The 144179-nt window shown below is 38.4% G+C and overlaps 4 protein-coding genes across 13 annotated transcripts in view; 2 read left to right on the forward strand and 2 right to left on the reverse strand.

The window, feature by feature from the left end:
* Positions 1-1635: 1635 nt before the first annotated feature.
* Positions 1636-74049, reverse strand: kiaa1210 (KIAA1210). 3 transcript variants are annotated; one of them, NM_001374601.1, is given in 12 exon segments: positions 1636-4001; positions 8089-8182; positions 14309-14397; positions 16446-17888; positions 19688-19751; positions 21049-21234; positions 29033-29098; positions 29844-30002; positions 31378-31489; positions 32896-33070; positions 37648-37724; positions 73880-74049. In NM_001374601.1, coding segments are annotated over 11 exon segments (2595 nt in total). In that variant the 5' UTR covers positions 37715-37724; positions 73880-74049; the 3' UTR covers positions 1636-3861.
* A 24152-nt stretch (positions 74050-98201) lies between these two features.
* Positions 98202-104666, forward strand: LOC116406937 (A-kinase anchor protein 17B). The gene is made up of 4 exons (XM_031892103.1): positions 98202-99058; positions 99141-99259; positions 100919-101141; positions 101626-104666. The coding sequence occupies exons 1-4, from the start codon at positions 98300-98302 to the stop codon at positions 103270-103272; spliced, it is 2748 nt and encodes a 915-aa protein (XP_031747963.1). The 5' UTR covers positions 98202-98299; the 3' UTR covers positions 103273-104666.
* A 3927-nt stretch (positions 104667-108593) lies between these two features.
* Positions 108594-117526, reverse strand: pgrmc1 (progesterone receptor membrane component 1). 8 transcript variants are annotated; one of them, NM_001006841.1, is given in 5 exon segments: positions 108594-109756; positions 110005-110677; positions 112545-112700; positions 113954-114435; positions 114529-114573. In NM_001006841.1, coding segments are annotated over 3 exon segments (534 nt in total). In that variant the 5' UTR covers positions 114225-114435; positions 114529-114573; the 3' UTR covers positions 108594-109756; positions 110005-110570.
* A 207-nt stretch (positions 117527-117733) lies between these two features.
* The window catches only part of slc25a43 (solute carrier family 25 member 43), a 26640-nt gene continuing 194 nt past the window's right edge, over positions 117734-144179 (forward strand). The window contains exons 1-5 of the mRNA XM_002934539.5: positions 117734-118024; positions 122802-123043; positions 124463-124635; positions 140607-140741; positions 141136-144179. The exon at positions 141136-144179 is cut by the window's right edge and continues 194 nt beyond it. Coding sequence (XP_002934585.2) covers positions 117753-118024; positions 122802-123043; positions 124463-124635; positions 140607-140741; positions 141136-141342 — 1029 coding nt within the window. The 5' untranslated portion in view covers positions 117734-117752 and the 3' untranslated portion in view covers positions 141343-144179. The remainder of the gene's footprint in view (positions 118025-122801; positions 123044-124462; positions 124636-140606; positions 140742-141135) is intronic.

Below are 144179 nucleotides of genomic sequence, written 5' to 3' on the forward strand. Positions count from 1 at the left end.
GTCGCAACATATATTGTTTATCACATGTGTGGCTACTTTTCCAATTACCTGCCTATATAAACCCTCTCCGGGCAACACCCAGTTGCTCGATCATCGTTGCTACTGAGCCTGGTCTTGCCACTTCGAATTCCGTGTTCCCTGTCCTTGCCCTGCCTGGTCCCTGTTTTGTTTCTTCTGACTTCTGCTTGATTCCTGGATTTGCTGACCCCTGCCTGATTATCGTTATTGCTTGATCTCTGCCTGGACTGACCCCTGCCTGATTATCGTTATTGCTTGAACTCTGCCTGGACTGACCCCTGCCTGTTTCACGGATTTGCCTGTTGCCAGACTCTATCTCACCTAATCACAGGCTTGTATTTACTCTTGTTTTGTTTTGTTTGTTTTCATTAAATTACCTTTCATTGCACCTTGGCTGTCTGGCCCTTAAAGGGAGTTCTGGGGGTTATTTGCATATAGGCTTCTACCTGCTGGTCTCTTGCCAGAGGCCAGGCCTGACACAAATGGAGTAGCGGTTAAGGCAACTGCCTACAAAGCACAAAGTCCTGGATTCAACTTCCACCTGTGCAGGAAAAGACCCCCCAATGAGGAGCATGGGCCAGAGATGGGGCTTGAAACCTCCATTGGCAAGACAGCAACCTTCTCCAATAGGGTGCTGGAGGCATTGACCAAGTTGGGTATATTTCTTGGCTAGTGGTTCTTCTTTGACCAGGTTGGGTATATTTGTTGGCTAGTGGTCGTTCTTTGACAAAGTTTGGTATATTTGTTGGCTAGTTGTCCTTCGTGATCATAAAGTAAATTTACTCTAAAAAAACACATCCCAATTCCCACCAGTGCAGGAAAAGACCCTTGGATGAGAAGCATGGCCCCACCTCAATGTGTTAGAGGTGGGGCCAGAACCCTCTGTTGGCAAGACAGCAACCCTAACCAATAGGCTGCTGGAGGCATTGACCAAGTTGGGTATATTTGTTGGCTAGTGGTTCTTCTTTGACCAGGTTGGGTATATTTGTTGACTAGTGGTCCTTCTTTGACGAAGTTGGGTAGGGTCCTTTTTTAGATAAAGAGTGTGTTTGCCTACATTAAGTAAAATGTAATGTTGTAGAGACCGATGTTTTTATAGATAAAACAGTTACAAATTAGTAAGAAATAATGGAAGAGCCTATTATATCTATAAACAAAGGCCAAAGAAATAACTCGTAAATTATTTCTTTAAATACACAAGAACTATGATTATCCCATAAATTATATCCTTATAAATGATGCTTAGTGATGTTATCAGTTATAATTGGTGCTTAGTAATATAATTTCTGTCTCGACTCACTAAACCTTGTGCAATATAATAATGTACCTCCATGTTGTAAAATATTGGAATATTAGTTAACTCCTAAGCCTCCAGCCTCAGGATCATGGAATTCCTTGGTATCTTTATATTTTACAATAGGCGGTACATTATTAACATTTACATTGGAGGAACATTATGCCCTATATAATGTTTTAAAAGCAGCAGTCAACAAAGTTACTGCCATACATAAAATAGCCTCTTAGTGGTACCTATAACCAATAAGAAAGCCTCTATGTTAAATAAGACAGGCACATATAATTTGGATATAGAAAAGAAATGAAAATTAAAGACATAAATAGCAGCTTAGCATTTAATAATAATTAACATAATAAACACATTATGGACAAAATGTTATACAAATTTTTTTCAAAAGAGTACAAAAATAGTAATATAAGACAAAGGCAATGTAATACAGTTCAAGCATGTTACATATATACAGTATATGCATGGAAACCCATGTTTCTCTAAGTAATACAGACATCGTAGGTTATCTATACTGTTTGTAGGTTTCTTCCTGTGCATACAACATGAATTATTTGCCCCAATGTATTATTTTAGAGAATACAATTCGTCATGCAGCAGCAGGAAAAGTGCATAGTTCCTTAAGTATAAATGCTGAACAATCATCAATCACTAGGGTAGGATGACTTGGCCTGTGGGCTTTTTTGCAGAAGCTATTGCTCCCTTTTCTATATTGGAATATGCAATTAACTGTTAACTATTGCTATAATAAGCAAAGAGGTGAAATTAACTGAGGTCACTGTATCTCATATGCAACGGCACTTGAAATCAGGACCTTTGGGATGTGATATTACAATGTGTACCCTGCAAGCCTTCAGCTGTGCTACTTTAATATCCAGCATTGGTTGGTAAAAATGTTTTCATAGCTGGAAGGCTACAAAAGTTAGACATCCTTGGAATATAGTAATAGAAAAGCTCAAGTAATCTAAACATGAGGTCCTGCACAAGTTGGCCTGCTGCAGGCATCGAGACCTCTGAATCCCACCTCAATTGTTCTCTGACATTAGTTTTCTAAGAAATTTTACAGCGGGAAAGTTTCTTGTGAATGAATGACCTCTTGCTTAGGTGGATTAGACAGAAAACTAACAGCTTGATGCTTTATTGCCTGCACACATTTGGGTTTTTGGCCACTTTTAAGAGACTTTCCCATGGCTGTTGTCAATTGCAGGTACACTAGGTTGCTGCACACTAAAATCTGAAAATTAGACATGAGCTTTCTCCTTGTGTGCTCTGCCTTGGTGAGGTGGCAAACTCAAAGTTTATATGGGCAGTACTAGTCGCTAAACACATGAAAATACTGTTTTATTACAGAAACACCTGTGTTGACAAAATTCTCTCAGACTTATCTACAGTAAAATGTGTTTGCTCACCATTCAGATGCCAGCATTGGCATGAAGCTGCTCCTATATGCACTGCTCATGTTAATTTAGAACAATCTTATTTGTTTTTTTCTCTAGTTCTTAAATAGGTAAAGAACCCCAGGAATAGACATAACATATAAAGGGAAATAAACCGATGGAAATAGCTTTTACAATAATCTCAAGATCGACTTTGCAGCTGGCACAAGAAGAACTTGTGCGCCTTTCTTTGGTACCTTCAGTGAATATATGAAAAAAATATGACCTTCTGATTGAAGAAAGAATCATAATGCCTACTTCTGAAAGCTAAAGCACAATTATTTTTACAAAGAAAAGCGGTGGCCAATACATTTTCTTACATGACTTCACAAACATAAAGGTATTTTCATTCTTAGCCTGTCTCACATTATCCCCAGTAATACAGTTGTATGAAAGCGGTGCATTAAAGTCCCTGGTGGGTAAAGCATGTGTCCAGCACATAGCAGCATCACTTCTGATGCTCCACACATTTATTAGTTAAAGTTGCTCACTACTAAAAGAACCTGCAAAGCACCTAAACAGCTCAATCAAGAGACTGACTATAGCAGGTATATCCGGTTCACATCCCTCTTGCCTTCAGGAATCCAACTCTTGAACTTGCTGAGGATGCTGGAAGTTATTGACACCACTGACCCATATAATTCTTGCATGTATGAATAAATATTCATTTTAGGTTAACAGTCTATAACAGTCTATTTCCTTAAAAAAAAAAAAAAAGTAATAGCCAATGTCACTAACATTAAAAAAATAAAACAAAGTATACTATGATACCGGTGTTATTTCTACTAGAATGTGAGAGCATTTATCTTAAAGGATAGTTCAGCTGCAGCCTTTCAGCAGTTGCTCAACTACTGGTCAGGTGTATGAAATTGTAGTTCTCCAACAGCAGGAGGGCTGCAAGTTAAACATCCCTCATTAACAAATTGTGTTTCATAAAAGAAACATAAGAAAGAAAGTCTAGCTTCAGTACTTGGCAAACTATAGCATTTGCAGGCTTTTAATGGCTGCCATTGTTCACAGTGAAACAACTGGTCTGAGAGAAGCATGTAGTGCATCTTCAGGGTAACTGCTAACTGCACAATCTGAGGCATCTCAGGGTAACTGCTACTGCACAATCTGAGGCATCTCACTCCATGCCTTTGCCTTTTTCTTGGCCAGAGACAACCATGGGGGTTCCTCAGAAGTCTGGGATGCTGTAGCTGACGTGGACTTTTCAAGATCCAGTTGGACATCTGCTGTAGAAGCTAGAAGGATACAAAAGGAAAGAGTGTTGGCTCTGAATATCTCCAGTAAAAATGTTCAAGCACAGGATGGTTACATACAGAGGAATATCATGTAGCATGGCCTCACATAGAATAAGGGGAACATTTGTATTAAATAGTCACATAGTTAATTTAGGTTGAAAAACAAAATCAAGGCCCATCAATTTTAATTATCATCCTAATAGTTCTTGGTGCATCTCATACCAATGAAGAATATTTTACACAGGAGTATACTGTATCTATGTACATGGTCACAATCACCAAAACAATTCTAATTGTATAGAACCATCCTTATTACATGAATACAAATATACCTTAGCTATTTTGGAGCAGGCACAGGAAAAGGTTATTGTATTATACATGCACAAGGATATACTCCTGCACTGTTTGAACTAGCACTGATTGTGCATTTGGGACCAACTGTGTGATCAAATGGTTACACAACAGAACTCAAAACCTAGTTCATATAGCTCATAAAATGATCTGTACATTTTGATTCCATAATAACAAAAGGTAAACATCTCATCTGGTGAAACATATTGCCTGGCAGACCTAGAGCACATTCATTCATAATCACTAATTTTCACCAAACTGATTTTGATAGTAGAAGTAAAGCAAATCTGATATCTTAGCACAGGAACACAGGAATTAGTCACAATGGAACACATTTGAAAGCAACTACATTTTATAGTATGCCTTATAAAGAACTTTGTCTGATGAAAATACTAATGCCATAGCTAGGTATAGATAAACAGGGGCAGCCAAGCCAACCCGGTCGGCAAACTCCACCCACCTCCCCGCCCCCCGAGCGGCGTATGAGTGCCAAAGAACAGGAGGAGGAGCGGGGCGGGGGGGGGGCGATTAGACTGGTCATTGCTTCCACCGCTAATGACAAGCGGCGGAGGCAATGACAAAGTAGCACTAGGGGTAGGCAGGAGAGGTACCTGCCTGGCGCCCCCCAATCATTGCGCCCTAAGCAGCTGCCTACCCCTAGTTCTGCCTACCCCTAGTTCCGGCCCTGTGCCTAAATAAAACTGGCAAATGTTAAGGGCTCTAGACACCAGCATGCCATTGATATATTGTACCTTGCTCTCAAATTGAAGATGATTTAATTTAAGGAGACTACCTATAGGAGGCTTTCTAGTGGAGAACATACAATTATATATGAATGTATACAACCCTGTTTCCGAAAAAGTTGGGACGCTGCATAAAATGTAAATAAAATCGAGAATGGGATGATTTCACACTATATTAAACTGAAAATAGTACAAAGATTATTTATCAAATGTTGAAAATAAAACTTTAAATTTTTTTCTGTAAAATGTTTCAAAAAAGTTGGGGCATGTTTCCCACTGTGTTGAACTAATTGCTGGAGTTTTAAGTGAAATGTCGTCCTGTTCTTGCTTAATATAGGATTTCAACTGCTCAACAGTGGATAACAGGTTGGACTGCAGCAGTGCCAGAACTAGGGGTAGGTTGAAGAGGCACGTGCCTAGGGCACAAAAAAGGCATGACACTGGGCACTTAATTCACTTAATTGACTTGTATACCTGGTTATCTTCTTACGTCTAATCTCCCCTTCTCTGTTGCTATTACTAACAAACCCTTCTCTGTTTCAGCTTAGTGCCTCGGGGTTCTGTACTCAGCACTCTGATATTCTCTGATATATCACAAATATATCTGGATGCCATCTGCATATAACATTCCTTCAACAACAACTGACATTTAAACCCAGATCTCTCACATATTCTTAGCTCTCTCCTCCTGGGCGAATCAAAGCCAACCTTAAACTTAACCTAGCTAAGCTTTGTCTTCATGCTCAAAAGAAAAGACTAAAGCTTAGATGAGTTACAAGTCAGGATACTTGAGATGACAAAGAGAAGCAGAATGGGTGAAAAAAACAGATGATGAGAGAATGAGAAAAATACTTTAAAACATAAGGGAGAGAGAAATATAACGGCTGTTGTACATCCCAGTAAACCCATGTTGGTAAAGCACTGGCCCCATATTTATGGAGGACCTGAATTAATACCGGAAGGGGCAGTTCTTGCCCTGCAGTTTGGCAAGGACTGCCTTAAAAATAAACAAGGCTTCCCTGACGAATCTCCCTAATCTGTTTCAAGTCCTAGATCGATTTTACCATATTTCAGGACTGAAGGTCAACATATCCAAGACAGAATCACTACCGATTAACATTCCTGCCCCACAAAATAAATTACTAGAACTTAATTTCCCTTTTCAATGGAGACAAAAATCAACAGCATATCTAAGAGTTAACATAACATATGATTCATTATACACAGCTAATTACCCCTGTCTTTATCTCTATTTGGGCGAATAGCAACGGTCCGAATGATCGTCTTCCCAAAACTGTTATATTTATTCAGGGCCCTCCCTAGTCCGATTTATACTAAAGAAATTCACTCCTTCCAAAGAGACATCATGAATTTCATTTGGAATAACAAAAGACACCGGTAAATAAAGATACACTACTCAAAACTTTTAGCCAAGGAGGACAAAATGTCCTCCATTTCCTCACATATTATAGCAGCCAGACTCACCCAACTCTTCCAATGGCATGCACAGCCAAACACAATCCCTTGGGTTGATTTTGAGAATGCCTCTATTTTCTCTTTACAAACATCAGCCTTACTATGGACAGTTACGCAAAATATACAATCATATCATATATCAAACCCCATCATTCCACATCATTTAAAGATTTGGACCATCATGAAACCCAAAATGCACACATCAAACAAATAGCAACTTACAACCTCTGGTAGGGAACCCAGATTTCATACCAGGATTATCTGCTTAAAATTTCTATAATAAACTCACAGACCTCATTACCTCCGGAGGACTGAAATCACTACACTATCTAAAGGAAAACCACAATATCCCACCCTCAGAAATTATGGATTTGTGTGTATTGGTAGTATTCTACCTTTCCCAAAACCCAAACCGCCCAACCTCAGAAATATCTAATTTTGAATCCCAGTGCAAGTCTCCCACACACCTCTCAGGGTCGATAAACCAGATATATGGTCACTTAATGACAGAATCCCCAGACACTTTATGTAAATATATGAGAGAATGGAATGTAGATTTACACTCCCCTACCAGAAATGGGTAAAAATATGGCAATCCACAAAAAAGATTTCCCCTAATATAAGTATCAGAGACACAGCATACAAACTTCTTTCTAGGTGGTATGCCACACCAGTATTAAAAAACAAGTTTATTCCCTTCTCTTCACCACTATGCTTTAGGGGTTGTACAACGCAAGGAAACTACTTCCACTCCTGGTGATCTTGCCCAATACTGAAAAGATTTTGGTCCCAAACATTCCAACTTATCTCTCAGGTGTTACAAACAGATATCACGGTAGACCTTGAACTGGCATTATTCTCATTACCCCTAAAAAAAATAACAAAATCTCAGAACAAACTGACACTACAGTTCATAGCAGCAGCACGCTGGGTGATTGCCTTGAACTGGTTAGCCCCACATTTGGCTATTTCCCAATTAAAACCCTGCATAGAACATATACAAACTATGCATTACCTTACTGCTATTCTATGGGACTCGATGGACCAACATCAAGAAGTCTGGGAAGCCTGAACATCCTTCAGAACACAAGAAATCCAACACCAACCTATAACGGACACAAATGACTCTCCCTGACTCCCATCTGGACACCACCACTCTGTCACAGAACATAAAATATCACCTGCCGCCATAGATACTACCCACTTCTATCAAGATGTAACCCATGTCACCAATACTGTTATTTATCAATGTGTAAAAATAAAAATTGATAAAGAGATTATGAAAAAAAAATAAAGAAGGTTTTAAAAAGGTGGTTGATATAGTAGAAACTTTCCATTTGTCGGATAGTGCTCCAAACTTGTGCAGCAATAGACAGACCATAGTATTTAAGCAGCTGGACAGCACTGGTATACAGGTCAAACATAGCAGTTTAGTACAGCCAAGATAATATTACTTGTTTATATTTCAGATATAAAGCTGGTCAAAAAGAAAAATGACCGTTAAATTGATATTTTACCTGCAACTTCAGATGAGGCAGGTTCCATATTATTCTCCTTTAGTTCTGGGCTTTGCAGAATGGTGACATTTCTTGTTGCTGAAAGTTCAATCGTCTGTACAGACAAAATGAGGAACAGAAAAGCTAAATAATTAATATGCATCTTAAAAATACTTGTTTTTCACAGACCTTTTTAAGCAATAATATCATAAACTTTACTTTTTTTTCACCATACTTTTAAACCATGCACTGTTCAAGCGATCATTCAGAAATGGAAGGAGTATGGCACAACTGTAAACCTACCAAGACAAGGCCGTCCACCTAAACTCACAGGCCAAACAAGGAGAGCACTGATCAGAAATGCAGCCAAGAGGCCCATGGTGACTCTGGACGAGCTGCAGAGATCTACAGCTCAGGTGGGGGAATCTGTCCATAGGACAACTATTAGTCGTGCACTGCACAAAGTTGGCCTTTATGGAAGAGTGGCAAGAAGAAAGCCATTGTTAACAGAAAACCATAAGAAGTCCCATTTGCAGTTTGCCACAAGCCATGTGGGGGACACAGCAAACATAGTTACATAGTTACATAGGGTTGAAAAAAGACCTGTGTCCATCAAGTTCAACCCATCCAAGTAAACCCAGCACACCTAACCCACACCTACCAATCTATACACTCACATACATAAACTATAAATACAACCACTAGTACTAACTGTAGATATTAGTATCTCAATAGCCTTGGATATTCTGATTGATCAAGAACTCATCCAGGCCCCTCTTAAAGGCATTAACAGAATCTGCCATTACCACATCACTAGGAAGGGCATTCCATAACCTCACTGCCCTCACCGTGAAAAACCACCTACGCTGCTTCAAATGGAAACTCCTTTCCTCTAATCTAAAGGGGTGACCTCTGGTGCGTTGATTGTTTTTATGGGAAAAAAGAACATCCCCCAACTGCCTATAATCCCCTCTAATGTACTTGTACAGAGTAATCATGTCCCCTCGCAAGCGCCTCTTTTCCAGAGAAAACAACCCCAACCTCGACAGTCTAACCTCATAGTTTAAATCTTCCATACCCTTAACCAGTTTAGTTGCACGTCTCTGCACTCTCTCCAGCTCATTAATATCCTTCTTAAGGACTGGAGCCCAAAACTGCACTGCATACTCAAGGTGAGGCCTTACCAGGGACCTATAAAGGGGCAAAATTATGTTCTCATCCCTTGAGTCAATGCCCTTTTTTATACAAGACAGCACTTTATTTGCTTTAGTAGCTACAGAATGACACTGCCTGGAATTAGACAACTTGTTATCAACAAAAACCCCTAGATCCTTCTCCATTAAGGATACCCCCAACACACTACCATTCAGTAGATAGTTTGCGTTTATATTATTTCTACCAAAGTGCATAACTTTGCACTTATCAACATTGAACCTCATTTTCCAGTTTGCTGCCCAGTTATCTAATTTTGTCAAATCGCTCTGCAAAGCGGCAGCATCCTGCATGGAACTTATAGTTTTGCACAATTTAGTGTCATCAGCAAAAATAGAAACAATACTGTCTATGCCCACCTCCAGGTCATTAATAAACAAGTTAAAAAGCAAAGGCCCAAGGACTGACCCCTGCGGTACTCCACTAACCACACTGGTCCAATTAGAAAATGTTCCATTTACAACCACTCTTTGTACTCTATCCTTCAGCCAGTTCTCTATCCAATTACAAATATTATGTTCTAGGCCAATATTCCTTAATTTGATCATTAACCTTCTGTGAGGTACTGTATCAAACGCTTTAGCAAAGTCCAAGTAGATGACATCAACTGCCATTCCAGCATCAAGGTTCCTACTCACCTCCTCATAAAAGGCAACTAAATTAGTCTGGCAAGATCTGTTACGCATAAAACCATGCTGGCACAAACTAATAGTATTGTGAACTGCAATGTATTCAAGTACCCTATCCCTTATTACCCCTTCCAAAAGTTTTCCTACTACTGATGTCAGACTAACAGGCCTATAGTTTTCAGGCTGAGAACGGGATCCCTTTTTAAATAACGGCACCACATTAGCAATCCGCCAGTCTCTTGGCACCATGCCAGACCTCAATGAATCCTGAAAAATTAAGTGAAGAGGTTTGGCAATCACAGCGCTCAGCTCATTTAATACCCTGGGATGAATCCCATCCGGCCCTGGACCTTTGTTTACCTTTACATGTTCAAGTCTCTTTTGAATTTCCTCCCGAGTGACCCATGCGTCAGTAGCTAAATTACTAGAACTGGGCATATTACAAGGGAAGCCTTCATTATCTGGCTCCTCAGATGTATAGACAGATGAAAAATAAGAGTTCAAAATTTCAGCTTTTTCCCCGTTTTCATCAACCAACGTACCCCCCCGTGATAATAAAGTTCCCACCCCTTCTTGCTTCATTTTTTTACTATTCACATAATTAAAAAATAATTTTGGATTCTTTTTACTCCTAGCTGCAATATCCCTTTCCATCTCTATTTTAGCTTGCCTGATAGCTTTTTTGCATGCTTTATTTGCTTCCTTGTACCTGATGAAAGTTTCCGCTGTCCCAGCTAACTTGAATGCCCTAAAAGCACGTTTTTTCTTACCAACCTCGACAATAACACTTTTATTCAGCCATAAAGGTTTTGCTTTGCGATGCCTCTCCTTGCTTACAAGGGGGATATACTGTTGTGTATACCTACAAAGCAATGTTTTAAAGATGTTCCATTTTCCTTCTGTGTCTAACCCCATGAAAAGCCTTTCCCAGTTGACACATTGCAGAGATGCCCTTATACTGGCAAAGTCTGCACGTCTAAAATTGAGTGTTTTAGTTACTCCCTTATAGCGCTGTCTCTGCAGCATTATCTCAAAGGAGACCATGTTGTGATCACTGTTCCCCAAATGCTCACCCACACAAATGTTAGAGATAAGTTCATTATTATTAGAAATCACCAGGTCCAAAATAGCGTCATTCCTAGTGGGTTCTTGAACTGCCTGAAATAAAAAGTTGTCATTTAGCATATTTACAAACCTACTAGCTTTTTCTGACTTAGCCACCCCATTACTCCAGTCAATGTCCGGATAATTAAAGTCCCCCATAACAACAACTTGACCCAGTTTTGAAGCCTCCTCCATTTGCAACAATAGCTGGGCCTCATCCCCCTCATCTATACGGGGTGGTTTATAACATACACCAATGATCATTTTCTTTGTGACCTTCAGCCCTACTGAAATTTCTACCCAAAGAGATTCGACGTTTTCATTGGTAATGTCTTTATTACATGGCTTTAAGTCTGACTTTACGTAAAGACAAACCCCTCCACCCTTTTTAATCTCTCTGTCCCTCCTAAAAAGTGTATAACCATTTAAATTCACAGCCCAGTCGCATTTATCATCCCACCAGGTCTCAGTGATACCTATTAAATCATAATTTTCAATACATGTGGAAGAAGGTGCTCTGGTCAGATGAGACCAAAATGGAACTTTTTGGCCAAAATGCAAAACGCTATGTGTGGCGGAAAACTAACACTGCACATCCCTCTAAACACACCATCCCCACTGTCAAATATGGTGGTGGCAGCATCATGCTCTGGGGGTGCTTCTCTTCAGCAGGGACAGGGAAGCTGGTCAGAGTTGATGGGAAGATGGATGGAGCCAAATACAGGGCAATCTTGGAAGAAAACCTCTTGGAGTCTGCAAAAGACTTGAGACTGGGGCGGAGGTTCACCTTCCAGCAGGACAACGACCCTAAACATAAAGCCAGGGCAACAATGGAATGGTTTAAAACAAAACATATCCATGTGTTAGAATGGCCCAGTCAAAGTCCAGATTTAAATCCAATGGAGAATCTGTGGCAAGATCTGAAAACTGCTGTTCACAAACGCTGTCCATCTAATCTGACTGAGCTGGAGCTGTTTTGCAAAGAAGAATGGGCAAGGATTTCAGTCTCTACATGTGCAAAGCTGGTAGAGACATACCCTAAAAGCCTGGCAGCTGTATTTGCAGCAAAAGGTGGTTCTACAAAGTATTGACTCAGGGGGCTGAATAATTACGCACACCCCACTTTGCAGTTATTTATTTGTAAAAAATGTTTGGAATCATGTATGATTTTCCTTCCACTTCTCACGTGTACACCACTTTGTATTGGTCTTTCACGTGGAATTCCAATAAAATTGATTCATGTTTGTGGCTGTAATGTGACAAAATGTGGAAAAGTTCAAGGGGGCCGAATACTTCTGCAAGTCACTGTATATATATATGATTTTTTCTAATGATAAAAATACATTCCCTTCCTCACACAAAATTTTACAAAAATAGACAAATAGATACATTTTTATTATCAGAATTTGGTGATTCATAAACTGGATTTCATGTCCACAAGTGACCATAAATGGCACGTTTACCTGTATGCTCTTTTTGTTGGAGTACTGCAATCATACACCAACTGAGACCACCTTAGTTGAGAGAATAAGAATGATCCTCAGTCTATAACACAATTTTAAAGTGGGCTTCACCTTTAAAGTAACTTTAAGTATCTTATAGGGGCCCATTTACTTACTCACGAACTGGCCGAATGCGTCCGATTGCGTCTTTTTCGTAATGATCGGTATTTGGCGATTTTTTCGGAAAAATGTCGCGACTTTTTCGTTACCAATACGATTTGCGCTAAAAAACACGAGTTTTTCGTAGCCGTTACGATGCGCTCGTATTTTGTCGCAACTTTTTCGTAGCCTTCGTGCCGAGTACGAAAGATTCGGATTAATTCAAACTTCAGTATGGTGACTTTACTTGGGCCAGGTTGGAGCTGCAGGGTGCCATTGAGTCCTATGGGAGGCTTCGAAAATCATGCTAAGTCTGAAAGTTTCGCCCGCCGCTTACGAGCACTCAATACGAAAAAGTCGCGACAAAATACGAGCGCATCGTAATGGCTACGAAAAACTCGCGTTTTTTCGCGCAAATCGTATTGGTAACGAAAAAGTCGCGACAATTTCCGAAAAAGTCGTAAAGGCGCCGAAAAAAATCGCAAAAAATACAAAAAAGTCGCAAAATGTTCGTTTTCCAATCGGATTTTTCCAATTCGGATTCAAATTCGTGTCTTAGTAAATGTGCCCCATAGAGTCACCAATTCTGTGCAACTTTTTAATTGGTATTTATAAGTTTTTGTTAGCTGTTAGGTTTTAAATTGGTTGCTTTCTTCTTCTAACTCCTTGCAGCTTTGAAATGGGGGTCACTGACCGCCAGCAGCCAAAAAACTATTGCTTTGTGAGGCTACAGTTTTCTTGTTATTGTTACTTTTTATAACTTCTTTTTCTATTCAGGTCTACTCCTATTCATAACCAGTCCTCATTCAAACCACTTCCTGGTTGCTAAATTAAATTGGGCCCTAGCAACCAGATAGCTGCTAAAGCTCAAAACTGCAGAGCTGCTGAACAAAAATTTAAATAATTAAAAAAACTACTAAAAATAAAAATGAAGAACAATTGCAAATTGTTTCAGAATATTACTCTCTCCATCATAGTAAAGGTTAACTCAAATGTGAACACCCCCCTTTAAATCATCTTCAGTGCAGTATTAATCAGCATTTCTCAACCTTTTTCTCAAATTAATTCAGGAATCGCCCTTCTTACCGAAGCATTGGAGTAAAACTAGATATGTACCTTATTAAATTACTATCTTCTATTGTAGAAGGAATCTTTACATGAAACAGTATAATGGGGACCCACAATCTTCATGTAGACCCACAGATTAAAAAACTTCCGGCTCTCATAAGATCTTTGACCTTGGTTTGTATTAGTTGCCGTTGTTTTAAATCCTTTACAAGTATTTATAGAAATTATGAATAAAGATAGCATATGTAGGAATTGTTTAATTTGTGTTTGTAAGAAAGTCATGTTTATATTGTGGTTGGGAAAGGGATGGAAGTTCTAAAATGTTACAGATTTGAATACTAAATTCTACAATACATATTTTACAATATTTTGTGTTGGTTTCTTAATTGGATATATCATTTCTTTTTCTCCTTAGCCATGGTTTACATTTAGCTATCTAGGCTAGGGGAAAAAGGTTTACTTGCCGTAGTCTAGTTCCGTCACAGTTTCCCTCCTTTTTGCAGGACAGAATTCCAGCCCAGCAGTAATGTACAACCGCAAGCCAAACTATAGTTCTTTTAATGTACACCAAGCACACACTGCCCACATTCTGTACGCTGCTGTATAAACAAAAACCATGGTTCCTACCTTTTCTGTGCCCATGCTCTGCTCTCTGGCAAGTACATGATCCTGAAATCCTTTCTGCTTCTGTTTTGCCATTGAGATCCAGGCTGGTTCTGAGCGGAAAGTGGAGGGAAAAGGCATTATATACTATATTATGTCTCTTTAAAATGAAAGATTGAGTAGAATTAATTGTTAATATCCATTATATTTTCTTTGGCTACACATGCTTCCATTTATGTGCTATATACAGTAAATAGATAGGTGGCCAAACACAGGCTACAATGTACCCATCTTACAATGATCTGACTTATCAGCCTACCAGTGGTGCTACACACAGACCATAATTACTGCATAACCCAATAACATAAGTAGAAGTAACCAGATTGTAGTCAACAGTTGTCTGTTGTGCTCACAGCGAGGGGCAGTATACTCCCTTGTTCAACATGAGTTTAATGAATAGGGTTTGTGCTGAACCTACTTTTTGCCTATTTTAATCATGAAAATCTTTCTTTTTTTTTCACTAATTTCTTGAGTTAAACAAGACAAACAGGAAGACTAAAGCTACTTCATGTTTGGTCTTTTCGAGGCAGATAATTAGGTTCTTAGTATAAAACCTTTTCCTCTTTGTTATGACACTTTTCTTAACATTATGCGGGAGGATTCTCTCTGCACTGGTGATCTAACTATCTAGCTCTGAAGAACCAAACAAGGAGTACCTGCATTTTTCTTGTTCACCCTGTTCAGCAAAAGAACTAACATAAACTATACACTTCCCATCAAAATAGCCCCTTCTTATGTTACCATGCAGTGACAACACCCCACCAACATTCATATTGGCCACCCACTTCTCCCTTCTCACAAGAGAACATTGTGAGATAATTAACAAATGCATTATATCAAACGTGTGTGAAATTATCTATCCTCCAAAAAGCACGCACAATAAGGGCTCTGGTACACAGGGAGATTAGTCGCCCGCGGCAAAACTCCCTGCTCGCGGGCGACTAATCTCCCCAAGTTGCCTGCCCCCTGCCATCCCACCGGCGAACATGTAAGTCGCCGGCGGGATGGCAGACGCCGCGGCGCGATTTCGCGCAAATCGCCGAAGAAGACTCGCGAGGCTTTTCCGGCGATTTCCCGAAATCGCCCCGCCGCGTCTGCCATCCCGCCGGCGACTTACATGTTCGCCGGTGGGATGGCAGGGGGGAGGCAACTCGGGGAGATTAGTCGCCCGCGAGCAGGGAGTTTTGCCGCGGGCGACTAATCTCCCCGTGTACCAGAGCCCTAAGTCATCACATTAAGTCTTCTATCTTTAATTGCATAAAGTCTGTGAATTCAGAAACCCTGCAATACATCCTCCAATGTTCGACTTTATCCTACAATTTCAGTCTGGATGTTAGTTTTAGATTGTTGCATTAAAATGTATGATTGATATCCAAATGTTCATTGGAAGAAGACTAAAATCTAAATGTGTATGGTCAGATTTATACAGAGTAATATCAGTGTTTCTGCACTTGGAATGCCTGCATTGTTGATTAAAAACAACTCTCCTTGCAATATCTACAGCAGGATAGGCAAAAGGCACCTGCCTAGGCGGAAACCATTTTGGGAAAAGGAGTGCAATTCCAAAAAAGGAGAGGTTTATCATTATACCAGAGTCTTGCCTCTCCCCTTACCTATCCGATGTCAGCTGTTCCATGTCACCACTAACTCTTCCAGACAGGGAGTAATGGGTGCAGTTATAATGTGTTTGACAGGGAAAGAGCATTGCACATTCCAATCCTTGCCTTGGGTGTGAAAGCCCTTTGGTCCAGCTTTGGGTAGGTGGAAATTGTAGTACAAGCATACGTTGTCTCTTTTGTGTTCTTGTTTTTAATTTTGCCAGATCAGTTGCACTTTCATTGTACTTATAGTTTACTAAGCCTTGGAGTGCTCCCACAACCCCTTTTTGTGTATTTTGGGAATCATAGTTAAACAAGAACAAGTAAAATTTTATGGGGTCCTTTGTTTATAATTGAAAAACTGTTTGTTTATTATTCAGTTGCTGCACGCAATGTTCCTTTTTTCTGAGAAGGAAGTAAAAACTAACATAATGAGGCTAAAAAAAGCCACACACATGTAGGAACACATGGTTTGTGTCTAAGCTTTAACAAATGGAACTTACCAGAGTTCTGTCTCTGCGATAGATTCTCAGGTTTTGTTTTTTGTTGCCATCTGTCCTCAGGGTATCCTTGGGGTGGCTTAGAAACTTTAATGATGTCTGATTGTGTCTCTGTTCTCTTTGTAGGACTTTGGATATTCTGAATAACAGGGGACATGGGTTCAGAAGAGCATACACTCTGTTTTATTGATTCACCAACCTGTTCTTCTTCGTTGTATTTTAAAGAAGATATTGTCCTTCTCAGTCGGACACCAAAGGGGACTGCTGATTCAGTTTCACTTGATTTGATCATTGGAAGATTTTCTTTTTTTGAATCCTCTAGGTTGCATGATTCTGGGACACTTGCACTTCCAACAAACAGTTCTGGCTTAATGCTATGTGCACTGACATTCCTGAAAAAGCTGCTGTCTTTCACAGTGGACACCCCAGAGAGAGATCTTTGCCACGCTGGGGCTACAGTGAACAGAACTGGCTTTGTAGAGGTTTTTTGGGGACTTTCTGAATGCTTTGCATTTGGCTTACTCTCTTTTTCTGGGCAGTCTAAGGGCAAACTTTCTTCTTCAATTTCAGATGAATCCTGATTAATTCTGGTGTCATCTTCTAATATTTTGTGGACCAAATTTTCAGCTTCCAGTACGGTTTGCTGGTCATTAAGGTTGAACATATCCCCATCAATTGTTATGAGCTTGTCTTCCTCTTTGGCTAAGGACATTTCAGTTTCAAGCATAGTCACAGTTTCTGGGTTCTTTTTTGCAGTGGATAAAGTTTCTCTCATTGTAATACTCAGAGAGACCTCATCTTCTGCTTCTGCAGCTTTGTTACTGTTACAGGCATCAGTAGCTAAAGTATCAGGCAACAAGGCAGCAGCTGGTGAGTTCAAATCCTCTGCAATTAAAGTGCTCCCCATAATGATTTGTAATTCATCTTCAGTTTCTAACAAGGGAATATCCAGTTCAGAGCTCCCTCCCTGCTCACGCTCTTTAACTTCAGCACCAATTTTTTCTGCCATTGAAGTTACGTCGGTGTACTCTTCTTTTTCTATGAAACTTTCTGATAAGCCACATTTTACATCATTGTCAACAATATCATTTAAAGTCTCAGTGTGAAGATAATCAATATTTGGGTCATCTGAAACTGTTGTGATAATACTCTGCACAGATAAAGGAGGAATGAACTCAGGGTCAGGATCTTGAGAATTCTGTTCTTGCTTGTCTGTTTCTTCACAGTGATCATCTGTTTGGTCTTCAGAAGGTACCAGATTACTATGGATATCAACATCAGTCTCCCTGTAGCTTAATTCATCTTGAGGAAGACTTTGCATATCTTCAGGAATAAGAGTAACAGAAACAACAGGTGGAGAATCTTCCCCATGTTCCACTTTTGTCTCTTCCATTTCTGATTCAGCTTGGAAAGGAGTCACATTCAGTTCATCAAGGGACTGTACCACTGCATTCAAAAGAAGTTAAACAAAAGGTCAGAAGGTAACAGATTTGCCTTATCTATAAAATATGTCAATCAATGCTGATTTCAAGTTTTAGTTTTTCAAAGTTGCAGCTCACTTGAAATTTTTTTTTTCCAGAAAACGTTTGTAAGTCCCATAAAGCAGACATTTCAAATCTGCCATGCATCCATTTAAGAGGGCTCATTTATGAAAACAATGCAAAGTACTAAAATAGATACAAAACAGAGTTGTTTTAAACTTTTGTTATTAAACACCCTTACCAACCAAAAGCTGACCTACTTCGCATGGGGTTGTCCAAAAAAATTTGATGCAATATGGGGCCCCTGGGTGACCTTCCACGAAACCCCAGGAAATTCCACGGACAGCACAACAATGAAGACAAACTGGTTCCAATCTCCCCAACTCTACAGTTCACCTCTCCTCCCTCTTCCTTACTCTATCTCTCTACCCTCCTCTTTGCCTTTGTTTTCTTTTTTATGTTAAATTGAAAAATGTACAAATAAAAACTTTAAAAAAAATATATTACCCAGAAGCTCTTAAGCAAAAGGTGTTTTTCTTTCAAGTGGGTGGCTTGTATGTATCATTTGGTTGGAACCACAGCACTGTTACCACTAGAGGGCACCCTTGTTCCATGCCTGTGCTTGTAAGGACTGCATAAACATATACTGGCATAAAGTGCAGTAACGAGAAAGCACTGGGTTCCCCCCAAAAAATCTTCAGGCAAAACCTGTTCACAACTTCTCGTAACCCCCTCCTCGCTTTCTGTCCGTGGCTAGGTCACCATCCCACTTGTTTTTGGTGCACAGCCAAGTAACAGCATAAGATGTGACATAGGATAGACCCCTGCTGCATGGTATGGCAGTTAAGCCACTGCTGGCAAGCCCAGACTGGCAATCTGTGGATTCTGGTAAATGCCAGAGGGGCTGCTGTAAGATGCCTAGACACTTTTTTTTGCAAAGCATTTGACTTTTACATTGCTATATGTATTTTCTAATTTAGGCTATAAAAATTTATTTGTTTCACATTTTCTTCTTCCTATATTAATAAACTCTTGGAGCCAGCTCAAATTCATTTTTTAAAGGGATAATATACCCCTCTGTTCAACATAAGTTCAATGAATAGCACTTGTGCCAAACACATTTTTTGTTATTTCTTCAGCTAAAAGCAATGACAGACACCTCTCCTGTGGTAAATAATGTCTCAAAATACCTTTTAATCCAGAAGAATAAGGCACCACACTTGACATGTGGTGATCCAGCTTTATCATGGCAAAATGTCTTATATATTATGACAATGGGTGGTCATTTATAAAGTTCAGGCAGCACATATTTTATTTGCAGATGGTTGTCTTGCGCATTATTTTTTCACATTTTGCAAAATCCATTTAGTGAATATTTTTACGCCAACAAGTTGTGGTATAATTCAGAGGCAAAGTGTGCGTTCACATATTTGTGATTTTGCCATATTTAAAAATGTCTTAAGGGCAAGTCCACTGCAAATACAAATTTCACAATTATGTTTGCACATTAAATGCACCAGTCTTATCTAAGTTTATAAATATAAAAATGGGCTGGGGGAATATGTTCACTGTGTGAATAAATCAGTGCAGCACAAACTTTATAAATGAGCCCCAATGAGTTTTAGTCCTCTTCAGTCAGCTTCCACATTTAAATATTTAGGGTGCCGATACGGACACCAAAGTTAGATTTGGTCTGGCCCTTGGCATAGTGAGAATATACCTCCCAGTACCTCCCGGTTCTTTACATTGGTAACAATTCACTACCTTCTTCACTTTTGTCTTGTTCTTTTACTGAATATGAGGTTTGTGATTCTTTACATTTGTCTTCCTGCAAAAAAAAAAAATAGAAAAAAAATGTTATCTTGCATTAAAATTAAATGTTATTTAAGATTTATGGCTATACTCCTGCAAAATATTACATTTTGTAAGAAAGCAAGCAAAATGGAGTAGAATCTGTGAAACAATATTACTATTAGAGCCAACATCTCTTTAGCAAAAGCACTCTCTCCAATTCAAAAATCGGAATTTCAGCTCTTTAAGTTAGTAGGAGCAACTAAAGGGCAGCAAGCTTTGCACCTTTTGTAACATTACACGCCTCCCATATGTAGTAAAAGGTACAATGTTTGCCAGGTGTAGTTGCGCACAGCAACCAATAAGATGTTGCTTTTAAACAGGTGACACTTTGGTGACACTATACCACAAAAAAAAATACATTGCATAAACAAGCCCATATGTAAAACCCTTCTTCATCTAAATAAACCATTTTCATAAAAATATACTAAACAAGCCAAGGCACACATACATGCTAGGTCACATCAGCCAATTAATGAACAGAGTTCTGCCTTTTGCTTCCACACTTCCCCCCAGGTAGTGCTACCTGCCCCAGAGTACCTTCCCCTTTGGAAAGGTGGCTGCTCCCACATAGCAGGCAAACGAGCAATACCTGTTCTCACCAGGAGACACACATGGAGATTCCACAGAGGACTTTGTAATCCTTGGAAGCCCTGCAGACTCTTCTCTTTTCAGTCTCAACTCACAACACATGGTACTGGCTGCTCACTCTGTATCTTTCTTCCAACAACCAGCAAAACACCAGGGGCTCCCTTTATAAACGGTTAGGCCCGCCCCCTGATTTTTGGCTCCAAAGTTAAGCACACTTCCTCCCAGAAGTGCACTGGGACATCCAGCCAATCAAGTTCCTCCTCAGTCTGTAGCTAGGCTGGATGATGTCAGAGACTGAGAAACAGGGGACAGAGTTCTCTGATACCCTACAAATAGGTCACTTAACATAATATAAACTATCTGTTGGTTAAGTATTCATTCTGGGGGTATAGATTTCTTTTGAGTAAAGTTATCACTTTTTCAAAATAACTGGTGTGCTGCCTTTTTCATCATTTTTGCATACCTGCTCATTGGTTGTTATAGGTGATTAGATTAGTAGGAAACTGTGCACCTTTTATTACATTTCCTCTTTAGAGTTACCAAAGTGATGCCAATGTAGTTCTTTTAGTATACAATAATAGTTGGCTTTCACCCATCATTGTACTTCCAGTTTTATAGTGCGGTATATGCAGAATACTTTTAAAACAATGGCAAAGTATTACCAGTGTATCTAATAAACATACATCAGATTGCTTTGGTTTCAGAGCAGGCCCTCTTTGCTTCTTTGGCTTCACTGCAATCCTGTGCTTTGCTGCTGAGTTATCCAGGCAGGCCAGTGGGCTGGCAGGAGATGAAAAGTCCACTGGAAGCAATAAGCCAGCTGGTGTGCTGGGACCAGGAACCACACTGGACCGCAATGGACTGAGTGACTGTGAAGATACAAAGAAAAATTACATTTTGTGAGCACTAACTATGAATGCATAATTGTAATTGTTGACCTGTGGTTTCCGCAATCAGCCTCTCTCATTTTAATTAGCAGTATATTTTATTCATGTATTATAATGAATGCATGGTGAAATTTATTGAAAAAATCTGTGAAATTTTAAAAAAACATACTCAACCTTCAGATATCACAGACTGTAATAAAGATTTGTACCATTTACTGAAACTCCATGGTGAAATGCTTTAGACCAGGATCACTTAAAGGGCTGTGGGACACTTATGTCTCTCCAGTGGAATAACTAGCTTGCTCCATAAACATGACATCATGGTTTAAAGTACAATCTCGTCCAAAACCCAATTCAATCCCCACAAAAAAGTTCTACATAGATAATATTCAGAGACTGTCACATATAAAGTAAAAGCAGGTTAACCTTGTTGGGGGGTATTTATATATGATATTTTATTATTAATTAATAATTATTATTATTAATTATGAAGATAATGAAATGGAGACCAAGGTACTTTCTGTGTATACACATCATATTGATATTTTCATATACTGTATATGCTCAAGTATAGGCCTAGTTTTTCAGCACCCAAAATGTGCTCAAAAAGTCACCCTCGGCTTATACTCGAGTCTGGTGCCATGGGTCCCTCCAAACTAGCACCCTCTGTCCTTTGTTTGCAAATTAGGCCACCCGCAACCAGACCCTCCAGTGCCCTGGCCCACTCCCAAATTTATCTTCATCTACCATCCTCACCTGTCCCATTCTGCACTAGACATTTCACTTTATATTCTATATAAACTATATATAGTTTTGAAGGATTTTAACTCTTTGTGTTTTAGCTTGGTTGCTGAGTACTCTTAAGGTATCATTGTTGATAAAACAATTGTTTTTGTTGACCCTCCACTTACAGAGCTAGTTTACAGTTTTTATTTGAAAAAAATATTTAAAAACATATACCCCACTGATGCCTCATTTAATGTAATTTTATTGGTATTTATTTTGATGAAACTTAGCAGTAGCTGCTGCATTTCCCACCCTAGGCTTATACTCGAGTGAATACGTTTTTCCAGTTTTCTTTGGTAAAATTAGGTACCTCGGCTTATATTTGGATCAGCTTATACTCGAGTATATACGGTAAATAAAATACTGCATATACATCTAAATTACAGGACTTTTTAAAACATAAGTAATAAAATCAATAAACCAATCTATGGTTGACAAGACACTGTAATAAGCAAAGGATACGGAAAACCCATGCAATGAATTCCCTTAAATGTATATGTATATTTAATAAATATAGATTGTAAGCTCTACGGGGCAGGGACCTCCTTCATCTTGTGTTTCTGACTCTTATTCCAACTGCACCTTGTATTTATTGTTGTACTTTGTATTTATCCATTATCTTTTGTATTTATCCATTATCTTTAACCCCCTGTCTGTATTAATGAATTCTACTGTACAGCGCTGCGTACATAAGTAGCGCTTTATAAATAAAGATATACATATATATACATACATACATATACAATAAAGATAGTACTAAGCACTAAGTATTAGTACAGTCAAGCAAGGCGCTTTGGAGAATGCATTTCAAAGCAAAGTTATACATAAACACAAAAGGAGGTCACTTTTTCCATTTTTCAAAAATCAATGTTATCCACAATAAACATCAAGCACTGATGCTTATCACTTGCTTCATGCTATTAATCTCACCTTATGCCAAGATTATCTATTAGATATAAATACACCAGGCACCATCTGTCCAGAAAAACATCAAAATGAAGCGTAATCAAGAGTGAGGCATTGCACTGTTCTCAAAACTAGAAATTTGCTAACTAATGGTTGGCCACGCAGTACATATAAAAAGGATCTGACCATATAATTGCAGAGAGCAGAAATGTTATTATTAGGTATAGGGTATATTTTGCCTGTCCATAATTACACAAAGGAGAGACTAAATTTGGCATGAAATTGCTACAGTATATTTGGAAATGATTTAAACCATAACACAAAAATAAATCAGTTAAACCCCTTGTGGTTAAATCCTATACATCTTGTGACTGTTATTCTGCAGTTTCCACAGTTTTGGTTTAATTTTTATTCCAACTTGTTTGCGTCTTGTTTCTGCAGCACAACCCAAACTCTGCACACACAAGTCATTGGTCAGAAAAGATTGGAAACAAAACTTACAAATGTACCAGAGTGGAGTAAGCTGTGCTTTAATTGGTATCACTGAGACCTGGTGGGATGAAAAATGCCACTGGGCTGTGAATTTAAATGGGTATACGCTTTTTAGGAGGGACAGAGAGATTAAAAAGGGTGGAGGGGTTTGTCTTTATGTAAAGTCAGATTTAAAGCCATGTAATAAAGACATTACAAATGAAAACGTTGAATCTCTTTGGGTAGAAATTTCAGTAGGGCTGAAGGTCACAAAGAAAATGATCATTGGTGTATGCTATAAACCACCCCGTATAGATGAGGGGGATGAGTCCCAGCTACTTTTGCAAATGGAGGAGGCTTCAAAATTGGGTCAAGTTGTTATTATGGGGGACTTTAATTATCCGGACATTGACTGGAGTAATGGGGTGGCTAAGTCAGAAAAAGCTAGTAGGTTTGTAAATATGCTAAATGACAACTTTTTATTTCAGGCGGTTCAAGAACCTACTCGGAATGAGTCTATTTTGGACCTGGTAATATCTAATAATACTGAACTTATCTCTAACATTTGTGTGGGTGAGCATTTGGGGAACAGTGATAACAACATGGTCTCCTTTGAGATAATGCTACAGAGACAGCTCTATAAGGGAGTAACTAAAACGCTCAATTTTAGACGTGCAGACTTTGCCAGTTTAAGGGCATCTCTGCAATGTGTCAACTGGGAAAGGCTTTTCATGGGGTTAGACACAGAAGGAAAATGGAACATCTTTAAAACATTGCTTTGCAAGTATACACAACAGTATGTTCCCCTTGTAAGCAAGGAGAGGCATCGCAAAGCAAAACCTTTATGGCTGAATAAAAGAGTTAGGGTCGAGGTTGGTAATAAAAAACGTGCTTTTAAAGCATTCAAGTTAGCTGGGACAGCGGAAACTTTCATCAGGTACAAGGAAGCAAATAAAGCATGCAAAAAAGCTATCAGGCAAGCTAAAATAGAGATGGAAAGGGATATTGCAGCTAGGAGTAAAAAGAATCCAAAATTATTTTTTAATTATGTGAATAGTAAAAAAATTAAGCAAGAAGGGGTGGGAACTTTATTATCACGGGGGGGGTAAGTTGGTTGATGAGAACGGGGAAAAAGCAGAAATTTTGAACTCTTATTTTTCATCTGTCTATACATCTGAGGAGCCAGATAATGAAGGCTTCCCTTTTAATATACCCAGTGCTAGTAATTTAGCTACTGACGCGTGGGTCACTCAGGAGGAAATTCAAAAGAGACTTGAACATGTAAAGGTAAACAAAGGTCCAGGGCCGGATGGGATTCATCCCAGGGTATTAAATGAGCTGAGCGCTGTGATTGCCAAACCTCTTCATCTAATTTTTCAGGATTCGTTGAGGTTTGGCATGGTGCCGAGAGACTGGCGGATTGCTAATGTGGTGCCATTATTTAAAAAGGGATCTCGTTCTCAGCCTGAAAACTATAGGCCTGTTAGTCTGACATCAGTAGTAGGAAAGCTTCTGGAAGGGGTAATAAGGGATAGGATAGTTGAATACATTGCAGTTCACAATACTATTAGTTTGTGCCAGCATGGTTTTATGCGTAACAGATCTTGCCAGACTAATTTAGTTGCCTTTTATGAGGAGGTGAGCAGGAACCTTGATGCTGGAATGGCAGTTGATGTCATCTACTTAGATTTTGCTAAAGCGTTTGATACAGTACCTCACAGAAGGTTAATGATCAAATTGAGTAATATTGGCCTAGAACATAATATTTGTAATTGGATAGAGAACTGGCTGAAGGATAGAGTACAAAGAGTGGTGGTAAATGGAACATTTTCTAATTGGGCCAGTGTGGTTAGTGGAGTACCGCAGGGGTCAGTCCTTGGTCCTTTGCTTTTTAACTTGTTTATTAATGACCTGGAGGTGGGCATAGACAGTACTGTTTCTATTTTTGCTGATGACACTAAATAGTGCAAAACTATAAGTTCCATGCAGGATGCGGCTGCTTTGCAGAGCGATTTGACAAAATTGGAAAACTGGGCAGCAAACTGGAAAATGAGGTTCAATGTTGACAAGTGCAAAGTTATGCACTTTGGTAGAAATAATATAAACGCAAACTATCTACTGAATGGTAGTGTGTTGGGGGTATCCTTAATGGAGAAGGATCTAGGGGTTTTTGTAGATCACAAGTTGTCCAATTCCAGGCAGTGTCATTCTGTGGCTACTACAGCAAATAAAGTGCTGTCTTGTATAAAAAAGGGCATTGACTCAAGGGATGAGAACATATTTTTGCCTCTTTATAGGTCCCTGGTAAGGCCTCACCTTGAGTATGCAGTGCAGTTTTGGGCTCCAGTCCTTAAGAAGGATATTAATGAGCTGGAGAGTGTGCAGAGACGTGCAACTAAACTGGTAAAGGGGATGGAAGATTTAAGCTATGAGGTGAGACTGTCGAGGTTGAGGTTGTTTTCTCTGGAAAAGAGGCGCTTGCGAGGGGACATGATTACTCTGTACAAGTACATTAGAGGGGATTATAGGCAGTTGGGGGATGTTCTTTTTTCCCATAAAAACAATCAGCGCACCAGAGGTCACCCCTATAGATTAGAGGAACAGAGCTTCCATTTGAAGCAGCGTAGGTGGTTTTTCACGGTGAGGGCAGTGAGGCTCTGGAATGCCCTTCCTAGAGATGCTGTAATGGCAGACTCTGTTAATGCCTTTAAGAGGGGCCTGGATGAGTTTTTGAACAAGCAGAATATCCAAGGCTATTGTGATACTAATATCTACAGTTAGTATTACTGGTTGTATATATATAGTTTATGTATGTGAGTGTATAGATTGGTTAGTATAGGTTGTGTGCTGGGTTTACTCGGATGGGTTGAACTTGATGGACAATGGTCTTTTTTCAACCCTATGTAACTATGTAACTATGTAACTATGTAACATACACCATAGGGCTTATTTACATCTGCAGTGCAGTGAGCAAAATGCAATTTCAAGTACAATCACCATGCTTTTTTCCCCCACAGTGCAGTGTTTTTCCCAGAATTCCATGGTTATTGCAGACCCAAATGGGTAATTGTCTTTGTGCTGTGCCTACCACAACTGCATCTGATTGACTATTGAATCAGGAGCAATTGTGCCATATATTTTGATAGTCCGCCCAGCAATATTCCCAGTGTTTGGTCACAAAGGCTTGATAAAGGGCCCAGGGAGGGCCTGAAATGTTGCCTCTTAGACATATGTATATGTGCTAAATAAACACCTTCACACTTTATCACTAATATGGTGTGATTTTTCTTATTGGTCACAATACACAATAGTTACAACACTAAGGTCCTAGGAAAGGACTGTGTCACTGGGGACAGATGTTAGGTGCAAATAGGCTATTGTGTTCTTACCTGAACACAGTAGTTTTGGTCTCTCTAAGCAGAAAACACATACACGGGTATAAACATACCATGTTAATAACATCCATTTCCCATTACAACAATGTTCTCTGCATCTAATGGTCAGAAAACATGCACAGAAACACAAGGCATGAACGCTGGCTGGCCAGCCAAAGTGCCAACCAAGTTTGTAATGGCAGCACTAGCATTATTAAATATCCATCTTCACCTAAGAATTTAGAATATTCAATGATTTCACAGAAAATTAGGGATGCAGAAATGAGTCTTCTAGGTCTTTACAGCTGATCTGTATGAACCAGATGATTAATAGGTTAAATGTAACTCGAACATTGTGTCAACATGTTTTTCTCATTTAATTACTCTCTGGAGGTAGGCAGGGCATGCATTAAATAACCCAAGGACATTTTTCTGGGTGCAGCAAGCAGAATTTACACTACACTGTTTGAGTCAGATGTTTTATTGTTAAAAAAAAAAAAAACATGGATATTGTCCTGATGCTCATTAGGAACATAGCAGAATATCATAACAAAATAATCTGGCAGCTGGGAGTGAGTACAGTTCTGGCTAAGTATCCAATGGCAGCAAAATATATCACTCAGTAAGGAAAGAAAAAGAACTTCAACATAAAACAGTGCCTAAAACTTCTGTGCAGATGCTCTGTATCTTAAGTATTTTGGTTATATGCACAAATGAAGGATTTTCTCAAAAAATTGTTGTTTGTATCTGACCCCACCACAGACATACACAAAAAGTGCTTTGCTGTGAGCAGCCTACTGGCTTTTCAGCATTCCTGGCATATTTGATACAATTAAAAAGAGGGTTTCATTCCTCAGAGAGTTAAAATAGTAACCTCAAATGCTAGAGTTTAACAAAACATATTGAATTTCTTAAAAAAAATAGCAAATCAGGAAATAGCCTATGTTCAGAAATTTCTGGGAACACTTAAACCTCAAATGCCTTACAAAAAAAGTCAGTAGTTTTGGGGGATAGTGGTTAGAAGCAGCTATTTTAAATATCATGTAACATCCCAAGAAAATATAGGCTCATTTAGCCATTAGTAGGGTATACAGTATGGCTGCTACAAACCTACCTAGGCTAGCAAGATCTGTAATTTGTAATACTCAGCCCCTCATTCAACCCTCACCCTCTCTGTTCCTCCTGCATGGCCCTCCATCCCCATACTCTGTTACTCCAATGCACTGTGAGTACTGAGCGCTAAGTACTGTGCATGTTCATGTTAAAGAATTATTATTATTAATAAAGCATGGTTACTTTGCTTTGGGCTGTGTGTGCAAATACATATATGTAAACATGAATATGTAAAACAAATATAATGTCTCTAAAACAGAATAGATTTGCTTTTGTTGGTGTTTTTTTTTGTACACCATTCATCCTAATTTAATATTCAATTGCTTTTCATCAATATGCCAATAAACCGTAGAATAATATTCAATTACTGATTTGTGTGTTTGTCTGACCACTGTACAGTTGATTTACCAAAAAACGGGTTGTCAACAGTAGACCTGAAACTGTGCTACTACATAGTCCAATCAGTTGGCCCAGTTTACTTTGGTGACCTGCATATCACCATATATGTCAAATATGCTTAAAGTCAGCTTTTGCGAGTACAGCTCTAATGATTGTTGACAATTATGTGTGTTAGAACAGTCTGGTATGAAGAAAAGTTTAAAAAAAAAAAGTGTAACATCTGTATTCACGGTCACTGTAATATAGTTGGTATAAAAGTGCAATGGAATATCAAAAAAAATTGATAAAAAACATTTTGGTATTTTTCTCTGATTTTCATCATAGTGACAAACAGATGCATGGGATGCAAGTATCACTATTACTGGCCTTGACTAATGTAACTCAAAATCACACCCCATGGTGAGTACTAGGACTTAGTCCAAGAAAACTATTAGTGTGAGTTGCTAACTACCCCTTGATTAAGTTGTGCTTCTGTTAGCACAGTCTTACTGCCACTCAGGGTACACAAAGGGTCTGCTCTGACTTGCTAGGTGCTTGCAATGTAGTTGTTTATCTTTCTCAAGGTGCAGATGAGGAAAGACAAGACAAGGTGCAGACAGTATAAAATGCCTATATAAACAAATCACAAAGAAATAACTAAGTTCCAATCTTTGAATGCATTAAGTATTGAAGAAAAAAAGTCATTGTACAACACACATTCACTTTTCCATTAGATTTCCTCATAGATGTACCTGCTCATCTTCACTGTCAGTCCCTCCTAAACTCAAGGAGCTCCGTCTCTGTATAGGCTTGGAAGACTAAAGAGAAGAAGAGGATTGGGTTTAGACAATTTTAACATTATAAATAAAATATATAAAGTGGCATAAAGATATACAAAATGGATAGCGATATTAAGACACAATCTGATTTAAAGATCCAAAATTTGAACAATAAAGATTCTATGATGACCTCTATTTTTAGGATTTATGCCATGGTAGCAATTTTAAGGATGGGTAGTTCAGTACTGATTTCCAATGCCTTTAGGATCACTTTGCATTGCAGAAAACAAATAAAAAAGAACAACTAATAATCATGGAATTAAAAGTCATTAATGGCTCTCCAGTGTCCTACAGGATGAAAATGTCTCATACAAAATGAGAATGTAAATAACTTTGCAGTAACTGGAAAGGCAGACAAATTTTTGAGTTATTGGTGACCTAAAGATCACAAAAGAATGATACTGGTAATGCTACACCATATCTTTTGGTCTTCTGTGCCAGCCCCTTGCCACCATACCCCTTTGAAGACCTGTGCTTTGAAAGATGCCGTGTGTACTTTTCTACTTTTTCTACTTTTACCAGCCCCCCTAGCCTTTGTGGAAATCACCTATATTTACACACAGAAGGCAGAAGAGCAAGCATTTCATGTGGGTGGAATGGGAGTCCAAAAATCACCCTGACTAAGATCCTGGGAAGTTGACATCTCTGATTTATACATACAGTATGTTAAATTTAGTCTGCAAACATTAGCGACTAATGATGTACAAAGGAAAGACACAGATACCTTTTCTGAAGGGTGAGCCAAAATTTCATGTAATGTTGTTATTTCTGGAGGGCTTCTGGGTAACCCATCATCTTCTGAAAGTGCTCCAGAATCTTCCATTTTTTTGCGAGCAATGATCTTAGGAGATGACCCCATCCTGATGTTCTGCTGAAGCTGTAGCTTTAAATTCAAGCATTATACACTATTTAGCTGGAAACGGAAATTCTTTCCAGTGTGGCTGGCCTTGTAAACATTTGTATATATTGATCACTTCCCCTATAAAGCTGGCCATACTGCTTAACTAATCTCTATATGGACCATCAGGGAGTAGTTTTGAATAACTACCAATACCTTTGGATACAAAAACCTGTTTTACCACTTCATCTCATCAACAAGTGTAAGGCATATCAGTAGACCTGGAAGTGGCATATATATTAAAGGTATGTTGCCAGAAAAATGTCACATGTACCTGAAAAAACTGGTAATGTAAAAAGCAGAATGGAACTTAAACAGATTTAACTTGAAAGGCTTAATAAAAATAAACTCCGGCGGTGCATTTTGGAGCATGTTGTCTCATGCTGCTTTTATCCCTGGGAACAAACGTCAAATTCTGCTTATAGGTTTTGAAATTTGCACAAACATGCTCTATACTAGTACTCATCTGCTGGGCTTTGAAATTAGACTTATGTAAGTAACAATTCACAAACTGACAGGGTGATTCTTGTTATGAAAATAATGAGTGCTGCTGAAACTCAGTGGATAGGCACTAGTTTATGGATACTAGTTTCCAGGTAATGTGAAAATTCTTGTATCAAATTGCTTTTTTTGACCTACATTAACCTACATTGTAGGTTAAAGTTCTGTCTATACTTTTCTATAAGATTAAAAATACTATTTTTAATCTTTATTCATTGTTGTAGAGTTTGCCTCCTACCTGTCACTATTAAACCTAATCCTCCCCCAATTTTCATATACAGTACATTTGCATCACACTACAACCAGTCTCTCAAGAAAGGCGTCTGAAGTCACACTAGCCTCATCACTTAAGTTCTTAGCTAACACTGAAGCTGCCTTCATTTTTCCAACCCCCTTGTACTTCTCTTTCTGTAGAATACCCTAGGCGCAATACCCATTAAATGTATGCACTTTATGATTCTTACTCACACTACCCCCACATGTAATAAAAGGCACAATATTTACCAAGGTGTAGTACCCATAGCAACAAACAAAGATGTTTGCTTTTGAACTCATGACTGGTAAATGCTACCTGCTGATTGGTTGCTACAGGCAACTACTTGTAGCAAACTCTGCACCCCTACATAACCTTGTATATATCTGGTCTTCTCTCCCCTGTTAGTACCTTGTGTGTGTTGCACTGATGTGTATTAACTGAACCCTTATCAATGTTATGATATTTGAAATGTATAGAAATGTATCTCCCTACTAAAAGTATCACAACCCTAGTGAAGCTCAAACAAACACACCCTATAAATGCCTATGCACAATGTATTTGATTTTTTAAACCACGGTAAAAACACCAATAAAATGGCTGTACCTGTAACGCCTTTACTTTTCCAGAGGGATTTTCATCCTTGGGAGCATTTTCTGCTTCAGCAATAAACACACTGTCATGCGATAAGGCCTTATTGCCCATGTTGCCTTTTGTCCTTTCAACAAATAAAACATAAAGTTACAAATGTACATTTATACCAATGACCATTATTCCAGACGTTTTTCCTGAAAACAGTTTACCAACTAGCAATTAAATGAAGAACTCACAATAGGAAGTGAACTTTACAAGTGCTCTAATAAATGGCAGAGCTCACATCTATTCTGTATTCTGTTTTTGATTATGAGCAAAACCATTTACTTGCTCAGATAGAAATTAGTCTTACTATGGGCAGTGGGCAAGTAGCACTTTAATCAAGCAGTAAATATGTTAATGAAGATGGCTGGCATGTAAAGTCAGAGGGGCAGGTACAAAATTAAATTTAAAGGCGTTGTTCACCATTAAATTAACGTTTAGCATGATGCAGAGAATGCCATTTGTGATATTTTGGGATATGTTCTTTCTTCTCAGTCTCCAGGAGTTATCTGGTTGCTAGGGTCCAATATAACCTAGCAACCAGGCAGTGGTTTCAAAGAGAGACTGGAATATGAATGGAGGAGTAAATTGAGGAAAGATAAGTAATAAAAAGTAACAAAATTGTAGCCTCACAGAGCAATAGTTTTTTTTTTACTTCCGGGGTCAATGGCCCACACTTGAAAGCTGGAATAGTCAATTATTTAAAAAAAAAAAAAGATTAACAATGAAGACCAATTGAACATTTACTAAGAATATGCCATATGCATATGCAATATGTGTTGTAACCCAAAATCTTAGTTTAGCAAGGTGTACAGATAACAGTGAACTTTTGAGCACAGTAATAGATTTCTGTTCATATTAACAAGTTCAAACAAAATGTTTTATCCTATATATTTGACACTAGATTCAATTAAACAGTATGGCCTGATATAGGTTGTTTAATAGTTATTGCAATGAATATAGTGTGCTAACTCTTCTACATTAGCCAGATATTTTTAACAGAAAAATATGCATTTTTGTCACATGCAGTTACATTTTGCTCTTAGGTAATGAGGGCGATGCTGGGAGTTCAAGTACAATACCAGCTAGAGGCCACGGTTGCTGGTGATTATCTTCCTACGTGGAGGCATACACACAAGCAGCTATGAGCCGTCTCTGAAACACCCAATTATTCATAGGGTAAGTGAAAATTGATTTTATTTCTATATCTGTTCCAGCACCTGGCAGAGGTGCATAAATATATTAAATATATATGTAACATATATATGATGATTGTGTCCAGTAGAACAACATATAGTATCACTGGGGAATTTGTAAGGACAGGTATGGATCTATTATCCAGAATGCTTAGGACCTGGTGCCCACAAGTTTTTTTTTCCATTTTGAATCTATGAATTTTGAATCCCATGATTTGGAGCTTTCTGGGTAACAGGTTTCCAAATAAGGGATCCCAGTACAATGCAGGGAACCCATGTAGTGTTCCCTTACCCTGTGTCTTGTGCCGGATGAAGCGCAATGGAACTGGCTCCTGTTATGCTGATATCACTGCTGGATTGGCTGGGTTTTAGAATGTTCTCCCCGATAGAGACAGGTGCTTCTTTCCGTCTGTCCTTCTTTTTAACAAAAAATTTTTTAAATGCCTTAAATTTTGACTTCTTTTTCCCTGTAGCAAAAAAGGGAAAGTTGTGGTCAATCACAAAATTTTAAACCATTAGGTGGGGGTGCAATGAGGGTGTGACCACAAAGAATATATAGACAACAAGAAATCCTCTGCACTCACCCATTATCAATATATATATATATATATATATATATATATATATATATATATATATATATATATATATATATAGTTTTGTACTTCACCTCAGTTTAATTTACTCAGCACTAATATAGATAATTTACAACTTTAAAATGAGTAAATGTTACATAGATCTATAAACTGCAATAAAATGTGCAAAATTCCATGAACTTTGTTTCAACACATGGAAGGGAAGTCAGTTTCCTTTTGTCTATATCTGGTTCGTTGCAGCAGGAAGTGACATCACAAACTAACATGGTCAGTACGGGACTACAAGTTAGTGCTGCTGTCTATGAAACTACTTCAGTAGTCATGACTAAAGGGGTGGACAGGGGGTTTACGCAGGGCCGCCGCTCCCTATAAGCAGAGTACTCAGTCTGCATAGGGCACCAACTCCCAGGGGGGCACCATCCCAGCTGCTCCAAAAAAAAAAAATTATATTATTATAACATACCCCCCAACACTGTCCCACCGGTTTTTATAGCGCATCCCGCTGTCTCGGATAGTTCTATCAATCTATGGGGGCTACTGGGGCACTTACTATGGGGGCATTGTCTATGGGGGCAATTGGGGGCACTGTGTGTGGGGCCCCTATAGTAGGTGTTTTTTTTTATTATTTTATTTTTACTTCCGTAATATTTGGGGGAGGGGGCACAAAAGTAAATTTCTGCTTAGGGCACCCATTTGGCCAGCAGCGGCCCTGGGTTTACATAGAAAGTAAGGGTGTGTAGTCACATAGCAGCTGGAAGGTGGAATCAGTGGAAAATGGGGAGGTAGCAAATGATTTCTAAGGATGTTGGAAACCCTAAACTCCCAATGCCTCCAGTAGGTCACCACATTCTAGTGTATGAATACAGGCAGGTCATTACACCAACTTGCAACATTGCTGATGGATTCAGATCAAAAACATGGACAATATGTATATTATGGGTGCGTGGTTGTAAACAATTAAAGTAGCATCAGGTTTGGGCCCTATTTTTCTACCAGTTCAACCCTAACTTTTAGATATTACAGACACACAGTGATCCTTGTGCCTGGTTGAGATTTGAGTCTCAACTTCACTTTCATAAAATAGAACAGCTGCAGGTTTTCTCTGCGCCCAAGTTTATAACTACAGGCTAAAGCTGTGTTTTATTTTAAAAAAGTCCATCGTTTGGCAACATGACATAAAAGAATGGAACCCCATATAGGGATTGCCTGGGCCAGCTGCAACATTTTAGGTATGTTTCAAGATCACAGTTGTAAACTGGAGTACTTCTAAGTACATTAATCTGGGCTTGCATTGCTCACAAATGACTGTATCTGTAAACAAAGTCTTTGGTCTGTCGGAGAATGATCCTGGCTGAAGTCTGTTTGAATAAGCTTGGGCTGGGAAGTAGCAGTTGGAGCCAGAAGCATCTGATTTATCATTTTACGTTTCTCTTTTGCCTCACAAAAGATGGTACATTCACCAATTTATATGGGAACATAGAAAAAAGCTATTCAGGGAAACCAACCACAGTGTTCCTGCTCATAGCAATTTTTTCAGTAGACTTTTAACACATAAACCCCCATATGTAATAAAAGGCTGCCCAGGAGCAGTAACACATAGAGATATTTCCTTTTAAACAAGTGACCAAAAATTCTATCTGCTGTTTGGATGGTAGGGGTTTACTGCTCCTGTGTAAAATTACTACCATATTGACTTGATATTGTAGTATCCCTATGTGAGATTCAGATTCTGTCACCCTGACATAAAAAACTGTATACTAAAAGTCCCTTTCAAATGAAACATGACACCCAAGTTCCTTTTTTATCAACACAACCATACCCATGATAAAGGCATTTAAAAATCCCAGCTTTCAATCATATATTAATTGCCCCACCTCAATGCCTTAGGTATAGAGGTGGGGCAGGCAATTACTTTCACTTTTTATTCAGCACTCACTTTCTTCCTTATCATCTAATTGTGAAGCCAGGGCATGGCATCCCTGTAAAAAAATAATGTAATACCAGAATAATTTTGCTTTACAAAATCATAATATTGGGCCTACCAATCCATAAAGGTCAGATGTCTGATAAAAAAGATTGTAGCAACAAATGCACTGGCACTCAGAGCTGGAATCGGGATAAACCCTTTAATTCATTCTTTATTGCGGTAGTGCAACGTTTCGGGGTAAAGTGACCCCTTTGTCAAGCAAAAGGGGGGGAGGGTGCCGATCCCTCCAGCAGTGAGCACCGAGCGTACAAATTGGAGAGCTAAGGGTGTGCGAGGAGTCTTTGGTTCGTTAATGATAAAAAAGATTGCCCATGCTTAACAATATCAGGATCATCTTATGTAAGAGTGTATGTTTGGGACTGATCCCTTTACCAATGCATACAAATGTACAAAACACAACTTTGGGTTACAGGGAGTCTTGCTTAGCCTCAGTTTCAATGACACAGGTTTTCTCAAATGCCTTTTCCCATAAAATATTTGTTTCTATTTCCGGCACCATTAATAATCTGGTTAGATATTTACAGTCTGATTTTCTGAGGGTATTTTCGTCTATTTACAGTATAGTGTCTCTTTTTAATTGTACTGCTTATTTACTGCATTTCACAGTAGTTCAAACAGAAGTACATCTGCCTTAGGGCAAAGACACATGTGGCCGATTAGTCGCGCAACTTTTAATTAAGCCAGTCACACGGCGACTAATTGCGCAACTTTTTACCCATAAAGTATAATTGCATAGCTGCAACAAATCGCACGCTCATTTTCATCATGCAAACTAGTCGCCGCAAGTTTTTAAAAAGTTGTGGCGACTAATAGGCCCATATGTCTTCGCCCTTAAAGGGTACCTGTCACTCATAAAAAGCTTATAATAACATTCTTTTCAAATTAAACATGAAACCCAAATTCCTTTTTTCATTAAAACATCCATACCTGTTATAAACTGATTTAAAAATCTCAACTATCAATCATATTTTGCCTGCCCCACCTCTATGCAGTCACTTTCACTTTCATTTCTGCACTTCTTAGGTATCACTGATCTCCTTCTCATGCCCCCTCCCTCCCTAATTCCTATAACTGTGTATCCTGTCAGACACAGACTGGCAATCTGTGGATTTTGGCAAATGCCAGAGGGGCTTATGTCAGATGCTCACCACTGCTTAGTGGGCTGGTACAGGATTGTTTGGGCCTCTGTGTAGTTGAAATGCCGGGGCCTGTTTTAAATCCCAGTCAAGGCCTGTTTCTGTCCATGGGTATGTGCATCAGGTCCCTCATTCTGGCATATAAACAAGATTTTGGGATGATGCAAAGCTTGCCTTTATAACAGTGCTCACAAAATGGAGCCCGCCTGTTTCCCGTGATGCACTAGTGTTATTATTTGAACAGATTTCCTAACAAATTAGTTAAAATTCAGGTTGTCAAAACTGGCATTATTCTTTTAAATAGTAGTGAACTGGGGAAATGGAAGCCCACAAAAGACATTAACAAATATTAAAATATTCCTGTCCTTAATAGGAATAAAATTCAGAGTAGGAGGCCTGTGAACTGAAGGAATGCAAACATGCCAAATGTATGCAAAATGTTTGAAATACAGCTGAAGACTTTGAAACTATCAAGCATTTTAGATATAGGGCTGTGACACATGGGGAGATTAGTCGTGCAAAATCTCCCTTGTCATGGGCGACTAATCTCCCCGCAATGCCATCCCACCGGCTAGAATGTAAATCGCCTGTGGGATGGAATATGCAGCGCCGTGATTTTCCGAAGTTGCCTTGCAACTAATCTCCCCGTGTGTCAAGGCCCTTAGAGAGCCCAGTCTGAAGTAGTATCTCAAGCTCTAGCATCATACACTACCTCAGACTGGCCTCTCTAAATCATCACTAATAAGTTCTTCTTTAGTAAATAAGTAAACAGATTGTATCAAAATAAATAGCATGCAGGAGCATGGAACAGTCCTGCCCATATTCTGTGTTATATTACGCACGCACGCGTTAAATTACACACGCTCGGGGGGGACGTCGGGTAGGGGGCACTGCGAGGGGTGTTAGGGGGGCCCCTGCGGGGGGTGGGGGGTGGGGGGTTAGGGGACGCGGCCGGCGGGGGCACCTGCAGGGTCCCTGGGGCGGGAGCCCCGGTGGGCCCTTTACCCCCCAGTCCGACCCTGCAGGGAATAATCTTGTACCATAAGAAGTTAAATGTAGAAATCTGTAGAAATCTAACCACTGTAGCGTGGACATTACTAACCCTGCAGTATTTCACTTCCCCATCTGCAGTCCAGACCTCCTACTCTGCATGCAGGAACATGTGTGTGGCCCTCTCTCATGCACTGGAGACAATGGGCAGCTTTTCACGAGGATTAGCTTGAACTGACACAGAAGAATCACAGCACAAATCCAATGCACACGAGTCAGACTAAAGAAGTAATTATTCGCTTTTCAGTATGGGATACAAACAGCATCAAGTTTACCTGGACATTCTTCATAGGGCTCTTCTGTCTCTAAATTCTGTATTCCTTCTGTTGTGTTAGCAGCCATGATAGTGTCACTACAATGTAAAACAAAAGTCTGTTAAATAACCAGTTTCTGCTTTTTTTAAATATAAGAGTATACAGTGGTTTGCAGATTTATTAAACAGTATAATGTAGTTATTTGCTGAAAGTACCAAAAGTTATTTAACCTTTAATGTGCAGATTGCATGTGTTCTTTATTCCAAAAATCACTTTATATTTGTTGATATTAAAAAAAAAAAAGTCACCTGCGGTATGAAGTGAAGGAATTTAGGGATCCTGGGTTAGCAGGGTTGTGGTTGTGGGGGTTAAAACACTGCAGGTGCCCATTATGTATTTAAAAGTAGGACAATCCAGCCAATTGAGTCTTTAGCTGTTGCTGAAGTTGTTGGGTCTTAAGCTGTTGGGTCTTTAGCTGTTGCTGGAGTTTCCCAACACCCCCGCAAACTACAAGTTCTTTTACAACGGAAAGACCTTATACCTGTTGCCCAAACTCTACCCTTTTAGTTGTTATAGTGCCCTACTACAGAGTTTTTCAGGCATTATGAGTGAGCTTTGCATTCGAAGATTTGGTCTGGTCCCCCAGACCCTTAGTTTGTAAGAAAGCCTTGTGAAGATATAGGCCTAACAAACTATCCTTCATTTTGAGGGATAACTAATACAGTAAATAGCCATTCACTTAAGTATTTCACATTAACTGGCACTAAACCGGAACTACCTTTACACCACTGTGGCCAGCCCCACAGTTTAGAATTACTGCCCCATTATATCTGCTATCAGTGCGCTTTTTATAGTATTATAGTATATATTATTTCCATTGGTGCAGGCACTGTTATGACTGTTACTGCTACATATTTAAGCATTCAAGCTTAAGCCTTACTTTTTTAAGCAAATCAAGTTGAAGTATATGCTGCTTAAAATATATACTTTTGCTTTAACTTACAGCTTGCAAGCTCTAAAAAAAATGTTTCCCAGGCAATTTTTTTCCGGATATCTGACCATATAACAATTCTATAACCCCTGTGTGTGTAGAAATAATGGAAAGCAGCTGTCTAAAATGGATTGTTTTCTGAAATTTAAAAAGGAGGAAATGCCTTTGGTGCGGAGGGTCAGGTTCAGTCTGTAATTATGCAAAAATTCCCTTTTCTTAAGACTAACAACATGTATTTGGCTCCGAAGTTCATATTTGTATCTTGGTTTGGTATTTATATAAGTTTTGGACAGCACTGTGAAAGTAACAAACATTACAGTCCCCATTAGCTTTATACTTTATATAAATCTGTTACACCATAAATGATACCAACCCCCCCCCCCCTCCAAGAAACAAAAACATTAGCCAGGCTCCCATGTAATGCAGCCGGTATTTCACTATGTTATTAGCATATGAACCACGACAGACCAGCTGAGACAATCTGTTCTAAACCAGTGCTGCTCAAACAGCTTTCTTCATCTTATATTGTTATCTTAGGCTAAATAGTGCCCAGTCAGCAATCAAGCCCCGACAATCTAAAAACATTCAGGCAGGTTAATTGGATCCTGGCAGTGCTGTGTGGGTTGAGTGAACGTGATGAGAAACTTGGATTATAAATTCCAGTAGGGCAGGGATTGATGTAAATGAAGAATAATAAAGTAAAGTAGATGATAATAAAGCACTTAATAACAGACACAGATTTATTTGTATAAAGTGTCAATATATTCCATACCACTGTACAGTGATCAAACATAATTTACACCCATTCCTGCCCTAGTGGAGTTCTCAATTTAAGATCTTTATGCCACACACACTGGGAGCCAATTAACCTGCTGGTATGTTTTTTTTCAGACAGTGAAAAGAAAATGGAGAACCCAACACAAGTACATGTGTATATTCAAATTCCTTAACAGTGAACAGCAAAGTTTCAGTTCAGTGGTGCCACTCTGGGCAGCCCCCCCCTCCTCGGTTTCATCTGGTATATTGCCCATGGGCTTATCCAGGTAACTCACCCCTCCACTTCCAGATTTAGCCAGGATATATCTGGTGGCCATGCAGGTGGTGGAGCATTTATGCAATTTTTTTTTTTTAACATATGTTTTTATTTAGGTTTTCCATTGTAAACAAAGAACAGAGAAAACAGAATAAAATAGATAAATAAAAGGTGTACAATTCAGTTATAGTTTTTGGTTGAATTACACAATCAGTTTGATAGGGTGTTAGTTATAAATATAACTGGGTTAGTTTAAATGATGTTTTTGTTAGTTAAATATCGTCACTTACACCATAAATAAATGGAAATTTAAGAGGTTGTCTCTTGGGTCGAGCATAACATTTGGTTTATTTAGTGACTCCTGAGGGTTTTGTTTCTTGTCTGGTTTTTTCTTTGGTATGGCTGGTTTATACTAATATAGTCTGTTTCCTGAACTAATGGGTTGTTTAATAGCAATTTCTAGTTATACCATGAAGTGTTAGATATCTTACATGTGGGGGAAGAGATCTTATATAACTTGTCCATGTGTTGATATATGTATCTGTATCTTGGTCTTTTTCGGTGGTTGTTTCTAGCCAGTCCATATGAAATATAAAGTGGAGGTTTTGTTTCACTAATGAAAGGGGTGGATGTGTTGTGGCGAGCCAATGGTAAAGTATTGCTTTTTTGCATTTCTACATATGTTTAGTTTACCATATAGGCACTCAAAGGCCACCCCCTAAAGGTGCCCCTTAAGTGCCTATATGGTAAATATGACCCAGGTGCTAAAAATGCACCACCGTGCCACCAAGCAGTTTATAGCACACTACGCTAGCAAGCAGCTTTAAAAAAAAAAATGAATGTTCTGAAACTCTGCAGTGGAAAAAATGGGTTTGCTTAAGAAACACTTATATTACTAGGATGGGCAGCCATTCAAGCTGAGTATGGCAAAAAGGACATGCTTACATAGCAGGTAAGAGATAAGTTGTGTAGAACACAATATGTTTAGTTCGTACACATGTTCTTTATACACGGGGAGAAAGTACATTATATTTTTATTACTTTAAAATACATTTATTGTCTGGTCTTACTGTTCCTTTAAAACCTTGTGACTTTTTAGCAAGTCTCCATGCACATATGTTATGGCTTTCTAGCAATTCCATTAATACTATATAAACATATCCTTAGCAGTATCTAAGGACAGAGAGCCTACTGGTTCTCATGCACTAGACAGTTTTCAAAGTCTTCCTATGAGTATCTAACAGGCATCAGACCATGACTATGACTGTACTACTCAAGGACATTTGCATTTGTACATTCTCCAATGTAATGGCTGTGTATTTCAGTACTTTGATATGCTAAAATTTGAACTATTTTGGTTACACAGATGGACAGCAGGCTCTCAGCAGGAGAGCCTGTGTCCTTTGCTCCCTTCATTTTCCCTTGTATCATCCAAATAACATGATGCTGTCAACTCATACTTCTCAGTAGGGATGTTGTTCTGTGTTTGATGGGTTGGTGCCAAGAAGACTGCTTTGCATTTAAGCCCAAAAAATGTGTTTTATTTCAACAGAATTCAAATGAATGTCTTTTTGCCACATGGCTACAGAAATTCCAAGTTCCTGTATGTACTTTAAAACAGGACACATACTGTAATGGCTTTGTGTGAACGATGAGGTCTCTGCATAAAATCTCCTACCCAGCTGAGGCAGCCACCAGTTACTCTGCATAAAATGTAATAGACCAAACTTTGCCTGAAAAAATGGAATCAAAATGGAGATTGATCTCTGATGATCTCAGACTTTCCTAAGCTACATCCTATGTTCTAAGCTTACAGGAGTGGCTGATTTTATCATAAAAATCAGGGGGAAATAATTCAATACGCTATTTGCAATGGTAGGGTGGAAACTTGATTCAGTTTGATTCTGAAGATTAGCTCTATGGCTCTCTAGGCATATCTGGGAACGCTATTTCAAGAGATAGACATTAACAAAGCTACAGTACTTTCATATTGTATCTATACTTTCTAGTCTTACTATAATTAATTAAATGGAATTCAAAATACTCTCTAGACTGACTTCATCTGAGTTACTTCCAGTGGATACTTGAGACAAAATATTGCCTCTGGAGCCATATTTAAATTCACACAGTCTCCTATCTGTAATAAATCCTCCACACCTTTTGCTCCAACAGGAGAGGCTTATTACTGGATTACTAGAGGATTAATAGAAAGAGTCCAAGCAAATGTGCATGTGGGCACATACCAAAAATTTCTCAAAATGGCAGCAATGCTAGAATGAACTGTAATAATAACCAGTGATCCACAGATTCAACCAAAACCAAGGTAGAACATTGCGAAACAACCAATTGTTCATATTGAAATAAACAATACTGGTACTACAAAGTACACAGATTTTTATACTTTGCAGCTGCAAGCACATTATGCCAGAAACTATGTCAGAAGGGAGAGTTCCTTGCATAATAAAGGGAGTGGCCCTTGTGCCCCAGGAACATAAGGGATTTCAATGCCAGCTGACTAAAAACCTAGGTAACACTGATATGGTAAGATGTTCAATGCCAGGAAGTTGCTCTGAAAGATTTCATGGCTGCAGAATTCTCTGTTGTTCCAGAATACGCAGTCCAGCCCGCACATCACTACTACACAGGCCCGGATTTGTGGCGAGGCCAGAAGAGCCCGGGCGGCACAAATTTAGGGGCAGCACCAGCCTCATCTAAACTTTGCTCACGTAAGGAGCTCTGAGGACAGGACAGAAAACTTCAGTGTGTGAGCATCTGCGATCCTAAGGATGGGGGCCCCTGGGGATAATGTCCGCTCCTCTAATTAGAGTGAGGTTTGGGAGTGAATGCTCTGGCAAACTGAGCCCTAGATGTCAATTTACTCCTAAGGTAAAGAACTAGCTTCCCTGGTCTTGTCACTACATAATTTCAAAAATGATTTGTAATCAATGTGAGTGCCAAAACATGTATTACACCATTATAAGCAAATACACCATGTATTGTTTTTATTGTTTTTATGCCATATAAAAACAATCACTGACAGATTTCTACATTTTTATCACACTGTTTACAAGGGGCCTGTTGCCAGATAAGTTGCAATGATGAATAAATAAGTCTATACATATAGTCCTACAATATTAGCTGGTAAAGAACAGAATATTAATCTTAGAAACAGCAATGCTTGCTGGAAGGAGTGAGCTCAAGTTCAGCTGTGCTTTAAAACCCCCTGTCTCTTGTTTGCAGCCTGGCTAACTCCGTTGCCTAAGGGCTTTCTCCTTTCCAGGATAAAGCCTGCCCGATGGTAGCTATGTAAACAAGGAGTCATTTTCAGGACAATGTGAAGCTGGCTAAATTTCCTGGATGAGGTTCTTGTCTCTGGAATGAAATGTACCGCTGAACAACAGTGCATTCCCAGGGAAATGAACAATATGTGCATTATACCAATTCTTAATAATGTGCAATAATAGGAGAACACTCAAGCTGCTCTGTTCTGCCTTTTCCAGTTTTTTAGTGTCTTTAGACTGACACAGACAAACACTAACCAGTATGTCATCCATGAGTTTTATTTATATGTTTATGTCTATGAAGATTTTCATTCATCCAGGTCATGGTATATCTAGTATAAATAAATTTAAAGCAACTGGACTTGTTTGGTAATCATTGAAGACGTTTCACTACTCATCCGAGCAGCTTCTTGAGTTCAACTGACTGGTATGGGAAGTCCTCAGCATACTGTATATACTCTTCCACTAATCCAAATCACAATGGCACTATGTAACTCTTCAGAAAGGTGACATCTGAAACTCACAGAGGTGTGAATGCTGTGGAGTTACTTTGAAAGGATTACCAAAGTATCATGCAACTCTTCAAACAGGTGTTACTTGTTAGAGTTGCATGAATTTTTGTTCCATAACAGCTAAGAGTGCGGCTTCTGATTTTTTCTGTGTGCATTTTTTTTAACTCTGCACCCAGGCATATTTTGTTTACAGTTTTGTGAGTGCCGGCTGTTCGTGTATCTGATGAAAATATTCATTATAAGGCTAAATTTAGTATTAGTAATTAGTAATAATTAGTATTAGTAATCTACAATAGTCTACTTTGGATCAATACCTAGGAGTTCAAAAATAAAAAATTATTGGTGAACTTTGTATAAAATACTTGAGAAAAAAAGCTTTAGCTCCTAGTTGTTGCTCTGTGCTGCAGCCAAATACAATTGTAGAAATCCAAAAAATAGGAAAAAAGCTTCAGCAGGTTTACTGCAAAACATTTATTGTGGGTACCCACAATAAATGTTTTGCAGTAAACCTGCTGAAGCTTTTTTTCCTATTTTTTGGATTTCTACAATACCTAGCAGTTATGTGAAGTTGTTTATCTTTGGGTCAATAGGAGCGTTCCCAAAAAGGGTTCCCAAAAGTTGAACATTCCCATTATAGACTTTAGGAAGTTATACAGCACTTAAGCAATTCAAAATTTTAATTTTCAGTTCACAACCAATAATAGTCAGTGTGTATCCCAAGATGTATGTAGAATGGACACATTTTTCTACAAGGCAAAGCATATTATAAAAGATAAAAACTGCTCATGGAGAAAGTCCTTTTTCATTAGCTAAAACACATGGAAAATATTAAAAACTGTATCCACAACTTAAAAAGCTTTAAATATATCTCCCAGATAAGCTGGCTTCATTTTATACAATCAAAACGGATGGTGACATTGGACTTCATATACTTCGGATCAATTTTAGCCCTATAAATAGAATGGATCAGACTGGGGCACCAGGGGCTGCCAGAGAACCTGATGCCAAGGGCACCTAGAAAACTTTCCAATAAGAAAATTATCAATGAATGACAGATACCTTCCCATCTTCACACCTGTCTTTTTAAATATCTGCTCATCCTTATAGGTAATTTAACAGCAATATCAGATTTGGTTTTATATTTCAGACCCCCTTATTTTGAGTTTGCTACAATTCCCAATATGCAGCCTTTTATGTAAGTATACCCTTCCTATCAATCTAGAACATTTTTCTCTTTATTTTCCTTAGAAAAACATAAAGCAACATTAAAACTACTCCATTCGCTATGTAAAATGTTAATCCCACCAGTTGTTAGTATTTTTACAATGTTAACCCAAGGTACAGGTATGGGATCCCTTATCTGGAAACCCATTATCCAGAAAGTTCCAATTATGGAAAGGCCATCACCCATAGACTCCATTATAAGCAAATAATTCTAATTTTTAAAAATGATTCCTTTTCCCTGTAATAATAAAACAGTAGCTTGTACTTGATTCCAAATAATATATAATTAATCCTTACTGGAGGCAAAACAAGCCTATTGGGTTTATTCAATATTTAAATTATTTTTTTGCAGACTTAAGGTATGGAGATCCAAATTATGGAAAGATCCCTTATCAGAAAAAAACCCAGGTTCCGAGCATTCTAGATAATAGGTCCTATGCCTGTATTCCTTAATACTTATATCTAATGAATATTTGTATGTTCTAGCTATGCTAACCCTTGAAGTGTATAGCTAGACCATACCGCAGAAATTCATATTAACATCATTAATAACTTTTCTTTGAAAATATTACTTTTTTACCGTTTTCCCTCCCATCGCTATGGCTCCTGCTGGTGCTTGGCTATAGTGAAAGCAGATTTACTAATGATTCAGAACATCCATCCCCTTCCCATCTGATCAAGTTACAGAGTATTCAGAACACTATCACACTGGGTCTTATACATCTGAATGAACATTAGAGTGGCTTTCGGGCATTTGCTGACAACCTATTCTCTAGCCTGTAGTAACAGGATACCAAGAACTACATTGGCAGGGCTTAGAAAGCACAGCATAATTAAGGAAAGTATGTCACCATGAATATCGGTTTTGCAGAAATAATGTGCTATTAACAAATTTGTAAGTTATTTTTTTTTTTAACTGCAGATCTCAGTATTTACATTATAGGAGCATAATAGGAGCATAAAGAGCATATATATATCTTACAATATACAAGATACATGTGTGGTTACATGAAAACTAAAGCCTAACAAAAAAGTAGGGTAGAAATGCTATACATATATATATACATATATATACATATATATATATATATATATATATATATGATGTTTTGGGGTTTCTGTGTCAGCCCAAGGCCTTTACCTGGGAAGATCTGTGGTTCTAAAGATGCCCCAGTAACTCCCCGTAAAATACGATAATTCTAGTCATATTTTTAGAGTTTAGTTCTGCTTTAACATTTTAAGTTTAGCATTGTCTTCCAAGTTTGAACAGGTTTACCTGTGCATCAGGTCAGCTTAAGTCAGAGTTGGGCCCAGATAAAAGATCCTCTACAGGTGGACCCCTACAAGCTCAATTTTTGCTCAATTTTAATACATTATCATCACACTTTTTCCATTAGTAACATCAAAAGGAAAATGTATTTATTTATTTTTTTTATTTAAAAGCAGGGCAGGTCACGCCACCATTTTGCACAGCCAGGCCAGACTTGTCAGGATATCTTAAATCCTGCCCACTTACCCTAGTAAGCGTCTCCATTTGCAGTCTTTAATTCAGGACTCTCCCACCAAAATTTGGACCACTGTGAGGTATAATATTGTGCTTAAAGAACATTATATTCATAAACTGTCACAAAACTCTCTACTAGAAAAATGTCCTATGTTTTAAAAGTGGTTTTCTAATTTTCGAAAGTGCCTAGAAAGTGTAATAGAAACCTAGTATAAATCATATCTAAATACGTCTGTATTATATTCATTTCCTGATGCTCCTGGCTCTTTAAACTGGATGCGGTGACATGTTCTGCCATAGTGTGCTGTAGTATATCATGTAAGCCTTGCTTAAACTGTATACATTTGTGGGGTGAAGATAAGCAAAACAGCAATAAAGAAGTAAAGTTAAAGCTTATTTCCTTTTGCCCATCATCACAGTGCCTCCTGCTTTAATTTTCTAAGACTAATTATAGCAGGCACTGTGAGATCAAGGGGAATATGGCAGGTGCCCCAGTTAAGTAGTGTAATTTGTTTTATTTTTTAACTAGTATCTTTATAAATCATCAACCTATTCCAGAGTTCTGTATAAATACACACATATATATTTATGTTTCAAATATATTCATATATATTCAGTTTTTTATATATATTTTTTACTTGTGAGCCACAAGATGTAAAAAGTGTTGTTGAGCCACACAAGCATAAAAAAAGTTCTTTGGGGATGCCAAATAAGGAATGGGATTGTCTATTTGGTAGCCCCATGTGGGCTGATGGCATTTAGGAGGCTCTGTTTGGAGTAAAACGGTTTCTCTGTACTTCCAAAACTTTCATAGTTACATAGTTAAGCTGGGTTGAAAAAAGACCAAAGTCCATCAAGCTCAAGCCTTCCTAGCAAACCCCAGTGCCCACACACATAAACGCATACCGACCTAACTATATATACCAACATCAATACTAACTGTAGATATTAGTATCACAATAGCCTTGGATATTCTGATTGTTCAAGAACTCATCCAGGCCCTTTTTAAAGGCATTAACAGAATCTGCCATCACAACATCACACGGAAGGGCATTCCACACCTATGGTGCTTCAAATGAAAGTTCTGTTCCTCTAATCTAAAGGGGTGGTCACTGGCGCACTGATCATTTTTATAGGAAAAAAAAGAACATCCCCTATTTGTCTATAATCCCCTCAAATATATCTTATTTAGTCTTATTTGCTTTTTTCTCTTTAGCTTCACCAGCTCACATCACTTTGTGGACAGAGAGTTCATTCTTAGCCATACCCCTTTATAAGATTATATGATGATTATAATTCGAGCACCCTTACTGGCTTGTTTGTCTCATACTGCATTCTGATGGAGCATACATTGTTTCTAGGTTTTTTCAAGTTTTTTCACCTCATCTTGCTCCATTGTGATTCTGGAACTTAAGGTCCCTCTGCTATCCAGAGAATCTATGCATTGCCCACTATGGAAAGCAGAGGGTTTGCATAAGACTGTCATTCTGGGAAATGTTGGGAAATCGTTTGTCAGAGTAACAATGACTTCCTTCCTGCCTATGAAATTAAGTACATCTCTGTAAGAAACATTTATATTTCTGGAAGCACAGAAAGTGTTTATGCACCTTTTCTACATAAGTCCAACTGAATGAGCTCTGCCAAAATGAAGGCATATTATCCCTTTAACTGTACTACCCATTTATCGGAACTGCAATGTCTTTAAATTATTTAATTCCAGAGCATTCCAGATCAGCGCACCTCTTGAGTTTCTGACTTTGTGGGATCTGATCTAAACTTAAACTCAGACTACCTTCTTCTGAACAAACCAACAGGGAGGTACACAGTCAGTGTACGATTTGTATCATTGTCATTTGCAGACACATTTACTTTGGGTTTTTATGCACACCAACAAATAGATCCTATCGTGTTATGAAAATAAGTAGTCACTGGGTTCAAGCAGAAGCTAAGCACAGTTCACATGTTTGCATATGCATGACTTTCTGAGAAACAGTTTAGTGGAACATATTAAGTATCAGTTAGAAAGACAGAATTGAAAGTGTCACAGAAACCTTCATTCCACTACTGTTAAGTAATTAATTAAAAATGATAATGTAATTCTTCTAAAGAATATCAGTTGTAACAGATTTCAGAGTTTAAGCAGAAGGCTAGAATTAAAGCAAAATACTTAGATTGTAAGCTCTACGGGGCAGGGACCTCCTTCCTACTGTGTCTCATACCACATGGCACTTATATATATATATTTTTGTATTTATTTATTATATCACTTGTCCTCCCTGTGTGTAATTTTGTATTCTGTAAGATTGTACAGCGCTGCGTACCCTTGTGGCACTTTATAAATAAAGTTATACATACAAATATATTTCCATGACATATTTTAAGTATTGTAAATTTTTCTCTAAACGTAGCCAATCTGACCCAGCAATAAATCCCCGTCAGTCTCAGCAGTGTTGCTCAATATGGGAAGAGGTGCCTGATATCAGCATATGTAACAACATGCCTTGTGCATTGTAACAGATTGGTATGATCCAGAGATAAGGCAGGTTCTAAGCTGAAAAACCACCACTCTTTTGAGACAGCAGCAACACCAATAAAGATAAATAGGAAGCAGAAATAGGATGGTCAGTGTTGGCCACAGTCATTGTAATCCACAGTGCAAGCCAAAGGTCAGGGCAAGTGGCAATAGAATTATCTGTATTCAGGTGAAGAGTGAAAAACAGGCATTCAGGAATGGTGGGAATTAACTCAATTCTGAAAATTCCTAAGGATGTCCTGGTCTGGGCAGCAGTGCACATTTATAGTCATGAACATTTTTACTTATAGTATTGGACATGAATTTTGTGGGCCCACTGTTCCCCACGAAAGCCCCCCCCCCCCTTTGCTGCCGAAACATTCCCACTAGCCCTGTGCACAGGGACCCCATAGGATTTTTTCCAGTGGGCCAGTCCTACCCTGTGCACAGACCCAGATAGCTTAATCAAGCAATCGAGCAGGAGGCCTGTGGACCAGACATGGCCTTTCATGAGATTTCATGTATGACATGTCAGTATTTGGGCTACCAAATGTGGTGTTTTGGGTAAATGAGGACCTACATTTAAAATGTTGGACAACACGATATAGAAAAAATGGAACATACTGACCAGTAGAGTTTGAACAGAAAGGAATATTATGTTGAAATTAAACACAAAGTTATCAATCTAAGAGCTACAGCACATTTGCTTGCAAAGTTGATAAAGAACCAAGTGGGTCTGAAATGTCTGAAAGGTGGTTTTATGAAACCTGAGGGTGCTGCAATACTTTGCTGTATGCAAATACTAAACAAACATAATCCAAACGTGAAAGGGGATGAAACAAACTTCAGGGTAATAAATTTAGGTATAATAACAGATGAGGGTCCCTAAAGCAAAAATACAAGGTTGATTGAATAGGAAAATATACTCATTGACCATTATATAGGAAAATGTAAATCTCGCTAAAAACAAACATTCTACAGTCTTTTCTATACAATTCATTCTCCATTTAAAGATACTCATTTAGACCATTGGTTCATTTGAGTTTAGTATCTGGTCTTGTATTGCTCTTAATTAACTTCCAAGACCTATAACATGATTCTTATAATATATCTAAAATAATCTACATCATATTAACCACTTATATTTTTAACTCATTTTAAACCACCTATCATCACCAACACTGGCCAGCTCTCCATAGCTAGAATTCAGTCTAATGATAAAAACCATAAGAGGGTTATATTCTCTATTATCAAAAATATATCCAAAAACATAGTAGGTTAGTTGGATTCTCATTTTTTAAACAAAGACCCCATTAGTTTGTTTGCATACATATCTGGGAGCCATAGGTAGTCTAGAGAGGTAACCTCCTCTACAGGCTCTAATGAAAAAAGATCTCTAGCCAGATGAAGCAATAACCTCTAAATGAAGTAATTCTCAGACATGACAACACTATTGTTTAACTCAGGAAGGAAGCCATACAAAGCTTTTAAACCTATAATCAGTGGGTATAATGGCTTTTTAAAAGGAAGTAAAATTTTAATTGCTCTTATTTGTACACTTTTCATTTGTTTTTTTGTGGCCTTTAAATTATTTACCTTTTTATTATGCTTTTTTTGAGTCAGTCAAGGCGGCCATTTGGGAGTTACAGGTAGAACAACTGTAAGAGACAATTCCTAAGGTACTAAAAAACAATATTTCATTCAGTATGTCACAGGTCTCCCCAAATTAGTTAGTTAGTTTTACAAGGCCCATGCAGAAAAAGTGTTTTTCTGATTTTACTTTTCATTTCTGATTTTTTTATTGACAACATCTTCAATTCATTTGCTAGCCTTATTTATATTCTACTATCAGGTTGGCTGGCTCTATATCATATGGCAGGGGTCCCCAACCTTTCTTACTCGTGAGCCACAGTCAAATGTTAAAAGACTTGGAGAGCAACACAAGCACCATAAAAGTTCATGGAGGTGCCAAATTAGGGCTAAGATTGGCTATTAGGTAACCTCTAGGCACACTATCAGCTTACAGGGGCTTTATTTGGTAGTAAATCTTGTTTTTATTCAACCAAAACTTGCCACCAAGTCAGGAATTCAAAAATAACTACCTGGTTTGGGGGGCACTGAGAGCAACATCCAAGGAGTTTGTGAGCAGCATGTTGCCCCCGAGCCACTGGTTGGGGATCACTGCCATTGGGATCTCAGTTGAATTCCAAAATCGAAAAATACAAAACAAAATGTTAACCAATACAACACATATAATCAATATAACTATTTCAAATTGCCATAAAACATAATAGCATGGTCCACACTATATTTTAGTTCAGTTTAAAGGTGAATTTCCTCAGTTTGTTTTTCTCATAGTACAGTTTTACAGCTGGAATTGACTCATTGTACATACAGTGCTCCATTATGATAGAAATAATTTGATTTCTATGAATAGCCTGAAAAAACTAACATTACCATGCTCAAAAACAAGGTTATGTCTTTGGTGCAATTTACCCCAGGATTACTCGAAATCTCCAGCAGCTTTTTTTCAATTATTTTATATTCAGTTCAGTCATTGGCTCTTGCTTTAAACAGACACAATTTGTTTTCTGGTTTTCCTCATTCTCTGGAAAGTTCTCCCTTCCTGAACTTTGGTGCATAAATGTCTATATATGGTAATGTGGATCTAGGAATATAGATAACATACAAGCTAACAAATAGATTAATTCAAGAAGTTAAAGGGGCATAGTATACCACATATTCTTACTTTCTTGTCAGACTATACATCGAAGTACGTTGGATAGGTAAGGGTGGCGTTCCAATATAACAATTACATTAAATCAAATAAAGTAATTAAAGAGAAACTTCCATTTTCCTTTTATTCACAAAACTACTGTTGTCTGCTTCTAGGAATTGTGAAAGTGTCCGGTGACAAACACTCTAGGGTGTTATCTGAGATGAACAGGAAATCTTATTTGTACTGCAATTGCTTGGGAACTCCTTTGTTTTGTTACAGTTACACAAGACACTTTGTCCAGCTCAGGATGCTGGGGGCTGCAAATATGCCATCCCTAATCCAGCCCTACAACAACTGGCTAAATGCAAAGTAAAATTGATAGCTATCTGTAAACAGAAGAATTGTCTGGCACTTCTACTAATGCATACACTATCTTCTGAAATGAGGTGTGTCCAATTTAATTTCTGTGCCACATTTTACCTTTAATGTTTTTTTTTCCTCAATGAATTAAGTAATTTGGTCACATTTTACAGTCTACCACTAGGTGGATCTGTTTGTAGACTTTTGAAGTTTGTTAAGGTGTTTTACAAACTCCCCCAAATGAAATATTTTAATAGGATCCTCCTACATTTTTTCCATGGATTTTTTTATAGAAAGCTCCAGGAGCAACATCCCTGCACAAACCTAAGTTTACATACTTCTGTCTGGGCAAGAATTAATCTTTCCATCCAATCCCTGCTGAATGAGAGTGGATCTGTTCCAAATTATCAGGCCACAGATGTTTCCTGGCACATTTTTGGGTTAGCAGCATTCCGGCTACAAAAAGGTGTGCAGATTGTTTTTCTTTTCAAAGTATTTCTTGTAGGACCGTGCAAGCGGCCGCACGACTGAAACTCTTTGACGGAAATGACAAAATGAGATTTGATGTTTCTGCAAGCTGGAAAACCTACCAGAAAAATGTAAATTCTGTTGCCAAGAATATTTTGCTTATTCATGACACTAAAATAGGATGTGTAGTTCTGGCTACATACAAGGAAACCCTGGATAAAAATAAAACAATGCACTGGGGCGTTCCAGAGACTATTTGCTATACCTACACTTAATAATAGAAAAATTATATCTGCCAAATGGGTCAGCAACCATTCTGTATATAAATAAAACATTTCAAAAGCCTTACTCAAATATGACATACAATTAGTTTTTGTTTATAAAAAGTACCTTGATATCTACCTGACTTAACCTGCTATGGGTAAGTCCCATGTGTTCTAGTGTCTGGCTGTCAGGTGATGCTGAGAGTTGTGTTTCAATAACAGCTGAATGGACACTGTTTGGAAGTCCCTGCTCTGTGGTTAGTAAAAAAATGTAAATAGCCAGGCTGGCATAATTTGATCCTACTATGTTCATAGACTAGAATCTTAAGGACACTGGCTGTTTTATTCTGCTCTCCACTGTCAATTCCTATTTACAATTTCCCACCACCTATGAGCAGAGGGTACCGGATCAAAGAACTTCTAACACATGAAAGATGCACATATATTATATATATATATATATATATATATATATATATATATATATATATATATATATATATATATATATATATATATATATATATATATATAACACATACACACACATTTTTTTTTACTCTCCTTGGTCATTCTCATAGTTCACAGAAAGTCTCTGCTTCTCTGCCAAGGCTTTTAAAACGAAAACCTCTGGATCAGTTCAGCACTTGTATAGCACCGGACAGTACAATTTAATAAAACCACTTCTACTCACGGGAAACATAACTGTGTTTCTAATCTATAGCAGAATGTATACAGCACTATAGAGAATATATATTAGCCCCCTACTTCTTTAAACCGTAAGACCCCAAGATGCACTAATATGCCACAGAAAGAACTACAAAATTTGTTTAAATATTCATAGATGCAATTTAGCAGACAGTTGTTTTTTTTTCAACTCCAGCCCTTTCTTTGTAATACAGAAGAACAAAAGAAGAAGAGTCACTTACTTTTTACCTTTCAGACAACTGTACAATGCAGACATTGTCTGAGCACACTGGCATTCACTTATTGCAGGCCTGTCATTCAGTCGCCTCTCTGTGAGTTGCAGTTAGTCCTTAGGATGCAGCCCTGTAAATCCCCACACATGTAGCACCTAGCATGTCGAGATACAAGCCTCAGCTAAGAGGGGCAGGCCAGCGAGCTCTCCATCGGGGAATGAGGAAGGCTGTGCTTGTTCCATAAATGGATAGGCACAGTGCTGTGTGACCTCCCCTTTCCCATTCTCCAGCTCTTCCTCTGGCTGGGCTGTGTGAAAACAGCATCCTAATTCTGCACAGCATAAAGTCTTGCCTGGGCGTCAGACCTACCCAAAGGGGGATTACCAACTGCTGCAAGCTGTGCCTTTTCTTCGGGCTCATGTGGGAGCATTTCTGACTGACATGTCTGCTTTGTGAATTTATTGGAGCTGGAATATTTTTCTGAAAGTAATTTGGTTACACTGGGAGTAAGAAGTGTTTCTTACATTTCTGCCATTTCAAAATTATACCGATATATAAATGTCAGTCTATAAATAGTTCCTGATTTTATATATATCTATATCGAGATAGATATATATAGATATATATATATATATATATATATATATATATATATATATATATATATATATATATATATTATATATATATATATATATATATATATATATATATATATATATATATACACACACACACACACACATACATATCAACTGCATACATTTTATATAAATTAAATTGACAGTATATCCTATTGGTTTACGGAACACTGAAAAAGCCATAGAAGAGGTAAACTGTATGGATGATAGCAGCAACTCATGCATAGAAATAAAAATATTGATAGAATATTCTGCATGCATTATAAACTGGCTGCTCATGCTTTAACCACTTTGCAGCCACCCAGCTGGTATTTTGCCAGTTTGGCCAGTACAAATGATGCTTAATGCCATTGTTATTAGCATCAGAATTAGCTCCTAAAGTGACGTCACGCACATGTGTGACCCCTCACCCCACCAGCTCTGCCGCTGATATTCACTGGTAGGTCTGGAGGCTGGGGAGGATTTTTGTTTTTTCATGGTTTTATATATACATATATGACACTGGCCTATAGCACCCATCAGTACCACTTGCCAAATCATCATAGCAGCATTGATGTGTACAGGAAGCCTTTGGACTTGCAGATGTGTACATTGTTAGAAAATTAATTTAGTGAACTGGTGGTCATTCAATAACATTGTTCTAAAGATATTGATAGCTAGGAGTTTGCATGCAGTCCTACACAGTTAAAACAATGAAGAATCAGACGAGAGGGAAGAACCTCTGCAAGCAAGCAATGTCACCGTATCCAAAAGCATTTTGTTTTTTGTTCTATAGTAAAATATTATAAGCATAAAATCACTCTAAAACACTTTATGAAGTCTTCATGAAGACTGTAGGACTTAAGCTGCCAGGCATGTCTTGGGTCCATTAGCTCCCCAAAAGAGATTCTTAACAAATTGCCTTCATACACTTTTTAGCTTCCCCTCTGGTGGTCTGAAGTTGATTGATGTGATGGCATGAGTGTATTTCAGCCATCAGGGTTTATGTTCTTTCCCTTCATTTAACAAACACAGTCGCCAGGAAGTTTTAGCTTAAACACAGACATGGGTTGCAGTGCTATTGATAACAAGGTTGCTTCACCACAGGCAAATGACTTACAGGAGAAAGCAGAGGCTTCAGAAAACTGTCTTCTAAAAATATGATTTACCTTGTCCTTTCTGAAACCAGAAGATAAATATGATATTACAAGATAACAGGATTACCAAATATTAGTTAATTATTTAAGTGGTGTGATTGGTAAAAATTATGCTGGATGCCAGCATTATTACTGGGAAGACCTGAATGTTGTCCCCAGGAAAGGTCTCCACCCTTTTTTATATGCATTTTCTGAGCCTTCAATATAGACACAGACACACACGACTTTTTTTTTTTTGTTTTTAAATGTGATAAAAGTGATAAAAGTCACAAAATTTCACTTGTGATATTCTTCAGTGGAAACTTAATTACACTGCAAATTTAATTGTGCTTAGCCCTCTTACTTATAACAGAGTGGCCCAGCATTATTGTTTCATTATTACCTGGCTAACACATAACTAGCCTTCCACATGGAAGAAACTGGACATCAATAGAATAAGGCATATTTGCAGCACTGTGTGTAAAGTGCAATTTTCAATGCAATTGGCTGTTTTTGTACCACAATGCAGCATTTTCTTCAGAATTCCTAGCGTGTCCTGCTATCACTAATGTACATGGCATCAATAATGGCATTAGCAAGTAATTCACTTTCCTGCAAATATGTAGCAGTGATTGATGCAACCTCTCATTGGAAGCCTGGCATTACAGCCACATCCAGGGTCACGGTAATTCCAGTGTCCCTGATGTCAGTGAGTGCCCTTCTGCATCTGAGCAGGCAGGGTGGGTACACTGGCCTCAGTGAAAGTACACAGAAGTGTAAATTGTGGTGCAAGTACTTTTTACAAATGGCATTAATATTTGTGTGAATTTGTGTTTACAAATGAGATATGTTTTCTGAGAGCCAATCAGTCATAGTTCTGCACTGGCTGAATCCCTCTGTAAAGCTATGTATAAGGACTATGTGCTGTGTGTAAATAAGAGTAGACCACTCAATGTGACTACTTGTGCAATAGATTTTGATGCATTGTGTTGGACAGTTGAATTGCAGCACCAAGGAAACTAATTTTAGAACTGCATTTAACTGCTTAGTTGGCAGCACTTTCATTTGAAGCTGGACATATGGTGGTTACAAGCGACTGGGTTTTTTGGCTTAAGTACAGTTTTTAATAAAAGCAGAAAAGGCTTTTTCAAGTCTAAAACACTATTGTATAAATAAAGCTAAATGTCAAAGCTTAGATTTAGCAATACGTTCATTTTTGTTGTCACATTTTCAAAGCGGTTTTATTTGTAACTGTTGTATTTGTAGCTGTTCCTTCAGCCCAGCACTTCACAAATTCAGAGCAAAAATGTCATGTACAGATACTGTGGCTTATATGAGATGAAATATACCATATGCCATTAATGACCCATTTCTGAACTCTCAGTTGCATTCAGACAAGGGAAGGACTTCCCATGTCTCCCAAAAGAGATTGCTCAGGATGAAGCCATCCCCTCAAGCAATTAACCCTTCAGTGGGACGTCATCAGCATTACCCAGCAAAAGAAAAAAAGAACCAGCACAGTAACTAAAAATCAACCCTTAGGTGCGGCTTTTCAGAAAGACAAAACCAAAACAAAATGAATGAATAAACAGAAATAATTGTTCTCCTGGTACAGTTCCAAATTGCAGCAATGAAGTATCAGGGAGGTTTTGTTTTATACATTGGTGTTTCGTTTTAGAAAGATTTGTTCGATGTTCAATAACTTTTGCAATGCAAGTTCAATAGCCAAGTTACCAAATTAACTAGTATTACAACCAAGCTGGCGCTGAATGATGGGGTGTGCATACACCCTATTGCTTAGTGATGCATACTAAAATCCTACTTAAAGGGTTAAACTGCACGTGAGATTTTGATCAGATTTTGTGCATAGGGTTTTATCTGATCTTGTCACGCAACACGACGCAACAGTACAAGATTTTGAAGGATCTTACAAAATCTGGTTTCCATAGCTGTAATGTAAAGTTGGATCAGATAAACTTGGATGGTGTCTTTTTCTCACTTGAGAAAAAAAAAGTCTGTCAGGCACCATCAGATTTTATCTTGTAGGATGCAGATGCAGCATGCAGTGTATCCTTCTGACAGGCATATTGTGTTGGGTCGGATGGCAAATGTTTCATGTAGCTTACATCAGATTTTTCTATCAGTCCCATTATATTTTGAACCATGTCACTATATCCGACTTGTAGGATGCATTTTGTGAATCCCATACTGTATGACAAAAGCTCCCATGGAGTTTAGCTCTTAAAGAGGCCCTCGGCCTGCATTCTGTGGACATAAATGAGACCTCATTGGAGTTGCTATGTTTGCCAGCAGTGCATGTTGCAAGGCTAAGGCTATAAAGCAATACATTTCTGCGTGTCCCGTTTACGGATCTAACAAATCATATGCACGCTGCCCCCCCTTTCAAAAAAATATATCAGTAACTTTTTCCCAGTCAGAGAGAGATTCCTTCCCTCTCTAGAGAGGCCTTTCAAGCAAACATTTCCCTGTTCACACTGCAGATGGAAAGGCACAGGAACATCCTACTGTGAGAACAGAGGGGCACTTTTCACATTTCACACAATTTGCGTATTACCAAATTCTACTAGATTTTTTTTGTATATTTGAGCTACAGAGTGGACCCACCATAGCTAATAAGTCCCCCCTAAGACCTGTACAAAGTTCCTCAGTACTGAAATACTTTCTGGAGTAGTATATATGTGTTTATCATTTATAAACCCACATAGAATATATGTATTTATTGCGCAATGCTGTAAATCCAGAGTGAAAATAATAATACAGGATGATCTTGAGTGCTAGCTTTTATCATGTAAAGGAGATCTGAGGCGTAAAACAAGATGTACATATTTTAATTAAACAGTAGACCAACCATAAAGAAAAATCCACAAAAAAATCAATCTTTATGAAAGGCTCAGTGAGGCAAAGATGATCCATTTGCTCGCCCACCCTGCTCTAAACAGAGATAACTGCTACTGAACAGCAGATAGAGATGGGGCTGGACATACTAAAGCTGGCCATACATGTACCAATTTTTGGACCATGTGTAGGCTCTGAATTATCGGTCCGATAATTTTCTTACCATGGCGATTGGTCGTTTAGTCGATTGGCCAGGGTAGAAAATTTTGGTCGGCTAAGGAAGGAGGAGGGAGATCTGACTTCTTAACTGACTTCTGTTTGGCGAGATTAGCACCGGCCATAGATGTAGTGGTCTCCCTGATTGGTATTTATAGGCCTTTAATGTTATCTAGCTTAATTTGGCCAAACTAGGAGATAATTTACTGTATTTGGTGACCCTGGCAAATGAGCAGATCTCATTACTAGGTTTTTGTTATTTGCTTTTGATACTTTCACTGACATTCTCAGACAATTTCAGCAATAAGAATTTTTGTGAAATGTAGTTGGATGTAATTTAATATTTGTCTGTGTGAGGACTGGTATTTCCTGTAGCATCACAAGCTAAAAATTGCACAAATTATTTTACTGTCATCTGCTATGCAAATACATTTTACAATAAACTTAATAAGCTGTACTGTGGGACAGTCTGTGATCCCCATGCAGGATTTTCAGTAAGCCACAGTATCTTAGAACACCGTTTACAGAACCATAGGCTTTTATTTGAAAGACTCATGCTAAGTTACACTGATCAAAAAACTTTTTGATCTCACCTTTTCAAAAATAGTGATTGTTGGTATGAAATAGCATAATGCACATGAACCATGTAGTATCTTCTACCAACAAATACATTAAAAATCATAATGGAATGCCCTGATAATTGGAAAGTATACCTTTTACCCCCTATTATTAACTCATGGCATACTGGGAGCTAAGCTGCAGCTGAAAAACTGCACATTTTTTTTTTGTTAATAATAAATGGGCAAACATACAATAATGTGCTTACATTATATATAATATTCTCTCTCTACTGGGCTTTATTTAGGTCACCTTACAGTTATGATGGTAAGAGTAGAATTGTAACATTTAAGAAATCAAATTACAAAGTTTTATTGTGGCAAAATGGTCATTAAGTAGAGGAACGCCTTTCCATTACCCAATAGTTTAAACCAGTATGGATTGGTTAACTGCAGTAAAACTAATGAAAGCAAACATCTGACTGCTATAGGTAACTAACCTGGGGCCAATATACTTCAGTTTAATTAATTTCTAAGTCATAGTATTATATTCTGCCAACAATACACAGTCATCATTTCTTTCTTGGAAATTTTGAAGATTTAGCAGTATTTGTTATTAGACACGTCTAGTAAAGGATAGCACAAACTGTAATGTATTAGTTGGGAATTTAGACGAAACATTCTAAAGGAGTATGATATATTGCAACACAGCATTCCTCTCTTGTCACATGCTGGAAAGAACATTTGTTTTCTTCAATACTAAATTAGATACATATTTTGAAAGTGAATATAAATGCACACACAAAAAGATGGACTTTATTCCCAGATGTCTCCATGCTCTGTGTCTAGTTTATAGATCAATCTCACCCAGAACTACTGTACCATTCAGTACATGCTTTATGCACTCTTAAACTGGCCATACAGGGGCAGATGTATGGGCCCACTGGCAGTCAACTCAGTAGATTTCTTCCAGATATCTATTGGGTAGGTTTAAAAATCTCATTGAGCTGGGACTGAATCGGGGCATTGATGTGGTGCTCACCCAGCTATCTTAGATGTCATATATGCCCATTAACTCCCCTAGTCTCTTAAAATTTGTGATATATGTGGGTGTGTACTGATATGATAGACCTTACTGTCCAGAGGATGATATGGGTGATTAACTTTGGGTAAATTATGAGTATATTTAGGAGGATTTTGAAATATATATATATATATATATATATATATTATATATATATATATATATATATATATATATGTGTGTAGCTCCCTCTTTTGCAAATCTATATATGTCCCATTACGAGCAAACTTACATGCTACCAAAATATGGGACTTACATCTATAAACTCTTTCGGTATATAGATGATCTGTTCCTGATATGGACTGGCACACCTGAACAGTTTTTTCACATGGTTGACGAGTTGAATCTGTTACCCACAACAATACGGTTTACAGCCACCCTTGACCCACAAAGAATTCTTGGATCTTTTGATTGCGGTGTCCGGTAAGGGTCTTGACACCACCACATATAGGAAGAGTACAGATCGCAACACCTTGTTACATCGAAATTCATGCCACCCCCCCCACACCTCCTTAAAAGCATTCCTTTTTCTTAAATAGTCCGGATGGTGAGGAATAATTCACAACCTGTACAACTGAACCAACAACTCAATGATTTGATCTGTCGGTTCCAGGCACGTGGTTATGATTTACAGGATCTTCTTAATTGCAAACAGAAAGCCCTTACATATAAACGTGAAGACCTCATATTAAACAGGAAGTCCAGATCCCCTGATCTGGGTGGAGAGAGACTCTCTCTGACTACTTTCACTCTGGATAAAAAAACATTCATCTGCGCTATCTATAACCACTGGTCAGTCCTATCTAAAGACTGGACCCTGCCTCCAGTATTTCGTGTACCCCCACGCATAGCTTACAAGAGGGGTCGTAGCCTGAGAGATCTTGTGGTGAAATCGGATGAGCTACAATGCTATCAAACACAGAAACCAACAACGTGGCTGGGCACTACCAAAGTTGGCTGCTATAGATGGCCCTCTTGTACCACATGCAGGAGCCTAATGACTGGTGAAACTTTTAACCACCCCCATACAGGTAAACAAATACACTTCAAGCATAGAGTAACTTGCACCTCAAAATTTATCATATACTTTATCAAATGTCCATGTGGGTTGTTCTACGTGGGCAAAACTATCACCACCTTCACAGACCGTATGACGAAGGCCCGTTCGGCCTAAATGAACTGGTATCATATGCACCATTCTATTTACCCTAATACGACTTTTGAGGCTCTTCAGTTCTGCTGTGATTACTTATGACACTAATAGCCCCCTCTTATATAGGCTGATTTGTGTCTTGTCATGCATTATTTTGTACTAATTTGAACTTTTTGCCATATAACATTCTATTTTTTTTCATGATAATATGTTAATCAAGGACCATTAGACCATGTACCATTTCCTCTTGGTAAACTAGGGGTTAATGGTCTATATTTGTGTTATCCCTCCATCACCCATTATGTGACTATTATGTGTTTTCGTTCAGTATAATACTGTACATATATGCTGGGTTTGATTTAGACCCCTCGGCATTTAGGTCTGACTCCTCTTTATTTTTCATTTAATTTCTTCGAAAAATTTTTTTATTTTATTCTTTATTTAATTATTCCAGTGTATGTTTTCTGTTTAATATTTTTTAATTTTGTTTTTTCTTCTCTTATACTTTTGTCTCGAGTGTTTCCCACTTGGGTGTATGTGGGTTCTGTTTTCGCTCCGGGTCTTATGCTTTTCTTAACTGGTTTTCTAGTGTACAACAGGGTTTCCGTGTGTAAGACCTAATTGATTGGCTATTCAACATTATTTTTTCACCACGGACCCGGAGCAAGTGGCGACACAATAGGAACACGGAGGTGGCCAAATGTCCTGCTATATAGCTAGGTACATAATTCCACTCCAATGAACCAGTCCCTCTGCTCCTAATTACTCCCCTAGCAGGTGCATCCAACAAGGACCTCTTGCTTCACCAACCAGCTGTACTTGGGCTAACTGCCCAAATATAACCTCCTCTGATGACTGTCTCCCATAGCGGCTCTGGTGCGTGTGACAGAATTGGAACACAGAGTTGGCTAAGGTCCTGCGTTAACTACAGGTAACTAATTCCGCTCAGGTGAACCAGTCACTTCGTTCCGCAGACCCCTCGTGGATCTAGTGCGGGGGACAGGAGTTGTCCATAATTTACAGCCACAGCGTATATCTACCCAGAGGAGACAACACACAGTACCTTGATATAGCTTGCTTTGTCAGACGGAGGTCATACATGATCCGTTCAGGACAAGGTCCATTTTACATTTATGCCACATATTCTATTAATTCTTATTAAGGTAAACATTATGGAAAACCATATTTACTTGTACACTTCTCTCTCTGTGATATATTTTCCCCTCTCATGTTGCCAATCTCTCTACTCCTGTCACTTACCTCATTCTGTTGGTTATCTCACACAAAACTTTTCTTCATTGGTACTTACCTCGCTCTATCTGATCTACCACTGGGATTCATGCACAAATCTCAGACTGGAGCTGCCCCTGAACACTGCCCGGACGGGTCCGGTTTTTTGCTTTGAGGTTAATTTTTGATTTATTTATTTTTTGATTTTTTATGACTGTTTATTTAGCTTTTATGTTTCCGTGGTTATTTTTGTTTTATGTTTTTTGTGTTTGTTCGTTTTTTTTACCTCAGCCGTTGGAGGTGGTTTCTCATGGCACCTAGTTTCACAGTATACACATATAATCAGCGGGACATAAGTCGCACTCGCATCTCCACTTTTTCCCGCCACTTTGTGCTTTTTTAGACACTGTGTTTGTTGTATTCACCACTTTGATAAAGGCTAGAGTGCTAGCCGAAATGTTAGTCTCCTCTTTAATAAAAATAATTTGTTTATGTAAGTCCTGTGAGTGCGGACCCTCTCTCAAGCACCTTATTTTATAATATATATATATATATATATATATATATATATATATATATATATATACACACACACACACACACACACACACACACACACACACACACACACAAGGAAGAGTGGAGCACACCCTATGAAAGTTCAAATGCCCTGGGTGCTGGCTAAAATAAGGGAATATATGAACAGACAGCCGCACACACAAGGACTTAATAAATAAAGTGAAAAAATGTATTCAAAAAAATCCAACGTTTTGAGTACTGACTGTACTCTTCTACTGACTGTATTTTCTATATATAGAAAATGGAAGGTACCGCACTCACAGGACTTAAAGAAATAATAAATCTTTATTATAATTATATAATTATATTATTATAATTATATAATATTTATAAATCTTTACAAAGTAGCATCTAACGTTTCAGCTGCCACAGCAGCCTTTCTCAAAGACAAAGTAAAGCAGTGAGGGTGCACCTTATAAACACAAAATGGCGGGAAAACGTGACGTCATCAAGTGAAAAAAACTACAAGTACACTGCATAGTGTCAAAAATGTACGTAAATACAATATAAAAACAAATAAATAACAATCACAGAAACAAGGGGGATGATGTGGAAACATAGAGAACAACACATATAAAGGGAAAAACGCTGACTAAATAAAGAACAAAAAACACAACAAACAACATACCGATGTACACTAAGGCTGAATTATACCCCATAGCCTTCTAGTCGAATCAGGCGCGCTGATCCAGAAGGCGCCCATCACAGTGATCACACGCATAGTGAGGACTCATAAGCGTCGGGGACGCTTGCGTGTGATTTTTTTTTTTTTTTAAAACAACATGTAAATAAATTAAGTTTGCTATAGCAATATTTCAAACTGAGCTTTCTCCAAGTCTCCCCCACAGTTATAAGAGTCCATAGCCCATACAGTTCCAGTCAATAGATGGCTAAGCGCGAGAAACACATTTGTAAATTAGAAGCCCTTGTTATAGTCACAATTCATATCACAAGTACTTTTAGTAAATGTATATTTAATGACCATTCTTGTAGATAACTTACAAAGTAGTATGAAGGATTTTTTGGAATAATGAACATTTATTTAACTTGTTCATCTATGATACATTATTACTCATTGTGACTTTACTTCCTCCAGCAGGAAGGATTTATACTGTATCTATAAAAGTGCTTACATTTACTAAATAATATTAGCATTGGTGCCTCTGACAGTCATTGGCAGGGTAGAAAAGTTTGGTTGGCTAAAGAAAAAAATCTGTGCATGTATTGTGTATCTGACAATATCCGTGGGGTTCCTACAATGGAAGTCACTTTGGTACGATTGGGGTCTGTCAACTATTTCTTCTTTCCTCTTCAGAACATCATCCAATTTGTATTTAAAGGGCTTTGTCCTATAATTTGTGTCTGAATGTAAGTTTCAGATTGTTGCATTTAAACATACGACTGATATCTGAACATTTGATGGAAAAAGACTAAAATCTGAACATTATGTCCACCTTTAGGGTTACTAATTAACCTATAGGGACAATGCATGGATTACCGAGACCTGGAACATTAACATTTAGCAGGGTCAGACAGGGGGTGTGCAGGGCCCACCAGGGCTACCGCCGCCTGCCCGACTCCTTCCCCTGAGTGCACTTATATTGTTGTATAACTTACAAAGTAGTATGAAGGATTTTCTGGAATAATGAACATTTTTTTAACTTGTTCATCTATGATACATTATTACTCATTGTGACCTTACATCCTCCAGCAGGAAGGACTTATACTGTATCTATAAAAGTGCTTACATTTACTAAATAATATTAGCCTTGGTGCCTCTGACAGTCATTTGGAGAAGGAATACTGTTACATACAAACACACAGCAGTACCAGCAACTACCTAAAAGCATGTTTTCATTTCCTTAATTTTCCCTGCTTGTTTTTTTGCTTCCTTCCTGTTCCCTGCTATAGACAACAGCAATATTAACTTATACAGTATAAAATAATGCACCAATTATACAGAACTTCAATTAAGCTGTCCCCGGGGTTATAACCCATCAGCCACCTGTTACCACACAGGGCTGATTCTCGGCCTGTGGATAACAGCAGGCTCAGAGTCAGCCCCTATCCTGTGACTGCACCTGGAGCCATTGTGTTGGCCTGGGTGCAGGCACATGGTTTTGGTGCTGAAATACAAAATGTGCGTTTCACTGACAAAATCTGCTCAATGTGACTACAAACGAAATGGCTCCAGGTGCAGGCATGGGAAAATGTTGATGCCAGCATAGGGGCTCATTCTTTGTCTGGGTTTATTTGCAGGCCAAGAATCAGCCCTGTGTGGCATTAGCCTAATCCCAGAGTTTCATTAAAGGCAGATGCATTAATTGATACAGTAGTTGCTAACATTCCACAGATGCTGCTGAGAAATGTAGCAAATTGTAACTGCTCAGAGTCTGAGCATTGATAACTGCGTTGTAACTGTTCAGAGTCTGAGCATGGATAACTGCGTTGGAACCAGAGAGAGAAATATTTAAGTTTAAACTTCAATTTTAGGAAAACAGTCCATGTGGCCACCAATGTCCATTCAGAAAGTAGTTTGCCCAGTTTATAACAAACAATGAGTTAATCCAAAAGGACTCAATAAGCAGTAAAAAAAAAAAAAACATACAATCTAAGCACCATTAACCTTCCACATTCTGTATCATGGCAACAAATTCATGAAACACATCATTTTAATAATTTCTCCATTCCATCAAGGATAAAATGTGGTTTATACTAAAGGATACTAAAATTCTAAGTGGAAAAAAAAAAATCAGGGACACAATCTAACTAGTAGAGCTGAACCGATTTATTGCAGTCAGTGCAGCCCAACAACTTGCTGTGTTCCTATATGTCTTTATATTTATTTAATTTAATCAGATACTCGATCAAACACTATTTTACACTCTGCAATTGTAACATAATTCTGTAGGTCGTGTGCCCAAGAGAGAAGGGACCTGGCTTACATTTAATTTCTCTTCTTCCCCCGAATAATGAGACACAGGACACAAAAATTGTTAGCAACAACCTGCTCATTCAATGATGTTATATTATACAATTTCTTATAAGCCTGTACTTTTGCTATGTGCATGGAAAACATAAATAAAAGCTTTAAAAACCAAAACTAAAAAAAATCCTTGTGTTTTCTGTATTTTTGTTTTTTTTTATTAAAATTATCTCCCTTAAAGCTAGGTTGCCTATCCCTATAACAGGGTGTAAAAATAAATAAAGAAAGCATATTCTGAGCAGTAACTCTGAAGCAGCTGCCAGGCCACAAAGCTAGCAGGAATCCAAGAGACATTATATCAACCACAAAGCTGCCATTTACTATACTAGGTAAATAAAGAATTTAAACTCTTCCAAACGTGGCAGCCACTTCTTCCTCAATATTGTACCATCTAGATCCTTTTTCCCCAGTTGCTCAGGCCAGAAATTCTCTAAATCAGGTTAACAAAAAAAACCTTTTAATTTTTCATTAATTATGTGCTGTAGTTTCTGTATATCTTGCATCTGTATGAGATGCAGAAGCTGTTGGGGGTTTCTTCTTCAATACATTGGGAAGAACCTCCAGACTCCCCTTGGTGCCCCTGGTTGCACCCTCTCCAGCATTCAGCAGAAATAAAATGAATTATATTTCCAAAACTGTCTTTATTTCCTTAAAGAGGCAATTCATCTTAAATCAATTTGTCGTATGATTTAGACAGCAGTGTTCAGAGAGAATTCCCCATTTAGCTTTAATTTTTATTTTTTGTGATTTTTTTAAATATTTACATTGTTCTGCAGTGTCAGGTTTGGAATATTTAATTGCAATGGCCAGAAAAGAAAGATAAAGAATCCTCACAGTTGATTTGTTTTCTGGTGGCCAGGGTCAGTGACCCCTAACTGCCTGATAGCATTTCCAGCAGCAGGCTGGAAAGACATAGAATAGTTACATAGGGTTGAAAAATGTCCATCAACTTTAACCCTTCCAAGTAAACCCGGCACACACAAACCTATAAATCATCAATACTAACTGTAGAATAGTCATACTAAACCAGGGATCCCAATTCAAAGGCACCTTAGCAACATGTTGCTCACCATCCCCTTGGATGTTTATTTCAGTGGCCTTAAAGCAGGTGCTTATTTTTAAATTCCTGACTTGGAGGTATGTTTTGGTTGCACAAAAACCTGATATACTGCCAAACAGAGCTTCCTGTAGGCTCCCAGTCAATATAGAGTCTACCAAACAGCCAATAGCAGCCCTTATTTGGCAACCTCAGGAACTTTTTGCACGCTTGTGTTGCTCCCCAATCCTTTCTACATATGATATGGCTCACAGGTAATAAAGTTTGGGGACCCCTGTGCTAAACAGTCAAAAACAATGCAAAATAAATAATATGACCAAATCAATAATTTAGAAGAGGCACATCTGTAACATACTAATAGGTAGTATGAAGCAAAACATTTCCCTTTAAGAACAGCTGTTTTTCCTCCCTTTAACCTGTTATTCTACTTCCTTACCCTTTCTCTTCTCAATTTATTTTTCCTGGCCACACCAGGATTGCATTACCCCTTAAAGATGACTGCACACAAGGCAATTATGAGCAATTGTTGATCAGATAGATCGTTAGTAAATCAAATGGAAAGGGATAAAACATTTTAAATCACACACATTCACTCATATCGCAAGCATCTGCACGCATATGTACATAGGTGATTTTAGAATTAAAAATAATTAATGTGACATTTCTGAGTGTCAATTGAGTTTCTGAGTTTCAAATGCCAGAAAAGCCAGCGCACCCATGCTTGCAAGCAATGCCATACTAGGGGGATCAGGGGTGATACAAACATTTGGCCCCCATCCCATGCATCTACCATTCGATTCACAATCCAAAAAACCCAAGTGCAACTCATATAGTATGACATCCAACTTGCATAGTTTTCCCACTTCTCTATAGCAGTGAGATGCACAGGTTTGAAAAGTGGAAGCAAATAAAACCAATATCATTATGAAACTTACAATATATAGAACTGAGGGAGAGAGAGAGAGAGGTCAGTTGCTTGAGGAAAAAAAAATACAGAAATAATTAACATCTCCTTAGTTCCACTTCTGATGGAGGCTTAAGAGTTAGAATTATAATTACATTATAAATTATAGATATTCACAAATATGTTGAGCCTCATATTCTACAATACAAATGTGTTAGAAACAACTGGGAATCAAACCCTGGTCTACAACTATGCGTGCATTAACCTTCTCAGCCATTGGGGATTTTTGGAATTGGTGATGGGTCAGTTATTCTGATGAACATGTGTTACCTTTCCCTGCTGGTCTCTTCCTCCACCCATCCCGTGAATGCCAAGTTTTTTCAATTAATCCATTAAGGGGCTTTATAAGCCTGCTATAAACAACTCTCAGTTGCTTGATCATAAAGTCTTATAGCCTGATCTTGTCCATGTTATTCGTAGTTCCTGTGATTCCATTGTCTGGTTCCTGCCCATGATCCTGTCTGGTCCTTACCTGTGTCCCTGCCTAGTTTCTGTTCCATACCTTATTTCTCTGCTCCAGTTCCCCTTGACTTTGTTGGATCTCCTCGTATTTGACCAAGAGAGGTGAGCCTGCCCCTGACCTCAGCCTGTTTACCAGACACTTCTTGCTTGCTGCCTGTCCAGACCCTCTGCCTGTTAGACAGACTTATGATTGTCTGCTGCCTGCCTCTGACCACTAGCCCAGCATAAGGACTTGCGTGTTTCTTATGTTTTTTCAAATACCCACTTTACCCATGTCATACAGTATATAGACTCCTACCTGCCAGCCACTCACCTGACACATTGACACCAATATGCCTTTAAATTCGGCTGTTAGAATCAAGTGTTGTCATACTGTTTATGCCTGACAACATCCTCTGGTTGCACAACATTAAAATTAAAAAGGGGAAAGTGAGCAAGTTAACCATTCCCTTTCAAACTAATGATGGTAGACCTGTAAAAATGGGCTTAGTTAGGACAATACCACATGTGGTGACTGGGTGTTTTGTCCCACCAGCAATCAGTAACATGCATCTGCAAACTTGGCCTAGTAACTTTAGCTTGTGTGTTTAAATATGTTTTCTGCATAAACTTTCCCTAAAAATGCTGTAAGTGTACATTGAATGGAGCATAAGCTATAGGCACTGGTGGCTACCCTAAGAAACATGACTGTGAGCTCTGTATATTACCTCCATTCAGGATTGATTTTAGAATCCAAGATTACCCCGCCAATGACATTTGCCTGTGCTTAGCCATAACATTGTTATAACAAAGTTATACTCCATATAAGGCTGCGCCAGCATGTACATCTATGTTTTCAAAAATAAACCCCTTCTCACAAAATCGCCCCTTTCTTTTGATACATTGAATTTCTTACAAATATGTGAAAAAATGAATATTCAGATCACTGGTTAAATTGAGTCTGTCATGGAAATTGTTAAGTGTACCTTAATTCTTTTTTTAAAAAGTATGTGGGAGAGGAGTGAGGAGTACAGTCATGTGCAGTCTATAATATGGGTCTTATCTTTAAATAAGCTATCGTTGTGAGAATTATTAGAGAAGTGGTAACTTCTTCCTCCACTGTACAGACAAGGGAATTTTTACACTGTGGTAAAACTACACAGAGCAGCTTCAGTCACAAGGTGAAGGCTGAAGTAGTTTTTACAAACAAGCCAGACAGCTCCATGCAGAATAGGAACATGTAAGGCCTATGGCACACATGGGCATATATGTCTACCAGCATATTTTAGCCAAAGAAATATTCATTTGTGGTGTATTAGCCACATTTTTATTCAATGTGATCATTTTGCTGCTAGTGGATTCCAAAAAACGAACTCACCCACCACGATCAGGTACTTACCCCTGGAAAAATATGCCATTTATGCCATATGGGGTTAGGAACTTTTCAGAAATAACTACCAGCCTTATCTCTTATCATTACATCAACAATAATAATAAGAATCTTTTTTAACAGGCAGGTGTGTAGAATACCAGCCAACTAGCAACTTTTTCGCTCTGTTCATTGTAAGCATTCAAAGATTGTAAATAGATACATGCCCCGTTACCAACCATTGTTATCCTTCAAATAACAGGTTTTAGATCCCTTACTTATTTTCATGCTAAAAACACAAAAATGCATTTAAATTATTTTTTTACTCTCTGTGGGAAGCACTTCAAAATCCCAGCACTAGCGATGTTCCTATGATTCTTGCCTAAAAACATTAAGGAGCTTGCCAAACATACCTAGCATGGGGCCCACACTGTTCCTGTATGCATAGTGTTGGTACACATGCATGTACAAGTTTATAACTTACTAGGCCAGCTTTTGATAGTAAACATATTTCAGTTCTCCTATTTTATATTTTAAAACTACCACGGTGGTGTTCCTTTTGCCTTACTAAACTTTCCAATGCCAATTACAAAATCCTGGATTGGAGCTATCCTGTAAAGGATATACAGTATAATCCCTGTGATCTGAACATTTTATTCTAGAACCTCAGTTTGTTTTCCATTGTCAGTGTCTGTAGCCATAAATGGCCTTACAATACAAAGGCATTGTGCTATTTATAATGCATGATTTACATAATCACCGGGGCCACCCTGAAAAATGATTGGCTCCAGGATACATATTATATTGTTGGGCCCCACCTAAAAGTTTGTTCTTATATTGCATTAGGGGTAATGGTAAGCATTATATATTTATATTATATATATTTATATTATATATATATACACACACACAATGGTACTACGTACATTATAGTTCCACAGTACTCTTGGTGAGCCTTGGACAAATTATTCTATTGCCTGTTTATTAAAATGACCCTGGCACTGCAAATTTCAGTAAGTGACCCTCCCTAATATATAATGTATATCTATTAAGTCTTAGGGCTAGGAACATAATAATAGGACTACTGTATTATAGGGATGGAAGAAGGAATAAATGATATAGTGTATATTTAATGTGTCCTAGATTCCCCTCAATGGTAATGCGTAAAGGTCTGTGCAAAGCCTGTTCCAGGCCTCACAAGACAGGGCAGAAGATCCATAACTGATGTAACAGACAGTACAAGGGCCAGATTCAATAGCGTAACTACTCTATGCTGGCCCCCCCCTGCAATCACAAGGCCCTTGGCACCCCCCTGCCCACTTGCATATAAATCCCCGCTCTCTGCCAACTCTCCTACTGGACTGCCACGGTGGAGATTTATATGCAACAATGGAGAAAGCAGAGCTGGTGGTCCAGGCCCCCCTGTGCCCCAGGCTCCCCCACAACCTTCCTCCATTGTTACTCCACTGGCCAGATTAATATGTGGTGGTGCTTACAGAGCAGATAGTGTTAAGTGTGAGAATTGGTTGTTCCAGCCTTTACCGTGTCCCTAAACATTTATCAGCACAGGCCAATTTACCAGTTATCCAATCAATCTTCCCAAATTTTACAAATTAGCATTTGGATTTAGTTAAGCATATGGATCTGCCATGGTGCAATATATGGCATTACTGGGTGTTTGCTGTTATCAACACTGGGCAAATTTACTCGTAGGCAGTAACCCATGGCAACCAATCAAATTGTTGCATTAATTTCCCTACCTACAAGTGCTTTGTTCTATTAGGAACAGGAACATTTTTATAAAGACTTAAGAGTGCAAGTTACAATGGGGCCACACCTTTATATTCTTCAGGATCCTGGCATCTAGCACTGATCAGTGGGAAAATAAAATTAGCACTATGTAATTTAGTACTATGATACCTTTTTATATAATCATATTTACAAACATCAAAGTTGCTCTGTTTGTAGCACAGTTTGACCAAATGCAACAACACTTTTTAGGGACTATCCTGTCATCCAGAAGAGGCAACAGTTACTTTTTTGCAAGAAAACATAATAATAATAACATAAGGCCCCTATGCAAAATGGCCCTGCAAATCTCAGGCCCACACTACAGTTATGTGTTACCATATATGATTCACAACACACATTGCTTTTTTAGTGTATTATTTTGTAATTACATTTCCTGGGCACTGGCGAGTACCTGAGCTGCAAAGGAGGATATGTTTAGGAGAGAAAGTTTACTTTAACAAAACATGTGAAATGTATTATATTTTGGATTGACCTGGTTTATCCACAGATCTAAAGATCCTGCAGGGACATCTGCTGGCCAAATATAACAAATGTGTTTTTTTTTTCACAACTAACTTTCCATTGTGCTTTATAAGTGATGGGAACACAAGAACAAAAACAATAAATAGTAGTACCGGTTAAAAAGAAAAGCTTACTAATCCATAAGGGAAACAAAGACAAAAGTCTTTAAGGTCCCCATACACAGGCAGATTCGCTCGCTTGGCGATGTTGCCAAGTGAGCAGATCTTCTCCCGATATCCCCCACCTATGGTAAAATCTTGTGCAAAATTTAAGGCCTTGAAGGACTGCAGCCAAGTAGAGTTAAAGAAAGTTCTTGCAGAACGGCGGCTTCATCATTCCCCCCACAAGATGAGCTTGCAAGACATGCTGAGAGCTGTAGTTCTGCAACAAATGGAGTGTCTACTCTTAACTGGCAGTTAAAAATCTGTGCCTTACATTTTAAATGCAGGAAAATAGTCTTACTGAATCTTATAAATGTTGGGTAAAGATTTTTATATGGGAACTATCAATTTTATATGAATAAACATCACCTCGGTTCAACCCTCTCTTCTATAGGAAAGTTGAAGAAATGTTTATAGAATGATCTTCCTGATTAACCCTATTTACACGTCTACAGTTTCACATTAAGGGGCACGATTGGAAAAAATTTGGACTAACCACGATAATTTCTGATGTGCATTAATTGCGCGAAAATTCACATTGTGGTCATACGAAAACATTGTGGTACAATCCAAAATCTTTGTATCCAACAATCATAAACGGCACGAAAAACTTTTTGACTTTTTGATCCTTCTGTGCATGTTTTTGGAAGCCTCCCATAGGATTCATTCGCACTCTGCAGCTCCAACCTGGCCCAAGGAAAGTCACAATAAAGAAGCTTGAATGAACCCGCAACTTTCGTACTCGGTGTGACAAATACGATTTTGTTGCACAACTTGTCGCACAAATTGTCGCATTATCGCAGAAAATATGCAAAATGTGCAAAAAAATTATTTGGACCTGTTGTACTTGTGAATGTGCCCCTAGGTACATTCTTTCCAACATTGCCCTTTATATAGGTACACTTTTGGGAAATGTGCTCTTGAGAACTATACAGATCCACATTAGACATATTCCCGCCAACTCTCTTTCGTGTAGGAAAACTGGAAATATACTGTGCAGGCCTTTGCTAAAATTTTTGCAATCACATAATGGGTGCAAGTCTTCCAGTATATCCTTTATATAGGTACACTAATGGGAAATGTCAGGAACAAAACTCCAGCCCTGTGTGAGTGAAATAACTCCAATATTACCGAGATTTCAGCTGAGACCTGCATATATTCATAAGAATGAGCTGGATTACCACCTCCCCCTTTAAATCCTGAAGCATATAAAAACCACAAGCTGAATGCATAATAAGCAATAAATTAAGAAATAACCAAAAAGGCTTCACAGTATATAAAACTGCATATTTGCAATGCAGAATGTTCATCTAATATATATGGTGTAGATTGCAAACCTATGTGTACTCTTTAAAAAGGGAGACATTGGAAGAAGTCAACTCGAGGTATATACAACATTGCAACACATAACATGGCAACATTTCCCTTTAAATAGAGAGACTTATGAAAAATGCATGCTGTATGGCAGTGATGAAATCTGTAGTTACACAGTAGGTATAATTACAAATGAACATTTATATTGTGTTTAACAAAGTTAATTTCTGCAATTAGCGTTATATTTTAACCATAAAATTTGGTTTGGAACACAATTCCCCCTGTACACAGGAAACCAGAGAAAGGAAGAGAGCAGAAAGAGAGCCAGAGTCAGTTAGCTAATTGCAGGCTTGATGCTACATGGAGATATAGAAAGTATATACAGAGCCAAAGAGTTCCAGACACAGAGATAAAGTGGCTCACTACTTACAGTTAAACAGTCTCTTCCTTTCTGCCTCTTAAGCTGACGTTTTTGTCACTCCATCCAAACTGCTTCCTCGCCAGCCCATTAAAGCTTCCAGCATGCCTCTAGTAACCAGTCACCGCCCATGTTTCCTCCAGCTGGGAAAGGAGAGACTGTTCTGTTTGCAGTTCTTAGTCTGCCATTCCTTTTAATACAAGTAGGGTAAACCTTAAACTGAAGTTAACGTTCAGTAAATGTAATTGACATTATTTTTAGCCCATTTATCTTTCTCCATCCAGTTTTACTTTACTTTTCAAAAAGCCACTACAATTTTGTGGCTCATCAGCACAGTATATTGATTATCAAGATTGCCAACTCACCCCTGTATAACCACAAACATAAATGTAGAATCTTAACCTACAGCATTTTGTTTAAATGTGTGTTCTCTAGGCAGCCACTTTCACTTAAAGGGATTAATAAATACAAGTAATAACAGTCCAGTCATTTATGCCTTAATGCCAAAACAGAGGGGGGTGGGTTTGCTATTGTAAGTTTGTGTTACATAAAGAAAAGGAAATGTGGTGGTTAATTAGCAAGTAACATACTAATGCATGCCATACATTGCACTTGTTTCCTGACAGGTACACAGTATGTAATATTTCCGCACTTTTTAGCAAATATGGATGGATTTACTAAGCTCAGTTTTTATAGTTATAGTTATATACCTATAATTGCCTTATAGACCTTAGTCCCTGTCCCAGTGGAGCTTATAACCTAAATTACTTTTACAGTCAGTAGTGTCAATTTTCATTAGGATCCAATTAACCTGCTTCTGTGTTCCTGTAGAAAACATAAGTAAAGTTGGCCATACACGCACCGATAATATCGTACGAAACCCGATTTTGTCTGATATTCGGTGCGTGTATGGCAAGTCGGCAAATCGACCGATATCGCAGGAGGCTGCTATCGGTCGACTCGCCGATCGGCCATGTTAAAAGATTTTGATCGGGCGCCATAGAAGGCGCCTGATCAAAATCTGCCTTCAGGGCTGAATCGGCAGAAGGAGGTAGAAATCCTATTGTTTCTGCCTCCTTATCTGCTATTTCAGGCCTGAACGGTTAAGGTCCCCATACACGGGCCGACTATAGCTGCCGATATCGGTCCCTTGGACCGATTCGGCAGCTAATCGGCCCGTGTATGGGCAGAATAGAGCGGCCAGGTTAGAAAATCGGCCAGGTTAGAAAATCCGATCGGATCGGGGACCGCATCGGCTCGTTGATGCGGTCCCCGAACCGACTGCCCCAGGGCCAAACGATCGGATTATTTTTTTTTAAAGTTACTTTCTACCCGATATCGCCCACCCATAGGTGGGGATATCAGGTGAAGATCCGCTCGCTTGGCGACATTCTGCAGGAAGTGATGCGTAGGCCTTTCCACCAGGAATTTCCTTTTTTGCAGGTGGAAAGGCTTTTTGGGGGAGATTAGTCACCCATATACATACAAATATGTAATATTGCCCTAGGCACTAGCGATGTGGCCCCCTGGACCCGCTTCAACACTGAAGAGGTAACCATGTAGTGGGGGGGGGTAAAGAATCGGGGCTCCTACCTTGGCCCCGCAGCAGCCCCAGAAATGCCACTGAATAAATGCAAACACATCATATTCCCTAATTAATCAGGGATTGCTATATGTGTATCCAAAGCTTCTCCCTTGTCTGGAGACATAAGCATCTGTTACTTTTTGGTGTGTTTTATTCATGCATCTACATCTGACAGTCAATGTATTTCAATAAGAAAAAAAATCTGGCAGCATGAGATTTTTTGAAGACACAGCATGCAGTGCTTCCTTCCAGCAAGCATGTTGTGTCAGATGGCAAACACTTTATGTAAGTTACACATCAGATTTTTGTATCAGTCCATTATATTTTGACCCGTGTGACTACATCTAGCTTGTAAGATGGTTTGTTGATCCAACACCATCCTACAAAATCTCCCATGGAGTTTAGCCCTAAAAGGAGCCAAAGTTCTGTGAACTGGAGCTCACACGGAGCCGAATTCTACCTTAATTAAGTGGTCTTGTAAATTACATAGACATCTATATTACAGCAATGGTGGCCTACAAAGCTTGGTGATGTTAATATATGCTCTTTGTTCAGTGTTCAGTAAAACATGATGTACCTTTCTCATTGCTGAACGGAACATATGAACAAACATATGTACTATGACAACTGTTGTATAGCACTTCCTATGTATCAAGAAAACTGTCTGGACCCTTTATATTATTTTCAAATAAAATTATATTGAATAAAAAAAATATCAAAGTTAAGCCCAAGAAATACAACGTAAGAGAGCACAAAATATTAAAAAAGTGTGATGGCAAAGTAAGGTTTAAACATAATCCTCTTGATTGTATAGTGGCTTTTGGACAAATCCCTGAATCAGCATACTAAAATAAGAAATAGTAATGAGTCTTACACCTAAAACCCTATAATTTGCAATATCCCTACCATTTATAGAGCAATTGTTGTTTCCAGATGATGAACACCCTTAACCTGGAAAGCAACATAAAATTAAAAAAGAGTATGAGCCATTGAATCACCTTTATCTCTGAGCTACTTTCTATAAAAGCACTTTACAGTCCGACACTCCTGTGTTCTACTTCCTGTCTCCACCCAAAGTCAAATGCAGGTACACTGTAGCCTGTGTCATTGCAAGGCTCAAGATGCAATCGATTCACATTTTATTTCACAATTTACTGCCTTTAACTGTGCTCAGGTGGCAAATGTTTCACATTTACAGCTGACTGGGGGCCCAGACTCAAATGTTTTATAAAAGAGAAAGGGCAAGAAAGCAACTAAATCAGTGCCTATGCTGTTGAATGAGAATGTAGGTTTTGATTTCAGTGGAGGTATACTAATGTACCCACTATTGTAAAATGTAAGTATATTAAATATTATGGAGCAAGACTGAAGGCTAAATACTTTATACAGGTATATTGGTCATGGAATTCTGAGGTGTCAGACTAAGCTATTTCTGCCCAACCCTCACAGAGGCACTTCAGTTATACCTTCATAATAGTAGCAATAACTGCTAATATCATAAAATCTAACCAATTAACAAGTAGTTCACCGTTTAGAATTGTCTATTCTTAGCAATGTTACAAATGTTTTTTTTATAGTGTTCAAATTATTTATCTTCCTCTTATGCCTCTTTCTAGCATTTAAATGGGGGTCATTGATTCTGGCAGCCAAAAACGATTGCTCTATGAGCAAGGCCTGCACTAGGTGCCCAGCCCAGGCCTGCCCTTACCTGTGGTAGGCAATAAGGACAGGCCTCACCTGCACCTCCTGTGCTCTGTTTCTTGTGCCAGGTTGAAAATCAGAGCAGAGTGCAACTTTCCCAGAACTTGCACCCTGGGGAAATGTAAATTATACCTTGTGTTTTTAAGTAGTTCAAAAAATTGTGCCAAAGCACCCAAAGCAGTCCCACATAGATTTTATCCTTACTTCCCTTTCTTTCTTACTGCTTCTTATATTTTTAATGTCATTCCTTCAGAGGGAGTCCTTCCTTAGTCCCTTCAGATCTAAACTGAAAGACTACCTCTTGGAGTACTCGCATAGTACCTTAACTGGGAACTGGGCCACTTATATTGCAGTGCCACCCACTGTAATCTGCTGCACTTAATATCCTCCTATTTGTTTTTTTGTATTAATGTTACTAGGACCTCCTGGGCTCTGGTGAAGAATGTGGAACTATGCCCCCACTCCACCCCAGATGTGCATTTTGGAAGATGCGATGCACCCTCTGGCAGACCACTAGGGGGTGTGGGCCTGGTTGCAATCTCACCCCCTGCACCCCCTGTAGTCACACCCCTGATTGTAAGCTATACGGAGTCCCACAAACCTTTTGACTCTTTGACACTTAGCTCTGTGGAATCTTTATTGCAGCTGTATTTATTTGTATTTATTATTGTAATTTTTATTATTATTATTATTATTACCATGTATTTATAAAGTACTAATCTATTCCGCAGCACTGTACAATAAATGGGTTTATACATTGGATATACAGAATTACATATAAAATATAAAACAACCAATAACCGATACAAGAGGTGAAGAAGACCCTGCCCAAAAGAGCTTACAATTGTAATTCTGTTGTACAGCACTGCATACATAAGTAGTACTATATACAGTGGCTTGCAAAAGTATTCGGCCCCCTTGAACTTTTCCACATTTTGTCACATTACAGCCACAAACATGAATCAATTTTATTGGAATTCCACGTGAAAGACCAATACAAAGTGGTGTACACGTGAGAAGTGGAACGAAAATCATACATGATTCCAAACATTTTTTACAAATAAATAACTGCAAAGTGGGGTGTGCGTAATTATTCAGCCCCCTTTGGTCTGAGTGCAGTCAGTTGCCCATAGACATTGCCTGATGAGCACTAATGACTAAATAGAGTGCACCTGTGTGTAATCTAATGTCAGTACAAATACAGCTGCTCTGTGACAGCCTCAGAGGTTGTCTAAGAGAATATTGGGAGCAACAACACCATGAAGTCCAAAGAACACACCAGACAGGTCAGGGATAAAGTTATTGAGAAATTTAAAGCAGGCTTAGGCTACAAAAAGATTTCCAAAGCCTTGAACATCCCACGGAGCACTGTTCAAGCGATCATTCAGAAATGGAAGGAGTATGGCACAACTGTAAACCTACCAAGACAAGGCCGTCCACCTAAATTCACAGGCCGAACAAGGAGAGTGCTGATCAGAAATGCAGCCAAGAGGCCCATGGTGACTCTGGACGAGCTGCAGAGATTTACAGCTCAGGTGGGGGAATCTGTCCATAGGACAACTATTAGTCGTGCACTGCACAAAGTTGGCCTTTATGGAAGAGTGGCAAGAAGAAAGCCATTGTTAACAGAAAACCATAAGAAGTCCCGTTTGCAGTTTGCCACAAGCCATGTGGGGGACACAGCAAACTTGTGGAAGAAGGTGCTCTGGTCAGATGAGACCAAAATGGAACTTTTTGGCCAAAATGCAAAACGCTATGTGTGGCGGAAAACTAACACTGCACATCACTCTGAACACACCATCCCCACTGTCAAATATGGTGGTGGCAGCATCATGCTCTGGGGGTGCTTCTCTTCAGCAGGGACAGGGAAGCTGGTCAGAGTTGATGGGAAGATGGATGGAGCCAAATACAGGGCAATCTTGGAAGAAAACCTCTTGGAGTCTGCAAAAGACTTGAGACTGGGGCGGAGGTTCACCTTCCAGCAGGACAACGACCCTAAACATAAAGCCAGGGCAACAATGGAATGGTTTAAAACAAAACATATCCATGTGTTAGAATGGCCCAGTCAAAGTCCAGATCTAAATCCAATGGAGAATCTGTGGCAAGATCTGAAAACTGCTGTTCACAAACGCTGTCCATCTAATCTGACTGAGCTGGAGCTGTTTTGCAAAGAAGAATGGGCAAGGATTTCAGTCTCTAGATGTGCAAAGCTGGTAGAGACATACCCTAAAAGCCTGGCAGCTGTAATTGCAGCAAAAGGTGGTTCTACAAAGTATTGACTCAGGGGGCTGAATAATTACACACACCCCACTTTGCAGTTATTTATTTGTAAAAAATGTTTGGAATCATGTATAATTTTCGTTCCACTTCTCACGTGTACACCACTTTGTATTGGTCTGTCACGTGGAATTCCAATAAAATTGATTCATGTTTGTGGCTGTGATGTGACAAAATGTGGAAAAGTTCAAGGGGGCCGAATACTTTTGCAAGCCACTGTAAATAAAAATATACATACATACATAGTTACCAGGCGATAGTAACCTAAAAACTCTTTAATATGCCTTTGAAGGCTACTGTTGCCTATCAAGCACTGACACAGGCACTTTACAATAAGGGGGCTGATATGGGCAGGGTCAGACTGGGGGGTGCAGGGGCCCAGCAGGTGCCCCCGCCAGCCGCGTCCCCTAACTTCCCCCCTGCAGGGACCCCCTTATCTCCCACGCAGGGTCCCCCACCCGACGCCCTCCCCTGAGAGTGCGTAAATTTAACGTGTCAGGAGAGGAACAGTTGGGCAGAGGGAACACCGGCAAGGGTCGGGTCTGGTCCGCCGAGGCCCACCAGGATTTTTCCTGGTGTCCCAGCAGCCCAATCAGATCCTGGATATGGGCACTTTGGAGATGTGTTTTCCAGCAACTAAAAATATGGCCCAAAGTAGCCCTGTGTGTCATTGCCATAAAAGAGAACTAAAGCCCAACAAAAGATTAAGCAGGACCTGCAGCAACTTATGCTGTTCTCTACTAGCTTACCCGCACCACAGCCCCATAGTATTAAATATACATGCCTCCTAATAGCGCCCTATATTTTCTGCTGAAGCACAACAATTCTCTGAGCATATATATGTGTATATATATATAATCAGCACTCACTCCAAAAATCAGCACTCACCACTCCATACCAGCAAAACACATCCGATATGTAGAGATCACTAACAGAAAAAAATGTGTAAATAGTCCTTTTATTAAATAATCACATGAACGCGTTTTGATCCCCATCAGGATAGTGAAGGGAAGTGAAGTGCATACATTAATACAAAAATTAACCAATCAGTGCACACTATCAATTAACACACTCTGATCAGGTGTATATGATGTATAACACAATTATATCAGCTTCAGTTATAGCGCTCCCTAGTTGGAGCTGATATAATTGTATTATACGTCATATACACCATGATTGATAGTGTGCACTGATTGGTTAATTTTTGTATTAATGTACGCATTTCACATTCCTTCACTATACTGATGACGATCCTGTGGGGATCAAAATGCGTAGATGCGATGATTAAATAAAAGGACTATTTACACATTTTTTACCGTGAGTGCTCTCTACATATTGTGTATATATACTGTGTTATGGTGTGTTATTATTATGGTACTTCATACAGTATGGTACAGTAATAGCTAGTTCTACACACTGGAGCCCAGCAAAGTTTCAAGTAATACATTTTGAAAATGAAAAATACTATACTTACTTCACAGTCACAAATAATTTAACTTTGTAATGCCCTCTGCTGTCCAGCCTATTCATTGCACCTTTGCTTACAGTTTTTTTGTAAGAGCTTTATGACCTATTCATACATGAATATTACACATGCAGTGCTTAAACTATGAGTATTGTGTGTGTATTAAGTGTGTATTAAAATGATTAACTATACTTATAAATCAATTATTTAATTCTAAAATATAACACATACTATACAAAGTATATATCAAATTGTATATCCAACTCATTTTAATCAGGATACAAGAACTTGGCGTCCTACTATATGATCTACCATTATTTGTAACATCACTCATATTGTAAAGTATAAGAGCATTATCCCAAAGCCGTTAAAGGAGGGTATCCCCTCAATCCTTAATTTTTGCCTGTGTGCCAAGTCAAACATCTAGGTGCTGCCATTTGTGTTGCCGTTGTTTGCCTACTTCTCTTACTTACCTAAGCCACACTTATATTATCTGGTTTAGTCTGGCAACTGGCATTAGTGTGAAATCAGATTAATACATATGGTCGGTGCTTAAAATGCTGGCAGGGATCACTTTATTGGGAAATGGGAACATAAATTGTATAAATATGAATATGGATTTTGCTGAAGGGAAATAGCTGATAACATCTATGATCATTTTTTCTGTAATATGATTTCCTTATGTACCATCAATCTTTGATTGCCCTGGATATTTAATAGCCAACATATTTCTGTGAGCTAGGAAAACAACTGATGGTGTGTTTTGTATACAGACTATTATTATTGAAACCACGCTCGAGCATTCAGATACCACTACCATGACAATGGATCCTGGGACCTGAATAAATGTCAAGAGGAATACATCCCTGGGATTTCAACCCTGCCTCAGTGAATGCAGGGATTCTCAATACCACAACAAACAGTGAAAAGAATAAACCATATGCAAATATGTACATTTCATCTACTTGTGACAGAGGATTTTTAGAGCAGTGTTTTCTGAATTATTATTATTATGCACAGTGGCTCTGGTTTACTGAGGAGGCAGAGCACCATGAGCTGCAGTTACCTGTACCATGGGGTGTTTTGTCAATGACTCAATTCTAAGAGCCTTCATACTATGTTACCAACTGTACCACAAGCATCTTGGTTTACAGAATAGTCAAATCCCACTGTGTTTGAGTAGACGATAGTCATTGATGACATTTTATAAGCTACTAATACCTCAGTACTGTCCAAAGCTTGGGAAAATTGAGGGCCTCTATATTGATATCATTGGGCGGTACTTCCTGGTATTAGGTAATTTACAACTAGTACATAAGCTGGACAGTTCAGAACCACACAGGGTACCAAACCCAAAAACAAATCTTTTCTTTCAATTCCTACTGGCTGTGTTCAAGATCATTGTGTTAATTTTGTTATTGGGGTTTAATTGGTTGTAGACTGCATGCCTTCCAACTGTCCTGATTTTAACAGGACTGTCCCTCTTTTAACAGCTCAACCCGCAGTCCCGAATTATTAGTGAAAAGTCCCTCATTTCCCTTTGATCTCCTGCACTGAATGCTTAAAAAGATACAAACTTAATTAAAAAGTAGCTTTTGGCAGAGAGGCCAAAAATCTTAACAAGCTACACCTGCACTTAGATACATTGTTTCATAGACTAAATTAAATAAATGGGCTTTTGGCGGAGAGCCCAGAAAGTTAACAATCTACACCTGCACTTAGATACATTTGCAACTAATAAGTAGTTGAGGTGCGGGCCTGGCCGATACCCGTGGGACCCTCCCCACCCACAACCTTACACTGCTGGCTTCCTCTTCCGGCTCTCTAATTTATATGCGCACACCTGGCATGCCCTGCACCCTTTTGTGACGTCATTGCGGGCACGGGTCTATTAATAGAGGGAGAAAGCAGGGCCAGGTAGGGTTCAGGAGCAGGGTTAGGGTTGGGTGGGGGTTTGGTGTTTGATTTTTAATACAACTGTCTGACAGCTGAAGCAGAGCAAGCAAATAAATGATTTCTTTTTTCTACTAGCATGTTGCTTCACCCTAGGCACAGGTTCACAAGTGCCTATTATAGTTGTTGGTTGTGGGATGCAGAAGTACATAATTTACTGTTAAATTTGCCAGAGTTAAAAATAAATATATAGTTATATTTTGAGTAATGTTCATTCTGCGTATCCCATTTATAGATTAAGGGGCTCATAGTACCTGTGTAGAAATCATTTTTTACATAAATAGCTAAAGCAACATTATAATCTGCAGAAGCCACATCCAAGGAAATAAACTACAGATTAAAAAAATGTACTGGAGTTCTTGTTATTTCTTTCTATTTATATGCAGCCCAGTGAAAGTCCCTAAAATACCTTACTGCAGCTAAGGTGGGAATGAACAATTACAGCAGGTGTTTTTGCTCCCCCTTAAATTGATTAATTATGAAAGCCTTAAATTACTAAATTATGTCCTATATACACTTAATTTTCATATGGTTTTGATCATGATCTGAATTTCTTTGGATTACTCATTAAGCATCAGATATCATCTATACATGGTACAGCTGAGAGAAAGGTTTACAAATAATAGACATATGGTTGCAAGTAGCACTTTGAAATTTTGGAATCTGTTCCACCCAAGTTTGGGTTCACCACCTTTGTTTTTTAAGTTATCCAAACCACAAAGCCAACTATGCATGACTATTGTTGTAGTGTGTATTCCAATGCACCCATGGGTGGGAAAGGGGTGATCCAAAGGCAAACAGAGGCCTTCATCCTATTCACTCCCATGTCCATTGTGTGGCAAGCAGATACCATACAGGGAACTGTAACTGGGAAATTATTGCTGGCTAGATTTATAAGCAATTTTCTAAATGTAATGTGTATGGTAGTATATGGGGTTACTGGTCTCAAAATGATGACAGAAAAATTATCTATTTGTTCATATTCTAAATTTGGCCAAACAGGGGTAGATCCAATTGTTTGGCAACCTGTCAGAACTACCCAAGTTGTTTGCCAAATCTTGCTGATATTGTAATATAGCATGTGAGCTAATTATTGGATCTTATGAAACCCCATGCAGACATATGGGGCTCCATGTGACCGATATGGTCCCTTTTGAGTATTGACTTATAGATAAAGAATCTTTGACCAATAATGTCCCTCATTAGCAACTATAACAGGGGGTGTCAAAATCAAATGAAAGCAAAAATTTTAAATGACTCCATAAATGGATCTGCATTGAGTGGATCTTTGGTGCAGAAGCATCTAGTAGATGCAAATTAGGTTTGAATTAGAACAGGAGCAAAGCCAAACCCAAAGCTAATCTTAGATCTTACATATTGGTACTCTATGATTACAGGAGAAGGAAAGGTAAAAACTATGTAAGCTTTATCAGAAAGGTGTAAATACAGCCATAAGCACTTACATTAATGCTGCACTGAGTCCTCTATCAAAAGAAACACAGGATTTCTTGACTCTTTTTTTGTAAACATGATGTTCCAGTGTCTGACTTGCTCTCTCAGAAACATCCTTAATTCCCTGCCAGTTCTCTCTTCCCTGTCCTGCTCTCCCCTCCCACGAGAATGCTAAGAACTACAGGTATAGGACCCGTTATCCAGAATGCTCGGGACCAAGGGTATTCCAGATAAGGGGTCTTTCCGTTATTTGAATCTTCATACCTTTAGGGGCACATTTACAAACGCACGAACGCTCAAGCGTTCATGCGAACGCTCCGAGCGTATTTTTGCTGATTTTTTCGTGCGTCCGCACGACTTTTTCGTACGGCGCACTACTTTTTCGTATGCCGCACGACTTTTTCGGACGTTTGCACGAAAAAATCGGAAAGGTTTTACCGCTGTTTACAATTGTTTGGTACGAAAAATTTCGTGACTTTTGGATCGCCAATACGATATTATCGTGACTAATACGATTTTTTCGTAAGCATTTTCGTGATATTTGTGATCTTACGAAATTTTCGTTTCCAATACGATATTTTCCCATTCGTGATTCGGATTCGTGGATTAGTAAATGTGCCCCTAAGTCTACTAAAAAAATCAATAAAGCATTAATTAAACCCAATAGGATTGTTTTGCACCCAATAAGGGGTAATTATATCTAAGTTGGGATCAATTACAAGGTACTGTTTTATTATTACTACAGAGAAAGGAAATCAGTTTTAAAATTCTGAATTATTTGATTAACATGGAGTCTATGGGAGATGGGCTTTCCGTAATTCAGAGCTTTCTGGATAATGGGTTTCTGGATAAGGGATCCCATACCTGTACCTTCCCCCTCCCTTAGGAATGTGACTGCAGGCAGGAAGCTACTTAAAATGGCAGCTGCTATCTTAAGCAAACGGAGAAAGCTTCTAAAGCTGTTTACTTAGATATGGTAATGGTTTCTGCAAAATAATATTGTTCTAGGTGGCACTAATGTGGCAAATCTATTGGCAGTAAAATGACTTCCCGTCTCCTTTAAGAGCTTATTTTGTGAGCAGCCTTTAGCTCCACTGAGTAAAATGAGGAGGGGAACTAAAGGGCAGATTTATCAAAAATCGAGTTGGTGTCTCTCAATTAGAGAAATATTTTGATGAAAATACGCTGCACGAGTATTTTCTGAAACCTTGACTATTCAGAATTTATTAAAGAAGAAAAAACACAAAAATTCAGTATAAATAAAGTAAAAACCGGGGAAGTTGTATAGAATATTCTCTAACAACTTTTTTTTTATTTTACTTGTTTACTGGAACAACATTTTTTAAAAATGCTATTATAAATCGAACTGCTCCTTACAGACCAGGCCAATCGATAAAAAGCAACACAGCCTAGGCTCACTGAAAATAAATAGAAAAATTTGATTATTGTATGACATTTTTATTTATTAAAAAATCTAAATAAAAAAACACAACAGAAAAAAGCATTAAAAAGCACAGCAGTACAGCGTGACTGAAGTTTATCAGAGCACAGGTCACATGGCTGTGGCACCCTGGGAAATGAAGAATATGGCTAGTCCCATGTGAAATTTCAAAATTAAATATAAAATAAACCTCTTTGCATTTTTGAAAAATGGATTTCAATGCAGGATTCTGCTGGAGAAGCTCTAAAAACTGATGCATTTTGAAAAAAACAAGTTTGCCCATGACAGTATTGTTTTAATGAATATCAAAAAAAGTGTTTTCTTTGAAATTCACGATTCACGAGCTGAAACTCTTATTTGTTGTAGCTGTTTTTACTTTGGTGCCCATCACTGTTCAGTAAGTCCTACTAAACTGTTTAAGAGTCATTGGTGCCTATTGTCAGTGATTTAGCAATGCCTTGAACAGTAACACAAATAAGACATCCAATGTGTTCTTGCCAAAAAATAACCACAAATGCAATGGCACTCAGAGCTGCAATAGGGACAAGCCCTTTAATTCAAACTTTATTGCGGTAGTGCAACGTTTCGGGGCAAAGTGACCCCTTTCTCAAGCATACAGATCAGTGAAGCTACCGTGATTTTATATACAAACTCATTAGCATAATCACCATAATTAATTGGATAATTAACTAACTGCTGCATCATATAAAGTGCAGTGTGTTTAAATTTACAACATTTGCAATAAACTCAGTAAATTTTTTAGTAGTAGTAGACTCAATAAATCATACATACAACAAAGTGCAATGTGTCATTATAAAAAAAAATATATAAAATGCATATTATTTACTAATATCAAAAGTGTATAAATAAATCCATTTTACAGTCCAGTCTCTTAGCTGAGTGAAATAATGTGTCAAGAAGAGAAGCCCATAGGATACTAAAACACAAAACATAGAACAATACTGTTACATTAAAAAGTAACTGGTTAAGTTACAGTTAAAATTTAGTTACAAAGTATATAGTTCAAATAACAAATTCTCTTACCCTAATATGAAGTGGAAAGAGTATATCTACCCCTGATGTAAATTCAAGGAAGTTATTTATCTGTAATAAAAACATGTATATAAATTAACACTTAATACATGGAAAAAACAGGACATGTTAAACTCATCATTTAACCCTTTTGGATGGCGGGATTGTAAAAGCCATATCCAATAACATTCCCTTTGGGACAATACCTTCTTTTTTTCTTGTCCTTGTTTAGTAATTATTTTTTCTAAAATCTGCCATCTGACTTGTGCCACCTGATGTCCACACGTAAAAAAGTGTTTGGCAAGTTCTTGCCAAAAAATACCAGCCTTCCTGGTACAGCCTATTGCTTCATAAATGTTTGATCATTTGAAAAGTATCTGAGCACCTTGCAAGAAATTTGTAATTACCCCATTCTCTACATAGCTTTCAGATATCAGTTCTCACTTTCTGACACTCATATGTGCTCCTGATTTATTTATTTATTTTTTTGCACATTCATTTCACTTGCACATCTGTCCTTCTCTGTGCCCATGGAATAATGGGGACCCCTACAGATGCTACTCCCCATGTTCCCCTGATAGCTGTGATGTAGTAGTCTAAAACAGCCTAGCACAAATCAAATGCTTGGCTTTTATATGAAAAAGATTTCAAAGTTCTGCTTGCAGTCTTTTTTAACTAAGTAAACAGTCTCTGGCTACATGTGACACAGTTGTGATTTAGCCTGGCAGACACCAATGTCACATCTCAATTTCAGGTAATGCTCATAACCGGATTTTCTGTACTACCTACAAGAAATAACTTTTATTTCTAAATAATCGCTGGCCACCCCCTTGGCATGTACATCCATCAGTGCCAGTACTGATAGGATACCTGAGCCATACCAGCTAAACTAGAGGAAGAGTCACCTGTCAGACCCGAAGCCACTCCTTCGCTGTGTTGGATTGTAAGTTATGTGACAACAACATCTCTCACTTGCAAGCAGGCATATGGCTTACATACCCCACACTTTTTTGTATGAGCCACAGGAAAGTAGGGAGGATTCAATATTGTGCTGTAAGTATCAAGGCAAAGACTTTCATAGAAATGTAGCTTTTTGTATGTGTGGCAGAGATGTTCTTTTGCCAGTATGTTACTTGAGTGACTCATTCTAGTGTAGTTTAAATGTTTATTTATCATGTACATGTACATATACCAGGGGTCCCCAACCTTTTGAACCTGTGAGCAACATTTAAATATAAAAAAAAGTTGGGGAGCAACCCAAGCATAAAAAAAGTTCCTGGGGGTGACTAAAAAAGGCTGTAATTGTTTATTTTGTAGCTCTTTTGTGGATTGGCAGACTACAGGAGGCCCTACTTGCGCACAATTCACAGCAGGAGGTAGGACAGACACAGCAGTACCAAGTGCAACTATGTGTAAGTGCAAGAAGTGAATTTGGACACAAGTACTGTTAATAAATGATTCTGATTTGCACAACCACTGCACTTTCTTCCTTACCATTTCCTGCAAGGACTTGATTTTAGTGACCATGCCCTTTCCCTCCTTCTCATTTAGCTGTCTTCACACTGGCCATAGTTCCCTTGCTGCCCCTGTGGTTACACAGCAGTTTAATTATATTAACTATAGTAATCTTTCTGAAGCAAACACACAACTTTAACCAGTGCAGGGAAACAGAACATTATATTTTAATTACTTTAAGAGATTTTTATTTTTTGTTGTTACTATTCCTTTAATTGTGGATCCTGTAAGCAGAAGTTCAGAATATAAAGGCAATATATTAACATCACTGAATGCAGGAATTTCAAACTGACATTTTACTGCCATGAAAAAGCTCCATGTGTGTGAGTGAATCTCGTTTCAAATCACATGCATGTGAAGCCAAGTACTGGAATAAAGTATTTATTTACTTGCTAATACCTTTTTATATTATTCTCTAATATGTTTAGAAGTAGGTTCTACTATATAACTCATGCCTTGCTTATAGCAGTAGTTTTTAAAAAGTAAGCAACCACAGAATTTACTTTGGGTGTCACCATCACAGGAATTAGCTGCTGCTTTCATCATTAACCCGAATCTAAATGTGTGAAAACATGCTCTTCCAAGTTTGTTTACAGTAAAAGAAAGCCAAGAGTTGATGTTGTTGGAAAGGGGAACTATGGCCAGTGTGGAGACAGCTAAATGAGAAGAAGGGATTTCAAAAAGGGGCAGGGTCACTAAAAATCAAGTCCTTACAGGAAATTGCTAAAGTGCAGTGCATTTTATCTTATCCAACTGCAATTTTTCAACTGCCTGATTGAATAAATGACCGATCGACACGGTACAAAAATGATTGGGAAGATAATTAGGAACCCACACACAGTCTGAGAATTGTACAAAACTATGTTTCATACCATTATATTGGTGTGTGTATGGCAATAACACCATTCCTAACATGCAAAAAAAAACTCACTTGTAAATGTACATACTTTAATATTTGCCAGGTAGCAGGCCTGTGCTACATTATTACCTTGTCTAAACTCTTGTGGGGCTACTGTGGCTGGGTCATTTTATAAACTGTACATGTCTGCCTTTCATTCCAACACCAAATTCGGGTGCTTTTTTGAATATGTATCCTCTGTTGCAATACACAGCAATATGTTGGTCTGCCTCTGGTGTGCAAAGGCAAGAATATAATTGATAATTGAAAATGGACACATCGCAGACAGAAAAGATGCAGGGTATACTGTTTTTTAGCCATTGGCTGATATAAAATATGTGGAAAAGCTACAATGACCAGGACCAAGAGGTCCAAATCTATAATGGAGGAAGAAATTCTCATATCAGAAGAAGCCTATGGCATGCTAAAAGTTAAAGCCAACCCTTTTGTATATAAGTATTTGTAGCTGTTATTTTCCAGCTGAGATACGTTTGACTAAAAAGAAGTTTTCTGAAATCTAGTAATGGATAGTTCTGTTCAGCTCCTATTTGCTTAGCCCTTGAGCTAGTGTACAGTACATTGGCAGCACAGTAAAATAGAAATTGTGCCAAAAAATATTTGAATTCATACAAGGAAAGTGATAATGTCTAGTAACAACCTGTTGCAATATTCTAGAACAGAGTGTTATTTTTCTTTACCAATCACACTGCAGGCTTATTCTCTGACTGATGTGTGGCTCTCCTGTTAATGTAGGGCAGGGCTGTCCCACTGGAGTCCCGAGGAGTGGATGTGGTCCTCCAAAGGAATTTTATGGCCTCCAGTCTGTTCTAGGGCTTCAAAGACTTGAATGTATGACATCATTATTTTAAAGGGGAATGACACCCAAACACAGCTTGAGCCTTTTGAAAAGTAAACATAATTTTATGCTACTTTGCAATATACAACAATTGAAAAATTTGCAGCCTTTCATGATTTTTAATGTAATAATATGGTTTGAAACAGTTACCTAAGCCTGGCCCCTGATCTTCTGCAGATCTGGCTGACTACTTTGAGAATCAAAAAAAAAAAATACAGTAATCGACTGTCCTCAGCCTGTCTTCAGCCTGCATCCTCCAAATCCCACAATTCCCTGCACATGTGATGTCAATAAGAAAAGGAACATCAAAGTGCAATGCATTGTGGGGTGGGTTATCTAGTTTCTGCATGCTGTCTGTAAGCTGCGGAGAAGTTGTTACAATTTGTAACATCAGTGTTTTAGTCCCTCAACCCGTCAGGGGTTTAAATGAAGCAGGAAGAGAAAAACTGTTTTGCAGCTGGATTTTAGCATATAAAAATGGTATTTATTCATACTTTGCGTATAGGTGATAGGTATCTTGGGGGTTTCTGTGTTGTATGGGGCTCTTTAACAAATTTAGATTTGGATGCCAGAGCTCCCCTTTAATATATTCTAGCCCTCAAACATACTTTACGAGAAATAATGGGCCCACTACATGTAATAAGTTGTACAGCACTGTTGTAGTTGGTTCACTGAGATAAAAGAGTGAGTATAATTTCCTAATGGCATGTACACCTGACCATTCTTACATACAGTGCCGCTTATTGTCTGGCAACTGCTCACAACCATTATGTTTATAACTATGACAAGTATGCTGCTGCATGTACCTACACATCACGTGCAGGGCCGGATTTAAGTTCTCTGCGCCCCGAGGCCGCCCCCCCCCCGCCCCCCCCCCCCCCGAGTGCACATGCGCAAACGCGCGGCGCCCTCTCCCCCCGAGTGCGCATGCACGATCAACACGCATGCGCAATCGCACATTTAAACTCCCATACAGAGCAGTGGGGAGAGGTCCCGACTGCTCCGTATGGGAGCCAAATTTAAAAATTCTGTTGCGGCGGAGCGGTATGCCGCCCCTAAACTTGTGCCGCCCTAGGCCCGGGCCTTTGTGGCCTTTCCACAAATCCGGGCCTGATCACGTGTAAATAGATTCATTATGTGTTTTTGCTGCAGAGAGTGGTAGAGATACCATCTAACATATGTATCCTTTTATATATTAAACATGAGAGGATGTGCATGCATACTCATGTGCAACAGCTGTCTATGGAGAGTCCTGAGCAGTATTAAATGTGTTGTTCAAGCAGGGTCAATGCAGATGTGTACACAGATCGACATAGTTGCATGAACATTCATCATTTATTCATTGGGAAGAGGTCAAATGTGAATACAGTGATGGGGCACTTCTAGACAGTGGCACAGTGCGGAGGGGACTGCTAGTCTCCTCAGTATATGGGTGCTTATGAAAGATGATAATGGAAGAGAGGATGGGAGTGTCATTCAACTTTTTATCTGAATGCATGAAGAGTCAGTCTGGCAGCGAGTGCTTGCGGGTCTCTCACCCTCTGTCTGAGCACTATGCACCAGGGTGCCCACAAAAAGCCCTCTATATAGTCACATGATAGTGCTATAAACTTTGCACATTAGGGTTAATTTACAACAACCCCATGCAGAAATGAGCACACACAGAAATCTGAGAAGAGGAGTAACGTAGCATTGGAGGGCACAAGCCAGCCCTGTCTCAACCATCTGTTATAGAGTAAGTACAGGACCACATTGCAGCCTTCGTCAGTTGCCACTCCCTAACTTGTTTGTCTGATGGGCAATTTAGGGGACAGGTTTAACCAGTGGAATTTTAACTCTACGGTACTGTAGAGTGAAAGTACTGAATTCCTGTATAATTCAGCACTATATCAAACTGAATAAACTTTACTTATATTTTTACTGTTAGTCACAGTCGTAAAAACAAAGTCATAGTCGTAAAAACAAAAGCAAGTCACCTCCCTACTCTAAATTCCCAGATAGAACTAATTAGTACTCCTGGCAATTAAACAAGTATATACAGCAAGTGGTAGTCAGACTAACTTCCGAAAGGTCTTGACTTTTACAAAATGAATCCTTCACTAATGAATCCTGATATGTAATTGGAATGAACATTGATCAGACCACTTTAGGGCTCAAGAAACACACTAAAATGATAAACTGAACTTTTTTTCTCAGCATTCTTTCTCTCTCCTTTTCCTATCTTCCTTCTCCTTCCTTCCACTCTGTTCTTCTTGCATTATAGATTTCCAGGGGCCAGGGTAGAATTAAAAAAAGTTGCTTCAGTGTGTATAGTCTTCTGTATTATACATTATGGGAAATGTGTTGTTGGTAGTGTACGGGATTTAAATAAACATTTTAGAAAAATAAAATTTGGGTGCATTTAGGGGGCATGAGAGGGACACCTACATGCCTCCTCCCTCCTACCACTCATGAATACAGCGCTGCTCTATACAGGTTGCACTGTATTCATAGGGACAGCGACAGGTCTCATTCATTTAGAAGAAAGGTTGTGTCTAAAGTGAAAAAAATGTCTGCTTGTTACTATTTTTCACCCTTGCACACTGCCTTCTCAGTCATAAGTAGAGGTGGCCATACACAGGCCAATTGTAGCTGCCGATATTGGTCCCTTGGAACATGTATGGCCACCTTAAGTCCTACTGACTGCTTGGGGAGCAGAAAAATTGCTGCTCTGAGGCAGCAGGGTTAATTGAATATATGATCTCTACCTCAATACACAAGAAAAGTGTGACACATACTTGCCAAGGTAGCACACATAAGTTGTTTTTTTTTCTAACTGACAAATAAAATATACGATTGCAGCATGGGCACTATCTTTGCTAGTTTGATTTATGTTTAGGTGCTGCTGTAAATTTCACACTTTATTTTCCTATTCTCTTTGAAAGCCCTGTGATGCCTTCTGTAAGGGTCATATATAATTAAATATTTCTCTCCCTAGCAGCTTATATTTTACTTCTCAATTTCTTTAGAGAAAACATTTTGTGGGGTCTGTGTTATATAAAACAGTAACACAATTTTTGGACAAACCAGCATGCAGAGGGTTATTTAATGACAAGCTATAATTTGCTGTAAGGAGTGAACCAGTAAACGGGCTCCAGTAAACCCCCTGTGTGTTTCATAACCTAATATTAGCAGTATTTTCTGCAAAAGCAGGAAGCAGTACACAGATACAGCCCACCTGCTCGCTCCTCTCTCAGCAGCAGCTTACTGAAGCTCAGGCATCTGGCTCTACAGCAGGTAAGAACATTTTTGAGCCTTCATCATCAAGGAAAACTTTGATAGATATACTTTACAATGCTATATTACTGATAACAATCTGCTAACCAGCTAAACTATGCTATGATTTTGCCTACTTTATTTCCATACTCTTTGCAAATAATAAAAAATGGGGTTTTGTAACCGTTTAACCACAACAGTTGGTATTTTGCTGTATATATATTTCCTGATTTATGAGTCATGCAAACAATTGCTTTGTTTGTGTCTTGCAAGCTGGGCCCTTGTTACTAGTTGAAACACACCATAGATTCTCGCCAACAAAATAATTTAGCACCCAGTATAGTTTTCAAATCTGGAAAAGATAACATTTACATTCTAGTGTGTACATTTTGTAAAACAGTACAAAAAGACTGAAAATGATTTTCTGCAAGGTGCAGAAAGAGAGTATCTCGGAAAGGGGATTGCAGGTGTAACCATCTATTCTTTGGAGACATCCGTACCATAATTACCCACACTTGCCTCCTCAGACACTTTTATAACAACATGCACTTTAAGATGTATATTAACCCCTTGGTTGCCAGTGGAATCACTGCTTGCATGTTCACATAGTTAATCACAGCAGAACAATACGTCTTTTCTTTCACAGGACAACAAACATATTTATAGCTGAACTTAGCAAAATGATGTGTAAGTGCTGTCAGACTAGATGGCAAGCCCTGGATTCAGGATGTTACACAAGTTTCGTTTGAATTATTATTATTTTAAGTTATTTTCCTTTCTCCATTAAAATAGCTGATCAGTGTAGTGTATTTTTTCACTGTTATTGAAATTAACTTTAATGTTCTGGTGTATGCTGAGTAATTCATCTGTGCAAATGAGTGCCACGTCAGTTAGTGTCAAATTGTTTTAATCACAGCAGTAATAATGTACAAGAACTATGACTAATGGCATACATGGCAAACAATGGAGATTGTGTGCATTAACATGAATAGAATCTGCCCACTGTGCAATTGAGTGGATTCCAGGTAGGACAAGACAAAGTGTATATTTTCAGGCCAAAATCCACCCTATGTGCCCAATGACAGGCAGGAAAACATTTCATGTGCCATTAGACTTTAGTTACCTAATATTCAATAAAATTAGATCAGTTAATAAAATTAGATCAGTTACATCTAATTTTGCAATTAGTCTTCATGTTCTGTTGAATTACTGCTACCTTGCAGTGCTGGGGTCCTGGGTTCAATTCCAGCTAGTAGGTACCATAGAAACTAAAAACTGACAGTGAAGTTTCAGTTGTATTGTTATTCTTATTTTCTATTGCCTGTGTTTAGGCCCACCCTACTTATTTTCCATTCTGACTTTCAAAACCATTACCTAAATGCTAGGACATAGCAATCTACTAAAGAAACCAAATTCCAAGCTTCCAGAACAATAAAACATGAAGACCAGTTGCACATTGTCTTAAAACCATACTATAAGATAATTTTAAGGTAAAATGGCTTTAAACCCCTTTCCCTGTCATTGAAGTAGGATCTAGATCAGTGGAAAGAAAGTTAAGAGTGCCAGTGATGTAAATTTGATCAGTTAATAAATAGGAGAAGATTTAAAAACTGTTGTTGAGTGTAGACATAGAAGTTTGGGTGAGAAAGATGAGGTTCCTGCACCCAATGTGTCCCAGGGGCTATGGCTTTCTAGGTACATACCAGCATACAACACCCAAGGAAAGGTTCTCCTAATAATACTTATTATCCTGGCCATGTATTATAAATGCTGAATTTCATTACAGTATATAGGTGGCAGTTATTCAGATGTAGTTGACCAAAAGGAGACCTGTTTTCCACCGTCTTCACTAAATATAGTTATTTGTGCTTTCTTCTTACAATTTAACAAAATCATACTTGTTTTCAAGGCTTGGTAGCTATGCTATTCACAGCTGTTTTGCTTTTGATGAGATTTTCTTAATCCATGTGGAATACTGCTGGCTCTGTATAAAGTGAATAGGTCCCCAGAGATCAATTGAAGAAGCTGAACAGGTGGGGTTTACCAAGAGCTACCTAGCACTAACGTACTCTGAAAAAGTCTGTTCCAATATGCTCCTTTGCCATGATTGCATCTGCAGGTTATGCTCATGGATGTGAGGTATTGAAATCCTGGGATTTACCCTCCCACTAAGTCAAAAAGGACTTGGTCCCATCAGACCAGATGCACCTGACGTGATTTAATTTGACTAGTTTATCTTTATCAGTTTAATTTGGATAAATACACACTTTATAATTCTAGTGCAGCATACCTTGCTTAGTTCTGAGAATAAAAAAAGGCATCTTGATCCTAGGAACGGTAAGCAGCTGGCTGCATGTTTAATGTTATAATGTTTAATACAACTGTATAGTAATACATAATTAAGCACAACAGGTGCCAACAGACATCTCCTTTAACTTTTATTAAGTATATAAAAAAATTATAGCGTAAAGTAGGACTTTTCTGAAACTGTTTTCTGGATTATTATTTTTCTGTAAATGTGTGTTTTTGCTCATATTGGGAATGAAGTCCAGTAATTATTTGGTAATATTAATAGGGAATGTTTCTTTTTATGTAAAATGAAAAGAGAATTCATTTAGGATTATTTGTAAATGTGATTGATATTAAAAGAAGTAATTGTATCTTTCTATTCACTGCACATAGAATCGACATAGCAAAAGTCAGCTGATTACAGACATGTAAAGAAGCATGCATGCCACTGTGGGATTTGCAGGCTTGGTAGGAGTCAGAATTAGAAATGCAGAAAGGGTTTAACAAATACTGCTCTCAAATGCAATTACATTTACAAATAACTAAAAGCAGTGAAATGTTCCAGATAATGTGCACTGGAAAGTTGCTTACAATTACATTTACTTTCAGTTTTTGTGCAGTTTTTAAATCTGGAAAATCAAAATGCTTACAGGATTTGGAAAATTCAACAGTGCATAGTACTTTGGGGTCCACAGTAGCCTAAAATACTTCCCCACTACCTAAGGAATGCTTTAGATAACTGGTTTGCTGTGTTAGATCTTCCCCAATACCATTTGCACAAGTACAATCTTCTAACACCAACAGCAAATTCTCTTTTTAGGGCCTCTCACCCCTCCTAAACCATTGTGTGTTGTAACAAATGCAATCCATGTGTCAAAGGGAGCAAGTGGGGCCACATAGTTTTAAAAAAAAAAAAAAAAGCAGGTTTTCTGAACGAACACTTCTGGTATTTCCTACTCAGAGCATTTGTTGTACTTTCACGTAGTACATGTGAGTGCATAGATGCAATCTTATTAATTTGTTTTCCATTAAAGTTTAAGGTTGAATTACACCATGTACCCTTACACTTTTACACTTTAACTACAAATCTCAGTATTAGTATTTACGAGCTATTACCTTGATAAAAATCATCAACGTTTAGAATACTATTCTGTGTATGTGGTTCTCTCTATTAATCAATATACTTTAATGTTCTTGGAAGAAGTGAATGGATTTCCACTAATGAGCATACATAGCATTTTCTATACAGTTGAATTCATGTAATGACAGTGATCATTTAAAAGCACCATTTGCTTAAAAGTTATGCACTTTGTTCTTTTGTGTTATAAGCTGTTTCATTTGGGTTTTGCATATATATTCTCTAGTGATCAGTTAAATCTAATTGGAAAGTATCAGGTGCAGGCTGACTACAAACAGGGGATCTTTTTTCTTAAAGGATAATGCAAGTCAAAATTTAAAAAGCATACTTCCCAATAGTCCTCCTATTGTTTAGTAAAAACGCCACACTTTTGGCTCACCTAATCAAATATTTACTCAGTCACACTTAGTTCACATTTTCTAGAACAGGCAGCCATCTCTAAAAAGGTATTCTCCCTTCCTTTCCCTCCTTGCTTCATACTGCACATGTGTTTCATTCCCTCCCCCCCTCCCCTCTGCCAGATCCGCTTCTTATTGGCTGGTGGGCATGTGTAGCTCAGAACAGGAGACAGGATCAAGTTACGCACATGCTCAGAGAATAGGAAGGCTGCCGCTGGCACCTACAGAAAGGGAAGAGAGATTTCAGTGATGTCACTGTAGTCTTCACACTGCTGTAGGCTGCCAGCACCATATCTCAGAGAAGCAAGCAGGGATCTGGGAATTTAGATATGCAGTAAGTACTTGAAAAGACTGCCTTTAGACTTACTTTTAATGTATATTAAGCTTTCATTGTCCTTTAACTCTTTTGTAACTTTGAGTAATATAAAGAGCCACTGAAAATGCTATTGATAATGTAACTACATTTTGAAATGAAAAAATAGAAAGCAAAGCTATTTTAAAGGGATTCTATCATGATTTTTATGGTTTAGTTTTTATTTCTAAATGACACAGTTTACATTGCATATAATTCACTTCACCACTTAAAATTCTATTCTTGGACCTACAAATGTATTTTTTTAGTTGTAATATTAGTGTGTAGGCAGCCATCTCAGTGCATTGTGTCTGAACCTGAGCTTTATAAAAGAGCCAGCACTACATATTGGAACTGCTTTCAATGTAAGTGGAAGAGTTATGACTTGAATGAGCCAGACTTGGATTTTTACTATTGAGTGCAATGGGATATCTACGGCTAGGAGGGGCACGGGAGTATTTTAAGCAATGCAGGAGTTAGGGAGCTGTTATGTTGCTACCTTCCAATTTTATTGATAGGTTCCTGGGGAAAAAAGGGAGGGGGGTGATATCAGCGCAGCAGTAAAGTGTGACTGAAGTTTGGCAGAGCACAAGTCACATGGATGAGGGCCCCTGGGAAACTAAGAATGTTTAGCCCCATGCCAGATATCAAAATTAAATATAAAAAAAATCTATTTGCTATTTTTAAGTGCAGAATTCTGCTAGATCAGCCATCACATTCCTTTAATGTTTCTGGAATATTTTGAATTGTATTGGAGGTAAATGCTTTTATTATGTTTTGTCTCATTCATTTATTCTTTTTTCTTTAACAGAGTGGCTGGACAAAATGGCAGTCATTACAGTGCATGATATCTCTGAAGCTGTGGAATTATGCAACACACATCGGCTCTTTCTTAAACCAAACTCAAAGTTAATAATCACAGTGATCCTTCCAGATGAAAGAGACCCCTCCAGGCCAATACAGAACAGGGAGATTTTAGAACAGTTAAAGAATTTGGTGGATCCAGAACATTTTAGTTCTCTGAAGGTTTTAAGAAATACAAAAGAGTTTATTCTCTTTGAAGGTGAAGCTGATACAAAAATATTAGCTCAAGTACTCTTAGAAAAGCTCAATGGTAAAATGCTACAAATAAGCAGCATTCAGGATCTACTCAGCATTGATGTCATGGAGGTGTCCTTGGACTTACCATCTGAAGAAGAGTTACAGATCTTTATGTTAAAACCTGAGGGAGATTCAGAAAATGATTCAGAAAATCATATGATTACTCCTGCAATTTGTTTGGAGGGGTTACCTTGTAAATGGTTTTCAGCAGGCAGTGTGAGTACCGAGAAGCCAAGTGAAGATGTTCTCAGAAGTGCATTTGAGAAATATGGAAAACTTTCAAATTTAGATATACCTATGCTTGATCCCTATAGAGAAGAAGTTGTTGGAAACTGTAACCTATCTTTGGGAGGTCTTCAAAGCTTTAAGGCCTTTCTTCAATATGAAGATATATCAAGCAGTATGAATGCAATTCATGCACTCCGTGGAATGAAACTCATGTATTCAAGTGAAGACGGCAAGTGTTTCGCTTGCGATATCAAGGTAAAATTTTACATAGAGCAAGAGACAGTAGAAAACATTTCACTAAAATGCATTAGATAATATCCCTTTCTTTTGTATTTAGGTTAGCATAGATACGATACATTTTAGTGAAGAGGCAATAAGTAAGAGGAATGCTGAAAGACTTCATCTACAGGCACTGGAACAGCAGAGAAAACAAGAAAAGGAGGAGGAAGCTAAACGGTAAAACATTTTCTGATAATTATTTTTTGTAATGAGATTATACTCTTTGTAACATTATAGGCGAAGTCACCGCCCAGTGGGAAATCTCCTCTCCCGCAGGCGATGATGACCCGACAATCCCTGCCTCTTCACTTTCCTTTCAGTCGTTACATGTAAAACACATTACAAGCGACAATCCCAGGTAATCTCTCAAATATGCCCCTTTCTGCATTTTCAGGCAGTTACCAAGGATCACTGAGTGTAATGTGTTTTACACACGGGCGGTAAAGTACCCATGTGTTAGGGCCCTTAAAGGAAATGTAACACTAATAACTGCCCTATCCTGCAAACCACTTAGTATATTAAATGCTTTAATAGAAAATACCTCCTAAAACTTGGCTTCCTGTCAATTGAAGTACGGCGATACGGCAAAGGAAGGAGCTGCGTCCAATATGCAACGATCGATTGATCAAGCCTAGCCTGACTCCTTCCTATACAGAAAGAAGGCTAGGCTCGATCAATCGATCGTCACATATTGGATGCAGCTCCTTCCTTCGCCTTATCGCTGTAGTTCAATTGACAGGAAGCCAAGTTTTAGCAGGTATTTTCTATTAAAGCATTTAAAATACTAAGTGGTTTGCAGGATAGCGCAGTTATTGGTGCAGGGTAGAATAGCTTTTATACTTAAAAAATTTTATAGTGTTACTTTTCCTTTAAGTAGGAGCAGACCTTCTGATAAGGGAACAAGTTGTTAAGGTTATTTTGAAGTCACTGATCCAGCTACATAAGCGGTGAGAGATATTATATTGTGTTTATCTGCAGGGCCCAAGGGCCTGTGCCTAAAGTGGCAGGTTTTGGGAGGTGGCCCCTGGGTGCCTATATATTAGTTCATACCCCCAGCCTCCGACACAGATTTCTGTAGGAAATCCAGAGACGGAGCTGGGGGTGGGAGGTAGGAGGTTGGGTTGCGTGGCTGAAATGATGTCTCGCACACGCTGTGTGTGCTGTCACTTCCGTGACACAGGGGGTGTATTTAGGTCCAGTGCCTAGGGTGGCACTGGACCTAAATACAGGACTGTTCATCTGGTAATGAAATACATATATATATATAAAAAAGGGGAACCAGCCGAAACGTTAGTCTGCCTAAATAAATTTTCTTTATTTTTACACTAAGACCTGTGAGTGCGGCATTCCTTCCTTTTTTGTATATACTTTCCTATATACTGCACCCAGGCAACATTGACTCTTACATGACGTGAGTGCCGGCTTTTCTTTACATATATATATATATATATATATATATATACAGAAAGAACTGGATCCACACTCACAGGACTTATGAAGAACAAACTGTATTTATTGCAGGAAGATCTGTGAGTGTGGATCCTGTTCTTGCTGTATCATTGGTATCTTTGGACCTGCTCCCAAGCTCCTGTGAGTGCTGGCAACTTCATGGGTGTATATATATATTTTAAAATATATAAAATGTACATATATATTTTACATACCCTCATTTTAAGTTTTACCTTATTTTACACTGTTTTTGTGGTCCCGCCAATACATAATGCATTTTCCTGATTTTACGTAATTTTTTTCTGGTCCCCTGAAACATTTAAAATGGGTATTCTACTGTATATTGTTAAATCAAAAATACTTATTTAATATTTTGTCTCGATATAGAAAGAGAAAGGCCAAAGAAAAAAAATTAAGAGCAAGGAAACGGAGAGCGAAATTGAAAAGGAAACTTCAGAAACAAAAAGAGCAAGAAGAAAATGAAGAAAAAAAAGATATATGTTTTGAAGAAGTGGAAAACACAGAAGAATGGCAGGAGAGGAAACTGCTTCTCGCTCAGAGACGATTTGAATCAATCAATCTCCTTTCACTGCTCTTGGAACAAATTAACGTAAGTGATGGCAAAATGTATCAATATTTACATCTGTTTTTTTCCAGATTCTTGAAAGTTGGCAGCGTTTATGTTATGCTTTCTTCATATTTTGGTGAAAGCATAAGCATATGAGTATAAGATTAAAGATAGCTAACATCCTCATACAGAATCATATGTATTGGTGACCCACTGGTATATGTATTGGTGATGCCCCAGATGCCCCCCCCCCACTCCCCCCAGGGGTCCTCATTCCTGAGCACGCATACGTTATACTTATCTTTCACATCAGGGGATGGAGATCAGCTGGGTAGCGCCGGTATTGATTGGGTCTTGATTGGTGGGGCCCACGAGCGCCGTGGTCCACTAGGTTTTTTCCCCGCTTCCCGCTGGCCAAGTCTGACTCTAAACATACTGTGACACCACTAAATGTTTTACATTATTTATACTAATAACAATTATTTTTTTAGATTTGATTATTAACATGAGATTATTTCTTTTTAAGAATTTAGTAGAAGTGAACAAACTTAAAGAAGAACGTATGGAATGTGATTTTTCAGAAGATTCCTGTGACAGTACAATATCTACATATTCCCAAATGAGCAATTCCCTGTCCATAGTAAGTTTAAAGCAAAAAGAGATCAGACAGCATGAGCATGAGAATGAAGATGGCTTTGGGCATATGTCCCCACAACGAAAACCTTATTTTACATTTGAAAGAGAATATACACATCAGGTTAACGAAAAAAAGTTTACATCGGCATGTACAACTAACTTGAATTTTAAATTTCAACCTGCTACATTTAAAGAGGAAAAAGATGAAGCCGACTCAATTAAATCTAACTATTCTGAGCATGAAACTTTGAAAAGATTGCTGACTAGGGACACTTCTAGCATTGAATACTGCAGAAAGATGAAAATTTATGAAACAGAGGAATTCATTCATTATTTGCTGAATTATTATAACTACCCAGAATATGCAAGGTTGTTTCTGGAAACTAAGGATACTGCAAGCAAAGCTTGGTGTTCAAGAGCAGTTTATTATAATGGTGATACTGTTCAGATTGAAGTCAGAAACAGTCAGAACTGCCATTTTACTGAGATGAAAACTGAACAGGAGCCTTGTCACAATATGGACAATAATGAACATGAAAGTAAATTACCAAAAGATATCCTGAAATCAGAGGTTTTGTCTGAGACTGAGGGTCCAAAAGAGTGTTCTAAGGACACTGATAATAATTTAGGTAAAAATGAGCCCACAACACCTTTAGGGACAGCAATGTCTCACTTTGCTAAAGACAATGAGGAACCATGTGCAAAAGAATGGAATCATGAAGATTCTACACATAGTTCAGAATCTAGTGATGAGCTAAAAGATGTCCTAGAGCAAATAAGCAGCACTTCTGAATACTTCAGTGAAGAGATAAGTGAGTCAGCAGCAAAAGTGAATAATATAAGAAAGATTTCCAAAAAGCAGAGGAATATTGCTTGCTTGAAAAAAGCTAAATCTTGCTGTCATTGTGAGCAAAATAGGATTTGCCACCATGAAGATATATTGGGGCATCTGTTGCATTCCTACTCTGTATGCAGGCATATCAAGAAGCACACAAAATGCCATCCAACACAAGCATGCCACAAAGCCAAAGTTCATCTACATTATGATAGTCAAACAAGTGATACTGATACAGATAAACCAGTGTGTGTAGTAAAGAAGAGAAAGAAGGTGAAAAGAAGTCCTAGTAGCAGCACTGTGGCAGAGAGAAACCAATCGAAAGAAAAGTGCTTTAACTCTCACAGACTGGCTGGTGTGAGTGATTCACTTCAGAAAAATAGCTACATATGGCAAGACAGGCATGATGAAATACCCAGTAATTTATGCTGTTTTGGAGAACATCACAAAAAAGTAAAGAAAGTATCTAACCCGCAACAATGCTACATTCCAGAATACAAGACAGAGTGTTTAAATCAAGAAGAACCCTTGTGGGATTCTGATGAATCCCCCAACTGGTCTAGCTCAAGCCCTGACCATTCATCTGTATCAACCTTGAAATCAGACGTTTGTTCCAAAGGATCATACAATGACTCTTTAGAATGGGAGCATCATTTCTATTGCGGGGAAGAACTCAGTAAAGGTCCAAAGTACAACATTTAATATAAAAATCACATAATAATTAACCAATGTTCTTTTAAACGGAATATGTTATGTGTCTTTTACAATACATATGTACTGTAAGTGTAGCAATTTAGGATTAAGCTACTTTGCCACAAATATAATTGTTGCCAAACTTCATCAGAAGAAATATCTTCAGTACCTTGTATATTAATGGCTCTTTATTGCTAACCTCTTAATCAAGCAAATAACATCAATCCTAATCATGAGCTGAATATGGCCCACACTGCTTATATAATTGTGCAAATGTACAGAAAGTAAATATTTAAATGCCCTTGTGTTGTAGAGACTCTTTAAATACATGTGTTTTTGTTTCCCATACATTTTTCACTACAAGAGTTTATTGACTATATGGGTGACATCTCTCATTAAAAAAAATACATTGTGGTTATTACTGAAGTTAAATTGGGTTAAGATATCTTTCATCTCAACAAAAGCCTTTTTATTATAAAAGGCTCCAGAGACTATAACTGAGGTCTTTCATTGTAATTAAAAAAGACATACAAAAGAAAATTATATATTAAGTATGTTATGTGGAGTGTCAGTGCACAATTTCTATCATAAGAATATACATTATTGTCACTTGGTTTTTAAGGTGCTAAAAAGATGTCTTCAAGGTGTGCATTAAAAACAGTTGCATCCAACCTTGACACCAGGATGGAAAGCTTGACATACATATTTATTAAAATGATGTCTATTGCATAACTACAGGTATGTGGGTGAAAGACTTTATAGCGGTTTGGTTACCTGTAAAATGTCCAGTGCCCCAGAGGGTTGCAAGGTTCAACTTTCTATACAGTCAAGATTATGACTGGCGGGAGACTATTCCAATGTTTATTTCCTTAGAACTAGTGCCAGGAGAATGGTGAACTGTTTTGTTCACATTCACATTATTGTGGTGTATTGTTTTACTAATATATATAATATTCAATAAAATAAATATTTCCATTACATTGCTTTTTTTTTTTTACTACCAATGTAGAATTAAAAATAGAATAAACTTAAAAAGAAACAATTTAAGCTAGATTTAAAAGTTTTTTGCTTAATATCAACTATAGCCATCCTATGTCTCTTCAGCTATTGCGCCAGTCTTCTAATATGATTGGACCTAGTACTTTATGCTACAGGAAGCCACAATGTCAGGCAGGCCAAATGTGGGTCAAAAGAAATATGCTAACTTAGCCCCTCAAGACAAAGTCAGAAGCTTATTGGCTTGCACATGGACACCTTCTGATGGCCTGCTGACAAATATCTGGTCAGAAATCTGTTGGGCAGGTTTTAAAATCCTTTTGACAAGGATGCCATCTGCATTTTGAAGTAGTACTCTCCTGATGGTTCCTGACCCAGATGAAGATCCAATCATTAGCCTCACTGGATCAGACCAATTTTACACTATACACAAGTGTCCAAATAAGGCAAATATCCACTCATTTGATGACCTCTGTGTATGGCCAGCTTTACATTGTGACACTTGTTTTTCTGTTTAAATGTGTCATTCTGTGGTCTCCTGTAAACAATTACTTCTACAAATACAAACGTACAGTTAATTGATCAACCTTGGTTATATTCTCTGCTTCTTTGTTTTAGGTATGCCTTTTATGCAGTAAAATTAGCCAGTACTGGCCAAAATAATTTACCTTAAATATAAACTTGACTTGTGTGATTAGGAAAAGTACATCATGTTACAGAATAGCCCATTTTCCTTAAGCATACTATGCCATAGTTAACAGTAATTAAAAGGATGTTACAGAGCATATTAATCTGGACATATTAATGAAAGTAATCATTCATACAGGTAATGATATACATATACAGTATCTGGCAGTGGTAAGTTTACAGCGACTCTACTTGCACGACCCAGACCAAATGTGTTCTTTACTGGACCTGGGTCTGAGCATAAGGACATCTTTTATGACTATGCCATGGGTTTGCCAGCGTCTCTCATTGTGGCAAGTTTTTACATGGAGGAAGTGGAGAGCCTTGAACATGTTTAATGAAACAGTCATTGGTTCAAAAATGGCCAATGTAGAGCACACACAGTGGACAGCAATTTCAGGTTCACAGGGGAAAGTGTACAAGACTATAAACTGTTCTTTTTGGACTGTAATATATACGTCAAGAAGGGTTGCAACATAAATAGTGAAGTATACAGGAAACCCAGTCATGCTTATTAGAACTTGCTTTTTGACTCGTACCACCTTCTCGAAAATAAACCAGGGATTTTAAGAACTGTTTCAAAGTAGAATAAGATGGCACTTCTCAACCTCACTGCAACACTCTGAATTGTTATAGCAGGTACAAAGATAGACACTTTTGTCAGTTTAGGGTGGTGTGAGGAAGGAGGCCGATGAAGGGGGCCTGGGTTTGGGGAGGGTTTCATTCTCCTTTAAGCCTGCCATATACTTTAAAATCCTCTTTTTTGATAAGGTCACCAAATAAGCAAATAGGATCATACTAATGATCAGAACATACTGCTACCTACAACCCAGCCTGCCCGATATCTGGCCGAAAAATCAAATTGGGTGAAGTCAGCATTGCAGTCCTTGCCCAACAGGACAAGGAATTTTACACCTACCAAACAGATATCTGATTGATTTTCACTTATATTGAACCACTGGCAATCTTTGTGTCTTCCCTAGTTTAGAGGAGAAGGAAAGGTAAAAACTTAGTAAGCTTTATCAGAAAGGTCTATGTAAATACAGCCACAACCACTCACTGTTCTGTCAAAAGATTTGTTGTGTCTGTTTTCCTGTGCCAGAAATACGCAGCTCTCTCCTGCTCCTCTCCCCCCCCCCCCCGTTTGAATGTGGATCTGAGCCAATCAGCGGGAAGCTGACTCATAGGGGCACATTTACTAATCCACGAACGTCGGAAAAGCGTCCAAATGCGTTTTTTTCGCGATGATCGGTATTTTGCGACTTTTTCGCAAATTGTCGCGAATTTTTAGGGCACTCAATGCAAAAAAGTCGTGACAATTCGCGAAAGTCGGAAATGGCTATGAAAAAGTTCATTCGGATTCGTGGATTAGCAAATCAGCCCCATAGTCTAACCGAGTATGTACACTGGTCTGGGTTTTGGGGCAAAAGCGAGGCATTATGGGAACTTTCTTTACACAGCTCAGCATTTTTTTCTTCCTGTTTGGCTTCTGATCATCTGAACGGGAGTAATATGGGGAGACATAAGGGCACTATTGAGAGAACTGAAGGTATGCCTGTAGCTTGAGATTAACTCTTTATTAGCCTTTCCTTCTCCTTTAATATTTGATAAACTGCACTTCAGAAAATTCCACACCATTTCTAGAAAGCATGATCATTTTATAATAAATCACCAGCAGTTATTCTGGTAGGTCTTTTGGTGTCAGTATATAAATATGTATTATCTAAAGTTCCACTGAGAAGAATAGATTGGACTGGAATTTCTTTATGTAGTAGTTAAAAATGGCACACAGCACAGCTAAAAATAGCCACATTGTTTCTACACCCCATCTCCTCAGATCTTCTCATTTCCTTTCACCATAATTTTTCTTCTGCCATTGTCGTTTAATTTTTTTGCATTTTAAAAAGTAGCGTGACCCTTTTTGTTCAAATCTAACACTATTACTAAAGTGAGGTATGGTGGTGGTAGCATCACTGTTTCACTCTGCTAATAAATTGAAACTTGGGCAAAGTCTATCTTTCACCAGGGCATCGAACCCAAACACAAGGCCAACAGGTAAAGGTACAACTGGATAAAGGTAACAACATCATTGACACTTTTTGAAGACTGGAGTGAACAAGTGTTATTAAACAACCTGGAGAAAATCTACATTGAGGAACATGCCAAATTACCAGCATGCAGAACTGATATGTTATTTCTGAAAAAGGTGTCTGTACAAGGTGTGGGACTGAATGTTTTTGCAGGATTACTTTGAAGATTATGTCCTATTAAAAACACACATTTTAAGGTTATTAAAATAAACATATCCCATAAAATACATTTTACTGTATGGTCAGTTTTTCATACTGTATTTGTGAAGTGTCTTATTCCTTTTGCAAGGCACTGTTATGTCAATATGGCACTAGAATATCTCAGACTGATAACTCAATAAAATATGTGGTCCAAGTAAACCAGCCCCAAAGCCTCAGCTGAAGGGCTGAATTCAGTCTTAGAACAAAAAGTGGTGGGTACTCATGAAATCCACATTCAAGGAACAAATGACTTAAAAGCTTATATACATTTTTTGCTAAGAACACTTTATCATAGGCTCAATTGAAAGATGAACACTTCTTCTACTTTATTGACCTAAATGTGATTTCATTCACTTCTTTTTTGCTTGTTTGAAACCCTGTCCACCATCCACCCAGGCCCTGCCCCTTTGTGGCCCACTAATGCCACTTTTACACAAAAGGTTGAGAAGACTAAGAAAGGAAATTATAACAAAAAGCAACATAGCTCAAAATTAATCCAGAAAGGCAAGATGTGTGAGTGACAAATAAAATAGCTTAGATAAAATGTTGTTTTTCAGCAAGCAAAGCTGCAGCAGACTTCTAAGTATATGTTGTGTCCTTTCCACAGGAAAGTCTGTTTCCATGTAAAACATGTCACCAGTCCAACAGCTACAATTTCAGAAGGAGGATGGGTACTGAAAGCTATGCCACTTTGGTAGATGTCTAACATCTTAGCATTTGTAACTAACCACATGCCAATAATTTCAAAATATTTTTCAGGTGACTTTTGAAAGTTCATTAACTTGTAACACGTTCTATAAAACAGATTTTTTTCAGTCAATACTGGACCCAGAATAAAGCAATGTTATGTAGGTATAGTATCTTTTATCCAGAATGCTTGGGACCTGGGGTTTTCCAGATAAGGGGTCTTTCCATAATTTGGATCACTATGTCTAAAAACCATTTAAATATTTAATAAATCCATAAGGATTGTTTTGCCACCAAAATGGGTTCATGCAGCTTAGTTACCATCAAGTACAAGGTACTGTTTTATTATTACAAGAAATCATTTTTAAAAATTAGAAATATTTGCTTAAAATTAACTCTATGGGAGATACAGAGCTTTCTGGATAACAGATTCCATACCTGTGTTACACTTCAGACACAGGCTTATGGTCCAGTCTACAGATAACTGTCCCATACCTTCTTCTTACATAAAAGTAGTGCATGTTGTCAGTACCAGCACCATAAACAAACTGATACAAACTTAAAATGAGTTTCAATAGTGGAGACCTTAAGTGACCTTAAGTGTAAACCCCTAAACGTTATCTAACACATGCTTAACATCCATAAACCGAAAAAAGATGGATCAGTAAATAGATGTGTAAATTCTGATTTATTTGTGCATCTTGAAAACTGGTTCTTGGAACAGGTTTACATACCACTTGTCTGGGTAGCAGCAACCAATGAAACCATTTATGTTTATTTAAATTGCACATGCCATTTTCCTGTAAAAAGAGATGTTTTCCAATTATTTCTGGTTTACATCCTGTTGCAAAGTGGGCAAGAGGACAAATTGCAAGAGGCACTTAAAGAGAAAGCTCTAAAAAAATCAACTTTAAGGGGCACATTCATTAAAGTACAACAGGTCCAATTATAAAAAAAAAATTATTTTTTCTAAAGTTTACCATTTTTTGTATTTTCTATGATATTTTTGTTAATTTACTTAACTTTTCGTACTTTGCGTCAGTTTGTGGGACAAAATCGTATTTGTCGCAATGAGTACCAAAGTTTTGTAATTCATTCAAGCTTTCGTATCGTGACTTTCCATTGGCCAGGTTGGAGCTACAGAGTGCCACTGAGTCCTATGGGAGGCTTCCAAAAACATGCACTGATGGTTCAATGTCAGGAAGAGTTTTGCGCCATTTACGATCATTGGGATACGATAATTTCAGGACTTTCGGATCGGCAAACGTAAACGCTTCAGTACAAAAATTTCGGAACTTTCGGATCGTAATTATGAAATGTACGTATTCAAATTAACAAAAATTTCATGACTTTTGCAATCATCAGAAATTATTGGATTTCATAATTCAGATTCGTACTTTAATGAATGTGCCCCTAGGTATCACGTGGACAAAAGTAATCTGAAGTGTGCAACTGGGTTTAGGGACCCCAGCAGCCGAAATTGTAAGGCTACATTTTTTTTATTTTTAATTGTCTGTGTAGACCTTCGACTCCGTCCTTAACTAGGTCTACTTCATATTATAAGAATATGCTAAAGTTCCCCTTAAACTTGTATCAGATACTGAATAACATGACAAAGTAAAATGCAGTGGTCCCTATATAGTGTTATAAAATAAAATGAACTGAAATTATTTAATGCACATCTGTTATGATTGAGTGAAGGTGGCAGCCTAAAAGAGGTTGTGTTAACAGGGAACACTGGACAATATTCCCTTTCATAGAGGCAGAAGTCCCACAGAAGGCGCAGCATAGGTTATTTCCCATCAGGCTTCCTTATTTCCAACACAGGTCCTGTACCCCTGTTTAGTATTGTCTGCACTTGAGCATTGTGTGAGTGGGGCCTGAATGGCAGTTTTTTGGCTACCACCTAAAAGGAGACATTGCACAGAAGCCAATTTTTGGATTCATTTATCTTCACTTTTTTGGGCAATTTATCCAATCCCTAACGTGAGGGAATGAGTTTGAAATTACAAGTAGCTAAAAGTCTCATGTCTCCTCTAGAGTTAAGTAAACCAAAAAATATACTTTTTTTAAGATAGGCTTTCTTAACCCTTTGGTAGCATCCAACTAAGTATTGCAGAAAAAAAAATAATTGCTACACATCACTACATCAAAAATTCCCCTTTCAAAAAAAAAAAAAAAAAGTACTGCTTGGGATGCGGAAATCTATCCATATTCAATGCTCTTGCTCTGGGTGAATCCAAAAAAGTGTCTACTGGTACAAGCTAAGCATTTTCTGTATTGCCCTACTCTTTTTACTTCAATCTGCAAGTTTGAAGTATTACAACTACTGTTTCTGCACTTTACACCAAAAAAGTCTTTAGTTTATTTAACCTATAAGAGTTAGGCTCTGCGCAACTAGCTACTGTAGAGAGTAGAATTTAACACTGGTTCTAAAATGTGTTATACATAGAAGACTATATTCTAGTAGCTAAAATTATGAAACATTGACTTCAGAATCAAGAGAAATCTCCTAAGACTGCAAAGTTTTTCAGAGAAACAAAATGTGCTTAATATTTTCCTTATAAAAGGATGCACTGCTCAAACAATTCAGGACAGATTTGGAATGCAAGAGTTTCATAATCAAAGTAATAAACCTAAGAATATCTAGTTTTTCTTTTTCAAGTCTGAAGTATCTTTTGCATCTTCATCATCTGTGTATTCTGTTGGCTCCTCGCCATCCTTCAGAAGTTTCCCAACGTGGTGATACTTAACTGCAATATACATAGAGGAGAAGAAATACATTTTGCATGTCATTTAAGGATGTGATTAGCTTTGTAGTGTTTAATCCCTTTACAGTAGCTTGCAAAAAAAATTAGTACCACTGATCAGTGATTTGACTGGACAATTCTAGGACACTTGTAACCATAAAACCTTTTACCACATCACAACTATGATGCTATCATGAGTTCTGAGCAAACTCTAACAGTGACTTTACCTGGTTCTGAGCAATGGCTTCTATTTTGTTACTGTCACATGCAGGTGGACTGCAGTGAAATGCATAACTGGCAGAAAATATGCTCTATGTGTCATAGGCCTTAGTACTCAGCCAAACCAAATCCTTAAAGGAGACATATTTTGTGAAAAACAAGAATGTGCCAGTGCATTATACTCCTCCAAAAATAGAAGGAATGTGCAGAGAAAAAATGTGTTTTGGGATTATTTATTGGATATTTCCCCCAAAAAATCCCTACTAGTCCCACCCATCTGTTTCACTTCCTGCTGTCAACTTTCCAAGGCTGTGCAGGGGAGCCAATGGCATTCAGCACACTACACTGTAGGATAGGAACCAATCAGCAGCTAGGCTGACCCGACAGGGAACTGAAGCATGTGCTTGCTTGTGTGACTACAGGGCTGTAACTGGCTATACCTCTACTACAGTGCTTCTGGTAGGGACCACTGGGACATACCCACCCCTCATTTAAAACATGGACAGGGATCATAGCAGATCTATAGGGAGCTCGAATAAAGGAGCCATTTTTAAAGTTAATGATAATTTTTTGCCCAGAGTGAAACCAGCACCATATATTATTATCCTATAAGTCTCCTTTAAAAGGTCACATAACATTAAAGTGACCATGACACCTTAAATACACTATTATATACAGTGTGAAAGTATAAAAAATAAAGCTTATGCGCTATGTTAACTAACACAAGGCTCAGTCGGAGGGTCCACCTACTGACCAAGCTAGATGCTTCTGTGCTGAATCTGTTTATTTTCCTTGTAACTGTTTTTAGGACCAATTATCAGAGAAGATTACACATGGAGTTTTTTGGGGCACTTTTAAATGGTGATAACATTTCAAGTGTCAGGGTCACTTGACAACTTAAAGCGATACAAACTACAGTTGAAAATATTAACGTACATTAAATGTGACCTATAGGTCATGTTGATCATTTTTGGCAGATAGGGCTTGCTTTTGTAAGTAATTGTTACTTAAAGCTCCCCCCAGTCTGGGGGGCAAAACTGTTTTGCCCCCCAGACTGTCCCTTCTAAACCAGTTATATCAGTTATAGCCTCTAATGCTAAAAGACTCCTTCTACCCAAATATGGCAGCCCCTTCATAGAGGAACCTGGGGGATCAGATGGAAAAGAGTCAGGAAATACTTTAATTGCAAAATTATAAAGGTTATGTAAAGACAATATTATGATGGATGTAAAAAAAAAAAAAAAGGTTTAATTTCTGGTGTCAGTATCTCTATAAGACAGTTTTTTAGAAGATGTAATTTTTGGGATCTTTTCTCAAATCTAAATATGCAAATGATGGGTCATATTTGGCTTATATTAGCTAGATTGTGGAGGATTCTGTATTCATGCACATACAGTCATTATGCATTTAGTGCATTAGTTTCAACACACATTTTTCTTCTGTTGAGTTTAAATAGAATTGTGCTGGAGACTTGTGCCAAAGACAAAACACTAATATTGAGAAATGGAAGGATGCATTTCCCAGCACCAGCAGAATACTAATTTTAATATTTTATATTCATAAAACACTCTTTAAAGGGCTACTTTGTTTTGTCAATTTTATAGATCTTTGTATGGCTCTCACTATGAAATAACACAGATATAAAACTTACAAGTAAATTGTGCCTCCCAGTCACTCAACGTCTCCCTCTGTGTTGCTGTTAGATCAGATAAGTCGTCATAAGTATCTTTAAGAGCCTCTTTGTCCAAACAAAATGTTGCAAGACCTCTGGATGCATCCCGTCCAGCAAATACCCCATAAGGACCCTCTGCACATCCAGAAAAAGCAGTATTTACAACTTAGAATGGATACAGACCACATTAAGAAATGTACCATAAATATAAAGAGCAAAATAACCTTATAAAAAGCATCAGTGACACTGCTGCAAACAACTCAAAATTCTTTTAGACAGCAGTGAACATGAAAATTGCTGAGTCATGCCGAAATCAGCTAATTAAGACAAAAATTTACGATCAGATTCATTAAACATCCAGTGCAATTTAGTTATTTGTTAAAAACAGCAACAGTTTAACTTTGAACTGAAACTTGTGTGTAAGTACAGTACACAGCACATAAATTAAAGTTTTAACTAAAGTCTATGTTTTTATCAGAATTTCTCAACATCTCGCTACATGCCAGATTATGTGGACAGAAACTGAACAGAGTCCAAAGGTACAAAGGTCTGTTAGACACTTAGCTGTGTCAATTATACATTTCACAATAAAAGGCAACAAAACCTTATAACATTTTCATTACTAACCCTCAGCTTTTCTGTATTTGAATCAGAATAATGTGCTGTGTAAAGTTTAGCAGTCAGATAACATGGTCTTTAACAAAAAGTATGTAAAAATAATCCATCATACAACCAGGCTCATACTGAATAGGAAATAGGGGCAAAAAAGGAACAGAATCTTTTATTTTTTGGGACACAGAGTTGCTAAATTAAAATATAATTCATGTAAAGTGTTATAACAGAAGGGATAAATTGCTGTTTTTTTTGCACAATGCCTACAGGAATATCTAAAATTATTCTGAAACTGGATTGTCAAGTTCTGCACTGAAACCTAAAGCCAATGAACATTACATAATCAGGGATAACACAGGTAAACAAGTGTTTTAATTCCCCCAATAATAAAGGCAAGCTTCCCACAGACAATTCTGAGCAGTTCCCAGCCCACTGAGCTACTTATTCCTGTGGAAATAAAAGCTATAATTTGCCACCCTTGTGCCACTGCCCTTATCATGCAGTATGTTGCAACTTTTGTGAGACCTAAAAAGTTAAATGCATGGTCATTCATCTCTATGGAGTAGCACAAAAGTCACAGTATTACATCATTTTCATATATCATATGCTGACCACATATTCTACATAGCATTTCCCTCAACATTTTGTCCAGCAGCTAAGCATCAGAAAAATTCTTGTAACGTCTTGCCATTAAAATCCAGACAATTTCAGCCTATTAAACCATTATCTCAACTGATTAAATATCTGTTTTTCAAGACAATTTCTCTGCTGCTTACCTGGACCATAAAACTTTTTCCCTCTAGTGACATCGAACACTTTGCCACTGATGGCCATTAGAATCCTAGGATTTTGGACACCATCATACTCCTTAAGCTCTGCCGGGGTAAAATCTCGCCTTTTCATTTTGGGTAGCTGCTCCTCGTTGTTCTCTGTGGTTTGGGGTTTGTCTCCCCGCAGTATCTTGTACAGCAAGTACAGGCACAGGCACAGAAGGCATATATTTAAAGGAGAAGTAAAGATCTCCTGCAGTATTCCTTCTTCAGCCATTTTACTTCAGGTATTTTAAATACCAAACATTCAAATCAGCTTTCTGCTGTGTGGGTTTGTCTTGCCTGTGGGGATAAGAAGTGGAAGCACTGAAATGGCATGCAGGTTTTAGTCATAAAAAGACCATGAGAATTACAAGTGCAGTTCAAGGTAAAACTCCTGTGTGTTTACTGTAGATTCCAGGGCCATCTTAAGTGCATGTAATAAGATGCTGTCGACAGAAAGTAAAAACAGATTAAGACAATGTTAATGTAGCAAATGGCTTGGGAATGCTAGAAATCCCTGGTGACCAGCTCTCTCTTACCCTGAAGCTGAACGCAGTGCTTTCCTCTGCTAAGGCAGTTTTCAGCACCGTCACTCCCAGCACTAAACAAACCCTGGAAGCAGCCCAGCAGCTCGTGTAACACTAGTCTGTATACAGGAAGGGCTCTCCCTCTCTCCCACATCTATTCCAGGTCAAATGTCATTTAACGCAAGGCGTGTTTTCTAGTGTGCACTCACACACCACAGAATAAAGTTACACAACTTCATAGCAACTGATCATTTTGCTTACAAGGCATTATAATATTCAATACATATGAGCTTGTAGACCCCCTCCTAACTGCTCATCAGATCCCAAGTACAGACCAGTTTGCCCTAAGGGATCTGATTAGTAACTACTCTGACTGCGTTAAAATCCAGCAGATGAGCTTTAGCAAATAGGGTATTCAATAAAATATAAATTTATCAGCGAAACTTTCTTCTGCTTCAAGGTTCACTGATTTACTGTTAGTTGCAGAGGCACAAACAGAATAGTCTTTTTTAACCATTATGGCAGCTATATCCATGAAAAGTGCATATTTTGCTGTGAAGGAATAGTTGCTTAAGAAGCATCCTGGATCTTGTAGCTCAGAAATAAAAGTAGTACAAATACAACTCAGTACAACAGGGAGCTTCAGCTGAACTAAATCCCTCAGCACCACAGGGAGCTATAGTTGGACTACAACTACCAGAACAGGGAGCTATAGTTGGACTACAACTACCAGAACAGGGAGCTATAGCTGGACTACAACTACCAGAACAGGGAGCTATAGCTGGACTACAACTACCAGAACAGGGAGCTATAGCTGGACTACAACTACCAGAACAGGGAGCTATAGCTGGACTACAACTACCAGAACAGGGAGCTATAGCTGGACTACAACTACCAGAACAGGGAGCTATAGCTGGACTACAACTACCAGAACAGGGAGCTATAGCTGGACTACAACTACCAGAACAGGGAGCTATAGCTGGACTACAACTACCAGAACAGGGAGCTTTAGCTGGACTACAACTACCAGAACAGGGAGCTTTAGCTGGACTACAACTACCAGAACAGGGAGCTATAGCTGGACTACAACTACCAGAACAGGGAGCTTTAGCTGGACTACAACTACCAGAACAGGGAGCTTTAGCTGGACTACAACTACCAGAACAGGGAGCTTTAGCTGGACTACAACTACCAGAACAGGGAGCTTTAGCTGGACTACAACTACCAGAACAGGGAGCTTTAGCTGGACTACAACTACCAGAACAGGGAGCTTTAGCTGGACTACAACTACCAGAACAGGGAGCTTTAGCTGGACTACAACTACCAGAACAGGGAGCTTTAGCTGGACTACAACTACCAGAACAGGGAGCTTTAGCTGGACTACAACTACCAGAACAGGGAGCTTTAGCTGGACTACAACTACCAGAACAGGGAGCTTTAGCTGGACTACAACTACCAGAACAGGGAGCTTTAGCTGGACTACAACTACCAGAACAGGGAGCTTTAGCTGGACTACAACTACCAGAACAGGGAGCTATAGCTGGACTACAACTACCAGAACAGGGAGCTTTAGCTGGACTACAACTACCAGAACAGGGAGCTTTAGCTGGACTACAACTACCAGAACAGGGAGCTTTAGCTGGACTACAACTACCAGAACAGGGAGCTTTAGCTGGACTACAACTACCAGAACAGGGAGCTTTAGCTGGACTACAACTACCAGAACAGGGAGCTTTAGCTGGACTACAACTACCAGAACAGGGAGCTTTAGCTGGACTACAACTACCAGAACAGGGAGCTTTAGCTGGACTACAACTACCAGAACAGGGAGCTTTAGCTGGACTACAACTACCAGAACAGGGAGCTTTAGCTGGACTACAACTACCAGAACAGGGAGCTTTAGCTGGACTACAACTACCAGAACAGGGAGCTTTAGCTGGACTACAACTACCAGAACAGGGAGCTTTAGCTGGACTACAACTACCAGAACAGGGAGCTTTAGCTGGACTACAACTTCCAGAACAGGGAGCTTTAGCTGGACTACAACTACCAGAACAGGGAGCTTTAGCTGGACTACAACTTCCAGAACAGGGAGCTTTAGCTGGACTACAACTTCCAGAACAGGGAGCTTTAGCTGGACTACAACTTCCAGAACAGGGAGCTTTAGTTGGACTACAACTTCCAGAACAGGGAGTTTTAGTTGGACTACAACTTCCAGAACAGGGAGCTTTAGTTGGACTACAACTACCAGAACAGGGAGCTACAGCTGGACTACAACTCCCTGCATACCCCAATAACATGAATACATAACATCAAACTATCTGTAAAAGGACTCATTCTGCATTGTGTTAATTGGCAAACAGCATTAGCTACCCTTAAAACAGTAAGTTCAATTTTGAATAAACAATTACAATGTTTGTTCTTATACAAATCCAGCTCCTTGTCTAGAGATCAGGGTCACAAAGAAAACCTTAGACGAAACATAAGTTGCTCTAGTACTACATCTCCCGATATTCCGCCAGCTATTGGCATGCTGGAAGGACTATGGAACTTGTAGTTCCCCATAATGCCATAATGGCGCGCCAAATATTCGCTTTCCTTACAACACGCAATGAAGCTGCCGCACAGTAATGCTGAAATGGCGCAGGCGCAGGCGCAGCTGAATGCAGCCGAGTCAAGACCCGGGAACGGAAGTGCGATGAAATGGGAGGAAACGTGCAGGTGATGGAGAAGTCACTCTTTGTATGCACGTTATTACAAGTCTTCAACCCGTTTCATGTAGGGTGATGCCGAAACACAATATCAAAATAAAATCCAAGATACCCTCCGTCCTTATTTTAGAAATTGCTTGGAGAAGAAGCGCAAATATTTTTAACGTAAACGCGCATAACCTACCACTTTTCCCTGGGCGCATTATTTACCTGTGGGCGGGGCTTGCGCTGAATATAGCCATACGACAGCAAGCAGCCAATGAGATGCCCGCACTAAAGCGCTGTCTTGGGTTTTTTTTTTCGGTAGGTGGCCTTTATTGTGATGTTTCAGTCAGAGGAGCAGCAGTCAGCCAATTAGAAGCGAGCAGTGATGCCTGACTTGCCAAGGCAGTGTAGCGGCAGTGCAATGGTACTGAAAGAGTTTCCTTGGCTTTCTTCCTAGAGAGTGACTCCCCTTAAATGGGGAAATAAGGGCAGTGACCGTACTGTCACTTGTATATTATAGGATGAAGTGAACTCTGATATATGGCGAGCCTTAAGAGGGATACTCGCCTCACGCCCTGGCAGAGCACCCTCTGTGGAGGGATAGCTGGGGTGGCGAGCCGGACACTCACTGCTCCCCTGGATGTAGTGAAGATTCTTAGCCAAGTGGGCACTTTCCACACCAAACAGGGTTTCGCCGGCACTTTCAAGCTGCTGTGTAAGGCGGAAGGTGTGCGAGCTTTGTGGAAAGGTAACCTCACTGCCTGTGTGCGCCTCTTTCCCTACAGTGCTGTGCAGCTGGCCGCCTATCGCAGGTAAGTAGCGCCTCGCCTGCTCCTGGTCTTCTATAAAATGGGATCTCCACCCGAGAAGCACTTTCCTAGGTATATTAACTGCAAGACTTCAAGGGGTTAAAGTTAACTGTGCCATTGCAAATAAAAGCAACAATTGTTTATTCTGTTTCCTGGTTCTAGTGCTGCAGAAGTGAGTTTTACTTTTTAGGGTGAAGACACATGGAGCTACTTAGTAGCAGCTACTTGTCATGGTGACTAAGTGCCAGAAAATCCCCCACCATAGACAATACTGAGAACTGCCTTCTGCTACCTTGTTTCTGGAGTTAGAACCACTAGTGCTGCGAATATAAACTGCCAGACACATTCTGCTTTTTATTGCAGTTACATTTACGGGTGACTTTAAAACTGCTGGAGGTTTGTAATTAATGTATACTTGAAAAGTTGCTTAGAATTATTCTTTTTCATTATAAAATAGGTTTTTAGGAGAACTTCCCCTTTAAATATAAAGGAACATTAACGTTTTAATGTTACAAATGTTTTTGTATTCACAGAGGAAATAAACAGTGAAGCATTAAATTGAAAATATACTAAACTGGGTATTTCTTAATATGACTATTGTTTGTTTCTGTCTTGGTTTCCTTCTGGGTTACTGTAGGTTAACTGTGCACAAGAAAGGGAGGGAACATAACTCGGAACACCTCCCCGTCTTCCAATCCAGATATGAATTGGGTCAGCTGAGATGAACGTCACTCGTTCAGGATGAAATTCTGCACCAGCAGTGTTGGTTACCCAGCCAGCTAGGGTGCAAGCTGTTCCCTCTTGTATTTTTAGTTAGTATTTCAAAAGAGCACAACATATAATTCTGCCCTCCTAGTACTACAAAAATTTTAAATGGGGAAAAAGACAGGGAATCCCTAATCTGTAGTTTTACAAATAAAATACAATGCTGCATACTTTATGCTAAGCTGTTAAATGCATTATGTGAAATACTTCAGGTAAAATTAATTGCATAATATCCATTTAAAAAACTAACATTTGTACAAAATAGCGCTTTCTCTATTACATACCCACTGTGTATAGAATTTAGAACTTGTCTTGCCAAAACAACAACCGCCAACCACATCAACCAACACTGTGTTATGAACAGAGCTGTATTTTGGTCTGGTACTTTGTAGGCACCAGACATCCAACTGCCCCTTGCGGATTGGTGCCCACGGGCCACTCACAGGACTTATAAAGAAAAAAAGACTAGTCTGCTTGAATAAACACGTTTTTTCTTCATAAGTCCTGTGAGTGCAGATCCTCTTCTTGCTGCATCTATCAGTCTTCATGTGTGTGTATATATATATATATATATATATATATATATATATATATATATATATATCCAAAAAAGACCAGCAACACCGAGTTATATTCCAAAAACAATCAATTGTGTATTAAAAACGCATGAACAGCCAACGTTACGTTTCGGTCCCCATCGGGACCTTTCTCAAGGCAACCATGCTAACCAACCCCATGTTCTATTTATCCATAGTGAACCAGAAAATAGGAAGTGACATCAGTGCACACATGCCATAAAGTGACTATTGCAGTAAAGCATGTAACCAATGCTGCAAAGTGATCCGTGCCATAGATTATCATTAGATAATTAGTGCTCACATAAAGTGTCTATTGCACACATGCCATAAAGTGACTATTGCAGTAAAGCATGTAGCTAGTGCTGCAAAGTGATCCGTGCCATAAATTGTCATTAAAACATCACATGCCATAAAGTGACCACTGCAGTAAAATGTGCAGCGAATGCTATATAGTGATCGGTGCCATAAATTATCATTAAAATATTCCAAGTGCAAATCTGGTGCTATTAAAATTAATACCCCTTTAAAACAATCATTAAAGTACAGTGAAGTGATTCGGCAAAGCAATCATTAAAAATCCGTGAAACCGTACAATACATCATGTTAAAAATATACACATTACAGTGCCATGATCTTATAGTGTGTACACAAAAAAGTGAATAAATACAATTAAACTTATATCAATATAAGATTAAAAACATCATATATATATATATATATATATATATATATATAACAGTCCACGCGACAGCACCACACTCCAAACATCGCTATTTTGTGGATGCCCTTGTGCACGGAATATCATATGTATACTGTACAAAAAATAAAAACAGCCAGCACTAAGGGTCTTTGTGAAAAAATTATTGTGTATTATAATTGCATGTACAACCGACGTTTTAGTCCTGAATATATAAAGGTAAACCTTTACAATATTATTGTAAAATTGATGAGTTCTATTCTAAGAACTTGTGCAATTAACTAACTTTTTTTCAAGATTCCAAGACATTAAGGAAATGTGTACTGCTGATATAATGAGTCTTGTTACACTAGCACAGGGGTGGGCAAACTTTTTGGCTCACGGGCCACATTTACTTGCCCCCGGGCCAGGGCGGGCAGGGCCAGGCCAGCGTTACGCCCCCTTAGTCTGTTTAATTCCGGCCCGCAATGACACCAAGTCTCGCGTGATGAGACTTGGCGGCGGCGGCGGGCCAGATTATAAAGGCTAAGGGGCCGGACGTGGCCCGTGGGCCGTAGTTTGCCCACCCCTGCACTAGCACAACCTGCTGGTCAATTTCTGGCTGTAATCCAGACTAGGAACTTGTTGGATAAAAAAAAAAAAAAGATTTGTTCTCTTCAGGAGAGACATCAGAAACTTCAGATACATTTTCTCACATCTTCCTTAAACAGAGAAATATTCCTTTCTTTCCCCAATTGAATTATGGTCAGAAACTAACCAGCAGGTTATGCTGTTTTTACAAAATTCATTGTATTAACAACACATATTTTGCTAAATATTTTAAAAAGAAATAAAGAGTGTTAAACGAAGAAGTGCTTAGAATAGCTCTCTGATCAATTTTACATTAAAGGGGTAGTTGGTGTTTAAATTGACTTTTAGAATGATGTAGACATTGATATTCTGACACAATATGCAATTTGTATTAATTTTAAAAGTTTATTTTAATTTCGCTTTTTGTTCGGCAGCTCTCCACTTTGGTATTTAATTATCTAGTTACTAGGGTCTTATTTAACCTAGCAACCAGACAGTAGTTTGAACAAGAGACCAGAATATAAATGGGAGATGGCCTGCAAAGAAAAAAAGATGTTAGTAGGGTGAACTAAAATGCAGTCTCTGCAACTTTTATTCTACTGTAGATCACTTATCCTGCATGCCCTTGTAGTACATAGGTGTTGGAGGACAAGTGTCATAGCTTGTCTTAACAGTTTTTTTTGACTTGTCAGATAAGGAGAAAACATAGGTTGCAATGTATCAAAAGTCTCCATTGGTCACAACCGTGGAAATGCCTGGTTTATTTAACCAAATCATAGTCACCATAAGTTTTATTTTTGAGTTTTGAGAAAATAAAATAAATAAATAAAGTTGCAATCACTTTGGTCTCCAGTAATGGGGTTAACAGGCTGTTAGAAGCCACCTTGACATTTCACATAGATTAAATGACTGCAAGGCCTATTTAAGTGTAATTCTTGTGGAAACCTGTCCAGTTGCAGCAGTTCTTTTCATCATTCTGTGTGTGGTGACATGCACACTTTAGAGGGAACAGTGGTCAGGGAGTGTAAGACAAGGGCATGCAAACACTACTGCACTGGGGGCCCTTGTACTGCTCTACTTACACAAATGTATCCATTAGTAATGTCATTATTCTTTACTTTATGTAGCACCAACATATTTTGCTGGGATTTTACAGATATTTTACACCATTCATATCAGTCCCTGCCCTAGTGGTGCTGCCCTAGTGGCGCTGCCCTAGTGTTGTACACACAAACTAAGGTTACTTTTATCAGGAGCCAGTTAACTGGCCTTTTATGATTTTTGACGTGTGGGAGGAAGCCTAAAATATACTTTGTTTCACTTTTATGTGGAATTAAATGTTTCAAAGGGATTTAGCTGTTGCCTGCGTGTTCATTATTTATAATAATAATTTTTGCCATACAGTGGCACATCCTTTTGACCAACATGACTAAAGCTGGGGCAAAAACAATTATCCAGACACTTATTAGGCAGATTTATTAAAAAAAAATAACAAGTCCTAAAATGTGGGAGCAGGGTTTCCTTTTAGATGTCTGCTACAGAATCCTCTCAGACTGCCCTGTCACCTTATCAATGATGCTGGTATTTCAGTAGGAAAGAAAGTTAGTAATAATGAATGTAAGAGCCAGCTAAAATGGAATGCATTATTCAAAACTGGTTGTTGGTAAAAGACTAACTTTGTTACCATTTTATGTAACAAAAATGAAGTGGGATGGGAATGTACTGTGACGGAAAGAACATAGTGAGTAGGCCTAAAGTGCATAAATTAGTATAAAGTATCTTCTCTCTGTTTCTGGTATAAGCAAAAGCAGAAAACTTGATGTGATATTGATAGTATTTTATTGGTTGCTTATGGTATTCCAAAGTATATATGTAAGTCTGATTTGTAGAAAAAACAAAATGCATTATTTCCTGTTTCAAACAAAACATTAACAGAAAACTAAGCCCCCCTCCACCTGCCACATAATGTTGTAACAAATAGTTTCCCAGGACAGCCGTCCTAACAGTCAAGAAATTTTCTAACAGTTAAGTCTTTCTTTATACTTATAGAACTTATTGTTGAGGATGTATGGATGTATAACAGTTTGTAATTTTGTTGCTTTAGAAACAATTGTCACCATACCAAGATGGATACTAATGCATCTTGTTGCCAATTTGTTGTGTGTTCTAGGTTTACTTTGCTGTTTATGGATGATTTGGGACGGATTTCAAAATGGCAAGCTATAGTATCAGGTGGCCTGGCTGGAGTGGTTGCAGCAGTTGTTATCTATCCTACTGATATTGTCAAGACAAGGCTAATAGTTCAGAACAGCCTAGAACCCACATACAGAGGGATAATACATGCTTTGTGTTCTATATATTATCAAGAAGGATTCCGCTCTCTCTATAGAGGGATTTCACTAACTGTTCTTGGTAAGAAGTCCAAATGTATTTATTTTTACTCCAAGTCCAGATTTGCTTTGCACTGTAGTATTAAAACCGCCTAATGAGGAAATTAAAGTTTCTCTTCAGTGTAAATTTAAGGCTATTATATATACATGGGTGTATTTTTTATAAGCACAACAGTTATTATTTATAAACAACCTAAATTGTTTGAAAATATAAGGCTGTATTTGTGCAGTAATCTGATAGGGGCTGTATGGAGTGTATTTATTACCCCTATCTTTATCCTTAGAGTTTTAGAGGCACAACAAGTCCCTGCTCCTCCTTTTCGGGTGTCTTAAGATGCTCATAAAATGGCAGACCCTCCACAAGATCCATCCAGTTAGTCCCAGGGCCAAATGGACATGCCATACACATGGAGGAGCAGAATCTGTTCTGTTTGGGGTGTCAGCCTGAACAATGGGAAGTAAAAACAGAGATGCTGCTTCTCCTTTTCACTTCCTTATCAGTGGATGAAAATGTAAAATGGGACAGGTAATCTGCAATCCAACAGGATCACAGGATGGTCTGTTAACACCAGGGGTCCACAAACTTTCTTACTGATGAGCCACAGTCAAATGTAAAAAGACTTGGAGATCAGCACAAGCATCATAAAAGTTCATGGAGGTGCCAAATAAGGGCTATGCACACTATCAGCTTACAGGAGACTTTATTTGGTAGCAAATCTTGTTTTTATTCAACCAAAATTTGCCACCAAGTCAGGAATTAAAAATTAACTACCTGATTTGGGGGCACTGAGAGCAGCATCCAAGGGGTTGGTGAGCAACATGTCACTGGTTGGGGATCACTGGTTAAAACCAACCCCTGACATGACACGTGTGTAGAGAGTCAGACAATATGGTTAAAGTTGGCTACTGTGCCAAACCAAACCTGTACATGTATGGTCTTCTTAAACAAAAGGGAGATAACAAATCTTGTACAGTGTCATAACAGTCAACATTAAAATCTTTTCCCTGGAAGAGGATAAAGCCCATCACAAACCTTGCAGTTAAAGCTAAGCCAAGCCCACAAAGGCCAGTGCTTTTAATCAGTGTTCCAGGTTCTGTTCCATGCAGCTTCATGATTTGGCCACAGGAAGGTGTGTGCTTGCCAATGCTTTTTAGCATCTCTTTCCAGAAGCCTATGTTTGGGATAACACACCACAGAAAAATATATTCTGAGCTTGCCTAACTTTTAATATGCTGTAACTGCTTGATTGGAATAAAAGTTTTTCTTAAGGATGAAGGGTTGCTATAATACAGTACACAAACATTATTTTCTGCCTACACCTCTGCCACAGTAAAAATGAGAAAAGCCCCATTTTTACTGCATGATGAGCAAACTTGTATTTATTATGCTGTTGTGTAAATGGAGACCTGTAATCAATTTCTCTTCTTTTTGTTAAACCAGGAGCAATACCTTTCTCAGCAAGTTTGTTCTTTATGAATATTAGCTTGGATAGAATCTGGCAGGAACCTGGTGTTTGCTTATCTCCCCTTCAGCATTTTGCCAATGGCTGTTTGGCGGCGGCAGTAGCACAGACTATGTCCTTCCCTTTTGAAACTGTAAAAAGAAAAATGCAGGTAAGCAATATTTCAATAAATAATTATCTGGACTGCTATAATATTCATATTTACCCTTCTGTAACACTTACTGTTGTTTTCTGCACTTGATTAGATTTATTATTTTAACTTTGAAAGCTATAGATTTACAAAGGTTTCAGTCTATAGCAGTCAGTTCCTTTTCTTCATAATAGGGACCAAGAAGCATAAAAGTGAAGTAGACAGAGAAAAAATCTATCAAAGGTGAAGGAAGGGGAAAGATAAGAATATGTGGAAATAGGAGAGAAATAGAATAGCAGATGAAAGAATAATTTAGAGGAGAAGGAAAAGGGATAGAGAAAACTGGAAAAAGTGAAAAATTACAAAAAATTGTAAAAGGACAGGCACCTTTTTAGGATTTCCAGAAAAACTCTGTAGCAAAGCATGGCTGTGGTCAAATAAAATGGAGAATACACAAGGTGTAAGCTGGGAGAAAAAATGGATGTGGACTAAAGAAAAAGGGAGTAGCAGTGAAAAGAGGGGGAGAACAGGGAGGAGAAGGATAAGACTTAAAGCAAGTTAATTTTGAAATATTGCTGGAATATGGAAGTGGGATACTGGCTAACATTAATAGGGAAACAGTAACTAGTCAGTAAGCCCTGTAGGGGCCTTTTAATATTTAAGGACCCTAAGCATCTCCACAAATAGTTTAAAAGGTTCCATTTTACTTGAAACTTTAATAACATGCAGAACACTGTTTCACCTCTAGGTGTCACCCTAGGGAAAGAATTGGGGCTAATCTTACTCTCTTAAGAGCTAGTAAATGGGCTACTTCGGTGGCCTTTCTTTGTAGTCTAACCTCTTAACAAATCTACCTTTGTGCTTCGTACAATAATTTTTTTAGCATACTTTAAGGGAAACTATCATAAAAATGCAATTTAGGTTTCATCTCATAACTTTCCAAGTATAACCAGGTAGAAATGATGTACAGTTTTGAAAATATCAAGATACTATTTACTATCCCCCTCTCATACACATGAAGGCATGGTTTTTGGAATCAGGCTTCAGATGGACAGTTAGATTTATGCTTAACTTGTTTGTACCTCCAAGATATAGGTAATGAAACCGGTAGCACACTTACAATGCTTTTACATTATGCCAAAATTCTGAATGAAGAGAGACAGACTTCTGTGAGGAGGATAGTTTAGAGAAAACTGATTATTTCAGAAACCATACATAATTCTTAATTGATTTGTATAGGGAAGTTTATTTTAGATGAAGCTTATATTATATTTTGATAATAGTTCCAGGGTAATGGTACAGCATTTTTCTGCAAGGCTCTTATTGAAGTCAGTGGGAGTTATATATACCTTTAATTAACATAAGACCGGCTTTAACTTATGTATGTATGTATGTATGTAAGTACAGTGGCTTGCAAAAGTATTCAGCCCCCTTGAACTTTTCCACATTTTGTCACATTACAGCCACAAACATGAATCAATTTTATTGGAATTCCACGTGAAAGACCAATACAAAGTGGTGTACACGTGAGAAGTGGAAGGAAAATCATACATGATTCCAAACATTTTTTACAAATAAATAACTGCAAAGTGGTGTGTGCGTAATTATTCAGCCCCCTGAGTCAATACTTTGTAGAACCACCTTTTGCTGTAATTCCAGCTGCCAGTCTTTTAGGGTATGTCTCTACCAGCTTTGCACATCTAGAGACTGAAATCCTTGCTCATTCTTCTTTGCAAAACAGCTCCAGCTCAGTCAGATTAGATGGACAGCGTTTGTGAACAGCAGTTTTCAGATCTTGCCACAGATTCTCGATTGGATTTAGATCTGGACTTTGACTGGGCCATTCTAACACATGGATATGTTTTGTTTTAAACCATTCCATTGTTGCCCTGGCTTTTTGTTTAGGGTCGTTGTCCTGCTGGAAGGTGAACCTCCGCCCCAGTCTCAAGTCTTTTGCAGACTCCAAGAGGTTTTCTTCCAAGATTGACCTGTATTTGGCTCCATCCATCTTCCCATCAACTCTGACCAGCTTCCCTGTCCCTGCTGAAGAGAAGCCCCCCCAGAGCATGATGGTGCCACCACCATATTTGACAGTGGAGATGGTGTGTTCAGAGTGATGTACAGTGTTAGTTTTCCGCCACACATAGCGTTTTGCATTTTGGCCAAAAAGTTCCATTTTGGTCTCATCTGACCAGAGCACCTTCTTCCACATGTTTGCTGTGTCCCCCACATGGCTTGTGGCAAACTGCAAACGGGACTTCTTATGGTTTTCTGTTAACAATGGCTTTCTTCTTGCCACTCTTCCATAAAGGCCAACTTTGTGCAGTGCATGACTAATAGTTGTCCTATGGACAGATTCCCCCACCTGAGCTGTAGATCTCTGCAGCTCGTCCAGAGTCACCATGGGCATCTTGGCTGCATTTCTGATCACCGCTCTCCTTGTTCGGCCTGTGAGTTTAGGTGGACGGCCTTGTCTTGGTAGGTTTACAGTTGTGCCATACTCCTTCCATTTCTGAATGATCGCTTGAACAGTGCTCCGTGGGATGTTCAAGGCTTTGGAAATCTTTTTGTAGCCCAAGCCTGCTTTAAATTTCTCAATAACTTTAACCCTGACCTGTCTGGTGTGTTCTTTGGACTTCATGGTGTTGTTGCTCCCAATATTCTCTTAGACAACCTCTGAGGCCGTCACAGAGCAGCTGTATTTGTACTGACATTAGATTACACACAGGTGCACTCTATTTAGTCATTAGAACTCATCAGGCAATGTCTATGGGCAACTGACTGCACTCAGACCAAAGGGGGCTGAATAATTACGCACACCCCACTTTGCAGCTATTTATTTGTAAAAAATGTTTGGAATCATGTATGATTTTCGTTCCACTTCTCACGTGTACACCACTTTGTATTGGTCTTTCACATGGAATTCCAATAAAATTGATTCATGTTTGTGGCTGTAATGTGACAAAATGTGGAAAAGTTCAAGGGGGCCGAATACTTTTGCAAGCCACTGTATGTATAACTTTATTTATAAAGTGCCACAAGGGTACACAGCGCTGTACAATCTATGTGGAATAGATAAATGAGCTTGAATAACACAATGCTCCATATGACTCAGATGAGAATCATGCAGTACTCTACAAGCATTCCAGCATTTAGAAGAGGCATGATAGGACACATACTATTACTTTACCTACATCATTTCCCACTCCAATATATGTTACAGGAACAGTGAAGGGTTCATGTTTTCACATCTTTAAATTCACCGTTCCTCTGTATGCTCCTGTGTATTAAATCATTATGTAGGTCCCTGATTGTCAGTTAATTTACGGTTTTGGTAAAAAGCATTACACTTTCCTTTGAATTTAGGAGAGAGATTTTCTGTGTACAGCTGTCCAATCAAATGTCTCATATATAAATACTTATCTCAATTGTTTAAAGGGAACTGTTAAGCCCAAATTCACAAAGGTTTTATACTTTTTGCCATACAAAGTCTAATAAGCTTGAACTATGCAGTTTTTTTTTCATAAAATATCAATGAAAACCATGTAAGGAGCACCTGCCTTCAATGTTCCCTCTAAGCTGTGTGCTTTTGCTCAGGTACACAAGAAATTGCGGCACGCACAAGGAATTTTGCATTAACACATGATTTTGTTCTGTGTACACCAGTTTTTCAAAAGTGTGCATGCAGCGAAAACAAAATTAGAGGGAACATTGCTTGCCTTGTCTAAGATCCCATCTAGCAACCCTGAATCTGTTTGCCAGCAGGCTGTTAACTCCCTTGCCAACAGCATAGACTTGACATTGTTGACAGGGGAGGGGTTAAAGATACAGGTATGGGACCTGTTATCCAGAATGCAAGGGACCTGGGGTTTTCCGGATAAGGGATCTTTCCGTAATTTGGATCACTATAATTTAAGTCTGCTAAAAATTATATAAATATTGAATAAACCCAATAGACTTGTTTTGCCTACAATAAGGATTAACTATATATTAGTTAGGATCAAGTACAATGTTTTGTTTTATAATTACAGAGAAAATCATTTTTAAAAATTAGAATTATTTGCTTATAATGGAGTCAATGGAAGATGGCTTTTCCGTAATTCGGAGCTTTCTGGATAACAGATTTCCGGATAAGGGATCCCATACCTGTATTTAGTTCAATAGTGAACAGTGACACACCACCTGTTAACAAACTACAGCTCACAGAATCCCATGAGAGCCTGCTGGTAGGTGTTGTGTAGTATCAGCTGAAAAGACACAGATCTCAGTGGCAAAGGGAAGAAGCAAATGAATCCAAGCTTGAAGCAGACATTTTTGTAGATAGTTTTGTGCAGTATTTAAAAAAAACATATGGGGCAAAGTACAGGTAGAGTGTGGCAAAGAAAGCAGTATTGGATTGAAAGAAAATGGAAAGAGGCTGAAGGAACACTTTATAGGCATTGAATTGTCTCTAAGGGCGTGCTCATTTCAAATTAACTTCTAAGTTCCAAGACTGTTCCTAGACTCTTACCAAAATGGCACAAGGGCTTATTTTCCCTCCCTGCTACTCACCCACTCACCACCAACCACAATAGCCGTCCTGCTTCTGTATGCCCAGGAATGGAGTTAAAGAATGTAGTAAAAATATGTGCCTAGGGTCCTGGTGATGCCCTAGTTTTGCACCTTGGGCACATGCTGCCGACCCCTTTTTTTAGGCCCTGGATACAGGGATATTTGTATATGTGTACGCGTGCTAAATGGCAGTTTATAGATTATCCATTCACTGTTTCTTTAAATGCATATAATAGCTCTGGTGCAAATAGGGTAATGTCACCCGTGCAGAATGACCTTTTGCCCAAAAATATTTTCACTTTGGTAAACAGGGGAATTAGTGTCTAAAGCAGTATACAGTTTTAGAAATATATTGCCACAACAAAAAAAGGTTTAAAGGGGTACTTCGACTTATTAATTAACTTTCAGTGTGATGTAGATATTGATATTCTAAAACAAATTGCAGTTGGTCTTAACATTTTATTTTTTTGTGGTTTTTCAGTTATTTGGAATTTTGTTGAGCAGCTCTCCAATTTGGCATTTCAGCAAGTATCTGGTTGCTAAGATGCCCTAGGAACCAGCCAGTGGTATGAATAAGAGACTGGAAGATGAATAGCAGAGGGTCTAAATAATAACAAATAACAATAAAACTGAGGTGCCAGAGACCAATAGTTTTTTTGGTTCCCAGGGTCAGTGTCACCCCCCCCCCCCCCCATTTGAAAGCTGTAAAGAGAGAAGCAAATAAATAAAAATTAAAAAAAAAGTAAATATTGAAGACCAATTGAAAAGTTGCTAGGAATAGGACATGTTATAACATACTAAAAGGCCAACATTGCTGGTAACCTGTATCAGGCCACAGAACATTCAGTCTGCCATTACCTTCATATTATTCCTGTCCGGTGGTCAGTGAGTAACACACAAAATGGTGGCTCAAGGTAAACCATGTGAAAAGCCAATTTGACAAGATCGAATTCACTTATTAGGATATAAATTTTCTTTTGTTTAAGTATCTGTTCAGAATGTATAATCCATAGGCCGCACCAGCCCTTACTAAGTGATAGCAGGATTATGGGTAAGAGTGTACCTGATAAAAGCTTCTTATGTTTCATATTTGCCATTATCTTCTGTTCCTCCCCCTTACTTGACTAGTTAATGTGTGATCCATATGATACACATTTGTATGGCTGTGTGTATCCTTGTGGCACTGTATGACTACAGATATGAAGACTATAGGTAAAATTATCAGCAGACCTTGCAGGTGCGAGGAAACAACCTGTACCTCCCCAGCACCCCTGTCCACATTCTGATCCATGCGTTCACAGGCCTGGTGAGAGGGGGGTCATGTTAAGACAATGAGCCCCCCAATTTTTTTTGCAGGGGGCCCAGAAAAGTCAAGTTACACCACTGATGTAAACATTTGTATCAACCAACTCAGGCTGCAAAGCTGTATACAAACACACTTCTAAGAAAGGATTTCTAACATTACATAATTACAGGGTCTGGGCCATCTGGGTATGTCTGCTATTTTGGAAGCTGTCCAGCAGGGAAATACTAGGTCCTTATGACACTCCATCTAGAGCCCTCTGCTATGTATCTTACTAACATGACCTTCACTGGCAGTCGGAAGAAATCTGCTCTTTGCTAGTAAGGAGTGCTATGATTCAATTTACTATTTAACACTTTTATTGCCATCACATTTATAAGTCATTTTTCTTACTGGTGCATAGAAAGCCTTTTCATTTGAATTTCATTTTTTGTTTTTGCTCAATTTCACTAAAACTAGCAAAGTGATTTTTTTCTAAGAGAGGCTGCAGTTCTGATGATTTACCTAAATTGGCAATATGTAAAACAATGTTTAGATTTGGTTCTGTATCTGAATTTTTGGGGAGTCGGGGTAGAATATAGATGGGGCAGCTGGTCCCAGTTGCTTTGAGGAGCTTATTATATTATTCAAAAAACACAGGTTACCTGAAAAAAGTCATCTGTTCAAATTTGTGCTCATTTCATGTGACCTTCATATATTGTAGAAAAAAAAGTAGCCCTGTTACTTCTTATATTTTATAATTTGCAATAGGGATACTTTATTCCCTATTTCTGTACTGTTTGCAGTGTAAGGAAAATATATTTAATCTACATGTAAAATTCTTATGTAGATTTACGCAAACTTGTATTTTTTTTGTAGTGGCTCTATTGCTGGGGAGAGTTGTAGTCATTGTGCTTAAGGCAAAGTGTTTGTTTTGTATATTCCTCCCTGTTCCACGTGTACAGACAGTGCGCTAAGGACACTCATACAGGTCACCAGCAAAGCTACTAACGGGTGTTAAATATCTTTCCTCCACACCTCTTGAGTCAACCCCTGAAATTATTACTACTAACACAATAATCCATTAGTTGTACAGTTTTATTTACCATGTATTACTGGCTCCAAAAGCAAAAATGTTGTCCCTGCTCATTTTGTAAACCTTGCAGAAAGTAATGGCCCTCTAAACACCCCCACCCCCTCTCCACAAGCACCAGGACTGTACTCTCTATTGTTATCCCTCTGACTGGAGGCCCTGTTGCAGCCTTCCTTTTACCTTGGAATTTTAAGGGAGAACTTTTCAGTTGTTTATTGTGACACATCTTGCTTATCCAGTCTTTGTGCTCTTTAGCTGTCCTGAGATAATGTGTCCTTTCATTTATATGGAAACAACCTTCAACCTGCGGACACAAGAAGCCAGGGTGACCTTTGATTTAAAGTGTAGCAGCATCCTGCCAGGCCTTGCCAGTTGCTGAATTTTGGTATGGACTGTATATTCAGAGTGGAAACGTGGGCATTTTATCATGTTTTTGTATTTGTTTGGATAATCTGTCCAGCTATGCATTGTGGCAACAATAAAAATAATGAAATTATATTTTTTTGGGGGGGTACACCACATATGATAGGAAATATAGTTCTTTCTTTTACTAGCAGTAAGAATTGTGGGGGAAAAAAAGTGTACAGTATGTTCTTGTGTGCAAGTTCCTTTCTGAGTAGCTGGAAGTTAAGCTAGGGGAAGCAGAGAAGAGTTCTTTTGCACAGAGATGCATCTTTCTGTAATAACTTTCCCATAAAGGCTACACTAGTCCTCATTCATGATCCAAAAGTGTTGCATTTATATATTTCTAGGTAAAATTTGCATGCTTTGGAAGCAGCGACCGGGCTCATCAAACATCTGCAATGCAATACAAATGTCATACAATGAGTAATATTGTATTTTCATCTTGTGGTTAAATACAGACAGTTCCACAGTAATATTAATGGTATTGTGATTCATATTCTGTATTGCTTAAGTATGTATAATGGTCCATTGCTATTTATCTGTCAAGTCTGACTGCTGCATGGTTGGTAGGGGAATTAAGTCTCACAACCAGATAGCTGTTAAAAATTCAGGGTCAGAAAATTTCACAGTAAAAATAAATACAGGTATAGGACCCGTTATCCAGAATGCTCGGGACCAATGGTATTCCGGATAAGGGGTCTTTCCTTAATTTGGATCTTCATACTTTAAGTCTACTAAGAAATCAATAAAACATAAATGAAACCCAATAGGATTATTTTACATCCAGTAAGGATTAATTATATCTTAGTTGGGATCAAATACAAAGCACTGTTTTATATTTACAGAGAAAAGGGAAATCCGTTTTAAAAATTTTGATTATTTGATTAAAATGGAGTCTATGGGAGACAGGCTTTCCATAATTCGGAGCTTTCTGGATATCGGGTTTCCGGATAACGGATCCCATACCTGTATAAATCATTTTTAAAAACACAAAAAATAAAAATTAATGCAACTGCAAGTTTTCTTAAATTACCACTGTCTACATCATACTGAAAGTTCATTTTAACTGAACAGAGGTCAGGTCGGGCAAAAAAGTGTGCAATGAAACCAAACTGCCATGTGTGCCATCGTTTTGAAGGTGCTATTGGCAATGAGAGGCACGCACATTTCTGTGCAATAAAATGTGCGAGCACTGGGCCATATGAAATCTTACCTAAGGCTATTCTTATCCTTTTACATTGCTAATGCTTAAAAACAGGTTTAACCAGTCTAGGGTGTGATTAATAATGTAAGGAGATATTTCAGGCTTTTCCTGCACAAAATTTGTCATATGTTAACATCATGTTGCTTTTTTGAATATTTAAATGAACTTATTTATCATCTATGATTAGTCAGCTGATATTACCACTTTTTTATTTAGAACAAAAGTTCACCTACAGACAAAATATTTGGGGTCAATAAATAAAACATATTTGCAGTTAACCATAACTAAACTTTGTTTTTCTGTATTGGAATTTAACCCTTTTACTGCCAGCCATTTTGGTCAAAGCGGAACTTGTATTGCCAGACAGTTTTTGAACATTTTGCACTGTTTCACTTTAGGGGCCTTTCCTCGGGGGGACTTTTAGTTTACCAAGGAAAACAATATATCGTTTTTTTCAGAACAACCTAAGCTTTCAAAATATGGTAGAATTTTTGTGTAATTCCAATTCTGTAACAAGATATAGGCTTCTAAATGTCTAAAAATGCAAAAAAAATCAAATTTTCCATAATATAATCACACATACTAGAAACAAAAATTATTTTATGCACGAATATACAACTGATTTGGAAAGTCCCATGTCTCCTGAACGTGCCAATACCAAATATATATAGTTTTATGGAGATTTCTCACTTGTATAGGTCAAAAACTCCCAGCAGTACATTACCAAATTCCCAAAGCACTGCTCCAAAAAAACTGCATACTTTGGATTTCAAGGCCAAAATTCCAGAAACAGAAGGTTTATCCCAGAAAATTGTACATTTTTGGAAAGAACAGATTCTGGGGAATACAGAATAGGCACAACTGTCTGTCTACTCCAAACTATCAAGTCGCAATGCTTTCCTAAAGTTATTGGTTTTTATCAAAATTTGTGATTTTTTTTAAAAATCGCTTCAAAGCTTCCAGTCTATAGTATCTTATCTCCTACAGGTCATAAAGTAACCAAATAAAACACCCTAAATATGAATGCCTGGGGTCCACTGAACAGTTTGATGCCCAATATGTATAGGTTTACCTAAAGGTGGCCATACACGCACCGATATTATCGTACGAAACCTTGTTTCGTACGATAATCGGTGCGTGTATGGTATGTCGGCGAGTCGACCGATATCGCAGGAACCTGCTGATATCGGACGACTCACCGATCGGACCAGTTGGAAAATTTTGATCGGGCGCCATAGAAGGCGCCTGACCAAAATTCTCCCTTCAGATCTGAATCGGCAGAAGGAGGTAGAAATCCTATTGTTTCTACCTCCTTACCTGCCGATTCAGCCCTGAATGGTGTGTGGCGGACCTTACGATGTTTCGTTCGACCGATGGTCGTACGAAACATCGTTAGATCGCCACGTGTATGGCCACCTTAAGTATGTGGCATGTAGGGGCCCCCATGTGAACATACCCCATATGAACTGTCATTTCAGCTTCTGCAAAATCAACACATTTACATCATTATATGTGGGATAAAGCTACAAAAAAGTACGCTTACCCCAGAAAGTCATATATTTTTGAAAAGTACACATTCCCCCGAATCTAAAATGGGTACCCATGTCTTTCTACTCCAAAGTACCAAGCCGCACAGCTTTTCTAAAGTTAGCAATTTTGATGACATTTCCAAAAATCCCCTCAAAGCTTCCACTTTGCAGCATCTTATCTCCCACATAGCATTAGGTACCAAGATAAAACACCCTGAATTTGAACGCCAGGGGTCCACTGAACAGTTTGATGCCCAATATGTATAGGTTTACCTAAGTATGTGGCATGTAGGGGCCCCAATGTGAACATACCCCCATATATACTGTCATTTCTGTCATTTCAGCTCCTGCAAAATCAACACATTTACATCATTATATGTGGGATAAAGCTACAAAAAAGTACACTCACCCCAGAAAGTCATATATTTTTGGAAAGTACACATTCCCCCGAATCTAAAATGGGTACCCATGTCTTTCTACTCCAAAGTACCAAGCCGCACAGCTTTTCTAAAGTTAGCAATTTTGATGACATTTCCAAAAATCCCCTCAAAGCTTCCATTTTGCAGCATCTTATCTCCCACATAGTGTTAGGTACCAAGATAAAACACCCTAAATTTGAATGCCAGGGGTCCACTGAACAGTTTGATGCCCAATATGTATAGGTTTACCTAAGTATGTGGCATGTAGGGGCCCCAATGGGAACATACCCCCATATGATCTATCATTTCAGCTCCTGCAAAATCAACACATTTACATCCTTTATGTGGGATAATGCTACAAAAAAAGTACATTCACCCCAGAAAGCCATATATTTTTGGAAAGTACACATCCCCCCGAATCTATAATGGGTAAATATTTCTTCTTGCTACAAAGTACCAAGCTGTAAAGCTTTCCTAAGTTTGCAGATTTATATGACATTTCGAAAATCGCATAAAAATGTTGCAATTTGCCGCATTTTTCTCTCACAATTTCTTGATAAAGATCAGATAAAGACAAATCACCCCAAAAAGGAACACCAGAGGCCTACTGAACAGTTTGAGGCCCAATATGCATAGATATACCAAAGTCTGCGGTATGTACTGAACCCAAAATGAAAATAGCGCATAAGGATTTCTCGCCTGCCAGCTCAGCTTTTGCACACAGAGCCCCCTGTCAGTGTATTATGTGCCAAAACTTCCCCTAACTATACAGTGACCCCCACAAAACCATATATTTTTGGAAAGTACACATTCTGACAAATCCAACAAGGGTAAAGAGTCCTTTCTACACCAAAGTACCAATCTGCAGAGCTTTCCTAAAGTTATTGGTTTTTATGACATTTCAGAAAATCGCCTAAAAATGTTGCAATTTGCCGCATTTATCTCACACAATTTCTTGCGTACAAAGGCAAGTCACCCCAAATAGGAACACCAGAGGCCTACTGAACAGTTTGATGCCCAATATGCATAGATATACCAATGTCTGCGGTATGTACTGAACCCAAAATGAAAATAGCGCATAAGGATTTCTCGCCTGCCAGCTCAGCTTTTGCACACAGAGCCCCCTGTCAGTGTATTATGTGCCAAAACTTCCCCTAACTATACAGATCCCCCACAAAACCATATATTTTTGGAAAGTACACATTCTGACAAATCCAACAAGGGTAAAGAGTCCTTTCTACACCAAAGTACCAATCTGCAGAGCTTTCCTAAAGTTATTGTTTTTTATGACATTTCAGAAAATCGTCTAAAAATGTTGCAATTTGCCGCATTTATCTCACACAATTTCTTGCGTACAAAGGCAAGTCACCCCAAATAGGAACACCAGAGGTCTACTGAACAGTTTGATGCCCAATATGCATAGATATACCAAAGTCTGCGGTATGTACTGACCCCAAAATGAAAATAGCGCATAAGGATTTCTCGCCTGCCAGCTCAGCTTTTGCACACAGAGCCCCCTGTCAGTGTATTATGTGCCAAAACTTCCCCTAACTATACAGAGACCCCCAAAAAACCATATATTTTTGGAAAGTACACATTCTGACAAATCCAACAAGGGTAAAGAGTCCTTTCTACACCAAAGTACCAAGCCGCAAAGCTTTCCTAACTATACAGAGACCCCCACAAAACCATATATTTTTGGAAAGTACACATTCTGACAAATCCAACAAGGGTAAAGAGTCCTTTCTACACCAAAGTACCAAGCCGCAAAGCTTTCCTAAAGTTATCGGTTTTTATGACATTTCAGAAAATCGCCTAAAAATGTTGCAATTTGCCGCATTTATCTCACACAATTTCTTGCGTACAAAGGCAAGTCACCCCAAATAGGAAAACCAGAGGTCTACTGAACAGTTTGATACCCAATATGCATAGATATACCAAAGTCTGCGGTATGTACTGAACCCAAAATGAAAATAGCGCATAAGGATTTCTCGCCTGCCAGCTCAGCTTTTGCACACAGAGCCCCCTGTCAGTGTATTATGTGCAGTAACCCCCCTAACTATGCAGTGACCCCCAGAAAACCATATATTTTTGGAAAGTACACATTCTGATGAATTCAAAATAGGTAAAGTTATTTTTGTACACCAAAGTTACACCTGGCAAAGCTACGCTAAAAACATATCAGGAACACTTATAGAGGGATAAAATGTGATACAACCACAAAAATTGTGCAAATCAGTGAAACAACAAAATAAGTTACATGACAGTGTAATTAGTGGCCAGAATATCTGATCCAATAGTTACGCAAAATAAACAGTTTTTAGGTAAAAGAAAATAAAAACAAAGTGGTAAAATGAAAAAAAACAAAAAAGCAAAACAAAAAAAAAACCAAAGTGTTTGTGTATACATGTGTGTACATGTGTAAAAGTTGTGTGATAGTGTGTAAGTGTGTATATGAGTGTAAATAAGTGTATAAAAGTGTGAAAAATGAAAAAAAAAACAAAAAAAAAATAAAAAAATGCTAAAATGTGTGCTGTAAGTGTGTATAAATGTATGTAAATGTGTGTCTAAGTGTGTAATAGTGTGTAAATGCAAGAGAAAAAAAAAGTCCTTACCTGTTCCTGAAGACCCGATCGCTCAATGATCATTTGGGCCGGCGCTGGGGGAGAGGGAGGAAGCAGGAAGCAGCAGACGCGATTGATCGCAGGACCCTCATGACAGCCCCCCTGGCACATTGCCCAGGGGGGCTGTCATTGTTAGAAGCTCTCTGCAGCGGCGGCAACGAGGTATGAGACACGTCGTTGGCGTTTAAGCCCTTTTACTGCCAGCACGTATGAGATACGTGCTTGGCAGTAAAAGAGTTAATCAACTGGCCAGTGGATTTATATCTCTGGCTGATTGGCATTCTGGAAGCATATCTAGCAGCAAGGGCAGCTCTGCTAACTGAGAGCAGCCAGCAGATTGGTATAATTTCACATGGAACTATCAATGCTTTTTGGTCTCTGCAACGTTTCTCAAGCAAAAGTTTGATTTTGGCAACAAAACAATTCAGATTGCATCCTTAGTGGCAGTTGCCCTGCAATCTCACCTATGTCCCCTACTTAAGATGAACCCTGTAGCTCTTTAACAAATGTCATTGTGCAACTTTAAGGCTATCGATCATCTCCTGTGATTGTGCAACTTTTAAGGCTGTTGATTATCATCTTCTTCTTTAGTCTCACCCTTCTTTTGGCCTTTGTGTCACCACCCTGTTTTTCCTCCTACCTTTTTAAGTAGCTTTTCGTTTAGCTACCTATAATTGAGTATCATATTCTTACTAATGTTTCACTTCATAGGGGTTTCTCAAGGATTTGGCCTTGGTACTTTGTTAGTCTCATTGTATACTTTTTCCCTTAGCCGAGTATTCCATTCCATTAACCCCTATTTCAACTCTACCATGAAGATACAATCTCCTCTCAACTCAAAACCAGATTGTTTAATCAAGGTCCCACATTGTTAGACAGCCATTACTACTTGGATGCCCCAGCACTATCTTAAGATAATATTTTATAAGACAGAAGTGGTCACCTTCCCCCCCATCTCTAAAATTCCAGAAACGTCTGCAAAGACTGATCCACTGAGCAGTTACATCTGGGGGATTTGCTAAATTCTGCATCTTGTGTCTGTTGGTACTCCTAAATGTGTGTGTCTGAATGATGCACATGCTACTGGGTATCCATCCTGCCCTCATGAATACATCACAGGTCTTTGGTGCAATGCAGTGGATAGGGTGCAAAGATACACCTTTAGGTGACCCCCATTTGAAAGCTGGGACGGGCAAGCTAAGTAACTCAAACTATGAAAAATGAAGACTAAATGAAATTTTTGAAAAATAGAATATCCTATAGCATATTAAAAGTTAACATGGCAAACTACTTTGATTTTAATTTAATTTTCACGTTTAGGCTTGTGTAACACCTGGCTGTTTGCTTGACTGTGTATTTTCTGCCATTGCTACACCGGAAACTGCTTGTGCCACACCTGTCACTGAGTTAAACGGAAACTTCCTGTCAGTGCTGATACAGATGATTTGTGTTAAACTCATGATGGATGGTTTTGGGTATTTCTGTGCCAATGCCATCTATTAATATATACTATATACATTTTCTTTTGTCTGCTTTTTAATCAGAGTAAAATATCCAGCTGTACATCACCAAGCACCATGTAAATATCTTAAAATTATTAGGTATAATGGCATTGAAGGGGACATATATCATTCATTTTGACAAAGCACTAAAAACATGTAAACCAGTTTTAAATTGAAAGATCTGATTTTATTTTATTACCTTTTGAGTTCAATATCCTGGAAAAAGTTTTAAAAGTTTTTGTTATCTGCTGCTTTTGCAGAGTTACATTTTAAAGGAATACTGTCATGGGAAAACATGTTTTTATCAAACCCCATCAATCAAAAGAGCTTCTCCAGCAGATTTTATAAAAGTGCAAACCCATTTTTTTTTTATTTAATTTTGAATTTTCCCATAGGGCTAGCCATATTCTTTATTTCCCAGGGTGCCACTGCCATGTGACTTGTGCTCTGATAAACTTCAGTCTCTCTTTGCTGCTGTGCTGCAAGTTGGAGTGATATCACCCCCCAACAGCCAATGATTTGGATATCATCAGCATGCAGATGATATCTGAAGCTAAATAAGTGGATGAGATCTTCCAAAGACAGTGTGTAGAGAGAGAATAACAACGGCCCAAGTACAGAGCCTTGCAGTACCCCTACATTAAGTGGAACTGGAGATAAGGTTTTGTTAGCATTAAGCTGGCCATACACGCACCAATAATATCGTACGAAACCTCGTTTCGTACGATATTCAGTGCGTGTATGGCAAGTCGGCGAGTTGACCGTTATCGCAGGAGGCTGCTGATATCGGTCGTCTCGCCGATCGGCCAGGTTAAAAGATTTTGATCGGGCGCCATAGAAGGCGCCTGAGCAAAATCTGCCTTCAGGGCTGAATCGGCAGAAGGAGGTAGAAATCCTATTGTTTCTACCTCCTTATCTGCCATTTCAGCCCTGAACGGTTAGTGGCGGATTGAACGATCTTTCGTGCGACCGATGGTCCAATACCAATTGAATGCAAAATTTGCATCAGAAGGGAGTGGTTGACTGTATCAAATGCAGCTGATAGGTTGAGGAGTATTAGTATAGAGAAGTGGCTTTGGCAACCTGAGGCTCATTTGTAACTCTGCACAATGCAGTCTCCGTTGAGTGCGCAGGCCGGAAACCAGATTGCAGAGACTCCAACAGGTTATGGAAGTTAGAAAATTAGTAATACGGGAGAACACAATACGTTCTAAGATTCTGGAGGTAAGCAGTAGAAGCGAGACAGGATAGGTCCAGCGTGGCCTATTTAAGAATGTGCTTGACACAATTGTTTTAGCAACAGTGCTCAATGTACATGATGGTTTCATACTGTTTGTAAATATTGTGAATTATCCTTAATTGATGTCATTGTCTTCAAATTAGGCACAAAGCCAGTTTCTTCCTCACTGTGGTGGAGTTGATGTCCATTTTAATGGGATGCTCAATTGTTTTAGGCAAATTGTAAAGACAAAGGGAGTGCTGAGTCTTTGGAATGGTCTTACTGCCAACATCCTAAAGGTATCTAAACTATCTATTGCTTTTGTGTAATTCAAACAATGTATAGGACGAAGGATTTTTATCTATGCATCCTTGAAAAAAAAAGAGGGCAGTGGTGCCCAAAAATACATTGGCACAAATCCACACTTTAGGTAAACTACTTGTAAAAATGTGAGACGTATATTTTGGAGTGATAATATAACCTTTACGCTGAACCTCCAACTACCAATTTGGGCCTTTGTACCACAAAATGTTTGAAATTTTAGAGAATTTTATTGAATGATAATGTCCTTTAGAATCTTAAATATATTTGCTTGTGGTGCACAATTCAGAGCCATGAAAGAAACCACCGAGTAATAACAAGTACAAATACAATGTATGTTTTATTACCCACCACTTTATTCTTTTATTCTAGGTGGTGCCCTATTTTGGTCTGATGTTCAGCACATATGAATGTTGCAAGAGGTTTTGTCTGTATCAGAATGGTTATATTATATCTCCCCTGGGTTACCAGCTAACCCCTGGTGTAGACCAGAGTCTTCGACCTCAAGAATTGCAGGAGCTACGCAAATTTCTAAGAGCCAAGGACTTTGCAGCCAGAAAACCATCACTAAAGAGCTGATTGTGGACAAAAATGTTACAGGAGAAGACATATGCCGAAAGCAGGCCACAGATCAACAGTTTCTAGCTGTGTTTAGAACCAACTTTGCTTGTAAAGTGCTGCCGTGAAAACCACCACTGGTTTGGGTGATTAAACTCTGTTGTAATCTCATAATAGTCAAATGACCTGGAAAATCAAACTGAATGATGGCCACATTCGGCACTGGTAGGTAATGAGTCGGCCTAGAATTGCATAGTCCCCACGGTTGCCCATATTATATTTAAATGATACAGTTGTGCAGCTAGTGGGCTGATCAACAGGATAACTACAATCTGGCCTTCCATTCATGTAACTGTTATAACATATAACACTAATATCTGCATGATCTTCCTTTGGGATGATTGGTCTGTTATATAGACTATGTGCAGCTAGTGCAAAAACATTGAATAATGCTTAAGATGCCTCAGGTTGATACATACAGTATAAAGTTTGTGTATGTACTGTATGTGCTTAAGTGTTGAAACTAATAGCCATGATCCCCTTTAATATTATATAAAATGTGTTACAGGATCTTTGTTTTATGTTTAGAAACACATGTTTAAATTCTTTGGATTTGATTTTTTTTTGTTTTGTTGTGTTTCATCCCTGTGAAGTAAAGTGGATCTGGTGTAAAGTAACAGATCCTGGAAGTAAGGGCCTAGTACAGTGCTCACTTGCTTGTGTACAACACCCTATGGCTTGAGTACAGCAACAGCTGTGCAGCCTTCATTTTTTTTTTTAATCCCTGACCTAGTGAATGCTCTTCGCCAGTAAGGTTTCCAGCATTCAGTAGTCAGATTTAGTTCCTCTCATCATCTGTTGAAAGCTATTAATCTCTCTGCAAGCCAAAGCGAAATGTGTGTAATGTCAAATCCATCCCTTGGTATCAGAGCAGGGTCAGCCTGCTAAGAACGGATTCGCTTTACTACAATGTGATCTTGAAAGTTTGAAGCAGCACACGTGCCTTTTTAGGAACAATACTCCAAGGATCCAGTGACCACTTTGGCATGATACAAACATTTAAATAGGAATGCAAACCAGGATATACAAAATCCAGTATCTTCTACCAGATTTCATGAAATGTATTATTTTTGAGGGGTTATAGCATTTTTTGTATAGGGAGAGCCAAAGCCTCCTTCTGCCCTCCAGTTTTTTTTTTTTAAAGATCAGGTCTTGTGGATTCAAAGCCATGCAAGATAGAGTATGCAGTATTCTAGATTATTCATAAATCAGATTCTTGTACATCATCTTAAGGACTACTATACATTTATTTTGTATTGTACTTTTACATATTTAATTTATTAACAGGCACACACCCCATGAAAGTTTGACTAGTTTAACAGGCAGTTTTTGGATTTTCATAATTTGCCATTGTCTCTAATGTTGGCTGGCCACATACTTTCATACCAGTGCCCATAGCCCTTCCATTGTTGTATTACCCTTTTACACAGGTTTTAAGGCCTTTGGGATTCAAGGGAGTTAGCAGTCCAACATGAAAACATTTGCAAAATGTCTCTGCCGTGTTGATTACCCACACAATTTGGGAACCTCTGCCTTTCCAAGGATGCAAAATAAGGTATCTGGAGACATGGCCCATCAAAAATGACCATAAATGTAATTTCACATAGCAGGGACATTTTCCTAGGTTTATACCTAGTCTGCCATACCAAGTATTCCCCTGGCACAATGTAGAAAAAGTTTTGCAGGTATAATTGTACTGGTAAACCAATCCAACAGTTTTAAAAGTAATGTCAACTGATAGATGATTTTTTCCTAAGCGACTTTACAATTAAAATGTTTAGTTATTTTAAAGTTATTTGTTAATTAATTTTGCACTGTAGTTTCTTTTTCTCCTTTGCTATAGTCTTCTCAGTTTCCCAGGCTAAAGAAAACAATGTATCAGAAATCAGATCTTCTTTTAAAACTCCAGAGTGAGTTGCAGCATGACACAAAAGTGCTTTCTGAATGAGCACTGAGGGGTGTGATTTTCTGCCCTTTAGCAACCTAGCATCCGGGGTCCTCCTTAATGTCCCCTTTAAAGCATTTTTCATGCAGTGAAAATGCTTTTAGAATAATATATCTTTATCATGCAAGAGTCATCACTTAATTTTGTAATTCCCTTCCACTCAGATGTTATCGCTTTATATTGTACATCCCTTATGTGAAGAAGTTTCATGCATCTGTGGATAACACTTGATATCTTGGTTCAAAAAACAATACAGATGCGTAGAAGTGGGCACATTGCTTTTTTTGCAAAATCTATTTTACAGCAGCACGATCCGCTTCATGGCAACTAGGGTTGTTGCCGATATCTCACGGGGGGAAATCCTCACCCAAAAAAATTATAATGGCAGCTCCCAGTTACAAGTTAGCACAGCAGTGTGCAGTCTCATCTGTGTCCTACCTCATTTCTCCTGGAATTATTATTTGTAATAATCTCAGGGGGAATTTTATTACATATAGTATTATGTAATAGTTTTATATATGCTAAGAATAATTGTAGTTTTAGAATATCTTAAGCACAAAGGCTTTTGTGGCCACTTTATAACTTTAAAACTTTTTCTTGAAAGCTGCTAAATATTCTGTCATACAGACCTAATTTTTTTTTTTGTATTTCTATTACTTAGTTCTATATAAACTCATGATCACACAGGCATTGTTGAACGCTGCATTGACCTTGCTTCATGTTCAAAACATCCCATGTAATAATGCCCTTACAATATATGTTTAATGCTACTAGAAAAAAAGTGGCTGAAACTGCTTTTGCCATCTCCCATTGACTTCAGTGGAAAAGGGACATTGTGGAAATGTAATTACAA

The sequence above is a fragment of the Xenopus tropicalis genome, chromosome 8 (assembly GCF_000004195.4).
Source record: "Xenopus tropicalis strain Nigerian chromosome 8, UCB_Xtro_10.0, whole genome shotgun sequence".
Classification (NCBI taxonomy): domain Eukaryota; kingdom Metazoa; phylum Chordata; class Amphibia; order Anura; family Pipidae; genus Xenopus; species Xenopus tropicalis.

Excerpts from the sequence above, each read along its gene's own strand:
- kiaa1210 (XM_031890249.1), bottom strand. The coding sequence starts at position 53,476 with ATGCCAGTGTGCTCAGACAATGTCTGCATTGTACAGTTGTCTGAAAG. Across the intron at positions 19,752-21,048 it reads TGAAACCAAAGCAATCTGAT|GAAGACAAATGTAAAGAATC; the intron begins GTATGTTTATTA and ends TTTTTTTTGCAG. Across the intron at positions 17,889-19,687 it reads ACAAGACAAAAGTGAAGAAG|TGGTACAGTCCCTTGATGAA; the intron begins GTAGTGAATTGT and ends TTTTGAATGCAG.
- LOC116406937 (XM_031892103.1), top strand. The coding sequence starts at position 98,300 with ATGGCAGTCATTACAGTGCATGATATCTCTGAAGCTGTGGAATTATGC. Across the intron at positions 99,059-99,140 it reads GTTTCGCTTGCGATATCAAG|GTTAGCATAGATACGATACA; the intron begins GTAAAATTTTAC and ends TTTTGTATTTAG. Across the intron at positions 99,260-100,918 it reads AAGGAGGAGGAAGCTAAACG|AAAGAGAAAGGCCAAAGAAA; the intron begins GTAAAACATTTT and ends GTCTCGATATAG.
- pgrmc1 (XM_012968250.3), bottom strand. The coding sequence starts at position 114,224 with ATGGCTGAAGAAGGAATACTGCAGGAGATCTTTACTTCTCCTTTAAAT. Across the intron at positions 112,701-113,953 it reads GAAAAAGTTTTATGGTCCAG|AGGGTCCTTATGGGGTATTT; the intron begins GTAAGCAGCAGA and ends CTGGATGTGCAG. Across the intron at positions 110,678-112,544 it reads CTGGGAGGCACAATTTACTT|TTAAGTATCACCACGTTGGG; the intron begins GTAAGTTTTATA and ends TGTATATTGCAG.